The sequence below is a fragment of the Mesocricetus auratus genome, unplaced genomic scaffold (genome assembly GCF_017639785.1).
Source record: "Mesocricetus auratus isolate SY011 unplaced genomic scaffold, BCM_Maur_2.0 Super-Scaffold_100004, whole genome shotgun sequence".
NCBI lineage: Eukaryota > Metazoa > Chordata > Mammalia > Rodentia > Cricetidae > Mesocricetus > Mesocricetus auratus.
In genome coordinates, this window is record NW_024429189.1 from 25,721,988 (window position 1) to 25,866,166 (window position 144,179).

Below are 144,179 nucleotides of genomic sequence, written 5' to 3' on the forward strand. Positions count from 1 at the left end.
CTTGTTGGTAATAATGCTCAAGTTCTTCTAAGGTTTTCTCTGTGAAATTTTTACTTCATTATGAATATAGTTTGTGACACAATTCAAAAAGCCAAGCAGTGCTAAGAATCCAAGAAAGGATTAAATGGTAAAAAAAAATCTAATTTTCTAATTAACATCACTCTTTACCATCTTGGGTCCCCCCTACACACCATGTTCTGCTTCTGGTGAGTGTGGCTCTACTTGAACCCCAACTCCCACCCATCACCCTCCATCTTTCTGGGCCTGCTTCTCAAATTGAGTGGACCCACCAAACCAGGAGGGACATGAGTCCTTCCACACACCACTTTTGGCTGCCCCTCTACCCATTGAGCTCTGTCTGAGTGAGGAGAATACCAGGACAAACCAGACCATCTAGAGTTGCATACACTGAAGTCTTGATCCACATATGCCACCGTGAGACCAGAGAAGACAGAGAGACTTCACCTGTGCCCACTAAACGAAGGGATGGGAAGACAACAGTATAAGAACACAGTCAACAATAGAAAGATCAATATGACACCACCAGAATCTAGGGACTCCACAACAGCAAAAACTGAAAAGCACAACACAGATGAAGCAGAAGAAACAGACCTTAAAAATAATTTTATGAAGATGATAGAGACTCTCAAAGAGGAAATGGGAAAATTCCTTTAAAAAATAGAAGAAAAAAACAAACAAAAAATACATGAAATGGAGGAAAAGACAAATAAAAAATTCAAGAAATAAACAAGTCTCTTAAAACTTTAAAGAGAGCCAAGAAAAAACAACCAAACAAGTGAAGGAAACAACTCAATCAGTTTAAGGCTTGAAAGCTGAAATAGAAACAATAAAGAAAACACTGAAGGAGAGGATACTGGAAATAGAAAATCTGTGTAATGATCAGGAACTACACATGTAAGTATAACCAATAGAATACAAGAGATGGAAGAGTGAATCTCAGGTGTTAAAGACTCACTAGAGGATATACAGTTAGCGACCAAAGAAAATCTCAAGTCCAACAAATCAGTAGCAGAAAAAATCCAGGATATGAGACACTGTGAAGAGACCAAACCTAAGGTATAGAATAAGGTGAAGGAATATAGCCCAAAGATACAGAAAACATATTCAACAAAATCATAGAAGAAAACTTCCCCAACCTAAAGAAGAATATGCCTTTGAAAGTACAAGAAGCTTACAGAACACCAAATAGACTGGACCACAAAAAGAAGTCACCTCACCACATAATAATCAAAACATCAAACCTACATAATAAAGACAAAATATTAAGAGCAGCAAAAGAAAAAGGCCAAGTAACATATGGGTAGACCTATCCGAATTACATTGACTTCTCAATGGAAACAATGAAAGCCAGATCCTGGATAGATGTTCTATAAACCCTAAGGGACAAAGGATTACAGCCATGACTACTGTTACTGAGCAAGCTTTCAGTTACTGTGTCTTATCAAACCACCATGCTTTAAAGTTAGAATTCAACAACAGCACAAATCGCAGAAATGCTACAAACTCCTGGAAATTGAATAATGCTCAATTGTACCATTCCTCAGTCAAGGAAGAAATTAAAAAAAGAAATTAAAGTCTTCCTGGAATTTAATGAGAATGAAGACACAACATACCCAAACTTATGGGACACTTTGAAATCAGTGCTACAAGGGAAGTTCATAGCACTAAGTGCCCACACGAAGAAGCTGGAGAACACACTAGAGAATTACAGCACAACTGAAAATTCTAGAACAAGAAATAGCAAACTCACCCCGGTGGAGTAGATGCTAGGAAATAATCCAACTGAGGGCTAAAATCAATAAAGTAGAAACCAGGAAAACATTACAAAGAATCAATGAAACAAATAGTTGTTTTTTTGAGAAAGTCAACAAGATAAACAAGCCTTTATCCAAGCTAACCAAAAGGCAGAGAGAAAGAACATACTAATTTTAAAAATCAGAAATGAAAAAGGGGGACATAACAACGTACACTGAGGAAATTCAAGGAATCATCAGATCATACTTTGAAAACCTGTATTCCACAAAATTCAAAACTTTAAAGAAAATGGGCAATTTTGAACAGATATCACTTACCAAAATTAAGTCAAGAACAGACAAGCAATTTAAATAGACCTATAACCCCTAATGAATTAGAAGCAGTCATCAAAAATCTTCCAATCAAATAAAGCCCAGGGCCAGATGGCTTCAGTTCAGAATTCTACCATAAACTCAAAGAAGAGCTAATACCAGTACTCCTCAAACTGTCCCACACAATAAAAGCAGAGGGACATTGGCAAACTCTTTGTATGAGGCTACAATTACCTTGGTACCCAAATCACACAAAGAGACAACTAAGAAAGAGAACTACAGACCAATATCTCTCATGATCTTTGATGCAAAAATACTCAACAAAATACTGGCAAATCGAATCCAGAAAGAAATCATCAGAAAAACCATCCCAGAGATGCAGGGATGTTTCAACATATGAAAATTCATCAATGTAATCCACCTTATAAACAAACTGAAAAAGAAAAATCACATGATAATCTCACTAGAGGCTGAAAAGGCCTTTGACAAAATCCAACACACCTTCAGATAAAGGTCTTGGAGAGATGTGGCATAACAGGTATAATATCTAGAATATACAAACAAAATACTAAATAAGAAATCAAACAGTTTATTGGATAAATGGGCCAATGAATGTATGTTTTTACATAATCTCAGTGGATATGAAGAGCCCTCATATCTGACCTTCTTGAATCAAAGTTCCTTCAGTGGGTCTAAGAATTACACAGCCTCTTCTTAACAAAGTACTGCCTGACAATCAAATGTAACCACACTCTTTTCCCAAGGAACGAGGGTCAGAGCAGGAAGTGGATAACACTTGTTTAATCAATAAGGTAGTTATTCAGTTTTCCAGGATTTTAAAGAATGTTTTATTACGCTTTTAGTTACCTTATTAGAGAGTGAAACAAAAACAATTAGATATACACATAACTGTTACGATATGGTGTGGTATCTTGATAATCTCAGTAGCTATTGCTTACATCCAAATACTAATATACTTATCAATAGAATCACAAGCCATGTACCAGGTAGCAGTGATTTTACAGATTATGGCTCTATAATAGAACTTGAAGTCAGGGATGTTGATACCTTCGGGAGTTCCGTTATTGTACAGGGTTGTTGTGGCTATTCTGGGGTTTTTTGTTTTTCCATATAAATTCTGGTATTTTTATTTCACAAATATTGCATGCTTTCTCACATTTGTGACTTATACTCAACCTTGTCTCTGGCCACAAGACATCAGTCCTTGGGAAAACTCCAGCCCCACTGGTCATCAGAATGGATCAGTGCCTAGGAAGCTATAGCCATGCTAGTGGCTCTGCAAAGTCAGTATATAACAAGTGATTGCCCTGCCTACCACCCTGCATTACCAACCCAAAATCTCCTTAAATACCCAAATCACAAATCAGCAGCAATAATCTTCAAGACTGAATTCCATGAAGGTGCAGTTCTAGGGACTTTGTAGAGCCCTTGACTAATGAAGAACAAATGAGCAAACCAGAACAGGGTTTTAATTTTCTTGTCCAACCTTTCCTCCATAATTGAGGCTTTCTCTTCAGTTTGTTAATGCTTGCATAAACAACAATTCTAACACAGAATCATAATGGGAACACAAGACAAATGTAAAAATGTTTTCTATAATGAGTGAAAACCCAGAACTCCAAAACCCAAAATGATAATCAATAAATGAGAGGCACCCTTTAATTGCCCTCTAACTAATAACTATAGCAAATTAAATCCCCAGTGAAGACATCCCTCCAAGACATGATACCAAACCAAAAAAAATTACCAAATAGAGTTAGGAAAGGACAGATAAAACTTTAAAAACTTATCCAACCCAACAGGATTTACAAAACACAAAAATGAGCATGTAAATAAGAGATAAAAACCTACTGTGGCCCATATCAAATCTCTAAACTCAACTACAATGGAAGTCATAATCACTAAGATAGGTTAAATCTATGAGAAAAAATTCAGAGCCCTCCTAAAGAAATTAATGACTTTGTAGAAGATTCAAATAATTGAATGCAAAAATCAAATACATTTGCTTAAAACCTTGACAATATAGTGCACAAAAGAAATACAAGCATTAACAAGCTGAAGAAGAAAGCCTCAATTGTGAAGGAAAGGGTGAACAAGAACATTGAGACACTGAGAATAATTAAACAGAAATTGTGGAAATAAAAAAAAAACGATTAACCAAATGAAATCCATACTAGGAGCTATAAAGAAAGGATGTTAACCCATATACAAAAGCAAAACTACCAGAGTACTTTCAGATTTTTCATTAGCAACTTTGAAGCAAACACCATGGAATAATATCTCTTCGGTCCTGAATATAAATAACTACGAACCAAGATGAGTATGCCCAGAAAAATTATCCTTGATTTTTTTTAGAATGAAAAGAGGGTATTTCTACATAATCACAAATCACGTTACTTCACAACAACCAAACATGAACAGATGAAAATTCTCAAAGGAATACACTACTGGGATGAAGAAGAAAAGTTGCCTCATCCACAAGAACACATTAAAGATCACACTCTGTAAAAGAAGATGAGCCAAGAAGATCTGGGGAAAAAACATTCATGTTCAGTAGAGCAACTCTAAGAACTAAGAAAGAAGAAAAGAAATATGATCCATAGTGCCAGACCTCTCTTCAAACCTGTAATGACTCCCTCTATGAAGGTATCTCCTCTAGTCTTCCCCAGACTCAATCTTTTGGCCCCTCATGTCTTGATGATCACCCATGGAAGGCCTCACGCTTTCTATGGAGCAGAAGAGGGATGGGACAGGAGTTGGTGGGTGGCAAAGGAGGATGGGAGGGAGAGGGAACTGTGATTGATATATAAAATTGTTTCTAATTTAAATAAAAAGGAAATAAAAACCCAACCAGTCATAATATTCTTTGTCAAAATCCTAGGAAGTAACAAGTCCCTCTCACTAATAACCCATAAATGTAAACAACCTCAACTCAATTAAAAAGAAAACTAACAACAACAAAAATCTCGAAGAGTAATTTTTCAATTTTTTTCTTGAGAAAAGGGAACAAACATTTTCTCACTCCAGATAGATAGCTGGCAAGAGCCAAAATAGTAACTCCACCAGACTCCAATTAGGTAAATCTAAGTATACTGGAGTTACTTATAGGAATATGGATGACTCAAAGGCAGCAATATCTCTGAAACCTCACCCAAACATGAGTGACAGCCCATGAAACCCGTAACTATGCACAAGATCTCTGCACAACATACGGGCAAGTGGACAGACAGGTCAGAGAGTCTTTTCCAGGCAGGTTGGCTGGCCTGAGTGTCCTCAACGTTCCTTGCAACTTATAGAACTCTGAGGGAGGCCTTCAATAATTAATCATTTTCAGGAACATTTGAGTGTGATGGTTATTTTTGGTTATCAACCTGACTGCATCTGGAATTAACTAAAATCCAAGAGCTAGACAGCACCTGTGATGGTTTTTTTTCTTAAATAGACAGCTATTGTTGGATTAGCTGGATCACAGCCTGTAAATTATTATATTTTCTATATTTAGAGAGAATCATTCTTTAAGTTCTGTTAGTATAGAGAAACCCTACCAACATACTTACTCCTAGTCATCATCCTCTTAGGAACAGACATTTAGAACTTCCTGCATCCTAACAAGCTTCTATAGGATGGAAACTTTCAGTTCTTAGAGAATAGTTGATTGGCTTTAAAAAAAAAGGGGGGGGGAATCAAATTCTGTTTTCACTAAGAATCTCACATAAGCATTACCAGCAGTAATAAAAAAAAAACTATGTCAAAGATGGAGCTCAAACTACCAGGAAATTGGAAGCTGAAAACAAGCAGCATCTTTGTTCATATTCTGAAAAAATAACTTCATATGTGCTTTCTAGATTTGACATGGATTCAAAAGATCATATGTGAACATATGAAGTGAAAGTAGAAACAAAAAGAAGAAGCCTATGTAGCATAAAATTGGGACTAACAAGGGGGAATAAGGAAGGGGGAAGTGTGCTGAGGTAATAGGAATGTGATCAACACAGTGTATATGTGTATGGTAACCCTGCAAACAGTTTTAAGAAAACAAATGGAATGTGAATTCTATGGGATTCTGATGTATTTGCCTTAGGAGACAATAGATGTCTCATAAAGAGCCATCAACAGAAATGTTTTCTTATATGGAGTCTCTGTGTGTGTGTATTTTAATATGTTTTAGTATGATGTACAGAGCTCCTCCAGCCATTTATGACAAATTAAACCTGAGTTCAAATTCCAGCATGATCAGAATATTTCTAAGTCTCTGATTGCAGCACAACATACCAAAGAAACCAAATATTTTTCTCAATCCCTCTTTCTTATTTACTTTTCTATTGGTTTATTTTGCTTTTTAAAATATTTTTATGATTTTTCAAGACAGTTTCTCTGTAGCTTTGGAGCCTGTCCTGGAACTCACTCTGTATACCAGGCTGGCCTCAAACTCACAGAGATCCACCTGCCTCTGTCTCCTGAATGCTGGGATTAAAAGCATGTGACACCACTGCCTGGATATTTTTTTATATTTTTTTATTCTTTGAAATTTTATACATGTTTACAGTGTGTTTTGATTTTATCCACCTCAGTTTTCCCCTACTGCCCACCTTCCTCCCACCTATATGGCTCCTTCTGCTGAGTTTAAGTATCGCTATTTGACTAATCTTATTTTGATCCTTTGTAAGTATTGTGAATATAGATAACCGAAGTAGTTTGCAAGTGTTAACACTGTGTCATATACAAAAGACATTTCATCTGGCTCTTACATTCTTTCTGCCTTCCCTTTCCTGATGTTCCTTGATTTGAAGGGCAAAGTAACCAGTCTTAAAATATCCCTACTTATTTTTCATTGTTCATGTACACTAGAAAAAAGTAAATTTATTAAAGTCTACCAGCATGAATTCAATATACACCAAAAATATAGTGGTTTGCCAATATATTAGTAATGCAAAATTAGATTTTTTAAAAATATTACATAAATTTCATAGTTGTAAATGTGGTTAGGATACCTGCAGTATTCAAACACTGAAAACTACAAAACTTTGCTGAAAGAAAAGAAAACCTGGACAAAGAAGTCTCAGTCAAAAGAGAAGAAAATACTTAAAATAATTTCCTAAAAATGTATGTGAAAAGTTTATTGAACTGAAAATAATCTTAAAAACAAAAGCAAAGTTGGAGGACATTCCCCAATTTCAAGTCTGGGATAAATGTTCCAGTGTACAAAGACACTGTATGTATTGTTGTCAAAGCACAGATCCTTAAATGAAGGAGACAGAACAGAATTCAGAAATTAAATTACTTATATATAACAAATTGTGTGAAAAAATGTCAAGGTAATTCAACAGGGAAAATACCTTTTTTCAAAAATAGTTCTGAATGTTTCAATATTTATTTGTAATAAGAACAACTTCACTTTGACCCTATTAAACACCATTTGTAAAAACTGAGCAAATAGTAAAAGAGTTAAATAGTTACTTCCATGATTAATTTTAAATAAGCCTTAATGACCTCATACCACTTATTATTTACAGTTCTAAAGAATAGGAAAACTCAAATAAAGACAATAGACTTAGTTCTTGGTGTTGATTCTCCTAGGTGAATAGCTCTCCTGTCTCTTCACAATGAGGGAGAAGAAAATCTCTAATTAATCTCTTCATCATCTTATGAGGGCAATGTCCATTTGAAAGTGTAGCCCTATGGTCTCAGTACCACCCCATTGGGAATTAGGATTTCAGGGAATGACTTTTGAGGACACACACATTTGGTTCATAATATCACTGGGTAACTAAAATATTTAATTGTTCAAGTGTTGAGAATATAGAGCACTTGGAACTCAGATACACTTAGAAAATGCAAGGTATGAAATGGTAACTTCTAGTAAAAAGAGAACTTTGACAATGTTTTGTTAAACTAATTTGTATTACTGCACTGTATGACCATCCACTCAAAGAAATTTCAATAGAAGGACTGAAGCATGACCACAGAGGTCTATTAATGTCCTGAAGTATTCATTAACGGTAGACAAAAATTAGAGCTTGTAGTGATGGGTAAATAAATGATCAATTCAATATAATGGAATGTGTTCATTCTAAGTGAAAATAAGCTAAAAAACTTTTATGCTATTGATAGGAAATTTTAAAAATAAAATAAAAAGGTAGAAATAAGAGCAAATATTGCCAGTGGTTGGATGCAGCAAGAGACTGATCACAGAAAGACTCAAGAAACTTTGGGAGCAACAGAAATGATATCTGTGCTGATTGTGCTATGACTTAGGTGACTGTACAAACAGGTGACTGTTTCAAAATTCAGAACATAATAATTAAATGTGTGCCTTTTGTGCAAATGGGAAGATGATGAAGCTGATCTGTAGTGAATGCACTTCTCTCTCCATGTATCTCTTTGCAATTTTTCCCACATCTGACCAAGAAAAGTATTATCTAAACCTAGAGTCCTTGAAACTCTGACTACTTGGAAGATTTCAAACATCGGGAAGGGATTCCACCTTTCTAAACTGATTTTGACTCTCTGGAAAATGGTATGTGCTTAGGAACTCCATTGAATTGGGAAAAATTAGTGGGTATGGCTGAAAGGATTTGGTTTTTGGTGGAGGCAAATATGGTACAGAATTTATATTGAAATTGAATAATTAAGGAGACATGGTCAGTGTCTTCTGCTTTTACTACTCCCATGATCACATGAGCACTGGGGTGGCAGAGGCAGGTGCATCTCTGTGAGTTCAAGGCCAGCCTGGTCTACAGAGCAACTTCTAGGACAGGCTCCAAAGCCACAGAGAAACTCTGTCTCAAAAAAAAATCAACCAAACACACATAAACAAAATAAAACAAAAGAAAAAAAACACACAAAGACTTGAAAACTGTTGCTAACCTTCCCTGATCTTTTCCGAAGTTGAGTGCTACATCAAGAATGAGAGTTTAGCTAGTTATGTATTCTGTGCTTGTTTTCTGTATCTGCCTCTGTTTAACACATCACATATCACATGTAAATTTCAAATTTACTTAAAATGATTAAGAAAGTTTACAGCATTTAAAAGTGAATTAACTGCAGTCTTGTCCTAAAATTCAAATGAAATGCCTTTGGTATATGAATATACTTAGTTAACTCTACTGCAAGACTTTGGGAAAACGGTGAGAAAATAAGGCAGTATTTATACAGCATTTATTGTTTTGCTACCAACAAGAAAACAGAGCAAATTCTGATGAGAACTCTGCCCTTTGGCCTCAAAAAAAAAGTAGGATTAAATAAACCTCAGATCTTACCCTGAAACTTGAGTTGATTAATCTGAGACTATCACGTTTGGCATTTTAGTTCTTTCTCACCTTGTTTCTTCTTTCTCTGCCACTGTGTAGAGAGCCATTTCATTTCCTCCATGAAATCTTTTATCCATGTGTTCTGCTGTTGCCATTCTAACCAGGGGAAACTACATATTCAGCATTAACAGGGGATTTCAAGGAGATACAAATGAGTGTTTTTGTTTTCTCGCCACCTTCCTCTTTCTGTTCCTATTTTAAATTTCTCCATTTTTTCTTTCGTGTTTTTAATACAAAAAGAAGAAAATGGCAATGCTTACATGGTGAAGGCAAATCCTTGCATAATATATGATAATCACAGGCATATGTTAAAATTTTCAATGCTTTTCTATAGGTTGATTGGCTTCAATACACTCAGGAAGTTTTGGGGTTTTTTAATATAAATTTGATTTTTTTCTTACTCCTCTTTTTGTATTTTATATTTTATTTTAATTACATGCTTTATTTTATAACAGACCATTCAATGTTCTTTCAGAGGAGAACAAATGTCTTTCTTCTAACTGCTTGACTTTCTGTCTTTTGCATAGCAACTCTATTTTTGGAAACACTAAATATGTTTATAATTTTTTAGTCAATTAATTTCATTTAAGGTAAGCGATCTTTGGAAACTCATTTAAAAAATGAGAATTCAAAACACTGGCAATCCATGAGTTTATAATCTTTAATATTCTCTAGAAGGCAAACATCAAAGTGAAAAAAAAAAGTCCAGAAGAATACTGGAAAGTTTATTTTCTTGAAAACTGGCAATCTTAAGTCCTTTTTCTTCTATCTTCAAGAAAAAAAACCCTCTGTATTTCTAGAAGTGTTTGAGGTCTTTTAATAATAAGCCACGGCCCTTTTCAGCTGGTGGAAAAGTTGGCCTCACAGGGCAAACAATGCTCCTTGGTTTGAGAAGAGGGGGAGAAAAAGGCCAAAGGGTAAATTCCACTTGTAGCATGCTACATTCTTTTGTGGGCAGAGGGCTGCTGGAATGGCCAACAGTCTTTATTCCATCAAACTGGGATCAGCTTCCTTTAGGCATGACAGAGAAGTCATTTTGAAGACCTCAATGTATCGATAAGTTGCGGCAAGTTGGCCCATGTCTAGGTTGTTTTAGGCTTATGGTTTCTGTATTTGTTTGACAAAAATCTGCTCTGTGAGGTATTGTCTTTGTTCAATTCAGCGTGTAGGAAGAGAAGGAGGGTGTGAAGAAAAAGGCTGTGAAAGAGTTTGTTTATCACATTTGTTCTTATTGTTTAGAAGAATTTTTAAGCCATTATGGGAAAGGCCAAAAATAAAGAGAATGGATAATTATGAAGACAATGTTTTGAAGAGTCCTTTTGAGAATAGGGTTTGAAAAAAAATTTTAAAGAAGCCAGTTAAAAAGAATGGGTCCCAAATCCAGGTTTCCTGGCTAATTAGATTCTGGCAGAAGTTACACGCTAAAGCATTCTTTAAAACATTTGGGAATTGTCTGAAATCTCTCTACAGGGGATGCATTGGCGAGCGCAGGCCCAACAGTGAAGAAAATGAAGGAATCGATAAGACTTCGAAAGTCAAAACCAGAAGCATTCTGATGCTATCCCTGCCCTTGGGATGTGTCTTTTACATATTAATTTGAAGAAATAAAACTTTAAGAGCAAAAGAGGTTTATCAAATGTGCTAAAATATATATTGTTTTGATTCCTAGCAATTTTTAGTTATTATGCTCAATAGACATTGATGACATTTACCTGTGATGGGAAATATTTGGAGCAGTGATTAATTAGAAGCCTTTTCTGGGAAAGCATAAAAAGCATGCTGGTGGAGGTTATTTATGAGGGGTTTTCTCCCACCGATCCAAATGGGAGAATAATATTTTGAAATTCATTATTTCCTCCTTAAATCCATCTTTACTGCCCCTCTCTGTCATACACATGCTTGTCTCTGATGTGATAATATGCTACTTTTTACTGCCATTTTTAAAACTATTGTAGATTGAGCATCTTTCACAGAAGAAATCAATTTTGTTACTGTTCTAAAGGTTAGATGCCTAAGATACAGATTACAACCAAGTTGGTCTCTTCCTAATTTGGCAACTGCCATCTTCTTGTTGTGTTGGCATATGGCACAGAGAGTTTTCTTTACTCCTCTTAATAATGACTCAATTACATAGATCAAAACCTTATTATTATGACATCATTTAACTTTAATTACCTCAACAAAGTCTTTAAGCTCAAATATTAGCAGAGATTGAATTTTAACACAAGAATTTTAGAAGGACACGTTCGTTCGCAAGCGGATGAAATCTACTTGTTTTCCTAGCCAGCTTACAAACTTTTTGATCCCTTCATTTTCTAAGTAATAAATAAGTTCAACTGGATTCCTTATCAAAGTGTTTCTCAAATTTCTCTTTCCTACTTTTAACCACTTCTCATTTTGTTGCAATTTCTTCTAAACAGATGTAAATACAGTGATCTTTATACAGAAACATTTGGATATATAATACTTATACCATGGTGCCGTGAGTATCTGTCTGTCTGTTCATATTCTGTGTGTCTGAGTATTGTGTGAAACCCTCAACTTTGAGCATACATTTGCATTACTCATTGGTGATGAAAAATTATGGGGAAGATGACATAGAGGTAAGTCAAATAAGAATCACTGCAGAAACTTGCTCAAAATACATTTTGTCATATATACTATTTACCACACACAAAATTTTTTTTCCTCACTGGGGCTGAAGAGATGGTTCATAATTTAAGGACACATGCCACACTTTCAAAGACCCCAAGTTTCAGTCCCTGTATACATACTGGGTAGCTCAAAACCATGTGTAGCTATTGCACACATGTGCACAGAAATACACATAGATAAAATAAAATAAAAATCCCCTCAGGCTCTGGTGACATTCAACTTCCTCTTTTCTCAGTTGCATTGTCATTCTGTGTTCCAAACCAAAGGTTGAAGCACTCAGGTAGAGTGATTTCCATATCCTGCATTCTAACATTTACTCTAGAGACTATGATTAGCATTTTTAGTCTAAGTATTCTTATACATGTATAATTGTGTTTAGTCACACTGGAGTATTTATACATCATACATGTTGTCCTACACAAGTGTTTCTCAAAATTTTTGTCATCAAGACTATATTACTCACATAAGCATGATTGAAAAACTCAAGGAAAGCCAGGTATTGTGGCCTGTGCCTAAAATCTCAGCACTTTGGAGGTAGAGCCAACAATATAAGGAACCCAAGACCATCTATTTATATTAACTTCAAGGACAGCCTGGTTACATGAAATTGAATCTCAAAAAATGAAAAACAACATTAGACAAAATAAAAATAAATAACTTGAATACTTGTATGGATAAAAGTTATCAGAGATTTACAAAGTAGAAATTAAAATTCTGAACCTCCTAGAACAAAACATTACACAGTATGAATTCTATTGGAAAAATTACAGACATCAATGTGATTTTATGGCAGAACTTCCGGAAAATTCTGTAGCACCCAAAAAAATGAGACTAACATACTGAATCATAGCATCATTGCAGTGTTTTACTTGTCTCTCAGAGAAGTCAATGAATCTGAAAACTATGTCTTGTGAATCATTACATTAATTGTGGGTAGATAAAAATACAAAATATCGATATTGAAATTTCTGGATTTTTTAATGTTTATTTTTAAAACAATCTTATTTTACATACCGAGTTCCCTCTCCTTTCCATCCTCCCATTCGCCCCCAACCAACTTCCCATCCCACCCACATCTACTCCTCAGAAAGAGTCAGGTTTCCCATGGGAAATCATCAAAGTCTGCCAATCCCTCCGCAAGCTATATCTGGTCTGAGCAAAGTATTCCTACATGGGGAATAGGCTCCAAAAAACTCAGTTCATGCACTAGGGATAAATACTGGTCCCATTACCAGCAGCCCCATAAAATGCACAAACCCCACCCCAACAATCACACATGCTCAGGGGCCTACTTCCATCTTATTCAGTTTCCCAGGGGTCAATATGAAGCCAGTGAACTCCCACTTGCTCGGTCAGCTGTTTCTGTGGGTCTCCCCAACATGGTTTTTATCCCTGTGCTCATCTCTCCTTCCTGTCTACAACTGGATTTCAGGAGTTCAACTCAGTGCTTAGCTGAAAATCTCTGTTTCTGCTTCCATCAGCTAATGGATGAAGACTTTATGATGACATTTAAAGTAGTCATCAATCTCATTACAGGGGAAGGGCATTTAAGGTAGCCTCTCTACTATTGCTTAGATAGAGTCATCTTTGTAGATTCCTAGGAATTTCCCTAGTACCAGGTTTCTTATTCACCCCATGAGGGTTCCCTCTATCAAGGTATCTCTTTTCTTGCTCTCCCTCTCTGTCCTTCGCCCAACTCAGACTTCCTGATCCCTCATGTTCTTCCCTGCTCTTTTTCTCCCCTCCTGATTTTCCTACCCCCTCCCAATATGCTCCCAGTTTACTCAGGAGATCTTGTCTATTTCCTGTTCTGGTGAGGGGTGGGGGATCCATGTCTGTCCCTTTTAGGGTCCTTCCTGTTTTCTGACTTCTGTTGGGTTATGGACTGTAGGCTAATTATCCTGTGCTTTATGACAAAGAAGCTAAAATTATACAATGGGAAAAAAGCATCTTCAACAAACGGTGCAGCCATAACTGGGTGCTGATACGTAGAAGAATGAAAATAGATCCATATCTATCCCCATGCATAAAACTTAAGTCCAAATGAATCAAAGACAACAACATAAATCCAACTACAATGAACCTCTTAGAAGAGAAAGTGTGAAGTACCCTTGAACAAATTGGCATAGGAGACCACTTCCTGAACATAACACCAGCAACACACACACTGAGATCAACAATTAATAAATGGGACCTCCTGAAACTTAGAAGTTTCTATAAGGCAAATTTATAGATCTTTAATTCATTATTTGTCAGTGGTATCAGGACAGCAAAAATAGAAATACAGAGCCTATGTAAACTTATTAATTAAATAAAGTCTATAGTAACATAAAGTGATGATGTTTTATATCAAGCATCATATTATGATAAATCTTTATATGGGGTTGATAGGTGAGTAGAAGTACGAAATGATGACTACAAGGTTTGTGCTAAGCAGCATGAGGCATGGAATTTCTAGGAATAGAGAAAGATATAATGAAGCATACTGAAAAGGAGACAGTAGTTCAAGTTTGAGAAATTAAGATCCTAGGTATTGCAATTTATATATGAGTTCAGACATTAAAAGAGATAACTCAATGGGATATATGAACATGAGAGCCACCAGAACATAAGTTTAGATACCTATAGAGTCACTACAAATGGAGAAAGAAAATGCTTTTCCTGAGTACAAGGGCTATACCTTCTGTTGGAATTCAGAAAAGAAAAGCAGATAGAGAACATTTCTCAATAAAAAAATTTACACCTAGAATTGTGTCTATAGCTACGTAAATAAAGATGCTACTACAAGGAAAGGTCAAGTGTACAAACACTATCGGGTAACAACAATATACCCTGTAATCATGGAGAATTAGCGTCAGATAACTTCATAGACACCACTTTCATGCACTTCTTTGATGCTCCCTTAACGATGATTTTCAGCTATTGGCATGATTTTTAACTAACACACAAGGTACCTTGTTTCATGATGGCAGTTTTAAACAATTATTATTAATTATTTTTTTCTGTATCACTTACATTCACTTCTACCAATGCCCATCCTGCTGCCTACTTTAATGTCACACGTTCTTACTGATTTCTATGGCACCCAGGCTTGAGTTCTGATGACTGGACTTAGCATAATCAAGATTGCTGATAAAACTGAGGAGAGCAATTTTCCTAAAGTTTGAGACAGTCTTGATTTTAGGTATGTATGATAAATTATAGGAGCCAATTAACTTAGAAATAAGGCTTATAACCAGTTCTTTCAAGGATGCATTGTGTAAATGAGAATAATAGTATGGAACATGAAAGGGGATGCAAAAAGTCTTTCTTTGTTTGGCTGTGAGAAAAAAAATACTGTAGACTGAGAAACTCATACAGTAGGTATTTGCTTTTTTTGGGTCAATAGTTTTTGAGGCTGAGGACTCAAAATTAAAGGTCCATCTGAGGATGTTCAGTGTCTGAGGGGGATGTTTCCTGGGCTGAAAATGGTTTCCTCTATTTTCTCACAGGATAGAAAGGAGTAAAGGAGCTTTCCTAGGATCTTCTTTGTATCCCACGAATGAAGCATTGTGGTTTGGATTTGGAAGATCTCTCCAATGCTTCTGTATTGAAGGCTTGATCACTAATGCAACAGGATTCAAATATAGAGGTGTGAAAAAGTAAACCTCTAAGTTCATCAGTGGATTAATTCATTGACAAATTCATAGTGGTCTACTGGGAGGCAGAGGAGTGTTTAGTTGTTGGACATTAGTTGGATAGAAGAGGTCAGAGAAGATATGCATTCAAAAGTATTTTTATCCTTAGACCTTTCCTTGTCTATCTCTATAACTTTCTGTCCATCTTTTCTTCTTTATTGTCATAAAAGATCAAGTCATCTCCACATGTTCCCCTCATAATGTTCATCTGTAAGACAAACCCTAAAGAGTATTGCTGTTAGCAAATGAAACTTTGAAAATCACAAACCAACATAATATTTCCTTCCTTTAAGTTGATTATCTTAAATATTTTCTCATATCAAAGGAAATCTGGATGACAAAGAATTCATATTAACAACCTGATCACATCCTCAAACCTTACCTCCCACTATCAACACATATTAAGGTTACTATTTCAACCCATGAACTATAATTGTGAACTTGGGAGAGACAAAGTCTTTAGTCAGTAGTAGAGCTCAAGAAATTTTTCCTCAAACAATATTTGTTTTTAATCTCTGAAGAATGTTATAGGAGGAGAGCAGAAAGAGAATTCTAATATACGCACTCATGAGTACAAAAGAGGTGATGGTCTAAACATGATTGGAAGGGTTTGCTTTGGTGGGAGCATGGGCAATTATCTCTCATGACAGGAGAGCAGAGCAAGTGGGCTGATACGTTATAGACTCTGAAGAACATGCTTTCAAATTATATCATCTCTAAATTTGTTTTTAAGAGGAGGGTTTTACAGAGCAGAAAGAATCAGCAATCTGGGGGAGTTGAGGCAGGAAAGACAGTTGATATGTTCATCTAAACAGGTGGAAGAATAGAGATTACAGAAAGCTAGGATTCTTGAGTGGCACTCACAGTTCACTACAAGAAATGATAAAACTAAACTAAAAATGAATGTGCAGGCTTTGCAAAGCTGTGATCCATTGTCAAGTATCCTGTGGTTGGAGCCAGTTCTACATAATTTGTATTATTTGCAGTCCTATTAAGTTTGTACACACACACACACACACACACACACACACACACACACACACACACATACGTGTATGAACTTTAAAGTATTTTGCTATGAATGGATTAATAAAACTTTCTAGATTAAAAACATTCATACCACAAAGAAAGCTAAGGATCTTTGGATTTCAAAGAGTATTTGTAGCAGTGGGGAGCAGATTCCATGAGCAACAAGAACATCGAAGAAGAATAGCATTGTGACCTTGCTGATGAAGCAACTTGTTCTGTATTGGAACTGCCTTCCTCTGAGCAAGAAATCAGTCAATATTTGTTAAATAAATGAGTATTCTCACCCCCAAACCTGGGCCATCCACTTCCAGAGATAAATCCTTAAATATATTTAAATTTCTTCTATCAATATTGGTCTTTGTAGGCTTCTTAAAAATCCTGCTTTTAGAGTCAATTTTTAATTTTATATTTTATCCAACCATTCATATTTTATATCTTTCATTTCATTCAAATCATAGTGTCTATTGCTGAAATATTGGGTATAGGCTTCCCATAAATATTTAAACTCTAACCTGTGTCTTTGACTTTTTCCTTCTCAATTCTTAGTGTTTGTTTTTGCATTTTCTTTACTTTTCTTCTCAATCAGATCTGCTTTGGATTTGGTAGTATTAGTTGGTTCTTTCAAAGAACAATCTTTAGAACTAATTTTTGCAGTCTATTGGTTCTTTGGCTTTTTTTGTCTTCTATTTTACTAATCTCAGCCTTCGAATTTATGTCAGTTATTTTTTAACCAACTTGCTAACTTATGAAACTTACAAACGATTTTTTTATTTTGTTTTTCAACTTATTTGTAACAAAAGTATAATAATTACCTACCACAGAGCTATTAAGGTCTTGATGATTTTAAACAGAATAACTTCAGTGACATTCTTAGGACACAGTAATGTTTGTTCAAGTTTCATTATGTCAGTATGATAAAACACTCTGGCTAAAAGAAAACTGGAGGGGGGAAATATTTGCTTCATTTTATAGGTTACAGTACATCATCAAGGAAAGCACAGGTAGGAACTCAATAAAGAACTTGCATCAGAGACCATGGAGGAATACTTCTTGTTAACTCATTTCCAGGTTAAGGCTTAGCTAGCTTTGTTATACAGCCATGGAATACCTGCCCAATTGCATAACCCACAGTTGATTGGACCCTCCTGAATCAGTTACTGGTCAAGACAATTACCTGTCAGACACAGCCATAGGCCAGTGTCATCTGGGAACTTCCCTAACTGGTTTCCTTCTCAAGTGACTCTAGACTCTGCAAGCTGACTGTTATTAATACAACTAAATAATACAATTTTCAAGAAACACTGCAATTATGATGCAGATGCAATGTTGTGTACTTTGTCATCATGATACTCAGGAGCTAGGGGCTGAAGGATCAGGAGTTCAAGACCACTTCCATCGACATACTGAGACTGAGACAGCACGTGCTTATATGAAAACTCTAAAAAAAATACAGGACAGAAGAAAAGAAGGACACAATGTTCTATTTTTAATGAACACAACATATTGTTTTATAAAAATAACATTTTATGCTTTCCTTGATTTCTAATAAATTACAGGCATAAATTGTGTTTTCTGATCCTTTCTTTGGTTTTCACTCCAAGTTCTGGCAATATTAATAGCTCTGTCACCTATTGCAGAACTGCTTGTCATCACAGTTATGTTAATTTTTTTCTACAAAATTTATGTAAAATGTTGTTTTAAAATGTGTCAAAAGACGCATTGTGGGATAACGATACAATATTTTGTCATTCCTTGATTACTTTAATGTAAATTATGTAAAATAATTTCTCTTATTTCTGTTTATTGAAATTTTCTAAAAACTTTCTTGTAAGTTTTTCATTGTTTTATTTGAAATCTCTGTAAACAGGAAGGAAATGTAAATATTTATATACTTTCTTTTCTCATTTGATGCAAAAGTGATTCTTCTATGCCTTTAAGTGTGTTTTTATACAACAAACAATATCATTTAAATCCATTTCACTGATATTTATTTATGTTTGTAGTTGGTCATTTTGTTAAATTCTAAGAAAAATATAAGCATTGTTCTGACTGCTCAGTGTACAATTTTCCTTTTCTTCACACACTGCCTTGCTCTGTATCTTCACAATATGCCTATGGTATTTATTGAATAAAGGAACCAAATTCTGTATTTGTTATAAGGGATACCTCTCTATATTATGCACTAAATCTGTCTCATTTAATGTTATTTGGTTTAAAGCTAACTTCCCAAAGTACAGTTAGCCATTCATTGCTAGTCTCTATCAGATTTTAAACAACGTATTTAAAGTTTATAAAATGATTCCAAGAGTTAGTCTCTACCACAGTGTCCTCATCAATGATACAAAAATAGATGATAGATAGATAGACAGATAAATGGAGAAAGAGAAGGTAGGTAGATGATAAATAAATGAGCAAGCATTCTTTTACATGCTCCCTCTAAACAACTCTAATGTGGCTCAGAGTCAAAGTATGCCATTTTTTAAGTTTCATTAAAAAAACTTTATTTTTTTCATCTTTGAAGTTTTATGTGGTAATACAGCTAACATTTGCACTTCAACTCTCTACATGATAGGATTCATAATCAAATACAGGTAAAATTTTAATATTCTAACAAAATAAATGTAAAGTAACATGAATATTTGATGAAGAAATACTGCAGATATTAGTGAAAGGTAATACAGCATTCAGAATGAGGCAAATGGATGTGTGAACACTTATGAGTATATGTCATTTCAGGTAGTTAGACTGTTTTATTAATGATTGTGATAATTAGCACTATTTAGAAAACATAAAGCCCAAACTCAAATATGTGGCAATATTATACAATGTTTCCAAAAATATTTCAGGCAAATAGCTGGTTTTTTCAATATGACATATTAGGAAAACATGGTAACTATTTTTAATTTAAATTCTTTCATACAATATAATATTCTTTCCCCTCCTCCAAATCCTTCCAGATCTCCCCACCTCTCTACCTACTCAATTTCATGTTCTTTCTCTCTAAAAATAAAGACAAAAGAACCAGAAAATCAAAACAAGGAACAAAAACTAATATGACAAAAAAAATACAAAAGCAAGCAAAACCAACCGCCCCCCAAAAAATCTTGTAATCTGTTTGGTGTTGATTAGTTACTCCAGGGTGTGAGGCCTGTTGTGCAGTATAGTGGTTAATATACACAGTGACAGACACTCCTTTGGAGAGAACTAATTGTTTCTTTATTGGTAAGTATCAATTGTAAATTGCTTCATCATGGTCACTTGTTATCAGGGCTGATTTTTTTTTTCTGGATTGAATCTGTGCATGATATGCTCATGTTATCACAACCTCTTTGAATTCAACTACCTCTGGCCCTTTACTGTCTTTCCCTCTCTTCTACATAGATAGATCCCAGAGTCTTTAAGAAGAACACTGATGAAGATATGCCATTGAGGACTGGGTGTTTTTAAGTCTCTATACACTGTTCAGTTGTGGGTCTCTGTATTCATTGCCATCTACTGAAAGAGAAGTATAATTGGTTTCAACATGATGTATTAGAAAAAATTATAACATTTTGATACTATAGCCATGAAAAGGACTTAATGCATTCAAATCTGGAATCCATAAATTAATTGTGTTAAAAAATAACTGATTCCTTTATACTTCTGACTTTTAAAGATCATATAGCCAATGATAAAAAGCAAGTCACAGACTTGGGAAATGTTTTCAACACATATAAGAGACTAATATTACAATCAGAACCTAAAGGCTGTATAAGCAATCAGAAAAAATAAAACAGAGCCTTTGAAAAAGGAAAAGGAAGAGACACCCAGGAGAAACAAATTCAAAGAAGTATTAACATCATCACTGATAACAAAATTTAAGCAACTTGAAGATGAGATCTTATCTTTTATAAAAATTAGAAATATGTTAAATATGTTATTATCAAAATGTTGATAAAGGTGAGAGATGTAAGACCGCTTAAGCCTTTTAGGAGAGAATTATTTCAAATGACAAAGTTTTTTCACTTGTAAGAATCTGTTCTATGGAGCTGAATGAATGCAAGAGCAAGGAAAAATGCAAAAAAACCTCATTTCAGTATTGACTAGTCACTGAAGAAAAAATTTCTTGAGCAATCTCAAAGTACATCACGACAGACTGCTTAATTATAATTCATGGATACAATATCATAACCTGCAACCATGCCATAATATAAGCTAGAACTAAATATACTGATAAGTAAAACATTACTAAAACATTGCAGTTCACATCCGTATATTATATACATATACATATATATATCTTTCATATATAACAGTGATAGAGTGGGAAGAGAGGGAGAAAAGAGAACAAAGAAATGGGTTCATGGAGGAAATATTTGTTGAATATCTGTCAGGTTTTTTTTTCAATGAGCAAGACAGACATGGTTTCTCCTCTCCAGGATGTTTTCTTCCAGAGACTGATCAAAAAAAATACAAATATGCACACTAACAAATAAATACTTATTGAAGGAAGCTGTATAACTAGCAATTATTCACACAGTAAGTGGTGTTACAAAGAAAATAATGTGAGGAATGCCATTGGAGAATGAACGAGAGGCTTTAATAAATAATCCAGCACAAGTCGAGGCAGGCTGCATCTCACTGAAACCAGAAGGCAGTGAAGACAAGGTGCAGACCAGAAGGGAACAGAGAGCTTTGCAAATTCAGAGTCTGAAAAGAAATGGCTGAAAAGTGTCCCTTCTTTAAGGTCAAGGAAGACAACCACAGGGACTTGAATATCAACACAGGCAAATGCACCAGACCTGAGGACACAGAAGAAGACAAGAGAGGATAACACAGCAACCTCTGTGCTGTCACAGCAAGTTTGGATTCTAGAGGTTACAATAAAATAATGATTAGAGGGTTTTCATCACATAATACAACGTGATTTGTGCCTTAAAATGTCATGTCACTGCCTCTGTACCTAGAAGAACCATAACCGGGGTGAATCCTCATGACGGATTGCAGTGGCTTCTGTCTTTTGTAGAAGCAAAAAAGTACAGCACATATGTAGGAAAAATAACAAGGCCACTGATAGTGGAAATAAGAAACTCATCCAAAAAAAATAGAAAGAAAGAAAACCCTCCAAAGCTTCAAACATAGGCAGGTGGTGTGGCTGGGTCAATTTATTGAGCTGCAAGGAAAGGGGGGAGGCCAGATATGATAAAATGCTAGCAAGGAAAAGTCAATTTTGACCATCTCAGGCTTAGCTGTTAACAAGTAATATCACTTGTGAGTATTTTGTGTGTTTTAAGTATGTCTTATATATAAACTCATTTCCTCACAAAATATTATACTCATTGTACTTGAAAAATTCATTGATAGTTTTTCAAATTGGTCCTCTATATTAAAAACAATAATAAAATTGTGTCTTATACCAAAAGATGCCATGAAGGCTTTGAAAGGAGAGAAACAGCCACCATTTCTACACAGCTGCAGCACTTATTAAACAAAATGAACAGCATAGCCCAATAACTTTGAGGAAGCTGTGTAGAGGTATGCATACCTTTGCAGTAACCAGCAACTCTCTAATTATACTTAAGGGCTGACAGAAACCATACCTGCTATAGGAAACCTAGCCCACTACCCAGAGTTAGTGAAGTCACAGGTCATAGAGAAAAATCTACAACCACTACTTCACTAAACCACCATAATCCATTACTACATTCTAAATATTTGCCTTTATATTCACAGGTCAATGTAGTTCTCACACATCATCACGGCAACTTCACTTTGTGACAGGTGAATATCATTACAGAAAATCACAACTAATCAAAAATGCAGAGAGTTGTGAAGCACAGTATCAATGAGTACATTTTATAAAACAACTTCCAAAGTTAGGGCTCAGGGAACAACACAAAAGATGGCAGAAAGATTGTAAGAGCCAGAGGATCAGGGACTTGGCTGTGAGACTGTGTCTCCTAGCAATGTCAGACACTATATCCATAAAATCTTACCTCATGACTGTCCAGTTCCGTGCTGAGCAAGGATTATACCAATGTTCATGCCAAAGTTAATGGAGGAACTACCCAGAGACCTCAACCCTACACAAAGAACTATAGGCAACTAATGGATGCTGAGAGCAGAAATGGTCTTCCCTAGGAAAGACTATATCAATTTGTTGTCCAATCACAAATGGTCATCCCTGAAAGCATATATACAAATACATTATACAGGCTGAGCAGGCTGTATGTATGAATACATAAGCACATACATATATGCATGTAACAACAATTAATGAAAAAAGAGGCCACATATTTGATATGAGCAAGAAGGGATATATGGGAGGGTTTAGAAGGAGGAATGAAGGAAATTGTGTAATTAGCTATAATCTCAAAAATAAAGGAATCAAAAATGTGTTAAATTAGAAAGCATCTAGTCCTTATTTTATCACCTTGAGTATATCTTTAAAAAAACTGAATATTGCCAGTTGTGTATAAAGTTCAGAAAATATTACAATACAGTTGAATTATTGAGTTCATGCAATCTAAGAAATAGATTTTACAAATGCTTCAAAACCTAACTGCAGGAACCCAGACTCAATGGAAAATGGAAAGGAGATTTTCATACTGTTTTTCTCAGGTCTTTTCCTCAGCCAAAGCTGGTAGGTGACTGTCAGCCACATTCTCTGACAGCCATCCCTGAAATGAAAACACGGGGAAATGAGGTAGGCTAACATGTTAACTGGGTTTGGAGAAGTTTGTAAACTGGATGCTTGGTGGAGTAAAATGTTTGATGTTCTATAGGTTCCCAATTTCAATCATCTCATTATAAACCACCTACTTCAATTTTAAGTTAAAAATATTAGTTAAAATTCTTCCTATGGATTTTTCTACCAAGTATTTAATATTATTATTTTGCAAGGTTGTCGATAATTATAACATATGATATTCCAATGATAATGCCATTAAATCAAGAGCCATTATGTACTAAAAAAAAGTAAACAAGCAAACAAACAAAAAACAACCACTCTGGGGTTGCAACACTACTTCAGCAGTTCAGTTGTACTTCTCTTGCAGAGGTTCTGAGTTCAGTTCCCCGCACTCACATCTGATAGTTTAAACATCTTGTAACTCAAATTTCAAGGGTATCTGATGCTTCACTGGGCACCTGTGCTCACATGAACATCCCCCCATACACTCACAGACACAATTAGAGATAAAATAAAACCTCTTTTAAAAAGGTAACTGTTATACTTTAAACTTTATGATTACATGGATAGCACATTATTTAATTACATGTAGTTTATACACATGCACATATATGAACTTCCAATTTTATTTCTGTCTTAAAGGAGTACTAGCCAGATATGTTGGTTCACTCTAATCCTAATATTAAGGAAGCTGAGACAGGATGATCTTAAGTTCTAGGCCAGTCTAGATTACAGGGAAAGACTTCAGAAAATACAAAAATGGGTGAGGAGAGAACTCTTCTCATACTGTTATGTCCATGTAGTTTCTTCATATATATTTTACATATATGTAAATTATACATTGTTCTAAAAGCCTATGTTCATTCTACAGCAAACTGGACTGGGAATAAATACTGCCTATTCATACTCCACTATCCCATTTCTATGATAAGCTAATGGAATGAATTCACTCAAAAAACCTTCACAATTAGTGTTTTTCTGAACAAAGAAGTAAAAACTACTTCACTTCTATGCTGCAGTCTTGGCAATGCTTAGTGAAAAGAACCCCACCTGCCACTGTCTTCCTCCTCAGTCCATAACAAACGGCTTGAAAAGCTCTCATAATTTGAGAAACCACTAGACAAAGGACAAATGATGCCCTTCCACACTACACTTTCAGAAATTTCTAATCAACATTTCATAGCTGGAGTAGCCTGGGTCTGACAGAGCCCCACACGAAATGCCAATGTTTATTCATTCAGTGCTTTTCTGCTTTTGGAGTAAGACTTCAGCTTTGTCCCTATGCAGTGGAGAGCAGGAGTTTCCATTCCAGACAACATTTGACAAAGTTCCACATCAAAGATCAAGGTCTCAGTAGACAGATTGAGGTCTGGAAATGGAGGAACATAGAATGGACATAAATGTACATAAAATGGATTGAATGTTGGCTAAAGGGCAGATGAGGGTATGTTCATAAATAAAAAGCTTTCATGGTGACAAAAGATACTGGAGAGATATTACAGGAGCAGTGTGATGCTCCCACTACAATTTCTATTGAGGAAGATTTGACAAAAGATAGTAAGGAAACTATCAGAGACTGTAAACATAGTTACATAAGAGGAATGGAATATAACATTGATTTTTATTGCATAGCAAAAAAATATCCTTAACTTATATATTATTTTATGGATAGTGTCCTAGTTGGCTTTAATTGTCAACTTGACACAAACTAGAATCATTCAAGAGGAATTGCCTAGAGCAGGCTGGCTTACAGGCAAGTCTGTGAGGAATTTTCTTGATTGCTAATTGATGTAAGGCAGGGTCAGCCTCTGAGGATGACACAGTTCTCTAGGCACAGATTCTAGGCTATTTAAGAAAACCAGCTAAGCATGAGTCAAGAGTGAATCAGCAAGCAGCATTCGGCCATGGTTTCTGCTTCAAGTTTTTGCTTGAAATATGACCTGGAAGTATAAGCCAAATAACCCTTTCTGTCCCTGAGAATTTATTTTGCAGTGAGAGAATTTTGTTACAGTGACAGAAAGGCTAGAAGAAATTTGATTCAGACTAATTGCATTTCAGTTTGAAATGTCAAGGAAGGTGTTAGGATACATTCCACCTCTTCTATCTTATACACATGGCCAATCAAGAAAAAGACAAAGGGATGAAAAAGAGTTGAAAATGTGAAGTTCATAAAACAGAAAATTGGAGAAGAATCACCTTTTTGAGGGAACAAGGACATCAGGAATTTAGTACTTAGTTGTCTCTGGGCCCCTCTTTCCTCTGACCCAGTACCTACTGAGTGTCAGGTAAAATACAAGATACCTTGTTAGTTTTAATCTCATTGTGTAATATTAATGGTGTCTAGTTACAATAAAAATAGGTGCTATTGATGTGGAACTCAGCTGAATTGGAGCCCTGTTTTGTGTTTGCTGCTCCTGCCTGCAGTGGTGATGTTGGTAGCAGGGGTGGTGGTGATGTTGGCAGAAGAGCCGGTGTCAGGAGTGGTGGTATCAATGCTGGTGGTAATGGTGTTGGGGATGATGGGGGAAGGGTGTTGTTTATATCTTGCTTTCATTACCCAAGAACCAGCTTCCATCTACCAATACTGATAACTAGACATCCTGGGAAAATAGTGGGACATGTGAGAGCCTTATGTGGAAGCCTTCCTACAATGAATTCAACCAGACAAAACACTGGTGTGTTATGTCAGACTGAGGAGGGGGTTGTTTTGAGTATCCCTTAATAGTGCCAGATTTTACATGACTTTCCTCTGTTGCTTCTATGCTATTCAAAGTAACATGAATTCAGTGTTCACCCATTTTCTTTTTGACAGACTTAGACTAGAGGGCCTAACAAGAGCTAGTGTCAAACTGAGTCTCTAGGGCAAGCAGTTACTGGGGTGTGTTTGCCTTTGTCCATACTTTAACAAAGGAGTCATTCTGCTTCCAGAAATTGACGATAAGCCAGTTAGTGGACATCTTACAAAATGTGCCAGTTGAAATATAGTTTCTAAGAAATGAGCCAAGCCTGTGCTACTTTTTGTGTAATAGGATGTGTCTAAATGCATAAATACCTTCTGGAAAGTGAACTGTTCCATGATATCTCATAAAGCCAAACTAAACTTTTTCAGGCACAAAGCATCTTCACAACTGATGTACCATTTACTGTCCTTTTGTGTGCTCTGAAATCATCTACGAGCATTCCAAAGAGACTTCCAAAATGACAATATATGTGGTTTTGAAAATAAACAGGCCCTTTTTAGACATGACTCACAGCTTAAACACACTATCGATCATTATAATGAAGATCCAAGTCTTTTGCTAACACACAAAGCATAATCATTTTGGCTGGTGAATTGATTATTACAGGGCCTTCCCTTTTTTCTTGTTATGGTCTTTGAACATCACCTCCTCACACTTTTTATGCATATGAACTAATTAAGAGAATATGTTCCATTTGATTTTACTATTTTTATCAAAGTAATTATCTTTAACAAATTCTTTAAATTGTTCTGTTTCTTGTATCAGTGATTAATGTATTGTGCTTGGTTCTCTTTGCTGTTAATTGTTTTATACAAGTGGATGCTAATATAAGCAATAAGGTTTTATTAATGTCCCAATCAAATATATTGAAGCATATATGTGTTAAATACATGAGAGCTTAATAGGTGATCTTTCTTAAAAAGAACATTAGGTTTTGAACATTGATCCATATTTATTAATTAATGTCTTTCAATGCTTTTCTGAACAATGATTAAAATTCTTTATGTTTTATCATGTAAAACAGAATGTCTATTAACATATAGATTTATTCATAAAGTATAAATGAGCTATACTTGAAAACACAATGCTGAATACAGTTAGATAAATACATACCTTAAAATAGGTATTTTTTTTTCTTGTCAGGCTGTAAAATATTAGCAACAGAACTTACTGAAGCCTTAAAAGGATAAATTGCCCATTAATTATGATACTCTAATTCTGTTAAAAGCATAGTTTCCACTTTTAAAGAAGCCCCCAAATTTGACTAGATTCAAACATTAGTTAGAGAAAAACTGTTTGCCCTAACACGATTTAATGTGATGGTTTCTAAACATCAAACATTTCACTCTTTCACCCCTCAATTTGATATTAGTGGAATATTTCAATATTTTGACTTTCAAATTGAGTAGCTATCCAAACATGAATTCAATTATAATTCAAAATCTCTCAAAATTCAATTGTTTAGTTAATTTTACCCAATGTTCTTTATGAAACTTTTAGTTTCTGAAATTGAATATGAAGATAGATGAAAGCTTTAGCAAACCCTCTCTTTATAAAAGACCAATGCTAGCCGAGCATTGGTGGTGCATGCCTTTAACCTCAGCACTCTGGAGGCAGAGGCAGGAAGATATCTGTGAGTTTGAGGCCAGCCTGCTCTACAGTGTGAGTTCCAGGACAGGCTCCAAAGCTACACAGAGAAACCCTGTCTCAAAAAAAAATAGAAATAAAATAAAAAAATAAAAGACCAATCAATGAGTGAAGGGGGTAAGAAAAACAACATGCCATCCTGGTTGGAATTCTCTATGACTCCTCCCATTGAGGGAATTTGTCCAACCCCTGTTCCTGTTGATATACACATCCTTGTCACAGCCAGCCCATAGCAGAGCAATTTAGGAAGACTTCCAAGGCTACATTATAGACAGCAAGACACCTTCACAAGATAACTTACACTGGAAACATTGATTTTCTGCATGGGCAGCCCAAGTGGTCTAATGTCACTCTTCTACTAGAGAAGACAAAGTACATAGGCCGATATCAGTAGGTGCTCTTGTCAACAGCCAGATCCTTTAGACATTCCATCTTGGTGCTGGACATGTGATTAAGTGACTCGTGTGTATGTTGCTATTTATTGCATGTATTAATACAAAGACAGGACAGTTTCTGAAGTGGACTCATTATGTTCTTTTACAGTTTACATATGTAGTCAATCCCAGTCTCAAAGAAATGGGATTCAGAGAGGACTCCTTTGATTAGCTGGTTCATGAGTACGTTCCCATGACTATGATTGATTATGGCCTTGGAGGAACGACTAGAGACCTGGGTAGTTGTGCCTATTATAGAATTCAGAAAATGTCACCTGTCTGAAATTGAAAGAGGGCCCAGAACTCAGAACACTGGTATTGTAAACTCCAGATATATTGCTTAGGTTCCTGGATTGACTATGGACATTTCCTATGATACTATCTATTACCACAGTTTACAGACTACATGAAATGTTGAATGTACATGAATTATCGTTAAAACAAGTATACTTAAGTCTCTGTAATGAAAATATGGTTGTATATCTATTGTCTCTTTGCAGTATTGTTTTTGAAAGTTGAATTTCTTTATCAGATGGTCTCATTTCCATTGCATATGCCATTTATCATGAAATTATTCAGAGAACATCAAAGAAATGAAAAGTAATAATATTAAAACATCAGTATTTTCCATTCTGACAAGGGACTGAACATGTTTTACCAATGAGTGAAGAAAAAGGCATATTTGTAAGATTAGGTGAATATGTTTTTCCAAAGACCAAAATGCTACTACCCATAACATTGAAAATGAGCGTATGTTCAGGACCAAAAACTCCAATTTATCCTCAAATATGTCTTTCAGGTTGCTAGCCAAAGATCTTTACTCTAGCACTATTTAAACTGAAAAAGAAAAAACATAAAAATATAGTAAAGAGAAATACTTGTTTTGTTAGGATTTGGAATTCTATAGAATATTACACCCAATAAAGAATGATATTAGTCAAAGTTTATCATAGAAAATTGACTTGTAAGAATAAAATTTGCACAGTACTACCAAACTGACACAAGTTTTAAAATATATATTACTTATGCACATAATTTCATTAGTAATTTTTAAATCAGAGAAGTAGATTGAAGACTAGGAAAGAAATTTGTGGCAACACTTTAAGATTAATTCTGAGAAAGATCTGTTTTACCTGTGCCCCAGAAATAATTACATGATTATTAACTGTTTTTTACTAACAAACACAGTCCAATTTGGCTAATATGAAGAAGTTAAGAATAAGAACCAACCACTTTTATCTTATGTACCTGGGTGCTTGAATTTTCTAAAATGAGTATTTGTTATTTGGACATACACAGTTTTTTGTTTGTGTGTTTGTTTGTTTAGTTTTATTTTTCTTCTTGGCTGGCTTCTTTTTTTGTCTTTTTTTAATTTAAATCAGAAACATGCATGCTTCAAATGTCAATCCCAGAATCACAGCTCCCCCCTTCTCCCTCACAGCCCCCTCCAAATCCCCACCACAGCCCAATCCCCACTTCTTTCCCCAGGGAGAATGATGCCCTACTTGGGGGGATCTCCACAGTCTGTCATTTCATCCACGGCAGGACCTAGGCCTTTCCCTATGTGTCCAGCTGAGAGAGCATCCCTCCATGAAGAATGGACTCCTAAAGTTCATTTGTATGCCATGGTAAACACTGATCTACTACCCAAGGCCCCAGAGATTTCTGAGGCCTCCTCACTGACACTACATTCATGCAGTTTGGATTAGTCCGCCTTGTCCAGTCATCTGACCGTGTGGGTTTTACCAGCACGGTCTTGTCCCCTTTGCTCATCACTCCTCCATCTCTGTCACTGGGTTCCAGGAGTTCAGTTCAGTGTTTAGCTGTGAGTATCTGTCTCTGATTCCATCAGTCACTGGATGAAGGTTCTAGGATGTCATATAAGGAAGTCATCAAACTTATCATTAGGTAGGGGCTATTAATGTAGTCTCTCCGCTATTACTTAGTGTTCCAGTTGGTGTTATCCTTGTAGATCTCTGGAAATCTCACTGGTGTCAGATCTCTCATCAAAGCTAAAAGCTATAATGACTCCAATTATGGTATCTCTCATCCTGGTCTCCTCTATTCTTACCCCAACTTAATGTTCCTGCTCCCCCATGTCTTCTTCTACCCTCCTCTTATCCCCCTCTCTTTTTCATGGTTCCCTCTCCTCTCACCCCATGTTCCCAGTCTGCTCAGGAGATCTTGCCTCTGTCCACTTCCCTGGGGTATATATAATGCATAACTCTTGGGAAACTACCTGTTTCCCAGACTCACTGGCCCTGGGATTATAGGCTGACACTCCCCTGATCCATGTCTAAAACCCATATATGAGTGAGTACATACCATGTTTGCTTTTTGTTACTGGGCTACCTCACTTAGGATGTTTCTTCTAGTGCCATCCATTTGCCTGCAAATTTCAAGATTCCATTGTTTTTTTCCCACTAAGAACTACTCCATTGGGTAAATGTATCCATTCTTCAGTTGTGGGGTATCTAGGTTGCTCCCAGGATCTAGCTATTACAAATAATGCTGTTATCAACATAATGGAACAGACATCCTTGTTGTAGGAATGGGCATCATTTGAGTATATGGGTATATGCCCAAGAGTGGAAATGCTGGGTCATGTGCTAGACTGATTCCCATTTTCCTGAGAAATCTCCATGCTGATTTCCAAAGTGGCTGTACAAGTTTTCACTACCACCAGCAATGGACAATTGTTCCCCTTTCTCCACATCCTCTCCAGCATAAACTGTCATTGGTGTTTTTGAGTTTAGAGATTCTGACAGGAGTAAGTAGGTATCTCAGGGTTGTTTTGATTTGCGTTTCCCTAAAGGCTGAGGATGTTGAGCACTTTCTCAAGTGTCTGTTAGCCATTTTAGTCTCCTCTATTGAAAATTCTCTATTTAGTTCAGTCCCTGATGTAGACTAGCTTCTTGAGTTCTTTGTAAATTTTTTAGATCAGCCCTCTGTGAGTTGTAGGGTTAGTGAATATCTTTTCCTAATCTGAAGGTTGCCTTTTTGTCTTGCTGACTGTATCCTTTGCCTTACAGAAGCTACTCAGTTTCAGGAGGTCCCATTTATTACTTGTAATGTTTGTGCTACTGGTGTTATGTTCAGGAAGTGGTCTCCTGTACCAATTTATTAAAAGGTATCTCCCAATTTCTCTTCTAACAGGTTCAGTGTGGCTGGATTTATATTGAGTTCTTTGATCCATTTGAACTTAAGCTTTGTGCATGGCGATAGATATGGATCTATCTGCAGTCTTCTACATGCCTATATCCAGTTAGGTCAGCACCATTTGTTGAAGACGCTATCTTTTTCCCATTGTATAATTTTAGCTTCTTTGTTGAAAATCAGCTGTTCATAGGTTTGTGGATTAATCTCAGGGAGTTCAGTTAAATTCCTGTTTATTTCTGTGCCAATACCAAGCTCTTTTCAGGATGGTGATGCCTCCAGATGTTGCTTTGTTGAGTAAGGTTGTTTGGCTATCCTGGGTCTTTTGTTTTGTCATATAAAGTTGAGAATTGTTCCTTCAAGATCTTTGAAGAATTGTGCTGGGATTTTGATGGGGATTGAATTGAATCTGTAGATTGCTTTTGGCAAGATTGCCATTTTTACTACATTGATCCTACCTATCCAAGTGCATGGGAGATCTTTCCATTTTTTGGTGTCTTCTTTAACCTCTTTCTTTAAAGACTCAAAGTTCTTGTGATACAGGTCTTTCACTTGTTTGGTTAGTGTTACCCCAAGGTATTTTATGTTGTGTGTGGCAATTGTAAAGGGTGACATTTCTCTGATTTCTTTTTCAACCCTCTTATCATCTGTATATAGTAGGACTACTGGTTTTCTTGAGTTGATCTTGTAGCCTACCACTTTGCTGAAGGTGTTAATCAGCTGTAAAAGTTCCCTGGTAGAGTTCTTTGGGTCACTTATGTAAACTATCATATCATCTGCAAATAGTGAAAGTTTTACCTCTTCCTTTCAAATTGATCTCCTTTTGTTGTCTTATTGCTCTAGTTAGAACTTTGAGTACAATATTGAAGAGGTATGGGGAGAGGGGACAGCCTTGTCTTGTTACTGATTTTAGCGGAATCGCCATGAGTTTCTGTTCATTTAGTTTGATGTTGGCTGTTGGTTTACTGTATATAGCTTTTATTATGTTTAGGTATGTTCCTGTTATGTCAGATATCTCCAAGACCTTTAGCATGAAAGGCTGTTGGATTTTTTCAAAGGCCTTTTCAGCATCTAGAGAGACAATCATGTGATTTTTGCTTCTCTGCTTGTTTATAGGGTGGATTACATTGATAGATTTTCGTATGTTGAACCATCCCTGCATCCCTGGAATGAAGCCTACTTGATCATGGTGGATGAGTTTTCTGATGTGTTATTGGATCTGATTTGCCAGTCTTTTATTGAGAATTTTTGCATCAATGTTTATGAGGGAAAATGGTCTGAAGTTCTCTTTATTAGTTGTGTCTTTGTGTGGCTTGGGTATCAATGTTATTGAAGCCTCGTAAAAAGAGTTTGACAAAGACCCTCCCTCTTCTATTGCATGGAATACTTTGAGGAGAATTGGTATAAGCTGTTATTTGAATTTCTGGTAAAATCTGCACTGAAGCCAGATTTTTTTATTGGGAGACTTTTGATGACTGCTTTGATTTCCTTAGGTGTTATAGGTCTATTTAAATTGCTTATCTGTTCTTGATTTAATTTTGGCAGGTGATATCTATCCAGGAAGTCTTCCATTTCAAAGTATGACCTGATGATTCTCTGTATTTCCTCAGTGTCCATTGTTATGTACCCCTTTTCACTTCTGATTTTGTTAACTTGCATGTTCACATTCTGCTGTTTGGTGAGTTTGGATAAAGTTTTGTCTATCTTGTTGATACACAGTTTTTAAAAGATAATTTTGTTACACACACACACACACACATATATATATATATATATATTTGTACAAATATATCTCTACTTGGATTAAACATCCTTTCTCCCAAAGAACTTGTGCAAATACTGCAAGTGTATTCATAGCATTTGTACTAATTGCAGACTGGAAACAAGCTCAGTTGGCATCAATTTAAAAAAGGTAATCCATCCACAAATTCATACAATGCCAAGCAACACAGTGCTGTTTGTTTGCATGCTTGCTTGTTTTTGTTTTGTTGTTAATCACATTAATCTGTTAATATACAGAACACAGTATTAGTAAGACAAAAAGAGAAAGACAAGGAGAAAGAAAAATAAAAATTGAAGACGAATGAGTGGAAGTATTAAGAAGAACACATCAATATTTAAAAGCTTGAAATTTTTTCTTTTGTTTTATTTTGGCTTTTTGTTTATCCAGAGAGGGTTTCTATCTGTAGCTCTGACTACCGGGGAACTCACTCTGTAAACCAGGCTGGCCTGGAACTAAGATATCCACCTGCCTGTGCCTTTCTAGTGCTGAAATTAAAGGCATGTATCATCCAGAACAGAGGGTGAGTTTTTTAAAAGCATCTTTTTACATTTTTCTTTTCTTTTCCTTATTTATTTTCTTCTTACTGTTTTCTTTTCTTAAATGTAAGGCAGTGTAGCGGTTCATGCTTTTCTTCCCAGCCCTCAGGAGGCACAGGCAGGCAGATCTCTGACTTTCAAGCCACCCTGGTCTACAGAGTGAGTTTCAGGATATCCAGGGCTACACAGAGAAATCCAGTCTCAAATCAAAATAGAACAAACAAACAATTAAGAGCACAAAAGCTTGCAAAGCAAAACTCAATCAAGAAGTGTGCTAAATAAACTATGAGTTATATGTCCCATATCTTGCAATATCATATAATTATTAGTTGTGATTACTTAGGTTAATATTTGTTGCCATGGTAACCTATTTATATTAAATCATCAGTCTATGATTCATTTTCATGTGAAATTGCATGAAAGATCAATACAAAAAATGTTAAAAGCAATATCCATAGAATATTTATAAGTATTTAATTTTATTCACTATATATGCATTTTGTAATTTTTCCTTAAAAACATATATTGTATAGTATATATTGTTTTATTATTAAGATCAATATAAGCAAATAATGCAAGAACATTTCAGAAAATTGTTTGCAGGTTACTTTCTAATATGTAAAGATTTCTGTGAGCCCCACAAGTACACAAGCGTTTTGTCAACTCAACTTGTTTCAGAAAATGTAAAACCCCTTTCTTTTCAAACTTTGACTCTTTTAAAAACAATAAACAACAAAATTGAAGTTTAAAGTTTCATATTATATAATCTAGGTGTTACAAGATTTTTCAAAGATCAATGTGTTCTATTACACATAATTATTCAGATTAGTATTTTCTTGTACAATCAATTCTAGTTTTACAGTTTAAATATCTACACAAAACCATGGTAATTTATAAGCCTACAGCATGCTTTTTTCCTATGTTTCCTTTATTCTGCTTAACATTTTTGCTAATCCAACTGAGCCTTATGGTTTAATGAATGAGTTTGTGGGTTGATGTTGATAGAATAAATTTTAAATATTTAGCCTGACAATGAAGATTATTGGCCATCAAGGCCTCATCTGCTTTCCATTCATCTCTTGCTTCTCTTCCTGATTACACACTTGTGCTGTAGCTCAGGTACAATAGATCTCCAAAGGTTTATATGGTGCAGACTTAGTAATTTGTGTGGCACTGCTTAAGAGTAAAGCAGATATGTTTTAATTGCTGGAATTAATAGATTTATTCTGCACTGAATTATTGAATTAGGTGTCTTGTGACTATAGTACTTCTTAAGAAAATAAGTTACTGGGCATGGGGGAGGTGAATCAGAAGCTAAGAGTGCTTGCTGCTTTTAAGAGGACACAATTTTGGTTCCCAGCACACACAAGATAACTCAAAATCATCCACAATTCCATCTGAAATGAGACCAAACTCCTTTGTCCTCACACCTTATATTCCTCTCTTTGCCCAGCTATATCACTTCCTGTCTGACTGTACACACCTAAAGACTTCTATGGTTAGCTCTGCTGTCTGACATTTATTTACTAGAATACAGACAAGATGTCTCTACATAGGGAAGCACTCATTCCAACAAATATACCAAACACAACAAAGAGCCCACAAGGAATATAGAACACGAACCCATCAATACTTAAGCCACAAACTTACAACTCCCTATGATAGAAACGAAAGTCACTAATGTGAATAGCATGCTAAAGAAAGAATTCAAAATCTTATTTGAAAATGGATCATTGACAATATAGGGAGCTCAAATAAAAAGATAAATAAGGTAAGAAAGTCAGTTCAGAATGTAGGCAAAAAAATTACCAAAGTGAATAAAAGGGTAAGTAAATAGGAGAAACCCAAAAGCACAGAGAAAAAAAATTAGCAAGAAAATTGAAAGATCAAATAGAAATCCTGAAAATTAAAGAATCAACCAATCAAATGAAAAAACACAAAAGAAACCAAAATCAGCAGACCATAGAAAGCAGAAGAAAGAATTTCAAAACTAGAGGACAAAATTAAGATAATAATATTTCATATATATACAAGAAAAAATGATGAATAGGATCGAACTTGCCAAAAGACTGGGATACAATAAGAGAAAAATTCACTGGGCACAAGAAGGAAATGAGACAAAGTCAAAAGGCATGCTCTCATTAATTAGGTCAGGTCAACTGTTAATGCGGTTATCTCCAGCACCATCTTGGTTCATTTGCTCATCTCTCCTCCCTCTCCGCGATTGGATTCTAGGAGTATGACTCAGTATTTAGCTGTGGGTGCCTGTTTCTGTTTTGATCAACTACTCCATCAAGGCTCTAGTAATGGTAATCAAGGTAGTCATCAATCTCATTATAAGGGAAAGGCATCAAAGGCAGCCTCTCCACCACTGCCTAGATTCTTAGTTGGTGTTATCCCTGTGAACCCCCTACCATTTCCTCACTGCCAGACCTTTCTCCAAACTTACACTGGCTACCTTTATCAAGAAATCTCCCAATGACACCAACTGGTAATAAGGCTATCATCTTAAATGTCCTTCCATGATGGTGAGAATGATGACTGCTTTATATGCCATCCTAGAATTCTCATCCCATGGCTGATGGAGACGGAGGCATACACCCAGAGCTGTGAACCGAATTGAACTCCTGGAACCCACGTGCAAAGAGGCGTGATGACCAAGGGAATCGGGATCAGGCTGACAAGGCCCACAGGGACAGCTGACCTAAACATGGACCCCAGACTGATGATTGGGGGACCAACATGGGACTGCTCCAGACATCTTCCCACAGAACCTGGGTGACAGAGAGGGAGCCTTGGCAATCTGTGGGACCTTAGAGAATGGAGCAGTATTTATTCCTGGCATACAGAGGGACTCTGGGAGCCCATGCCACATGGAGGGATGCTCTCTCAGCCTGGACACAAGGGGAAGAACCCGGGCATTCCCAGGATGATGTGATGGACTCTGGAAATCCCTAATGGAGACCTTGGGAAGTGGAGAGGGGAATGGAGTGGGAGTGAGGTGTTGGGAGGATTGGGGGATGGGGGAAGAGGTAAGGGAGAGAACTGAAAATGACATGCTTAAAATGTTAAATAAAAAATATGGGAAAAAAGAAATCTCCTTTCTTGCCCTTCTCTCTTCCTCCCCTGTCTCAGTCCTGGTCCTCGAGTTCTATCCCTCCTTCTTCGGGGGACCTTGCATTCTTCTCTTGGGGTCCTCCTTGTTTCTTAGCTCCTCTGGCAGTATAGATTGTAGGCAGGTATTCCTTTGCTCTATTTCTAAAAGCCATATATGAGTGAGTACATACTATGTCTGTCTTTTTGTGACTGGGTTACCCGCTCAGGTTGTTTTCTTCTATTTCCATTCATGTGCCTGCAAATTTCAATATTCTATTGCTTTTTTGTCCACTGAGTAGTACCCATTGTATAAATTTACCACATTTTCTCTATCCATTATTCCGTAAAAGGGCATCTAGGCTGCTTGCAGATTCTGGCTATTACAAACAATGCAACTATGAACACAGTTGAACATATGTCCTTGTTGTATGAATGTGCATTCTTTGGGTATAAGTCCAGGAGAGGAATTGCTGGATCTTGAGTGGACTCATTCTCATTTTTCTGATAAACCATCATACTGATTTCCAAAGTGTTCATAAAAGTTTACACTCCCACCAGCAATATGGAGAAGTGTTCCTCTTTTTCCACATCCTCGCCAGCTGAGACTGTGTCACTGGTGTTTTTGATTTTAGCCATTCTGGCCAGTGTAAGAAGGTTTCTCAGAATTGGTTTGAGTTGCATTTCCCTGATGGCTAAGGATGTTGAGTATTTTCTTAAGTTTCTTTCAGCCATTTTAGATTCCTCTATTGAGAATTCTCTATTTAGTTCTTCACCCCACTTTTTAATTGGATTGTTTGGTGTTTTGATCGCTAGCTTCTTGAGTTCATTGTATATTTTGGAAATCAGCCCTCTGTTACATGTGGGGTTGGTGAAGGTCTTTTACCATTCTGTAGGGTGACATTTTATCTTGCTGACTATGTCCCTTGTCTTACAGAAGTTTTTTCAGTTTCAGGAGGTGCTATTTACTAATTGTCGATCTCAAGGTCTGTGCTACTTGTGTTACGTTCAGGAAGCTTGGTCTCCTGTACCAATTAGTTCAAGGGTACCTCCCACTTTCCCTTCTAACAGGTTAAGTATGGCTGAATTTATGTTGAGGTCTTTGATCCATTTGGACTTAGGTTTTTACGTGGCAATAGATATGGATCTATCTGCAATCTTCTACATGTCTCCATCCAGTTACACTAGCACCATTTGTTGAAGATGCTTTCTTTTTTCCATTGCATTACTTTAGCTTCTTTGTCAAAAATCAAGTATTCCTAGATGTGTAGCTTAACATCAGGGTATTCAACTCTATTCCATTGGTCTATCTGTCTGCTTTTGTGCCAATACTAAACTGTTTTCAGGACTACGGTTCTATGATAGAGCTTGAAGTCAGGGATGGTGATGCCTCTGGAAGTACTTTTATTGTACATGGTTGTTGTGAATATCCTGGGGTTTTGTTTTTTCATATAAAGCTGAGTATTGTTCTTTCAAGGTCTGTGAAGAATTGTGTTGGGATTTTTTTGGGGATTGCATTGAATCTGTTGATTGCTTTTGACAAGATTGCCATTTTCATTATTGCCATTTTCACTATGTTGATCCTACCCATCCAAAAACGTAGGAGATCTTTCCATTTTCTGGTATCTTCTTTAATTTCTTTCTTTAAAGACTCAAAGTTGTAGCTGTACATGTCTTTAATTTGTTTGCTTACCATTAATCCAAGAGACTTTGTGTTCTTTTTGGCTGTTGTAAAGGGTGATGTTTCTCAGATTTCTTTCTCAGCCCAGTTGTCATCTGTATATAGTAAGGCTACTGATTTTTTTTAGTTCATTCTTATCCTGTCACTTAGGTAAAGGTATTGATCAGCTGTAGGAGTTCTCTGGTAGAGTGTTTCAGGTCACTTATGGAAACTATCATATCATCTATAGATAGTGAAAGTTTGACTTCTTCCTTTCCAACTTATATCTGTTTGATATCCTTTCGTTTTCTTATTGCTCTATCTAGAACTTCAAGTACAATATTGAAGAGATATGGAGAGAGTGGATAGTCTTGTCTTGTTCCTGATTGTAGAGGAATATCATTGAGTTTCTCTCCATTTAGTATGATTTTAGCTGTTGGTTTGCTGTATGTTGCTTTTATCATGTTCCTGTTAATCCTGATCACTCCAAGATTTTTATCATGAAGAGGTGTTGGATTCTGTCAAAGGCTCTTTTCAGCATCTAGTGAGATGATCATGTGGTTTTTCTCTTTCAGTTTGTTTATTTGGTAGATTACATTGATGGATTTCTGTATGTTGAACCATCCCTGCATCCCTGGGATGAAACCTACTTGATCATGGTAGATGATTTTTCTGATATGTTCCTGGATTCAATCTGCCAGTATTTTGTTGAGTATTTTTGCATCAGTGTTCATGAGGGATATTAGTCTGTAGTTCTCTTTCTTATTTGTATCTTTTTGTGACTTGGTAATGGTAGCTAGTAAAAAGAGATTGGCAATGACCCTTCTGCTTCTATTGTATGGAACAATTTGAGGAGTACTAGTATTAGCTGTTCTTTGAATTTCTGGTAGAATTCTGCAGTGAAACCATCTGGCCCTGAACTTTTTTTGATTGGGAGACTTTTGATGACTGCTTCTATTTCATTAGGGGCTATAGGTCTATTTAAATTGATTATCTGTTCTTCATTTAATTTAGGTAAATGATATGTATCCAAAACATTGTCCATTTCTTTCAGATTTTAGAATTTTGTGGAGTACAGGTTTTCAAAGTATGACCTGATGATTCTCTGGATTTCCTCAGTGTCTGTTGGTATGTCTCCCTTTTCGCTTCTGATTTTGTTAATTAGCATGCTCTCTCTCTCTCTCTCTCTGCCTTTTTGTTAGTTTGGATAATGGTTTGTCTATCTTGTTGATTTTCTCAAGGAACCAATTCTTTGTTCATTGATTCTTTGTAAAGTTTTCCTAGTTCTTACTTTATTGATTTCAGCCCTCAATTTGATTATTTCCTGCTGTCTATTCCTCCAGGGTGAGTTTGTTCCTATTTGTTCTAGAGCTTTCAGTTGTGCTGTTAATTCTCTAGTGTGACTATTCTCCAGTTTCTTCATGTGGGCACCTAGTTCTATGTACTTTCCTCTTAGCACAGCTTTCAAAGTGTCCCATAAGTTTGGGTATGTTGTGTTATCATTCTCATTGAATTCTAGGAAGTCTTTAATTTCTTTTTTTTATTTCTTACTTGACACAGCTAAGGTGCAATTGCACACTGTTCAATTTCCTTGAGTTTGTATGTTTTTTGCGATTTGTGTTGTTTTTAATTCTAACTTTAAAGAATGGTAGTCTGATAAGATACAGGGGGCTATTCTAATTTTTTTGTATCTGTGTAGGTTTGTTATTTTGCAAAGTATGTGGTTGATTTTAGAGACTATTCCATGTGGAGCTGAGAAGAAGGCATATTCTTTTGTGTTTGAATGGAATGTTCTATAGATGTCTGTTAATCCCAATTGGGTCATAACTTCTGTTAGTTCTTTTGTTCCTTTGCTAAGTTTCTGGCCTGGTGGTCCTGTCTAGAGGTGAGAGCAGAGTGTTGCAGTCTCCTACTTTAAGTGTGTGATGTTTTATGTGTGATTTGAGCTTTAGTAATGTTTCTTTTACAAATGTGGGTGCCTTCATATTTGGAGATAGATGTTCAGAACTGAGACTTCACCTTGATGGACTTTTCCTGTGATTTCTACTGATTGATTTTAGTTTGAAGTCTAGTTTGTTAGATATTAGGATAGCTACACCAGCTTGTTTCTTGGGTCCATTGATTGGAAAATCTTTCCCCAACTCTTTACTCTGAGGTAAAGTCTGTCTTTGTCATTGAGATGTGTTTCTTGAATGCAGCAGAAGGATGGAATCTGTCTTCGTATACACTCTCTTAGCATGTGTCTTTTTATAGGCAAGTTAAGACCATTGACATTGAGGGATATTAATGACCATTGATTGTTGATTCTTGTTTGTTTTGGATTTGGTGGTGGTGGTGATATTTTGTGTGCATCCCCCCCTTTTATTTCTTTTGGTAAAGTGGGATTATCTATTGCCTATGTTTTTGTGAGTGCAGTTACCTTTTTCAGCATTCTTGACAAAACTGGAAAAAAAGTTAACTTTCAAATAGAAATAGAAAGGTTCTGAATAGCTAATGCAATCCTAAAGAGAAAAACTAATACTAAGGGTATTGTTATACCTGATCTTAAGTTATGTTTCAGGCCATAGTGCCAAAATCAACATAGTACTGACACAAAAACAGATAGGTAGGCCAATGTGGTAGAATAGAGAGGATCCAGAAATAAATTCACAGTTATAGCTACCTAATTTTGACAATGGCATCCAATATGTAAAATTGGATACCACTCAAAAATTAGGCAAAGCATATTAATATATATATATATATATAGATATAGATGTCAAAGAACCTTCTGAACAGAATAACAAATAATCTCCAAAACTGGCAAATAGTATTGCCTGAAATTAAAAAGCTTTTGCATAGCCAAAGAGACAGAATGAAGGGTGGGCTACTGAGTGGGAGGAATTTCTTTGCCAACTATAAATCAGTTCAGGGATTCATATGTAAAATATATAAAGAACTTCAAAAATTAAACACCGCTGGGCAGTAGTGGCGCACGCCTTTAATCCCAGCACTTGGGAGGCAGAGGCAGGCGGATCTCTGTGAGTTCAAGGCCATGCTGGACCGACAGCCTCAAAAACAATACAGAGAAACCCTGTCTTGTAAAACCAAAAAAAATTAAACACCAAACATTAGCTTTCTGTTAATAATAGATTAATGAGTTAAATAGAAAGTTGTCCAATACCATGGCCAGTAATGATCTATCAAGATGGCTTAGAGCACAAAAGTACTTGCCTCAATGACCAATGTCATGAGTTCAATCCATAGGACCTACATAGTCAAAGGAAAGAACTAATTAGCTCAAGTTGTTCAAAGCTCAAGCATTTGGCATGATTATGCTTACTGTGACACCCACACCCACAATGCACACACAGATAAACAAACAAATATTGTAAAGAAAATAGACATTAATTACTTGTAAGATTTTAGCATTCTTAGCAATCACAGAAATGCAAATTGAACTGCTTTGAGGTTTCATCTCACCCACTCTGACACATGGAGATCAACAAGAAAGTGAAAGATATCAAATACTGAGAAGAACGAAGGGGAAAAGAAACCCCTGTTCACACAGACGCAAATGTAAAATTGTAATGTCTGCCAAGAAGTGAAGTGGAGCTATCATATAATTCAGTTATAAACTCCTAGGTATTAACTCAAAGGGATCTAATATAGCACAGAGATACTTACCTATCTGGTTTGTTAAAAACAATAGCTAAGAAATAGAACAGCCTAATAACCCATCACAGGATAAATGTATTTAAAAATGTGATACACATTTTTATTCAGTTTTGAAGAAAATTGAAATAATGACATTTGAAGGAGTATGTGGAATTGCTCTCATTATGTTAAGTAGGATAAGCCAGATTCAGAAGGAAAAATAGTTTGTTTTTTCTCATATGTGGAAGCTGTATTTAATGTTACATATATATTCTGTACACACACACACATTCTGTACAAAGAACGTATGACAATAAAATCTTTATCATATACATGTGTGTATGTGAGCATATGTGGTTAGGTAAATGAATATTGAAAAAGGATAATGAGAAGGGAGGGAGAAGAGAAAACAGAATATAATAGAGCATGTGAACATGAAAGCAGAAGAGGAGGGTCTTTGTGGGAATAAAGAACCAGCCAGAAGTGGATCAGAGGACCTTCCAGGGAGGACAAATTAAAACAATGCACTGAAAAGCTGTAAAGAAACTTGTCATTTTTTAATGCTCACTTTAACAGTTAACAATAAAAAAAGAAGAAATAGTCCCATGAATCTACACATCTCACTAAAATAGGTAAATCTTCTTGCTTGTTTGGCCAGATGAAATCTTTTGTTAGTTTCTCATGAAACAAACATCCACAGCATAAGAACCATTGCTTTGTTACGTAACACTTAAAGACACACAGGGCCTCCCTGTCTGATGCTCTCCTTTGTGTTTGCTCATTTCCTGGGGTCTCACCTTAAATAACTGGCCCCTACACTAAGCCTTCTTGTTTTTCTACTAGGATCTTTGCTCACTGCTCTTATTGTCATTGTCACCTCTTTTTCCTTTCCCTTATACCACGTAGCATATAAATGTGAAAGAACATGGGTATACCGGTTTTTCCAACTCTTGGTAGGAAGCTGGTATTTAGTGAGTATACATAAATGAAAAACGAATTGACTGTAAGCATTTGTTTCCAGTTACCAGATGTTTTGCTTTGTTTAAACATAATTTTTTTAAAAAATTAGAGAATGCCAAGCTAAATATTTTTGCTGGTCTTGTCTTTAAAAAAAAAGAAAGCTTTGTGTTTTCTTTCTGCAGATGCTGAGATGCGTAAGATGAAAATGGTAATTATTGTTTCAAAAAACATATATTTTTACAGAGGAGAAAAGCATAGTCATGCATAAGTGGATAGTACATTAGTCATGGAGTAGGGTGGAAACAGATGGTGTATCTCTCAGGATTCCCTAACAGGATTTTACCTCCTTGTGGGTGGGTTTGGGCAACCACAATACAGGGGTAAAGTGAGAACACGAGATTCAGAAGTGGATAAAATCATGTACATAGTTCAGATATTTGGTTTTGTTTTCATGTTTTGAACATACACCAGGCTCTTGTCAAATATATCAACAAAAAATGAAATACTTGGTTAAAAAAGGATGCAAAAATTATTGCAATAATAGCAATAAACAGAGTCATTCTCAACAAAATGGAAATTGACCTCCAACAACAACAGAACTAGTTTTGATAGGACAGTCATAAGCAAATCCTGTAGTCCATCTTAACTATGACACTCTATGGCTGCCAAGATCTTCTCTCATTTACTACTCCTATCAAAATAGACTTTCTGTTTCATAGCATTTTAGTTGGTTTAGTACATAAGTGGCTCCAAACTATAAGATACGCAATGCAAATACGTACTTGACCATTTAGCAATAGTATATATTTTATTGATTCAATCTGTCAACCCTTTCATAGCTTAAAATGCATACAACTGACTACATCTTTCTCCTTCTGCAAGGAAATTTCATGTTCTTTCCAAGATGTCTGCACACATCTGATAATGGCATTAACCTCTGCCTTGTCCCTGGTCCTCTTGTCTCATCCCTTGCTTATCATAACCTTGATAGTTTTCTTCTTATTTGTCTTTCCCCAAGACCAAATCTCTATTCATTTGTGACTTTAGGAGCTCTGCTGTCATTTCACCTTACTGACTTCTTTCCCTAAACAAGCAGGCAAAGTTCTTTCCCCACAGAGAACTTGGTGTCTGCTGCTGTCAGTTTACCCAAAACATTGTATAATTATATATGCATATTATCAACATTCCCAGCTTGTAAGACGCCTTTGCATGCAAACTAAAACTTGTCAAAGTCATATCATCATATGCCAATGTGTCTAGTTCGTAGGCATACACCTTCACTTATGTAGGTTTTATTATGTTCTTGTCAGTGAGATTTTAATCATTTTTTGTGAATACTTATACAGCTTTTCTAACATTTACTCTAAAGATGTTGGAGCTTTGAATTCTCTAAAGTTACAAGCCCCACAAATTTGATTCTGTGATTTCTAATGTTACTGATAAATGGAATTGCAATCAATTTTATACATTGACCTTGTATCTAGCTACCCTGCTTCATTTGTTAACTCAAAAAAATTATCTATAGATTCTTGGGGCTTTTATAAGTATATGATGCTGACATTTGTTAAAAGGAGGTTTACATCTGAAGGAACAATCTGTTACCCTACTTTGGCCTAAACACAGAACTCTCCCCACACAGACTGAGTAGCTCAGAAAGTTTTAAGCTTCCATCTCCATATCCTTGTCATCTTGCTCAGTCACTGTGCAGCTCATGGGACAATGATAAAAGATGCTACAGTAGTTGACCCAGAAGAATGCAGTTCAGACTTTTCCAGTTTACCTTTGAAAGTAACTTTTCATTTAATGGAAACATTTTAGCATTGTGATTAAAATACTAAATAAAGACAAATAGCCATGTGTAGAACTACACAAGTGCACTTTAAAAACTTATTTTTTCCTGGTGCTAGAGAGATGGCTCAGCAGTTAAAAATGGTGCTGCTCTTCCAGAGGACCAAAGTTCTGTTCTCAGTATTCACCTCCTGTAACTTAATCTCCATGGGATCCAACACCCTCTTCTGGTCTCTGAGGGCATGGCAGGAGCACAGAAAATACATACAGACATATATGTATTTAGATAACTAAAAATAAAGAGATTTTAAAATTTATTCTTCTTTTATCTGTCAAAATCAATAAAGATGGAGCAAAACATCTCAAGAAAGCAAGCAAAAATTTGAAATTTTTATATTTATTTACTTTTATTTTACACATATGATTGTTTTGCCTGTATGTATCTCTGTGCACCACATGTATGCTCAGTGCCTAAGGAGGCCAAAGGAAAGTATCAGATCTCCTAATAGAAGAGCTACAGTTTATGAGCTGGCATGTGAGTGCTGTGAGTTGAACAAGGGTCCCCTGCAAGAATAGACAGTGCTCTTAACTCCTGAGCCATCTCTCTAGTCCCCAAACATAGTAATTTTAACATATCTCAATCATGTATGGTAAAAACCTAAGACGCCTGAACATAAAAGTAAAGGGGAACCATGAGGAGGAAGGAAGAAGTCTGGAGTGTACAGCTAAAGCAGACAGGATTGCGAGTGAAACTTAATACTGAGTGTGTGTGTGTGTGTGTGTGTGTGTGTGTGTGTGTGTGTGTGTCAGAGAAACAGAGGAAGAAAGTGTGTGTGACAAATAAAAACAGGAAGAGAACTCTTTGTGGGAAATAAAAGGACAATCAAGGGGGAGAAGAACAGGAAAAGGCTTGGGGGAAAGCAATGTAAAATTATATATATATATATATATATATATATGCAAATGTCATATGATTCATTATTTTGTTTGCTAACTATAATATTTTACAATGAAAAGAAGCAGAACAAACATTACCTAAATGATCGATTGTGTACCATAGGCCCCTAATTCTACAGTAAAATACCATGACGTTTCTGTTTCTATTTTGACTTTGTGAATTGCTCTAAGCTTTACATGAAGATTAAAGAGGGTCCCTGTGTCTGGAATTCTTACAAGTGCCTTCTCCCTCCCTCTGAGAACGATTCACTGACACTGAGTGCTCTAGTTTTCCGGAGACTCACGTTTGTGTTATGAGGGCACGCATAGCTGACATCACGGCTGCTTTCCTACCTGAGTACACTGTAAGCATGCTGCTTGCTATCGCGACCCTGAAGGAAACAGGCTGTGAGAATGGTAACAGACTGCACATCACCCCTTCGTGGTCCTTCTCCTTCCTAGTGCTTTCCACTCCCTTTCCCACCCTCTCAACAAAGAATTTAAAGATTCTGAGAAAGACTAAGGAAGAGAGGGGTGATTTCTCAGCGTTGCTATTCTTGTATGACTGGACTGAACATTTCCAGGCTGTAGAAATGTATTCTATTCAAATACCAGCTTTTTTTATTTTGACATCAAATGCCATTTGTGTTTTCTAAAGTAAAAATGAAAAGCGATAGGACCAGCTTTTTGCTGTTTTCTCCTACTAAACAGAAGGTTCACTCTGGAGGGCACACATATGTTTTTCTTCCTTCAAAGATACCATTTTATTTTTTAGTAAATGAGAAGTGAATGTTTTCTGAATGGAAGAAGACATGGCCTCAGAGCCTCCTAATGCTGTCCAGGCTATTTTTCTTCTAACTGGAAAGGTATTCCTTGTTTCCAGAAATTCCTCTCGACTTACAGTCTAAGTGTGTGTGTGTGTGTGTGTGTGTGTGAGAGAGAGAGAGAGAGAGAGAGAGAGAGAGAGAGAGAGAGAGAGAGAGAGAGAGAGAGAGAGGGAGGGAGAGAGATGGAGACACAGAGACAGAGACAGAGAGATTAAAGATAGACGTCTCTAGGTCACTGGCTTATATCATTTATTTTTTTCCACAAAGAAATAACAAAATGAGCCTAAGTTGAAAGCCCGGGTGAGAAGTGTTTATCCAGAGTGATACAATGACATGGAACCTACACATGGATAAAGAAAGAAGCCTGGTTAGGTTTCTCCGCTCATCTTCCTTGTCATTTCATTTCACAGACAGGGTCTTACTACTTAGCCTAATCTTCACTTGAACTCATGATCTTCCTGGAGTACTGAGATTATAGGTGTGTTGCATGTTAAGACTCTCTTTATTGCCTCACAGTCTTGATCTATTTTAACTAAATTTCCTCAAAAATACTTTCTCAGTTTCTATGATGTAAGAGTAGCCATTTTAAAATCCTGACTTCTAGGAAACATAGCCATTTGCTAACACTCAGCCCACCAGGCTCTCATCTCTGCTTTCTCATATTCAAGAAACAAACCCATTTCCATTGCCTCACTCCACACTTACTGCAAATGCCTCCCAAATATGTCTCTGAATGTCTGATCCTATTTTCCTAGTTTTAAAAAGCAGACTTGAAATTTGTTTTTTTATTCAGCCAGATCAGGTTTTCTTTTTTAATTTGATATTTCAAAAGTCAGATTCATAACCGTTTGTCATATTTATTCTCAGTTGCATAATCATCCCTGTCTTAGTTAAGGTTTATATTGCTGTGAAGAGACACCATTACCACAGCAACCCTTGTAAAGGAAAGACTTTAATTGGGGCTGGCTTACAGTTCTGAGGCTTAATCCATTGTCATCATGGCAGGAGCACCAGTAGACCTGGTGCTGGAGAAGCAGTTGAGAATTCTATATGCACAGATAGCAGGTAGAGAGAATAAGCCATTACACCTGGTTTGAGCATCTAAAACCTCAAATCCACCCCCAGTGACACTCTTCTTGCACCAAGTTCATACCTCCTGATAATAACACTCCCTATGAGCCTATGGGGCTATTTCATTCAAACCACCACAAGTCCAAAATCCGTGTTTAAATAGTGTATATTATTTGTATATGGCATTCATCAGAATGTTTTCATGTATGGGTCTAATGTATTTAGATCTTATTCATCTCATTCTCCTGTCTTGCACTCACAGTCCTTCGTGATCTTTTTTGCTACCATGTTGGCTGATTCCTTTTCTACTTTCCTGTGGGGACTATCAAACTATTGCTCACATCATGTCTTTCCACATTAATGAGTATCCACCCCTCACAAAGACAGATAATCTGTGCCAAACATTGCTAATCTCTTCTCTGCCTGCTGTAATTTCCATGCCCACTTTAAGGGCCATTTGAGTTAAATATTCAAATAAATAACTGAAATAGGAACTATATTGGATATGCTTGAGAAATAGGAAAGTTTGAATAGAAGGGAGAGATTACTTATAACAAACTTTTGAGTTCAACATTAAAAACACAATCAAGCAACTGAAATTCACTGACTGCACACCTTTTGATGGTAGAGGCAATTCACTCTTTACTTTAGAAACAAATGTGTTTTACATGTCAATCCCAGTTCCCTCTCCCTCTCCTCCTCCCCTGCCCATGAGGCCTTCCATGGGTATCTTCAAAATCTGTCATATCATTTGGAACAGGGCGTAGGCCCTCCTCCCATGTGTCTAGACGGAGAGAGTATCCCTCTGTGTGGAATGGGCTCCCAAAGTCCATTCGTATACTAGGGATAAATATTGATCCACTACCAGAGGCCCCATAGATTGTCCAGGCCTTCTAACTGACATCCATGTTCAGGGGATCTGGATCAGTCCTCCACTAGTTTCCCTAGCTAGGACCTCCTTTGGATATTCAAATGACAAAACTTGTGGCCACATAGAGGTTTAAGATGGAGGTTAGATGGTTTTAATTTGGAGCAACACAAGAAAGCTTAAAGTAACCTAAAATCTACCAATGCAGCATCTTTTAAACCCTCTTCTATCCTTGATTTAATTTAGAATATCTCCTTTTGAAAAAATTCTAATTCATGGAATAGTAAATCATGTAGCAGATGACACATTAAACTTAAGTCTTGGTACAATTATCAACTGAACCATAGTCGCAGTAGAACTCTTCCTTAAAACCAAGAAATACCTTCTACTTTCTCTTTCTCCTAAACTACTCTCAAAGCTCCATTGCAGTATTAAACTTTCGTAGCATGTATTCTCACTCCAGCCTTCATCTCCTGAAAAATTAGTGCAGGGATTTGACTGATTATAGAGGCTACTTTCCTTGTTCCAAGGCTTGTTCTAAAAGGGATATTCAGCAGAACTTGCATTTTTTTCTTTCATTTTGTGCTGTCTGCATGAGTAATTACCTCCCTGATTTCTGAGATGCAATTGAGTAGCTTCCACATTAGAAAAATCCAAAGATTGATAGAGCCATCGCTCCTAAAGGATTAGCTTGCTGCTGTAATTCCACGGAGTAGGTCATTCAAATAGCAACATGCTGCAAAGTTTAATTTCTCTTGTTTTTAAAAGTCAGATATTGTTACCAATTCCACAGAAACTGGAAAGGTCCCATGGGTCCTATACACAGGTGATGACTTGCTTTTTACCCTCCTTGGATGCATCATCCCAGAAGGTGCCTTCAAGATAAATAAAATATACTGTCTTGAAAAATGAAGTTGATGCCAGTTTGCTCATCTGTTCATTGTAATTCTCCACATATCTGTGCTAACAACTTCACAGCAAGCGAAAATCAACTATGTAAACCCTTAGTAGTACTGGAGTCACAGGAAGCTTCATAGCCTGTTTAATAATGAAGGATTATACCATTGATCATGGTAGCCTGAGTTAGTTCACTGGTATTGTAATAAACCAGCACAATAGACTGTGTTGTGTACCACAGAAATGTATTATCTCATAGTTCTGAAGTGTGGAGATCCAAGGAAAAGTGGTGTCATGGTCAGGATCTAGTGAGAGGACTTTCACTTTAGGCTAGAGATAAGTCTTCTTGGTGTGGTCTTACATGGAAGAGAAAGAGAAAAATCTTAGATCTGTATTCAATTTTCCTAAGGACATCCCCTTCTTGGAATGCTATTGCTTCTATCCAATTAACACTCTTCCTATGCAACCTCCTCTAGCATTAATCATCTCATAAATGCCCAGTCTCTAATTAAGGCATGGGGAGTCAAGACTTCAGCATACAAATTGAAGGACATGGTTCAGTCCACATGACGACAAGAAGAAAAGTTAAGATTTGGTGAGATTTTGTGTATCTCAGTGCTCAAACACTGCATAATCCTATGTTTATGTTCTATATGGAAACTTAATGTGTTGTCAGCTCTGCCTTCTTAACTAAGGAGTTTGTTGCTTCCTTGTAACACACAGGTATGTGGCATGAATATACAGAGAATGCAAAAACCATTACAAATAGAATTATTTGCAGTTAGCCAAAGCAAACTAAATCAAGTTTTGTTTATTGCCTAGTACTTTTCAAGTTAGCTTATTTATTATAGTTACAAGTTTATTTAATGTGTTGCAGATGTTCAGGAGAAGGCTTCATAAGCATTTACTAGTCTAACATTTTTGTTCATAAAAATCTATTTTTCAAATGTCTGAATAATGACAAAAAGACTTCCAAACAGAATATTAAGATAGGAAATTCATCCAAACATTTCAGCTGTAAATCATAAGAGATATAAGCTGTAGTTGCTGTCTGATTAATTTTGACTCAATAAACATTGAAATGAATATTTTATTCATTTGTTTACCTTTTACATATAAGAAAACATGAACCAGAGAGATTACAAGAATAAATGATACCTCTTGAGCTAAGATCCAAGTAAAGGAATGTCTAATTTTCATATAATTTATAAAGATGTATAATTTGGGGATTTGTGCCAGCAGTATTAAAAGTGGATTCATGGTTTCCAGGTAGACTGGCAGTGTTGTTATTTAGGAAGACACACATTTTCATTTTGTTAGTGTATTGAAAGCATCTATATAGAGGTACGTTTTCTGTTAAAGTGTTCATTCTTGACTTTAAAATTAGTTCTGCTCCACAGCCAGTTTAACTGAGAAGCAAGATCTTTGTAAATTAGCTGCACATTTAATTAATTGAAACTCAACCTCCCAAGACAAAGCACAGATGCTGTGCATATTTAGTGGTGTCTTCTAACCAGCTGTACTAGTCTGGGCAGTAACACTACCCTGTAGCTGAACATCTGGACAGAGCTAGAAAAGAGAATAATAAAGAATTTCAGAATTCTATGGCAGATGCCTATAGGTGACATCATAAAATGTAAACATGGAAAACCAAAAAAGTATTCTACCTAACTCAGTATGGCAACCTGAAAGATTATGCAAATTTTTCAATTCTACTTCCAACAAATTTGACTTGAAATAACAATTTTCCATTTTATAACCGGCTGTCAGATTAGATAGCACCAAAAAAAACTTGGAATTTAAACAGAGATAAAATAGTACAGTAAGAAAATCATACTACATTTAGAAGAGGTGAAAGCACTGGCTCTCTCACCATTTAGTAGTTATGAAAGGAATAAATTTGAATTTCCTAAAGAACATTATTCAAAAAAAGTGTTCCTATGCCCTAACCCTGACCACTTCATTAAGACACTGTTTAATTCATTGCAAGACTTGCAAGAACTGGTCATGGACTTTTAAAGTCATCCCTAATGAGGTGTATTTTTCTATCAGTACAGGATTTAATACAGTAGTTGAAAGTGTTTGTTTTCATTTCAATACAGGACCAAGTCGAAAGGCTTTGTGCATCAGGATCAAAAAATTCTAATAGCTGGATTCCCAGAGAGAGCAACTTTAGGAATAGTTTTAGAGATGTAAAAAAAGAAAAAAAGTATGTCTTGTGTCTGGTATCAAATGTTTATTTCCTTGAGGTAGGATTCAGACTTAAGATATATTATAAATACAATTTCCCTAAGAAGAAATAATTGGAAAACATTCTTTTAATTTCACATTAGAATTTGAACATGACCACAGAGGTAAGATACATACATAATCTGAAAGCAAAATAAATATAATAAAACTATACAAGATAGGTATTTGAAATATTAGTTTATTTCTGCAAGAAAAAATATTCAGGAACTCAGAACTCAATCAAGTTGCTACATGATTTGAGAGAAAATGCTATAAACCTACTTATTTCAAATTGGTATTTAGTTACTATACATAAACATACAGATTTCAGAATTGTTTTTTAATTCTTTCAAAATTACTTTGAACATATTGAGAAAGTGACTGATAAATTCAGAAGTGAACATAATCAGATAATATTTGATCTGGACCAGTTTCTATGTTTGTTCACTTGCTTTCTTTTATTGTTATCTTGCAGAATGTGTTACTTGCTGGTATTTTTACATGAAAAATCAGTTTTCATATAAATAAATTTAGAGTTTTCAAATGTGTTTCTAATCTTCCCCTTGTGAAGCAAAGTAGCAAAATGCATAGTTATTCACTCACAATATTCACAAAAACAGCTGAAATCAACATAAAAGATATTTCCATTTGACTATATGGAAGAAAAAGCACTAGAAAATTTTAACTAGTATATTGTTGATCTTTATTTTTATGTAAGCAAAAACTAAATTTTAAAAAAAAGTGTTACTAAAGGTACTAAATGAGAAGTAAGTTCCCCTGGGTTTAATGTCTTTTCTTATTGAAAATACTTTTTTCACTCATTATTTTCTGATCATAATTTCCCTCCACCAACAGCTGGTAGGTACTCTCCACCTCCCCATCACCTCAACTCCATGTCTTCTTCAATCCTTTAAAAAGCAAATATATCTTATTTGTTGGATAGAATTCAAGGGAAACTTTAGGAAGGTAATAATCATAGACAAACAAGAACTATGAAATCAAGGCAATATTTATGTCAAAATTAAAGAAAATTGTCAAGAAAGTATGTTAGTCAGGGTTCTCTAGAGTAACAGAATTTATAGAATGACTTACAGGATGTGGCCCAGCTAACCCAACAATGATGCCTACGAACATGCATTATATAAATGCATATATACACATATATCTTATGAGCATATACTATATATTGACACATCAAATATTACTAAATAAGAAATTAGAGCAAGCATTTTAATTTGGTGGTGACAGCAAAGAGATCATTGAGAATACATATAGAAAGATTGCCTGAGATGGGTACTATCCCTCTGATCATACTATTCCTTAAATACATGAGGTATGTTCTCTACCTGAGCCCATTGTCTTTGCTATTCTCTTTGGTTGGAATGTTCTTCTACCATACAAATGTACATCTTTCTTCTTGTCTATTTCAAATTTTAGTGTTGTTTAAAGTTGCCAGGAAGAACTTCTTCAATCCCCCATTTAAAATCCCAGCCTTGAAGTGTATTTTCAAGAATACACAGAGAAAAATAAAACAAGACAACAAATAACCAAAAATTTTAATTAATCCATGTGAAGTAACTCAGACCCAGAAAAATAAATATTGCCATGTTCTGTCTCGTAGATGGGTGCTGGATTTGAATTTGGGGATGTGTTCTGAAATTGTATTAACTTTTGAGGTAAAGTTACTAGTAAGGACCCATGGAAGAGGGGTAGATTTCAAAGAAGGCAGATAAAGTACAAGTGTATATGAATGGAGTAAATGAGTTAAGTGAGAAGAAAGAGGGCAGGAGAAAACAGAGCAGGGAGTATGTGGAGGAATAACACTTAAACCTTTGAAAAAGACATATGAAAACATACTACTATAAGAAGCAGTCATATGTATGCATGTGTATCTATGTGTGCATGTGTATTATGTGTGTACATTATATATTATGTGATATATATATATATATATATATATATATATATATATATATATAGAGAGAGAGAGAGAGAGAGAGAGAGAGAGAGAAATAACCAGAGAGAGAGAGAATTTAAATGGAGTCACCCTGAAATAAGGGAACAATGTCTCACTCAAATCTTATAGGTCATCAGATTAAAAGCCAGTGCAGGTTTAGGTTACCTCTTTCAAGTTGTTGGTCAGTACATTCCATAGGCATAGTACATTCCCAAACAAGCATTACAAGTTACTGCCATTGTTTTTGGATGCCTTCTAGAACATGACAGTAACCCCCACATACTTGAGTTCTAAAACATGAAAAAACAAGGTGATACCAACCCAGAAGTTCCATCTCTACTGGCTAGGTTTCATAATGCAGGGATATGCTATGCACGATACTAGGAAAGTAAGGTAAGCAACAGCATTCTCGAGCTTTGAGCCCTGTAAGCTCAGTAATAATGGACTGGAGAGGCACACTAGTGCAATAGTGGCATGCGTGTAATAAGAGTAACCAAACACTTTCTAACTGGATTTAAGGCCAGCCCCACAAGATATAGTTTGTTCCTGTAATATTAATAAGGACAAGAATTTGTGGCTGGAATTAGGGAAATGCAAAGCAAAACAACTCAGATATCATCTTACTCCTGTCATAATGGCTAAAATTAAAAACACCAATGACAGTTTATGCTGGAGAGGATGTGGAGTAAAGGGAACACTCATCCATTGCTGGTGGGAGTGCAAACTTGTGCAGCCACTTTAGAAATCAGTATGGAGATTCCTCGGGAGAATGGGAATCAGTCTACCACAAGACCCAGCAATTCCACTCTTAGGCATATATCCAAAAGATGCGAATTCATACAACAAGGATTCTGTTCCACTACGTTCATAGCAGCATTATATGTAATAACTAGATCCTGGAAGCAACCTAGATGCTCTGCAAACTAGATGCCCCACAACTGAAGAGTGGATAGAGAAAATGTGGTATATTTACACAATGGGGTACTACTCAGCGGAAAAAAACAGAATCTTGAAATTTGCAGGTAAATGGATGGCACTAGAAGAAACCATCCTGAGTGAGGTAACCCAGTCACAAAAAGATAAACATAGTATGTACTCCTCATATATGGATTTTAGATATGGATCAGGGGAGTGCTAGCCTACAATCCCAGGGCCAGTGAGTTTGGGAAACTGGGAGATTCCCAAGAGATATGCATGATACTCCAGAGAAGTGGAATGAGCCAAGATCTCCTGAGCAGATTGGGAACAATGGGGGAGGGGAGAAGAAACCAGGAAAAAGAGAGGGGGATAAGGCAGCAGATCAGTACCCATCCCGAGTATACACACGAACTTTGGACTCCCATCGAACAATGTGAGGTGCACTCTCACCCTGAACTCTTGGGGGAGGGTCTAGGTCCTGCCCTGGATGAAATGACAGACTATGGACACCCCCATGGAGGGCCTCACCCTCCCTGGGGGAATGAGGGGATAATGGAGGGGATTAGGGGAGGGCACGAGAGGAGGGGAGGGAAAGGGAGAGGGACCTGGAACTGACTTGAGAAGCAACCTTGTTTCTTATCTAAATTTAAACTGAAAAAATAAATAAATAAAAAATAAAATAAAATAAAAAAGAGGAGGGGAAAAGAATTTGTGACTGGGTGATGGGGATGTCCTTCTTTATGCTGTGAATATGTTTCTTTTACTGGTTAATGAATAAAACTCTTTGACCAATGGCTCAGACAGACCCTAGAAGAGCGCCTATTACTACTGTTCTGCTAAAAAGACATAGTAATAATCTTCTCCTCAAGATTCAATTATGCATTTCTGAACACTCATCATAGATGAGACCCAAAACTGACCAAGATGTGAAGAATGCAAAGAAAGTACTTACTGATAAATGGAACACCTTTGTCACAGCTCCTACTCTCAAGGATCAGAGGAGAGGTAAGAAATATTGTAAGAGGCATAGGAGATGGATGACTACAAGGAAACAGTGTTTTCCAGAACATGAAAACTCATGCAGGTTGTGCCAGCATGTATTAAACATGAGCAAGCTCAAGCCAGGAAATACCAGAATTGATGGGATATGGAGATAATGATACCCCATCTATATCTAAAGAGCTATTGGCCAAGAATGACTTCTGGGTAAAGGAGAGTCATTTTTCTACATGTATGCTACCCCTGCAAGAATGCCAATGCTCTAATAGATGACCCAAACAGACAGAACTAAATAGACTCAATGTGTTTAAACAGATATGAAATTAGGGTGGGATAGTAATGGATGGATAGATAGGGAAGAAATGGAGGGGAGAAGATTGAGTGAATTTGATCAAAATATGTTGTATGTATGCATGAAATTCTCAAAATAAATGCTTTATTACAATCCATTCCCCATCTTTGTTATCTGGATCAGGCATGTTGTTGTGCTATGCTTGTGGCTGGCTTAAGTCAAATGTATTTTACACTTCCTAACATACAGTTACACATGTTAATATGCTTATTTATTTATTCTTACAAAATATTTTCAGAGTTTGTCCTTTTCAAATATTTTGATAATTTCCATTTTACTGTGATTTAGATGAATAATTTTACACATACTTCTTCGATTAGCCATGTACTAAAAGAACCTGTAACAAATGGAAGAGAAAGAAGAGGAAGCGAGAAATTCTGTACATTCAGTCTTATAGGCATACTAGTAAATCAATTGACCGAGTACTTCACATTCCTGTACTTTCACCTGTACTCACACCCAAAATATAAGTATATTCTGTAACTATTAGAGAAGATTGAAACTGTACCCTGCATTTTCACTCATGACAGGTTTTCCTAAGTAGAAAACATTGAAAATATGTCATTCATGTGTTGTATTTCACACAATCATCTAAAGTCCCAAGGGAATGCTCTGTTCATTAAGCAGTAAGCCAGCAGTTATTGGAAATTTTCCTAAACCCTTCTACCTCCTTACTGCTAACATGAATATCTGTGTGACCCAACATATTCCCCCAACCTCATGAAATGTACTATATCAACAAAAGCACAGGTGAAACTTCCCGAGTCTTGGTGCCTTCTGCATCTTAGAACCTATAACCCTCCTTTCAGTCTCTTCATCTAACCTGCTACATCTGGTTCATTGGGGTTTAATGAAAGGATTGAACAGACGGGCTGATTTCCAGAGGAGGTGGATTAACTTCCTACAAAAATAACTTCCTGTCTTGCTTTTTATTCACAGACGTTTTTCTCCTTTTATTTCTCCTTTTATTTCCAAATACTGTATAGTGAATCATTCACACACAAAAACAAGTAAATAAATTTTAAAAAACTCTGAAAACTTCTAATCCGTTAATGCACAGGTCACCAGGAAAATCTGGTTAAATTACCCACAGACAAGCCCCATAGCATTTCCATATTCACCTTCCTCTATGGTAACTGATAATCAAAGATACCTTACCCAGAAGTCACTCCAAGCCCTTTCCAAATGTAACATTTGGGATGATTCTTACAGGATTCTTCTGTAAAAGGAACTTGGTGGAAAAAAGAACTAACTCAATGAAACAAAATATGGAACAAAATCAAAAACATATGATGAGAAATATTGAAAGAGTTGTCTTTTATTTGCATGTGTTTGTACTTGTTTATGCACATGCATGACAGAGCACATGCATGGATGTCAGATGGCTTGATGGAATTGGCTCTTTCCTTCCACCTTGTGTGATCAGGGGTTTGAACTCATGTTTTTGGACTGGCATCAAGTGCCTTCAGTTGTTGACCCATCTTGCTACCTTTGAATGAGATATTTTTAGGTGTGCAGATTTCAGCATTTTTAATGAATAGGCTTAGGAATCAAGGATGATAAATATGTGTTATGAAAGAATAAGAAAGGAATAGATGTGGCTAAAGATTTTAAGCAGGAAGTGGAACAGCTAGATGGCTAGTAGGTGAAGAAGGAAGGATGGGTCAATCAAACAAAACTAAAGATTTATGAAACATTAAGGAACCCATTACTCTGTGAGCTAATTTAAATATTTAATTTTTGAATAAAATATGGCTGAATGTAAGCAAACTACATGCGTGTATAGTGTTTCTCTCAGACATTATGAGTTATTAGATGCAAATACCAGTGCCAGATATGGAGTATCTCCTCTTGCGTTTTTGGTCAGAGAGGTCCCATAGCCCCCCTAAACAATATAGGCTATTACCATTGAACTTATTTGCCTACCTTACCTGAATGGCAAGATCCTACTGCTGAAAACACAATTAACTTTGGTGGTAGACTGTCGAGAAAGCAAGCTGAAAATGACCTGGAAGCTTCTGTCCACTCTAGCTTTCATAGTGTTGGACAGAACAAGCAGACAGCTGGGAGAAAAAAGTCACCAATGATGTTACTCAGCAGTGGATTGTGCATGCTACAGCAATGTTCCCCAGTCTAGATGTACCCATTGGTGCAACAGTGGTGTGAGTGTTATGAAAATAACCGACAACTTTATTTTTGAACCTACTTCACAGCAGGAAATTCATGTCTGGTACCATGACTGGATCACAACCCAGTTGATGCAGATGTCATAAGCCCTATGTCTGTTGTTTTGCTAAACGAAGATGGTGTAAAACTGCCTTCTAAGTATTTATGTTTATATCAGTAAATTAGTTTTGCTCTCAGTCTTGATCAGAGAAGCCTTTTTTCCTTGCAGTGGCTAACAGTTAATGCAGAGACTCATTGCTGCCCAAAGTGATAAGAATTGGTGACTTCTTAGTGCCCATCCCTAAACAGGACATATATATCAACCTCTCTACTCACAAGGCTCAGAGAAAATCATGGGAAGGGGAGCAGAAAGAATTTCTGTTTCAGAGGATGGCGTGTGGAAGAGTGTTGTAAAAGGCTATCTTTTGTATGTATCATGACCATTGCACTCATAGACCCACAATAGGTATCTATGCTTGCCTACAAAAAAGACCTGCAAGGAGACTGAGCTACCTAACATTCCATCACTGATGGTGTAAAGCTATGGAGACTCACCTTTAAGTAAGGAGCTATTGGCAGTTGGTGCCTAATGGGAAAGGGGAAAACATATTTTTTGGAGCAGTGAGCCACTGGTACTTAGACAATGCTCCTGTGAATGGCCACATACATGTTCATGTGTGAAGCACTAATTGGAATTAGTGGGTTATATAAAAAAAGTAAAATTAAGAAGACATGAAGAGATGGGAACTTGTTAGGGTGGTCCAATGGAAGTGGAAGCAGAGAGTTTATGATGTATAAGGTCAAGACATGTTGTATGCAAAGAATTAATTAAAATATTCCTTTAAAAAACAATGAAATGCAAAAGTGGACATTTTTGTTTTCTTTGTTACTTTGTTTTGGATTTCTTTGTTACTTGGTTTTGTTTTGATTATTTGAGACAGGAACTCACTGTGTAGTACTCTCTGACTTGGAACTCTTTGTGTAGACCAGACTGACCTCAGTCCCACAGAGCTGCACCTGTGTCTCCTTCATGAGTGCTGGGGTTAAAGGCATTTACTTCAATTCCTGGGTCTAAAAATGTACTTGTTTTTTTTTAAAAAAGCTTACTATCTTAAAACTTGAAGCCAGTGATACTTAAAGTGAATTTTATAAATAATTTCTATTGGTGTGATCTTATAAGCAAAATAAAATCATGTTTATCTAACTTGCCAAATGATAGAGGTTGACATTCAACATGAAAAACAAATTAAACATCTTACATATCAGAAATTGACTCATACATACAAGCATTGTCTGGTTTCAGAAAATAATCTTATGCTAAAATTATAATGAGTAAATGGGAGGAATTAGAGCAGGAAACAAAACTCTGGGAAGTGATTCATGACACACAATTTTAATACAAGTAAGAGTCAGAATTTAACACATCTAGGACCAGAATTATACTTATCATAAATATAAATATAAAGTTATTATAAAAATCTTAAAAGTTGAATAGAGAAGTGGTCAAAGGTCCCTAATTAGAAAACTCAGGACAAACAAAACAAGTTTCCTTTTATAAAAATAATTATCTCTGGTGTCAATATTGCCTATACTGAACCTAGTACAGATTCTAACTTAGGAATCAGTGGCAGGAAACATCCATTTACAGATGAGATACAGATATAGCAAGGCAACTTTAGGAGCCACTAAGTTACTAGAAAAGCACATAATTTTTATGAATGGACTTAAACTGAAGAATCTGCAAATTGGAAGCATATCAATAGACTTACTAGCATAATAATATTAAATTTTTGTTCTTTTGCTTTTTTGTTGGTTTTTCAAGACAGAGTTTCTCTGTATAACAGCGCTAGTTGTCCTGTAACTAGCTCTGTAGAAGAGGCTGGCCTTGAACTAACAAAGATCCACCTGCCTCTGCCTCCCAAGTGCTGGGATTAATGACCTATACCACTGCCACCCATTGCTTTTTATCTTATTCTCCTAGTACTAAAAAGCCAAAAGTGTAATAAATAATAAAGAAAAATACATAAAATATAATTAATTAATTAGTAGTCTCCAAAAATATATTGTTATGACCTAACCCCTGGTACCTATTAAAATGATGTTTTTTTGTAAATGCTTAATGTTTATATATATAATTAAACATCTCCAGGTATCAATTTAGACTTAGGGTAGGCCTCAATACAATGACTAGTTTTCTCTCTAAAGAAATAAAAAATAAAGAGAGAGTATGAGAGAGGAGCGGCCACAGAGAAGTCCATGGGAAGATAAAGTAAAGATGAAGTCCACATAAAGAGTTATTTGTCTGCAAGTTGAAAAATGCCAGGTCCGTGCCAGCTACCACCTGAATCAAGGAGAGAAGCCACTTTGGAAAAAAGCCAGCTCTGCTTAACAGGTGGATTTTGAAATTCTATCCTTAGAAGCCTCGAAAAATATTGCTGATGTTGTAAGACACCAAGAGGGTGATAAGAGACTACACTAGTACCAGGAAATTAATAGACAAAGCAAAACCTTAAGAAAAAGAAAAAAGAGGGAGAGAAGTGAAGTAATGTCTGATGTAATTTTTAAAAAGCAGTGAGAGGGAAAGATGCCATGTGACAGAGTTCAAGTGCAGGGGATTTTTTTATTATTGAAAGGGATCATAAAAAAGGGGGAAGGGGAGTGGGGAGACTGGCCTCCCAGGACAGAAGCAGCTGGAAAGAGGGAAGAGAGGCAGAGAGAGATAAACAGACAGTGAGAGAGAGAGAGAAAGAAGGAAACAGAGAGAGAGGAGGATGGGAGGTAGGCAGGGTCCTTTGTGAAGGGAACATGTCTGCAGCAGAGGGCATACCCTGTCAGAACCCCAAGGGCAGGCAGTATAGATGCCTGAATACTAACACTGTCCAAGTGAGATACGACTATGACCCATGAGTCACCTAGAAACATGAGAAGTGCTAGCTGGAAATATCTAGTTTATGAAATGACTGAATTTTTATAATAGACTGAGTTTTGTTTTTACATGTTATCAAATGGTGGGCTCTTTAATTTCCTTGTCTAACACAAGACGAGACGAGACACAAGGGTTATCCATGTAGACACTAAAGACCAGTCTGCCGAAGTACCTAGACAGTGTGTGTGGACTTGCCCCTCAAACATGAACAGAGCTCCCAAGTGGGTAGGTATTGCCATTCCTGGGAGAGGTCTGGTCCCCCAAGATGCCTGCAGCTTCTCTCAAGCTACACATAGCATAGGGACACATCTTCCTCATCACTCTTCATCTTACAGTCCACTAATCAAACAGTAGGGCAAATGAAGCTGAGAGCATATCTCCGTTGGTGGAGTGCTTGTCCAGAAAGCATGAAGCTCTGGGTTAGATTTCTCCAGCACCCTGTATATTGGGCATGGTGGCACATGTCTATAATCCAAACACTTGGGAGGTAGAGGCAGGATGATCAGAGTTCAATATCATTCCTTGGCTATGTAAGGAATCTAAAGCAAACCTGAGATACATGAAACTCTATCTAAAAAATAAATTAAGAAAGAATTTCACCCATGTTAAAAAAGACCAGTCTGCCTGGCTTCAAATTCCCTTTTCCTTAGGTTGCATTTTCTGTTTGTGTGTTTGTTGAATCATAAACTATAAAAGTTAGTCTATTGCCCATAGCTGTGATGACAGAATTACATATTCATCCCATGTGCATATACATGCTTAAATACTAATAGTTCTATGTATCTTTACCTTCATTTAAACAACATTGCTGTAAAAGGTTTTCATAGATTTTAGGTTAGTAATGTCGTGACCCTAGTACACAGAATTACCTAGAAATGAATACATCCTATAACATTTAAAAAGTGGAAGTCACAGTAAGGACTTCAAAGTGGAGCTCAGGAGAAAATAGAGGATGTAGATATAGTCAAGGCTCTGGGAAAGGTGCTGCTGAGCTCTGCTGCATGAAAGGAGAGTAGTGAAGACAGCACTGCCCAGCGCTCTCACCAAGAAGCTGGAAACATGCCCACCATCACTCCCCAGTCATCCATCTCCACTCTACAAAGAATGGTCTCTCGTAAGTGGTATCTTTATGAGGGGTTTAGGATTGAATGTTGTCTTCATTTCTTTTCCTGTTATTATAATAAAATTATTCTAGGTCACAGTTTTTGGTACAGACTCTCACCAAAGACTAGGCAGTTGAGCATGAAGCAGTTTGTCAAATGGCATCCACAATCAGGAAGCTGAGCAACGAACACTTACATGTTGAGTTCAATTCCATTTTTCTGTTGATAGCATCCAGTACTAAAGTTGGAAGTGGTGCGACCTCAGCAGATGGGTCTTACCACTTCAGTGGATAAAATCAAGGTAGTCCCCGGAAGCATACCCAAAGCTCCATTTCCCAGATGAACATAGATCTTGCAACATCAACAAGCACTAATCACCACAGATGTAGAGTTTTCTATTCTGATTCTGTACTCATTTCTTTATTGAAATTTCATCGTGACCCTGTCTGCTCATCATTTTTAACCTTTTTTTATTTTGTGTTTCCCTTACTCCTTGTCAATAATATGATATGCTTATTTGGGGACTAAAATTCATTTTACTTACTTAATATCTAAAATGTTTAGAGCAAGCCTCATGAATCATACACACACACACACATACACACACACACACACACACACGCACACACACACACACTCACACACACACACACACACCTTATACTGAAACCTTTGGTAATTCCTGATTTTCTTAAACACCACCTCTAGCTCAATAGCATATAAACAGACAGATCTCATTCACTGAACCAGGGAATATTCACTACTTTAGAAATTTATATTTTCTGACAAAATCTCAAAGGCAGCATAACTTTTCAACTTTAAACTTTTTGAAAGTTTCAATTATGAATGGAACACACTGGATGCTAATGGGGTTTTAGAAATCCTTCAAAGGAATTATAAACAATTATATTGTAGTTTACATTAACTTTTATTAAATAACCATAAAAATGAGGAGAGTACAAACTTTCTTATGCAAGATCAAACAATTCAAAACAAATCAGTTTTATGAGTAAACAACAAAGAATGCCTTTTTTTCAGCACACAAAGATTGCTACAGATATCTACAACTGGCAAAAGACAGAGAATAAAGGACTGCACAGTGCCCATCTCCAATCAACACATCTGTAATACAACCCTTACAGCTAACCAAGACTGTAATGGGGGTAGAAAAAATTTAAGAGCTAGAAAACCAGGGAGGCTTCTGATAGGTAGTACCTTCTAGACATGAAAAAGAAGTTGAGCCCGTAAGTCTCAGCAGTGTGACTGCCCAAACAAGACCAGAATAATTACAACTGGCAAGCCAACATGGGTCAGGGAAATTCAAATCCATAGTTAGTCAATGGCTAATGAGAGAAGGAAAATAAGCTTTATCAGGGGATGAATCCCTGCTACATTATCTACATTATCCAATGCCAAGTGAACAACCCTAAAGTGATTAGCCCTAAATACACACACACACACACACACACACCACACAACAAGCAACACTTAAATAAACAATGTAGGTTGTTGTCCTGTATGTGTATCTGTATGTGTGTTTGTGTGTGGGTGTGTGTATAAAACAATAATAATTACAGAAGAAAAGGTTAAGAATGAGAGAAGAGATGAAATGAAAGGAGTTGGAATGGAAAGAGAATGAACTAAAAATGGTGGAAATGCAATATTTATGCACTAAATTCTCAAAGAATTTTAAAAAGTTAAAAATAATAGAAATAAAATTAATTCATTTGGTCTATTCACGACTACTTGATAAATGATAATAAAAGCAAGTATAGAATTGTATGAACATTAAACAGGCATACACACAGAAATCATGGTCTAAATATACCAGTGCCATGGAGAAACAAGTGATGAAGTCTCCACACTATTAGTCCTTCTTCATTTGCTGCAGATCATCTGCTTAAACACATGACACATAGTTCTTCATAATCAAACATGTCTGGGTTTAATCATATCTGGTACCTCAAATCCTCCTAAACTTTAAATCGGCTATGAAGGAAAAAAAGTTGCACACTGTCTATACTCAAACCATTATGAGTCTTCTAGGTAAATGTTGAAGCTTCATAAAATGATAAGACCCACTCCACAGTAGAAATTCTAGCTGGCTGTAATATCTAGACAGAGGATTCTAAACATTATTCAGCATGACTCACATCCAAAGCCATGAGAAAACTGTTTTGTTTTGTTCTCACTACAATGGCATAAAGGTATAAACCTATGAAAAGCCACTCAGCGTAGTTCTTATTAACTAGCATTAAGTGCCTGCCCTGGTGATTGAGTCCTGATTCTCAAAAGCAAATAATCAAAGGCAAATATCACCACAAAGGGATTTTATTTTTGGTTGGATTCACAAGTATATGAAAGAGATTAAACGAAATGGCCCTAAAGACCACAAATGTCCAACAGAGAAGGCTTGCTTCCTAGATTGGAAGAATAACTTCATTCATTCAGAGGCAGTTTACCATTGATCTCTAAGAGCTGGAAGTGGTCTCTTATACTCTTTTATACACCACCTTTTATCAAATTCAAGTTAACTTCATTGTTTATCCAAGTACATGAAAACTTAGCATTATACTGCAATTTGGACAGAGAATGCCTGCATGTCATTTTGAACACTGTCGATAAAATTTTCATTGTTTATACCTGATAAGAAATTTACAAAAGATTTTCAGTATAAGTATTTTTATAGATTCCCTGTAGAATCAGCTCTTCAATAAAATATCTACTTAACATGTAATATAACAACCAATGTGATTATCTTAGGGTTTCTGTTGCTGTGAAGAGACACCATGAGCACAGCAACTCTTATAAAGGAAAACATTTAATTGGAGCTGGTTTACAGTCTCGGATGTTCAGTGCATTATCATCATGGCAGCACATGGTGGTGGGCAGGCAGACATGGTACTGGAGAAGGGGCTGAGATTTCTATGTATTGATCTGCAGGCAGCAGAAGGAGACTGCCACACTAGGCGTGCCTTGAGCATACATGAGACCTCAAAGCCCACCTTCAAAGTGGCACACTTCCTCCTACAAGACCATACCTACTGGAACAGTCCTAATAGTATGGACCAAGCATTAAAGTACATGAGTTTATAGGGGCCATAACCTATTCATACCATCACAGTGATATTTCATTGGTGTTACTAAACATCAAAAATATACTTCCAGACTAATTACATTTTGATCCACAATCCACTGCTTATTATGAGAGATTTTGGTCAACCTACATCATACATTTGTGTCAACATGGTTGTGTGGAATCATTACATGCCTACAACCACTGTTTCTGGACCAAACATCAGAAACATACTGTAAGTCTGCAAATAGCAATAATAAATGTAGCTCTTAGTATACAATTTCTTACCTCCTCCTTGTGTATTTAATGCTTAATGATGGACTTGATTTTGAACGGAACAATGTAAGATACTAGAAATTTATAAATTAATACAGATGACTCATGTTTCTTTTACCCTTTTTAGAAAATATTCTGTAAGTTCTAGGAGACGTCCTCTTCAATAATCAGTTATGTTTATATGAAGCTAGATTCTCTTTTTAGTGCTCCTAAAAATAATATTGTTATTTGTTTCATACACAAGTACCTACTTAGACCAGGAGGTTAATTCTGAAAACTAAGATTCTCCAGGAATGAACTATTACAAACTGCTTGATAAGAAATATAAACATGAAAGAAGCAGCATTCTTCAATCTGTCTTCCTCAGACTGTCCTAGAACTCAGAAGAGATTTACTTTTAAATTCTTGACAGGAACTTATATTCTGGTTGTTTCATAGAGAAATATTTTAATTTTAAAGAGCTCCCATCAGTTACATTGTTTTGTTTTGCTTTATTCTTAGAAGCTACACTTTCTTTCCCTTTCTCTTATTTTTAAGATTATAATATAATTACATCATTTATTCCCTTCCCTGTCTTCACTGCAAACCTTCACATTTACCTCTCCTTGCTCTTTCAAATTCATGTCCTCCTTTTTTCACTGCCTGTTGTTATATGCATACAGATACATATATTTTTTGAAATATAATCTGCTCAGTTTATATAACATTGCTTGTTAAGTACTTTGAAAGTCAAAATAAATATATTTACCCCGAGATCAGCCCACAGAAGGCAACAGTTAATTCAGAGTAAGCTGGAATCCAGTTGAAAGTTCATCACGGCCTCTTGAATACCATTGCTGGCTTTTTTCCTTTTTCTTTATCGGTTAGAAAATTTCCGTAATGTTACTTGATACTTTATATATCATTTATCATTTAACTCAGAATAAATTAAAGGAAGAAAATTAAAAGGAATACTTTCATGGCCCAGGATAAGAGTGAATCTTCCAGAGGGAGGAGCGATTATATGTACAAAGGGATATCAGAATCATGAAGGGGAAGCACACAGAGACAGTTGACCTGAGCTTATGGGAGCTCATGAAATAGAGACCCACACCTGGGAGCCTGCAAGAGATTCGACTAGCCCCTATGCGTGAGGGTGACAGTTGTATGGCTTGGCTTGTTTGTGGCACCCCTGGTAGGTGGACCAGAATCTATCCTTGGTGCATGAGCTGGCTTTTTGGAGGCCATTACCTGTGGTCAGATGCCTTGCTCAACCTTGGTGCAGGGGGGAGAGGCTTGGTCCTGCCTCAACTTAATGTGTTAGGCTTTGTTGAATCCCCATGAGAGGCTTTACCCTTTCTGAGGAGTGGATGGGGAAGGGTTGGGGGAAGGGAAGGTAATAGGAGTAGGGAAGGAAGTGGGAACTGTAGCTGGTATGCAAAATGAATAAAAAGATTTAAATAAAAAAAAAGGTGAATCATCCCATTGGAGCTCATTAACTGAGTAATACTGAAAAACATGTCTCTCCCTGTGGCTGCAAGGAGTGATGAAGCCATATCAGTTGGAAAGCCTGAGTTTGTATCTATACTACCAAGCAGCCCCTATGTATACACATTTACACATCTAGTCAATGGGTTCAGTAAACAAATTAGCCTAGTATCAAACAATCTTTCTGAGAAGACTTTCTAGATACCAGGAAGAAAGAAGATGATGGCAAAGAGCAAAGCTGAAATTTAAAAGCTGACTTTAAAAGAACAAGTCATTTTCTAGACCCTCCTAATTAAGTGTAAGTAGAAGAATCCTAATGAAAGGATTTGTTATTTGGTGACTTTTCTGTGACTCAGGATATCAACTGATCTACTGAAGGAAAAGCTCTGGAGATCCCTTTAGAATAGGGAATTGCGGCAATTACTGAGAGCTAAGAGACACACAGAATGAACTTGTCCATAAATCAAGAGACATAAGCAATTGTAATCCTGTCAGCTCATTGCCCATTATACTGATGGCAGTTTAGCACATTTTCTGGCCATCTCTGAAAAATTATAAGAACTTAATTAATAAATGTTGATTTATAAGAATAGAAACTTCCACACGAAGATCTCTTATAAATATTTTTAAAATAATCATAAGTTTTAAGATATTACATTCAATATTCTACAAAGATTAATTCATTGCTGTTAAGTTCTTTTTAGCATGGACATAAACACTTAGCATTGGAAAACAAGCATAAGTCACCTTATTAACAGAACAGAAAAAGAAAATCTAAGATATAGCTCAGTAGTTAAGGAAATCTGATAAAGTTCAGCATCATTTCTTTTAAAAATTCTATCCAGGTGGTGGTGGCACATACCTTTTATCCCCGAATTGTGTAGGCAAAGGCAGGTAAATATCTGTGAGTTTGAGGCCAGCCTGGTCTAAAGAGTGTGTTCCAGGACATCCATCTCTACATAGAGAAACTCTGCCTCGTTAAAACAAAACAAAATCTAACAAAACAAATAGAAAAGACATTGTTAACTTTTTGACATACATTTTAATTGTAATTTAATATTTATAGCTAATATCATAACTTAAAAAGATTGAAAACGCCTAAACCTTAAGTCACAGAACAGTGGCAACAAATCGTGATTCAGTCAGTTAAGCAACTATGCTAACAAATAAAACTAAAAACAGAAAGTGAAGAAATACAAAGAGATTTGAAAGGCACAATAAGTAAAAAGATTGTGTGTTACACCCCCTCAAAGCAGAGCTTAATACGCCTTTGGTTGAGAATTGGCCATGAGAATTCAGCTCTAACTGGCATTAATTTCACAGTGAGGAGAACTGAAAAGCATCACATCAACACAGACTAAACCAAACACTACTAGTTGGGAACAGATCCCTTTGATTTAATGTAATGTGGAAAATTCTTCTTCTCTCAGGCATTTATCCTCAAAACCATCACCAAAACGTTGAAAGAACACAGAGAAGCCCAAACTGATAAGCTTACAACAAAATTCCTGGGAAGACCACTTCAAAATATGTCAAGGTCATGAGGAGAAAGAGACACAGGAGAAGGAAAAAAGGAAGAGAGAAAGAAAGGAGGAGAAGGAGAAGACGACCTAAGAAGCTTCATGGTGTAGAAGAGAGTAGTAAGGAGAAATGTTGACTACACGCAAAAGGGAATCCTACATGATTCTAGAACAGAGGTACAACTGTAGCAGAAAACTGTAAGCGTCAAGTGCTAGAATTTAGTTAATAGTGACTTATTAACGTCTGTTTCTGGGAATTGCAATGATACCATAATACTCTTAAGCTTTTAATGTTTTATATTGTTTATTTATTGTTCTCTCAAACAATAAATCTGGATCACAGGCACTCCCTCCACTTCACCCAGTACCTCCTCTAATTTTCCTTTCCCCAAGTTCCATTGCTCCTCTGTTTATCTTCAAAAAGGAACAGATTTCCTAGGGATATCAACTGTGCATGGCACAACAAGATGTAATAAGGGTAGGTACAAACCCTCCTCATATCAATGTTGGAAGAGGCAACTCACTTGTAGAAAAAGGGTCCCAAGAACAGGCAAAAGACTCAAAGATGCCCCAACTCCCACTATAAAGTGTCCCGCAAAAAGCCTAAGATAAACAACCGCAAGGTATGTGCAGAGGAACTTGTGGAGACCCACAAATATTAATTGCAGGAGAAACCTTGTGAGGAACATACAGGAGCTCATTATTGTCTTTGAAACTCTTCTGTAATTTTAGCATTTTTTAAATTAAAATTTATAAAGCAAAACATGGAAAGAAATGCATAAATGTCTGTTATGAAAAAATAAAGATAAACAGAAAATTAAATAATTTTTCCAGGTTGGCAAAAGGAAAAGCTTGAAAGTGCTGATGATAGGAGTTTGCTACAGAAGGCAGGTCAGATTGGACTAGACAGGATTCATATGATACCAGGATTTTACATGTGTGTTCCTTTCCTCAGGTTTGTTTATGAAGCAGACAAGAATTTCAAATATTTTACATGTAAAAAGAAGCAAGCAAGAATCAAAAATATTTAATGCAAGAAAATAAATGAGACTAAGGATTAATGTATTCAATATACTCAACCCTGAGCAACTAAAGAATATAGTATGTGGGACAGCCTACACACAGATAGCTAATTCATGTTCTTCAATAGATTCAGAATCAGAAAGGGCAATGGGAAGTTGGCAGGGAATTGGCTGTTATAAGGATGTGTAGCAGAAGAAGAGTTAAGCATAATGTATGGGGTATGGCTGAGATCTCTACTGAAAGGCAAAAAATAGCGACACAAAGCATTTTGGATACTTGGGGAAGTGGAAAATTTAATACAGACTGCATGGCATTAGTGATATGCTTATTGCTGGGCTGTTCCTGTTCAGGAAGAAGCCAGTTGAAGTTTTAAGGGGATGAGCATAATAATAAGTGAAATTAATTTTCAGACAGACATGTGTCTACTTGTAAAACTGACTGAATAGTCTGGGCAACTCCATTTACTTTTGAGATATCTAGGTGTGGGCTATAAAGTTGTTTCTTGTACTATTATTTCAACTTTTCTTTAGGTTTGTGATTTTTTCAAATAAATTAATTTTTTCTTTAAATTAGATACAAGCTTGCTTACATGTCAATCCAAGTTCCATCTCCCTCCCCTCTTCCTCCGCACTCCACCAGGCTCCCCAGACCCCACCCAACCTCCACTCTGTTCCCCAGGGTGGGTGAAGCCCACCATGGGGGATCTTCAGAGTCTGTCATTTTGTTCAGGCCAGGGCCTAAGAGAGAGAACATCCCTCATTGTGGGATGGACACCCAAAGTCCATTTGTATGCCAGGCATAAATACTGATCTACTACCCAAGGCCCCATAAATTGCCTAGGTCTCCTCATTGACACCCACATAGAACCACATACTTTTCTTTTTGCTAGGCATTATACAACATAGTAAGGATTTTGTAGGAGTTAGTTTTCATCCACTTCACTAACTTTAGCTGTAATTACTAGCCTATTTGTGTTTTTTAATACTCAGAAAAATCTTCACAATTTTTATTACTTGAAGATCAACTATGTCACATACACATTGTCAAGGTCTTTTGCATCTTTCCCACAGTGAAAAGCAATTGTCTGGAATTTTAGAAAAGTTATGGGTACACGTATGTCCAGAGAAAGCTTCCAATCCATTTATATAGCATTAATTTTACTTTAGATTTCCCATATCAAACTACCTAGGCTGATTGCTAAAATAGCCATGAATGATACAGGCAAACACAAGCGTTACCCGCACCTAGTTAACTTTCAGAATTCCCACTGCATTCGAGGGTACCAGTAGTAATTACTAGGAAAATTGACGATACTGACCAATATCACACTAGTGCACATTTGTGACTGTGACCTCTTGAAACTTCCCCTTTCTTGTTTTTTCAAGAACAAAGTATAGAGAGCTTAGTCATACAACTTGGTGCTAGGCCAGTGATACTCCTGTGGCTACTGGCAAAAGCAAAGGCCAGACACACAGCAGGGAAAGATTTCCTCAAATGCAAGATGGTTTCCCAAGTACAGTATGGCATTTGGGGAAATTTTTTTAATTGTGTATTTTTCTGCTTCTCAGTTTAATCTTTCTAATGTAAGTACTGGAGGTGTGCTATTTGAGTCACAAAGAAAATTTAAAAACTATTTTATACTTCCAAGCTTTAAAGCATTAAAATAGGAAAAATAATTACATCATATGTACTTTGAGGTGAACTCAGGTTTATATAATTTATGTAAAATGTATATTCACCTAGAATTTTATTGTCACAAATATGATTTTCTTAAAATCATCCTGAGATTATTCAAGAATTTGTACAGCTGATTATAATATATATATGCTTTAGGTTTTATTTTTAACATAAATATTGTAATATGGATTCTGAATATGAAATTAAGGCTTTCTGAGTTTAATTTCTAGCTTGGTCAGTTGCAGCCATGTTGTTCTAGAAAGTTCTATTTCTTTTTATCCTCTAGAATGAGTAAGCACATAACTGCTAAACAGGACTGTTGATGAAACAAATTTAAAAAGTAAATTGATCAGAAAGTAAATCAATGCTGGTAAAATATGACAAAAATCACATTTAAAAATGATTCTCAAGAGAAAATGGGCAGAAAAACAAAGGTACAATGAAGTGACACTCATAATTCTAAGGCTGATTCTGCAGTGACTTTTGGCTAGCAGCATGGAGGTACCAAAGCCCATGGCCCACAGTTACACTGTATTGTTCCTGTGGGGAATGAGACTAAACCACAAGGACACAAATCATCTGAAATAAGAAGTGTCCCACTCTAAAAACTGAGACCAGCAAATGTCTGAAAGCAGTAAAGGGGAAACTGTGAGGCAGATGTGAATTTGTCTGCCCCTCAGTAAAACAACGACATTAGTTCCTTTTTAGGCTCTGGGAATTAAGATTTCACACTTTAAGGAGGTGAAGACCCAGAATGTAAGTTGAAAATATAAATGCACACAATATTTGTGGTATGGTAAAAATGCAATTTTTCTAGATAGAAGGTAAAATGATAACACAGCTAGAATGTATACAAAAGCACTAGATGTCGCAATGATACTAAAACAGGAAGAAGAAATACAAAATGTTGGGTCATTCCATGGAGAAATTAATATGCTTGATTTATTATGCTAAAAATTAATAATTCAATGGAATAGATTCAGAGTAAGACCACAGGAGAGAATTTCTGAATAGAAAAACATTAAAAAGGTTATTTCTGATAAAACTCAATATTAGATTCAGGGGGCCAATCACTATTCACCAGGATACTTGATGATGGGGTACATGCAAGATTAGTCTCAGCTTGCTAAAAATAGTGCAATCCTATCTGAAAGACAATCTCTGTAGCAAGACTAAATAGAATGAAGTTTCTAGCATATGAAACCAAAGCAAAAACTTTTTATAGCTTATCCTAAACGTGTATTTGCCATTCATCCTTTGCCAGTTAAGTCTACAAGCAGATTTTGATCTACCTACTGGTTTGACTATCAAGTTGATGAAAAGTAGAACAGAGAATGATTGCTTTCTTGTGTGGGTTTGCTGTATACATACAAGGAGAAAAAAAGAAAAACTATCAGGGGTGTGTTGTTTTAGTTGTTTGCTTGCTTGTTTTGTTTTGCTAGTTGTTGAGGCAGGTAAAGATGAGAATGGCAACAAAAAGACAGAAGTGATAAAAAGTAGTCAGGGAAAGAAAATGATTAATACTCCATTTTTGAGGCTAAATAAGAGCATCCAGAATAAAAGAAAATTTTTGGGCTTGGTGGAAGTGAAGGTCTACTCAATTTTACCAATGAATTAGTTCCTCCTAGGTCTTTACAATCAAACTTAAACTGGAAGTGAAATATATAAATCCATCCCCTTCTATTCATCGTGTTTTACCTCAAAAGGAAAAAGAAAAATGGCAAGTGCTGGTTATTTTCACAGTCTAAGGCACAAATCACCAAAGTCAGGGACCCAATATCAGGGATATAAAAAGATTCCCCTTTTCCCTCACTTCTTCAGTGAATCACTAAAGATATAATTCTATAACTCTTTTTACTCAATACTTCACACCTACCTTTCTACAAGAAATTACATGGCATACTAAAAACAAAATAAAGTTTGATAAAATGGAACAAGAATCAGACCAATAGTCAGATATGGAAAGGATGTTAAATTTTCAGAAAAGTAATTACAAAGATTATGGTTGATGTGCTAAGGAATTTAATGTAGACATTGTAAAATTGCAAAAAAATAAATGGTTAATATTACAAAGAATTTGAAATCAATAGAGAAAAACAACAAAATAAAAAGCTAGATCTACCAAATATTCAAGACAAAAGTAATCCAGTTCTCTTTGATATATTTCAGAAAACAAAAGCAAAGAGAGTCATTCCTAACTCAGTTTAATAGGTCATCTTTACTCTAATAACCAAACAAGAAAAGGAATGTTAAAAACAGAGAAAAGTACCTACAAAGATTGTGAAGTTAAATCCAACAAATATATATATATATAGATATATATATATACTAAGTGAGATTTATCCTGTGTCCAAGAATGGCATAACATTCTAATGGATCAATGAACATAATATATGAACTTTTCCAGTAGGATAAAATTTCTTATGGTCACATCAATAAATCTGGAAAAATACTTGCCAAAACAATATACATCCATGATAAAAATTCTCAACTTAAAACATTTTTTCCAATTTGAAGAAGAACATCTTCAAAAATTTGTAGCCAACTGACAGAATGTGAGAAAGAAGGAATCACTATTGTCTTTTTAGTTGTGTTTCAGGCTCCAACTGATACCTAATCTCTAAGATGGCCCTAGTTAATCTTGGGGATATCACAATACAAAACAAGTAGATGTGAAAGTGAGAGGGAAATTTGTGGGGATGACAGGAGGGTAGACAGGGCTGGTAGAAATGTGGCATAAATAGGTCAGTGTACATATGTGAAAGGAAGTTGTTTTAAAAGGAAAATTCATTACCAAAGCACTTCACCACTTAATAGTGATAAACTAAGTGGTTTTCCACTAAGATCAGGAAGAAATTGAAGATATCCCCTATCATTGTCTACTTTCAACGTTTAGCTATAAATCTTAAGAAAAAGCCACAAGAATGGCAACAATTATAGAGGGAAAATCAAACTTTGTTCACAGAAGACATATTCTGCACTGTAGAGACTGACAAGAAAATTCCTTGACTTAATAAGCAATTATAGCAAAGTCACTATAGAAAGGTGACAGGATGCAAGGTTAACAACCTCACTATTGTTAAGATGTCAAGTTCTGGCAACATGATCTACAGATGAGATTCAGTCACAAGTTATTTTCATGGACATTGAAAAACTGATTCTGAAATTTTATACAGAGAGGCCAAAATTCAGAATAGCCAACTCACTAGTTGGCAAAAAAATTAAAACAGAATCAAAAGATTACTACTTAACTTTAGGTATATTATAAAGCTAATCAAGAGACTATCACAGTAGAAAAGATAACAATTCAAAAATGGATCAACAAAGCAGAGTGGATACCCCCCCAAATAGTGTGTGTGAGTGCATGTGCTTGCATTGTGTAATCATAAAACCAAGCAATCAACTGACCTTTTACAAAATATCAGGGCAATACCATAGAGCAAAAGCAGTTTTTCAACAATAGTGATAGAGTAATTAATACCCACTTATAAACAAGAGAGTAGAAGGAAGAGGATGAAATGGAGGTAAGTAAAAAAAAAGGAAGAGAAATAAAAAGATGGGGGAGGAGAAGGAAGAAGATGAAGAGGAAGAGGGAGAGAAGCAGAAGAGGACAGGAGAAAGAAGAGGAGGGGGAGTAGACAGAACAGCAGCAGCTAGACTGAGATTTATCTTCCAGAAAAATCTATTCAAAACATCATAGGACTGGTTGTGAAGCTTCATTTAGAACATTTGCTTCGCTTGCCTAAGACCATGTTCAACTGCCTATATTAGAAAAAGTGTACCAAACAAAACAAAACAAAATTTCATAAACCTACTTGTCCTTGCTAAGTTTCCTACTGCTATGATAAAACATTGTCCAAAAGAAACTTGAGAGAGAAAAGGATTTATTTGACTCACACTTCACTTTACATTCTACTACTTAGAGAAGTCAGTGTAGGAACTCAGGGCAGAAAGATGATAACAAGGAGCTGAAGCAGATACCACAGGAGAGCAGTGTTTATGGACTGGTTTCCCATGGCTTGTTCGGCCATCATTCTTACACAACCCAAGACCACCTGACCAGAAAGAGCACTACTTGCATTGAGCATTTCATGAGCTGAGGTACTCTCTCCCCAGGAGACTCTATTTGCTGTCAAACTGACAAAACCTAACCAGCACACCTAAATAAAATACAAAACTCCACAAGACATAATAGGAAATATACCCTAGAGGGCCTATGTGATAATGACTTTTAGATAAAACACTAAAGGGCTGAACTATAAAAAAAAAGAAGGTTGATAAGCTATACTTCATTAAAACCACACTTTCTGCTCTATGAAAGACAATGCCAAATGAATAACAAAACAAGCCAAGGACCTGGAGAAAATACAACATACCTAGTGAAGGAATGTTATCCAAAGTATAAGGAAATCTTACAAGGAAAAGGAATACATTTTAAAATGAGTAAACAGGCACTATGACAAAGAAGACAGGCCCATAGTAAATACGAATACGCAAAGATGTGCAACATCACACGGCATTTCGAAGAATACAATTTATGACAGCGAGAAACCATTTCATCTCCATTAGAACAGACAAGCCTCAGCTGACTGCTGCTAAATGCAGACTAGGAGAGGGCAAAAGTAACCCTAGTTCTTCACTGATAAAAAGAAAATGAGCAGTGTTACTTTAAAAGACAATTTTGACAATTTGTTGCAACTCTCCATACTCTTAGCATAAAATCCAGCAATGCTTCAGCTTGTTATTACCCAAAGGAGTTCAAAACATGCCCACACAGAAACCTTTGCATATGATGTTTATAGAAACCTCATTCATACTTGCCAACACTTGGAAACAACCAAGATGTCCTTCAGTAAGCAAGTAGAGGTTAAAAAAAACTGTGATATATACAAGTCAATAAAATACTATTACTTACTAAAAATTATTTTAAGACATGAAAAAACCACAAATGTGCATTATTAAATAGAAGAAGCCAATCAATAAAGACCACATTCTAGGTGTTTTTCACTATGGTATCCTAGGAAAGGAAAACTGTGGAGGCAGTAAAAACAATAGGCAGGGCATATGAGTGAGTGTTTTTAAATATGTTTTTAAATGAAATAGAACTACATCCCTTTATGCTGCCACTTTCTTCCCTCCAACTCTTTCCAGCTATCCTCCCTGAAGCACCTCTCATGTCCCTTCCACTCTCAAGTTTTAACCTCTTTTTTCTTTGTTATTGTTACACACACACACACACACACACACACACGTACACATGCATGCTCACACACACGTATATGAACAAATATATATGAGTCCATTTTTGTTATGTATATATGACTCCAAGGCTAACCACTCCATATTGTGCAACCATTAAGGGGGCTCATCCCTGGGAGAGGCTAATTTGCATACTCCCAACAGTCCTTATTTTTCTGTAGTTCTTTGTCTATGGATGGGACTCCAAGAAATTTTCCTCATTCCACAATAAGAGGCAGTATATTCGTTGATATTGGCACTCTGCTAGTCTTATTTACTCAGCCATTTCTGGGAGATATGGTTTCACAGCAGACTTCCTAATATTTTTGTTCTGATAATTTTTCTACCCCCTTTTGCATGATGTTCCCTTAGCTATAGAAGTAGGACATGGGATGTAGATGGATCTATCTGTATTTAACATCTCATATCTTTTTGTATCTACATTGTGTCCAGTTGTGGTTTCCTGTGACAGTATTTGTCTTAGTTAGGATTTCTATTGTTGCGAATAGACACAATAAAGACTCATATAAAGGAAAAGCATATATGAGACCTCAAAGCCCTCCTCCACACTGAAAAACTTCCTCCATCAAAACCATACCTATTCCAAGAAAGCCACAACTCCCAATAGTGCTCTTCCCTTTGGATTTTCTTTGAAACCACTGCAGCCACCAATCATTATGAAAAGAGGTTTTGTTTACAATCATAGTACCTACACTTATCTATGGGTATATGATTTAAAATAATAAGGAATTATGCTGGTATAGCAAAGTAATGGTAATAGACTTTTCTAAGGTCCATGAATTCACTAGCCTGGAGAAGCTGGTTAGGTTTCCAAGATCAGGTATGATTTCCCCTCTGTTGAGTGGGTTAGAGCTATTGAGTTAGTTGTTGTTATCACCAAAATATCATTATAACTCTGTATTATGTCTTACAGTCTGGAATCACAATCCCTCCATATTCTCTTTGCTCATGGTTGCTTTGTCAATCTTTGGGGTCTTTTCTGGATTCATATGAATTTTAGGAATTTTTTTCTATTTCTAGGGAAATACTGCAGTTATTTTAATTGGATTGCATTGAATCTGTGAATTACATTTCATAGGGTAGTCATTTTCACAATATTAATTCTACCAATCCATGAATACAAGATGTCTTCCCATTTTCTACTATCTTTCTCCATGTTTCCTCAGATATTTGAAGGACTTTCACCTTTTTGATTAGGTTTATTTCAGGATATTTTTTTCTTTGATTCTATTGTAAATCTGAGTGTGCCCATGATCAATTTCTCGGTGTCTTTCTTTTGGCATATAGAAAGGTTCTTGATTTTGGAACACTTATTTTTTTACCCTTCCATTTTGCTGAAATTGCTCTTTGCTTCTAGAAGCTTTCTTATAGAATTTTTAGAATCTATTATGTATAATATCTGTAAATAGGGATAGATTTTACTTTTTCTTTTACTATTTGTATCCCTATAATTTCCCTCTTTCCTTATTGCTCTAGCTAGTGCTTCCAGCCCTTTATTGTAAAAGAGTGGGAATAGTGATTTTAGTTGGAATTACTTTGAGGTTTTCTCCATTTAGGATAACGTTGCCTGTGGGTTTGTCATACACAGCCTTTATTATGTTGAATTACTTTCCCTCCAGTCCTGTTCTCTCTAGGACTTTTATCATGAAAGCATGTTGAATTTTGTCATGGCCTTTCTGCATTTATTAAGAAAGTCATGTAACTCCACCTTTCAGTCCACTTACAATGCATTATATTTATTGATTTACCTATGTTGAGCAAGTACTGAATTTCCAGAATAAAGCTAATTTGATCATGGTCAATGATCTCTCTGACATGCTGTTGTGTTCAGGTTGATAGTATTTTCTTGAGGATTTTTACATCTATGTTCATCTGGGATAAAGGTCTGTATTTCTGTTGTTGTTATTGGTGTTGTGTATTTACCTCATTTAGGAATTAGAGTAATAAATACTGACTTCATAAAAATGACAGTAGGAGTGCTCATTTTGTTGTTGTTGTAGAGTTTAAGAAGGGTTGGTGGTAGTCTGATAGAATTCTGCAAAGACTCCATCTTGAGCTACTTTCTTTTGAGTCAGAAGGCTTTTTATTACTATTTCAGTTTCTTCCTGTGGTGATATATTATTTATGATTTATTAAAGCATATAGAGGTAAGGCAATGACGATACACACCTTTAATCCCAGCAGCCATACGACAGGCAGTGGTGGCACTTACCTTTAATTCCAGGACTCAGGAGACAGGCATAGGGAACTTTCTGAGTTCAAGGTTACCCTGGCCTACACAAAAGTAAAGAGTAATAAATTTCGTGCCTTTGATCCTAGCACTTAGGATCACATGCCTTTAATCCCAGCACTAGAGAGGTGGAGACAGGAATAATATGCATGGGCAGAAAGAAAGGAACATAAGGAGGAGGAGACAGGAACTCAGAGCTTTTGTCTCTGAGGATTCATGGAGACAGAATTGACATTTCAGCTTGGTAGAGGTAAGATCTACTGGCTTGGCTGCTTTGTTTTTCTGATCTTCAACTCAAAGCTTGAATCCCAGTATAAGTCTCTGGGTCTTTTATTTTTAATTTTACATCCTCCTTTGTTTAGGATGTTGGTCTCTTCGTGTTTTAAATTTGGTTGTTTGGGTTAATAAGGAAATTGATGCTTTTCCTCTAGATTTTCCAATTTAATGATATCCAGGTTTTAAAGCATTCCCTCATGGCATTCTGTCTCTTTAGAATCTGCTGTAATGTCTTCCTGCTCACTTCTGATTCTCTTAAGATCTCTTTCTTTCTTTTCATTATTTGAGCTAATTGTCTACCCATCTTTGCTTCTTCTCAAAGCAGCGGCTCTTACATTCATTGACTCTTTGTATAATTTCTTTGCTTCTAGTTCATTAATTTCTGCTTCAAGTTTTATTATGTATTGGAGTCAGCTGGGTTTACAATTGGTTTATTCTCCTTTTCACAAATTCTTGAGTACTACATTATGTCATTTACTTGTGTTCCTGTTGACTTTTTAATGTAGGTTCTTAGGGATATAAATTTTACACTTAGAACTGCTTTTAATGTATCCCAGCAGTTTTGATATGTGTCGTCTTTCAACTTTCATTAAGTTCCATGAAAGTTTGACTTAATTTGTCAATTTTGTTTTACTCAACTATAATTCAGCAATGGGTAGCTTACTCTCCATGAGTTTGTACAGTTACTAGAGTTTTGTTTTCTGTCAGTTTTAAGTTTTATAGCATAATGAATACCTGGGCTTATTTATTTTTTCTGGTTTTGTGGAGGTTTGCTTTATGTTCCAGCATGTGTCCTATTTTATAGAAGCTTTCATGTGATGTTGAGTAAAATGAATATTCTTTGGCATTTAGGGAGACTATTCTGTAGACTCTTGCTAGACCCATTTGATTCAAGAAGACATTCTGAGATTTCTGTGTTTATTTTTCCAGATGACTTACCTGATAGAGAAAGTGTTTAAATTATATACAATTATTGTTTATTAGTACGAAATTTGGTGCATCAAAGATTGATGTGTCTTTCGTTAGTTTGGGGAAGTTTTCTTCTATTATCTTGCTAAAGATATGTTCTATGCAGGTCACCTGAGATTTTTTTCCCTCTTCTATGCCTATAATTTAAAGATTTGGTCTTTTGATTGTGTTCTGCTTTTCCTATATGCTCCTATTCTGTAATTTTAGATTTTTGTCATTCTCTATGAGGATTTAATCTACATTTATTTTTATCTTAAAATTCTGATATTTTATCTTCTGCTTGATTCATTGGATTTGCAAGGCTTTGCCACAAATTGCTAATTGAGTTTTTCAATTCCATCTTTATTTTGGCTTGTGTTCTCATCAGGGTTTCTATCTCTTTATTGAATTAAGTCTTGAATTATTCAAGTCCTAAATTATTTTGATTGTTTCATTCAGGTGTGTATTTTTATTTTCTTGGACATTATTGGATAGTTTGCTGTTATCCTCTTGGAGTTCAGAGAAGTGTCTATCCATGTCTTCTTTAATTCCTGAGAATGCTTTTGAAAAGTTTCTGATTTTTTAAAATTACATGTCAGATATTCAAATAAGTACTTCTCATTAAAAATATTTCTATAGGAAAATTAGTTTGCTGGGTTTTTTTTTGGCCATTCTTATTTGTTTGGAGGGGGCAAGGTATTTGACCTGGGTATGAAGACTCTTTCTTTCATTGAGCATCTGATATAATAATATTACCTTCCTTAGGTTGGGACAGATATGTGACCGTAAGTAGGCCAGATATAGCTGGTGGATGCACTGTCTAAATTAAACCAGGGAAAGATGACTCTCAAGCCATAAGTCTAGAGCTAGTAGGCAAATGGAGATGGTTTGAGAGTCTGGAAATAATCTTGTAGGTTTACAGATGGTGGGAAGTTGGGTGAAAAAGGAAAGGGAAACAAGTGACTTGCCTAAGAAAGGTGTCTTGCTTAAATGGGGCTCCTGGGCCTATTGTCTAAAACTAGACTTGCTTGCACATGGTGAAGGATTTGAGAAAGGAAGCCAAAATTTTTAATATTCAAAACTGACTGAAATAATGCTAAGTTGTAGACTTAGCATTATATATTTATCAAAATGAATGTACAACACCCATAAAATCTAATAAAACCTGTAGATTTCAGATTGTGATCATGTATCAGAAAAAAATTCATCAGTTTTGACAATTAATCCACTCTTTTGGGTAAGGGTGCCAGCAAGGAAAATCATGCATGCAAAGCTTGTGTGGAGACTGAGCTTTCCATTAAGTTGTCTACGAACTTAAAATTGCTATAAATGATTAAGTGTATTAGCTTACAGATTGCCCAAGCTGAATCTCTATCTCAGTGGCTTTGCTCTCTGCACTCCCTCCCACTAATACAAATTTGCCTTTGGACCCATTTTTGCATATCCTAAAAAAGCTATTGGGTTTTTGTGGGCAAGTTCTTGCTTCTTCAGTAAAATAATGAACAATGAACTCTAGCTCCCAAACTATGTTCAGCGAGTGAACTGAAATATGTAATAGGGAAGACTGCATGGATTTTGACTTGGTGTCAAACAAAAACTTTCTCTGAGTCCTGCCTTTACTTGCCAATAATAATATAATTATTGAGTAACTGTTTTAAACATTTTGGGCTTCAGTCCCATTAATACTAAATTTCTATAATAGTGCTTGAAACATAAGTGCCGTATAAATGAGATATGGTATGCAAATATTAATAAGTCAAATTGTGCCTGATGTTTAGGCAGCACTTCCCCAGTTCATATGTCAATAAAATTTGGCTTCCACATTTTAAAAATTTACAATGTGTGTCTTGTCTGCAAATTATCCCACACTGACTATGATAGTCACTTAAGTTAGGCACACAAAATAAATTTTTCAGTCTTCTACTGAAAACTGATTTTCCCAGACAGCATTGTCAGCTTAGTAGCACTTAGATCCTGTGAGTGGGAGGCATTACCACGGGGTAGGATACTGGAGAGTAGAAGCCAGGGAAGAGAGATAAAACTGACTTTCATCTATTCTCATCCAGAAGTTGCAACTACTGAATACACTTTCCTTCCATCTTACTAGCTTTCCTAGAATGTTTCCTCTTTGCATTCACCTTTCAATGGGTATATCAAACTCTAAGACTGAGGTAGCACCACATCTTCTCTATTCCAACAGTCCTGATAATGGTAGCATCCTTATCTGACACAAAGACGTCTTGTCAACCTGCTGTTTGCTTCATTGCTCCAATTACTTTGTAACTGGCTTCCTATACTAATGTTCCCTACCACATAGCACACCTTCTGTCTTTCAAGAGAAGCCAAATCAGAGCTATCCAAATAAACAATGCTCTTAATATTGACCCAAGTTATGAGTGATTATTTAGAAGACTTACAGCCTTATAGTTAGACTTTATTCTGTTCATATTTGCAAGGATTATGAAAACAGTAGAAATAATTTAAATCAATTTCCATTTCAAGGAACAATGAAATAACTCCTTTCTTTAACAGAATGATCATATTTTTCACAGACACAGACAAGCACATTCTTGGGTGGCAAGAACAAAGTACACCACTCTGAATTACTTCAAAAACATGAATGAATTGTCGTGCTGCTATAGATTCTAGACAACAAAGTACAAAGCACAAGCATAATGGCTCCCAAGGAGGGCTGAGAGAAAAGCTAGCTGTGTCTGTCTCATAGCTTCTGGTAGTATGCTAGTGACATGCTAGTGCAGTATAAAACCATCACCATAGTCTCCTCTTTCACTTTCACAAGCCACCACCTCTGTGTTTTTGTCTGTATTTGAATTTCTACTCTTTAGGATGATATTGGTCATATTAGACTAGGGGCCCACCCTATTCCAGTATGAACTTATCTTATGTAATTTTATCTGCCAAAAACCAAATTTTCAAGCAAGGTCATATTGTAAGGACTAAGGGTTAGGGTTTCAACATAATAATTTGTGAGTGCACTTCATACCATAAAAGGTTGGGTATATATTGAGAGAAAGCAATTTTTAATGTGTGTTTCAAATTCTCTTTTGAAAATTCTCTTCACAAATTTTTAAAATAATCTTCAAGCATTTTATTTCTTTGTATATCATTTGGAAAAAGAAAAAAAGGATATTCAATGTAATCAAGTATTTCCTTCATTTCTAGCCCTAGTAGTGACTGTGGAATATATCAGTTTATGTTTCGTTCATGATCCAGTACTGAATGATGTAACTGCATATAATTTATGATTGCTCTTCCAATTAGGTGGGTTCCTTAAAAAGTCAGGTCACAAAGGGACAGTCTGGAGGCTTATTAATTAGAATCAAATAAGACACATTGGCATTATATGCCACCGCCATAAAAGGTATAGCAGAATCAAAAGGAACAGATTTGCTATATTGGAATAGTAGAAAAGTTATAAGGGAAGAGGTAGAAAATAGGATGAGAATACAATGACTTCCAAGCCATTCAGTCTATGGAAAAAGCAGAACAAAACACTATTGCTTATGATGGCCTAGTAAATGGGAAAGAGATAATTTATTAGCACAGATAGATAACTTGAAACCAAGCACAATAAACTGACAAATCAAACTTAGCAGTTTTAAATTTGAAGTTTTATTTGTATTAATTTTAGTCATAGGTATGCATGTATCTCTGTTTGTATGCATGTCAGCACAGGTGTCTGCAGAGGCAAGAGGTATTGGATCTTCCAAGAGCTTGCATTAAAAGGTGGCTGTAAACACCCAGTGTTCATGATAGGAGCTGAAGACAGATCTTCTGCAAAATTATATGCACTTTTTACTGCTGCACAATATCTCCAGTGCCCAAGAAAAGATTTTTTTATTTGCCTTTATGTTTTGATGAAGGAAGGAAAGCATAGGAAATGTACTTGGTAAATGTAAATTAAGTTGACTCTTATCAACTCAAACTAATCTGATAGTGATAGTTTCATATTTGAAATTAATTTAGGGCAATAAATGCCAATTCGTTAATATCAGAACATAGGTGTCCCAAAAGTGTTCTTAATCTTGTGTAGCAATAGCAATGGCTAGAAACTAACTCATTATCAAAGGATAGGTTTTAAAGGGGTTAAATTTGTTTTAGCATACCTAGTGATCTTAAAATCCACCAGTACCCAAGCTTCTAGACATAAAACTATAAAACTACCTAATCTCCCAAGATCAAATCATTTGACATGCTCCAGCAGTGACTTATGCCTAATGAAAAACTGGCTTTTTGTGGGACACAATGTCTCTAGTTCCATGGGTCTTTCTGAAAAACTTGAAGAGTAATGATCTACACTGCTGTAACTTTGTGTTACCAGCGGTGGTGGCATGTGCACATGCTCCTTTGGGAACAGTTTACATGAGGAACTGGAGATTAAAACCCTGTTCTCTTTAGATTGATAGTGGGAAGCCTACCACCAGGAAGAAATAAAAGTAAGATTAAGTTTACCTTAATCTTAATTTCATAGACTTGTGTAGATTTGTGTCAAACAAAGGATCTTAGACCTTGAACAATAAACTAGTATCAGATTGTGTATTCTAATTATGCATTATTGAAGGCCTAATAAAAGAGGGACTATGTCTATGAGCAGAGGATGAAAACTGAATTGCTAATCTTTAAATGGAAGTGATTTGTAGATAAAAAAAAAACAGGATGAGGAAAAGCTGAGAGCTTTAAATGTGTTCCTTGATCTGACAGGTAGCATGTGACATAGATACTGAAGTCCTCCAAGATGGTGATGAAAGAAATGCTGATTTTTACAATATATGCATAGTTTAAGAAGCCATAACTACTCTTCTCTGTGGAGACACTGAAGAGACATGACGTAGACTACAACGGAATAATAGGCCTGGACCTTTTCTCCAAAAATGTAATGTTGTGGATTCTTTCAAGACTAATATGGTTTAATGAAACAAGTTCCCCTGAAGCTATGGTCAGGTGACCCAAAATTGAAAACACCTTGGATCATGCAGCTTCAGATTACTACAATTAAGATTTGGCCAGGTTTCTGTTTTCTCATGATTCAAAGTGCCCCCAAGCAGCAGGAAGCAGTTTGGAGAGAATGACACCCACATTACCAATTATAATCTACCCTATTTAAATGAAAACAAATATTTATAAACAATATTTGGGAATATAGAGATGGTGGGGAATTTTCTTCTGTCTTATTGTTTGATAAATAAAACACTGTTGGTCAATAGGGCAGAAAGATAGGTAGAACTAGTATATGAGGAGGCTTCTGAGAATTGTAGGCAGAAAAGGAATCATCATGTGATCCCAGGAAGTGATGCAGCTGGGCAGAATCAGAATATAAACAAGGACAAACAGGAAATCACTCATTTCTCCATTATGAGGAGAGACTGAACAGATGCAATGTAGACCCCAATGGAGTAAGAGGCCAGGATATTTTCTTTGGTAAGATAATGCCATATGGAAATACAGATTTATAGAAACTGGTTAATAATTAAGAATAAGAAGCCATAGTTATTGGCCAACAGCTTTTTTTTTTTGGTTTTTCGAGACAGGGTTTCTCTGTATTGTTTTGGAGGCTATCGGTCCAGCCCAGCCTCGAACTCACAGAGATCCGCCTGCCTCTGCCTCCCGAGTGCTGGGATTAAAGGCATGCGCCACCATTGCCTGGCTTTGGCCAACAGCTTTATAATTAATATATGTCTAGTGTGTTCACTTGGAGCTGACGTGTCAGTGGGGCCTACCTTGGCCAAGAAAATTCACACTACAGGCTAGTCTACCTGTATTCCAGATCAGAAGCCTGAATATCTACTTCCCAAGCACGCAGACTCCTTGTCTGCATGGGTACTATAAGAAAAAAAAACTTTAAGTATGCAGAAAATTTGAAAGAATTTTATAATAAACACTCAAGTACTTGACATTTAGATTAACATCAGTACTTTATTAAATTTAGTTTGTCATATGTCTACCATGTCTTCTTTCCATGGACTCATGTTTAATTTTTATGATATCAAAGTAAGTTATAGATGCAACACATTTTCTTGTGGATGTCGGTAGATTTTTCTGTTTGTTTGACCTGTAACCATATTTTCATGTATGATGTCTATGTGATTCTTTTGAAGTCTGCTTGGACCATTTTAGGCTTTTTTATTACATGCTTACCGTTCATTTCTTTAAGCAAAAACAAAAAAAGGAAGAAAGAAAGAAAAAGAAAAAGCCATACCTAGTGCTGAAATCCAGTTTGAAGTTTCCCTATATTGAGGATCCTTCTGTTATACTTGCGTCTTAGGAAGGGTTTGTTAAATGTTACAATCTGGCCTCATCTGTGCTTTGAAAAATTAGGAAACCTACCTGAGTCTATGCTCATGACATGATAGAGTACAACAGTGCATCTGTATTCTTCCATCTGAGGTTGAATATTGATAACAGGGAAAGACAGCTTTCCCTGCATGCATGAAGAAGATAATCTGCAAAGAAGACAGGGGTTCTGTGCATGGCAGAAAACCAGGCAGAAGCTGAACATTAATGGAGGAGCTCCTTTGAAACATCTTTATTCTTCTAAATATTCTGGGAGGAAAGAGTAAATCAAGGAGAATATGCGTTTGGGGACAAAGGCCTGTTACTACCCAACATGACAGTTACTGATCAAGTGACATAAATAGCAAGAATTGCTCTTTTGTTCTTAGATGTTTCTACCATGCCAATTCTTTATGTAGTCAATCTACTTTGACAAATAAGCTAAGATATATTGTTCTTATAAAAATATTGCTTTTAAAAGTAAAGGTAATGGGATACTCATCTTCCCTTTATGCTCAATAATATGCAAGCCTCTCAGTAATAAAAAACCTTTTACTTCAACTATCACTTTCCTTTTCTTCTATTCTCTATTTCCCTTATTCTGACTCAAAACTTTTAACTAGTTCTGGAAAGTGTTGTGTTTCACCTCCTCTCCATGCTTACCTTCGATAAGCTTGTATTGAGTACTGATATAACCAAAAGGTGAGAAGAAGGAAAAGGAAAAGAGGTGAAGAAGCCTGAGTAAGCAACACAATAATTAACTTCCTCTGACTAATCTTTGATTCGGAGAGGAGCATGGAAAAGTCCCCAAGTATCAGTAGCGTTCTGACTAGAGAGACTATTGACATCTCACATGGTATAGGAAAGAAACATCTTTGCTGTCACTGTCAAGTGAAAATGTACAGATCATACATTTCAACCATCATGGGGAGACACTTTGAGGTCCTTTCAGGCATTATCTAGAAGTAACAGAAAAAGAAGTAAATTCAGAGAAGATGGGTTAAAAATAGTTTATTCCTCCTTCGGTCTCCTAATACATTTAGGCAACCTCACCAAAAAAAGTAGCTCTTTTACTTGGCAAATACAAGTGGGCCCCATATTCTTCCCAATAAATACATTCCATGAAATGTATATAAATCAAATATTTTTAAATGTATTATATGAGATTCCTCTTTTTTAAAAAATGTGTCATGGTTTCTTGTTTGTAAAAGTAAATGTCATTTTAGGATTAAATAATTGCTTTATGGCTTTTTAATTAATGTGATCTAAAAATCAAGTTAACATTATATATTTCTTCTGCCTGTTGCCTCCTAAGGTACAGAACAGGACACTTAGAAACTTTATTGACTGATAAATGTGTGTTGTTGACCATAAGGAGGTGTAGCACTCCAAACAGAGAATTTCAGTGTCCTTGAGTAATTAGGGTACTCCATGCTTTACTTCAAGAATGTTTCATTTATTTTAAATAGCTTACCTCCAGTAAGATCACAGCTAATTAGTGGCAGGCTAGGTTTTGACCTTTATATTGTCCAATGTCTTTCAAATATACCACATTGTCCATGTCCTTTACATATCCATGTATTCCTGTTCTATCTTCTAGCCAAGTTCTCCACATCCTTCCAACACATTATTTGCTGTAATGAAACCTGATAATGCCTTCCTCTTCTCAAAGGTAGCTAATACAACAATTAGTTATATTATTATGAAACGAATATCAGTAACCAATCTTAATCTTTAAGATCAGTCCTTTAAGAAGTATCAACCCACAGAAATAGCTGACCTGAACAAGGGGGAGCTCATGTCCCCCAGACTGATAGCTGAGAAACCAGCGTAGGACCAAACTAGGCCCCCTGAACGTCAGTTAGGAGGCCTGGACAGTCTATGGGGCCATTGGTAGTGGAGCAATATTTATCCCTAGTGTATGAATGGACTTTGGGACCCATTCCACATAGAGAGATATTCTCTCAGCCTAGAAACACGTGGTAGGGCCTAGGTCTGGCCCCAAATGATGTGACAGACTTTGATGATCCCCCATGGAAGGGAAATGGGAGGTATGGGAAGATGGGAGAGAGAAGGAACTGGGATTGATATGTAAAATAAGATTGTTTCTAATTTAAATAAAAATGTAAAAGGAGAGAAAAAAGAACTATCAATCCAGTTGCTTAAAAAGAGAGGGGTAAAGGAGGTAGATAAAGAGAAAGAGAAGAAAGAAAATCATAGAATCTAGTAAATAGACACCATAGCAATTTTAGGAAATTTGTAGCTAAAAAGTAAAAGGCTATTATTATAAAATATGTCAGTTCTAACACTTTGATTTTGCTATTATCATTAAATTTCCAAAAGAACACAAAATAGTGAAATAGCGGGTGGTATCATATGATACTGAGGCTGAAGGAAACGAGACTTCACTTGGCTACAGAGAGCTACAGAAATATACAAGTTTTTGCCTAGAAAGCATTCAAGTCTCCCAGACCAAGCAGGAAACCAAATTATGTCTTAGTGGAAACGAATAGGAGAGCAAGAGAGAATGAGGGAACATTTGTCATTAGGCTACCTTACACTAATGCTTTCTGAGAACTGTGTCTCACTTATCATGTAGTGCATATGCAGAATGCAGTCCCTAATGCTGTCTTGTGGCTCTGGGAGGTCCTATCGAAGTCATATTCCATGGATCTCACAGAGAGAACTGTTTCCCCCTTGGAATCAGAAATGGCTCCCCATGGCTGCTCAACCTTAGCAACTTGTAGAGTGTCCATGGTCCAAGAATTGCCAAGGTAATTTTGAGCTGGCTAGAGCTCAGATAGCCTTTCTTCACATGCTATTGATCACAGAAAGGAATATATCTTCCTTAACTGGGTGAGGTGCCCTTTAAAGTCTCCCACTTCAGTGTAATAGGACAGATTGAATATTTTTCCATGTTAGTGGGTGGAAGTTTTTCCAGTGGCACCCAGTTGCTCTTTTCTGGCAGAAAGCAAAATACAGATTTCCTTTGGGTGCAACAGACATCAAGAAATAAAAAATAGCTGTCTCACATGCAAAATGACATCCAAATAAATCACACATCAGAAATCACACATGGCAGAAGTAAGCTTCCTTTTTGAAATTTTTTGGCACCTGACATAAGAGCAAGAGAACTGCACAGATCACCTGAAAATAAAAGATTTCTGCCACAAATAATAATAATAATAATAATAATAATAATATATACATGGCAGGCTTCCCTGAAATATGGAATGAGAGCTAGCTAGTCAAACACAACACTTTGGGAAATATATTAACTACCGAACTAATAAGTAGGAATCAGATCTATAGGAACAAACTGTAGTTGGTCTGAGTACATGTACAACACCAAATCTACTTTAGTGGTAACAACTTTAGCAAATCAGGTGCAAGTATGCCCAATCCATTACAAATGCTTTCTGAGTGAAATTGTCAAATAGGACCCAAGACTTTAAACAGTCCCCTATCAGGGGAAATCACGTTAAGTCCCAACTCAAATGAATTTTAGTTCACTTTATTTCATATAAATCCCAATCTGAAATTTCAATGGGGTGATCATATTCTTTCTAAAAGTCATTGACCCTTTCTGAAAATTTCTCAATGTTTCTCTCAGATATAATGGAATTCTTCCTCAGAAAAGTTAGGTTATGTCTAAAGGCAGACTAAGTGAAAGCATATACCTCATTTCTTTAAAAGGTACATTTTGTATGTCTGCTAATAACTTAATAATTAAAATCATATAGGGCACCTGTATGAAATATTAAGAAGTCAAGTTCCCCATCTATGTATGTAAAACTCATTGAAAGGGTAATTTAGTAGGGAAATTGCCTCAGAAATATATAACATATTGATGGGGGATTTTTCTTGATCGTTGGACAACTGAACATAGCCCTAGCATATGTCACTCTCTGAACTTTAGACATAATGGTAATACACCTAAGAAGAGAGATCACATGGTTCTACAGATGATCAAACAAAATATTCATTTTTTAATTTATTTTCAAATGTTCACTGTAACAGAAACAGAAAGCTATATTTTCTGCCATCCTTTGGTTTTGATATAAATGTGAGCTTAAAATTAAGGCAACAGGACCTAAAACTGAGTCACTGATGAGTGGTATTTGTTCATATTGTGTTGGATAGGATATTTCATAATAGTTTCTGTGACTGCCTCATCTTTTGTGCATGTCGAGTACGAACAGCTAACACTGGTGGGAACACTGATTCTATAATGCTCCCCCAATATTCTGTTTTCATTGCAATAGTGTTTATTGAGTTCTTATCACATATGAGGAATGAGGTTCCGGGAGGGCTATCACATAAAACAACCTAAAGAGCAGATCACAGAAGGAAAGCGTTGCTCTGCGTAGGACAGACATGGGAGACTTTATGAAGGAGACACAGCTGATTTCTGGAATGTTTCCTGTTGAAACCAAAAGCAACAGGAACGTGGGGCCTAAAAGAGAGGGAGAGGGCAATTCAGGACAGCAAAGTGAAATATCACACTTTTTCTCATATGGAGAATACACGTGCACACGCGCTGCGTGCACACACACACATACACGACTATATAGGTGAAGAAAAAGGATTATCAAAGATCTGGTGAGGGAGGCAGCAGAGAGAGAAATTGAGTAAAATTCAGTGATACAGATTCATAAAAATGTCACAAGGAATCCCATTGTTTTGTATGGTAACTCAGAAAGTTGACGAAAAGAAAAAACTTAAGATAGGAAAATATTTTCAAATTTAAGGACTTACGTGTGGCCCAGAAAAAGTCAAGATATGGCAAAACTTCCAAAACAGTTATAGTACAGCATATATGCATGAAGGGATAGACTGATGCATCCCAGTCATATAAGGCTTGAATCTATCCTCCATGTAAAAGCATTATCAATTCCTCCCTGGATATTTACCAAATCCTTCAAGTTTGCCTGTGTTGCCCCCACACTCACTGGGACACACACACACACACACACACACACACACACACACACACACGCACACACACACAGATTAACTGAATAAGTAGACATTAAAAATAAAGAGGAAAGTATGTAGAGGAAGTTGAGGCAGCCTGGTAAGTGGACAGAGATTCACTTGGTAATTTTGCTGAAGCATTTAGAGAGTAGAGGGAAAAGATCATTAATTTTTATGGCTAGTGAGATAGCTTTCAAATGGCTGCAAAAAATTTTTGCACCTATTCTAGAATAAATAATAATTGCCATAATAGAATACCATTTTAGAGAGTGATCACATGAGTGGGCAGAAAGGAGCCTTCATGAATTCTTTTGTAAGTTGAGAGCCTATTTGAAAGGCTATTAGTCTTCTTGTCTTGTATTGATGTATCATTTCATCATAAACCAAGCTCACTAATAACTTCTCAAATCACCTGTTAAGATTTATACCTAGCCAAGCATAGTGGCTCAAATGTTTAATCCCAGTACTCAGGAGGAAGAAGAATAGCTGTGAGTTCAAGACCAATCTGGACTACGTAACGAGGTACTGTCTTTAAAAGATGAAAAAGTGTGAATATTCACGCCCTGTGTCATAGATGTACTCCTCAAATAATCCTAGACTATTACAAGTTTTAAATTTAGTATTTTAGAATGTCCAAAAAGGAAAATGTTTATTTAAAGATATCCTTGATAAATGTTTAGTCAAAGAAGTATCTCTTCACAACATGAATAATTCCTCCATGATTATAGGTTAGTCACTTTGAATTTTCATATACTGATTTATGTATTCTTAAAGGGAGTATATCGTAACTGGAAATGATTTTATGTTGCAAACTGTATATCTTCTACTTATTTGAAATTTCAGTGTGAAATAAATGCAAACATTATTCTAATCACCTTTACACCATAAATATGCCAAAATATCCTTAGCCAATGAAAACCTCCTCACCACTAAAGCTATGCTTTCATAAAATATTCTTATGGAAAAGAAATTAAATATATTCTCTGAATCGTGTTGTACATTTTTCCCAAAATAGCTATGCTGTATCCTACAAAACTTAGTGCTTAGCAGTACATTTGTATGATTTTATTCCTTTTGTTTTCTCTCCATTTGGCAGAACATACAGTACTATCCAGGCATGTGCCTGGATATTTAGCCATGTTGTGCCAGGAATCCACACAATGGTTAGAACTGTTTCATTTTAAAAGAATGTGTGGCTTTTTGCATGCCCGGGCACATTTATATGACTGACACCAAAACTCTGTTAATGGCAGAACCTACTTGTCATTTGAAATTTTACAAAAATATGATGAGTTGAAACAGTGATGAATATGGGAATAAAGGAGCAGTACACATTTAGAGAAGGAATAAACCATTCAGACTACTTCTTAGTGGTTTAACTGCTTCTGACAAGATGATGGCATGAAGTTCAAAATAAAATTGAAATGTTTTATTATAACTTTTGTCAATGCAGTGATTACCAAATATCTAATAGTCAAACAATAGACCACAGCTTATGTCTAATAATAATTTTCCCTTAAGTGAAATGGAGCTAATGAGAAATTTATTCTTTTGTTCTGGGATGTTTATAACTAGCCAATGAATTTCTCCAATCAAGATCAGTGTCTACAGCATTAGCACTGTGGCTGTCAAATGAGCTATATTACCTAAATTGATAGAACTGCTTTGTCACAAAATCCAGTGCCTCTAAACACTGTGAAATACATGAAATTCTGCTACTACTGTAAATACACATTGGGATTCATTCAGTATGTTGACTAGGTGCCTGCGATCCTCCATTCCTAACAAGAATCCTTGTGATGGCATTGTTTCTGGTCTGTAGACTACACTTTGGAAGAAAGAATATGAGTTGCTTTCAAATTTTAGAAATGTATTCTGTATCCTATTGATGACTCAAATAGTTTGCATACATGAAAGAATATGGGTAGAAACTAAATAGCAGCATGGAAATAGCATAAGACATTGCCCAATAGCTTTGGTTTCAATTACAGTTCTCTTCTAACCAGATAAAGGGTCTTTATCTAAACGAATGAATTTTCCAAGATGGCATTTCCTCTTATGGAATTTGAAAATGTGTAGTGTATACACAATAGAAATGTTATTAAAAGGAGAAAATATACATTAAAGACACAGAACCTTTAAAAACCATAAACATTTTACATGAATTGGAAGAATTAAGGTTGTGAGGATGGCTATATAATAAAAGCAATCCACAGACTTGTTGCAACCCCAATAAAACAGAAAAACATCACTCACACAAATGGAAAAACAGTCCTAAATTAATGTGAAAGAAGACTAGATAGCCAAGCAACCCTGCACACAAAGAGCAATGGTACAAGGTCAAAATGCCTGGTTTCAAATCCAATTCCAGAAGCTCAGTACAAAAAAAGTTGGCGATGGCACAAAAACATACTGGCCGACACAAGAGCATGAAAGATCCTAAGTTAAAATTCACTGCTACAGCCACCTGACTTTCAATAAAGGAAAAGACAGAGCTGGGGAAAGACAGATTATTCAAAAAATAGTTCTAGGAATGCCAGACATCCATATACAGAAAAATGGAATTAGATTTCTATATCTTACCTTGCATTAAATTAATGCAAAGAACTTACTGCAAGACCTGAGACTCTTAAACTGATCTAGGAAAGCACTTCAAGGCATAGGCATGGACAAGAGTTTCTGAGAGGGCTTCCCAACAGCTCAAGAAATAGCAATAATTGACAAAATGAGATTGTATGGAATTAAAATGCTTCTGCACAGCATACAAAATAACCAACAGAATAGAGAGGGGATAGGTGGAAAAACCTTTGCTGCCGTACATTGGACAGAGGACTAGCTTATATAAACTAAAATGAACTAAAGTTTTAAACACCAAGAAAACAAATAATCAAATCAATAAATGGAAAAATGAAATAAATATGCCCTTTTCAAAAGATAACATACAGCTGGTCAATAAATATAAGGAAGAAATGTTTAAGACTGGAGATCCATCACACAGTAGTTAAAAATGAGTACTGCTCTTACATAGAAACTGAGTTTAGTGCCCAGAACCTACTTCTGGTGGTTCAAACTGCCTAAAACCCAGTTACATGCCTCTTCTTGCCTCTGCGGGCCCCTGCGGGTGCCCATGCACACACAATTGAAAATACAATAAAATTTTCGACACAAGGTATAATGGGATTGTTTGACATATCTATTTCCTGAAGCCAGATATTGCTTGGCTCATTTTAAATGTTGTGGAAAGATCACTTGATTTTTCTTTCTTTTGGAGCCCAGATTTTTACCCAGAAACATCTCAGTGCAGTGTATATATGAATCATATTGAAAAATCATCTAACCAAATCTGGAAGAGCTGATCAGATTAAAGTTAGACTGAATATAAACCAAACCACTGGAAGGACACTGGAAACCAGACTCCAGCATGGTATGCACAGGCCACTTGAAAGTGTGTCCCAAGAACCCGCAGCTTAAAGAAATGACATATCCTTGTCTCATAATGTGCTAATACCAGCTCAGTCATGCCTCATATAGGCAATGGGATTATTGCGTGGATGATTATATGGGTCAGTCATAATAGGAGTTACTGAGAAAGATATTATATATGCTTCTATCAGTGCAGTCATCTAAGTTTCAGTGTTTGTAGGCTCACATTGTAAATTCCTAAAGATCGGATTGTGAATGACATACACTCAAGCTTGGATCAAAGAATGTGGCTTAAACTCTGAATTATATCCACTGTTAAATAGCTCTAGGTGATAATTAAAAATGTTTGTTACCCATCCTCTACTCCAAAAGTTAAATTTGCACTAGACCTTTATAAAGATAGTGCATGTGGCTAATTATGTTTAAAATATATATTACTTCTATTAAACATGAAAATATAGGGTGTCCTACTTCTAGAGACTCCACATCCTTACAATGATGCTTGCAACTTTCTTACCTCTCCTCTCTATTCTTTTCTCTTATTTCTTTCTCAATTTCATTCTTCTTTATTTACTTTCTTCTTTCATGCTTCTTCCTTGTTGCTTTGATTCATTGACTGATGGATTGTTTGCTGGATTGATTGATGGATTGACTGATTGATTTTACAGTGGGTGTCTCACTATGCTGTCTAGCCTAATTTCAGCCTTTAGAGTGGTTGGGTCCACAAGCATGTGCCACAATCTTCAGATGGAGTTTTATAAGATGGCATAATGAATTTATACTTTTACTACAAAATGAAAAGAATATTATTGGAAGAAACGTGCAACATAATATGTGGGCACTCTTCATGAGCTTAAAAAATGACTAATATCATTTTAAACATGTAAGTGTTGCCAGATTAAATGGGAATGTTCCCCCATAAGCTCATGCATTTTAATGTGTAGTCCCCAGTTGATGGGACTGTTTATGAAGGAGGAGCAGCTGCAGCCTTATGGGAGAAGGTGTGTCTCTATCTCTACCTCATGATTATTGTCACAGCATGTAAGCTCTCAGCTACTGCTCAAGCAACATGATCTCTGCTGTGATGGTCATCGACTCACCCTCTGAACTGTCAACCTGCCCCCAATTAAGTTATTGCTATTATAAGTTGCCTTGGTCATGGTGTTTTGTCACAGTAATAGAAAAGTCCCTAAGACAGTAAGTGTGTCCGAAAGTAAATAGTAAAATCCGCAAATGCCTTTAGCATACCAGTGAAAAAGAACTATCATAGATTTAAAAATAAAAATCCCCAAGAGAAAAAGTTTAACCAGGGTGCAGAAAATGTATAAAATTTAAATAGAAGAACTATAATCAAAGAGCTGCTCATGCTGAAAACAATAGATATTCATGATTATTTATTCTCTACAAACAAAAAATAAAAGGTTTCATAGAAAATCCATGGCAAGTTTGGGGAGAGGCAATATAGATACACTTCCTCTGCTGATAATTATGTTTTTATTCTTCTAGAAAGAAACTTCTTAATCTAAACATAAACATGATACAAGCAAATTTTATCAAGAATAAGCATTAAAAAGAAACTGAAAGCCTAATAAATTATGGATCAAAAACATTTCCTCTATTTTAAATACATCTCAAACAGCAACTTATGTCTTTATACAAATGTTAAAAATTCAAGGTGTCATTGTATATGGAAGATTCTGTAGAAAACAGCAATAAAAATAACTAATGTTCTTATATGCCAGCAAGCAATATAATCTTAAGAAGAAGCCTCCTCCTTGAGGACCAGCTCTCCCAGTATCTAAATGTGCTCTGCAAGCTTCCAAGGGAGAAAAGAAACCAAAAGAACTTCCCTATGTAAAGCTTATGGTGCACTCTCACCCTGAACTCTTGGGGAAGGGTCTAGGCCCTGCCCTATATGAAATGACAGACTATGCACACCCCCATGGAGGGCCTCACCCTCCCTGGGGAAATGAGGGGATAACGGGGGGGGTGGGGGGAGGGCACGGGAGGAAGGGAGGGAATGGGAGAGGGACCTGGAACTGACTTGTGAAGCAACCTTGTTTCTTATCTCAATTTAAACTGGAAAATAAAATTAAAAAAACAAACAAACAAAAAAAAAGGCTAACTACCAAAAAAAAGCTTATAAGCCACAGCAACAGCTGGCTCTGGAAGACATCTCCAAGGTAACAGCAGCAATTATATTTGGGGGGTATTCAACTACTGTCTAATTGCACTTAAGGCCTGATTAACAGGAGAGAATTCATGCCTGGCACTGTAAATCTATCCAACCACCCATAACTGGTGAAACAATGGAACCTAGAGGAGAGCACACGACTGCCAATTTTTGTAAACCAGAGTGATTCCTATCTGTATTCTAAAAACATATCATTATATACACAAGTAAAGATAGCTCTTGCCCTTATAAAAATAAGCATTTATTTTACATAGATGAAGACGACTACAAAGATTGACACCTGGTCAAAATACAGAAAATAAGTGACCACAGTTTGGCCTACCCACAAAGACCAGAAAAAAAAAAGACATCTGATCCCCTGGAACTGGAGTGGGTGCTGGGAATCAGACTCGGGTCCTCTGGAAAAGCAGCCATGTCTGAAGTCCCTTATTTTTGTTATTGTAATGATTATAGTTTAATGTTTTATATGGAATTTTAGATTTTGTTTCACTAAAGTTAGACAACTATAAAAGCTTTTTTAAACATATCCAGGGATTTTTTTTCTCTCAGATTCCTAAATTGACATGATCCGAAATTCTCTCTAACCAAGTGGGACTGGGAGGTAAACAAACACCAAAGACGGTTAAACCAACACTAGGGATATAATGTCACTCCTATTGTCCATTCCACAGCTGTGCAGCATGAGCCTGGACATGGAGTAGCTTTTTAAACTATGCCCTTCTTCTGTGCCCTTACTACTGTAAGCCTTAATGACAAATGGCACCTGTCAGATCTCAATAACTGAAAGATACGGTATCATTCTGAAATGATGGTGTGGTAAATGTACACACAAAAAGGACATATGTAAAATTCCGTGTACTCCTAGGGTGAGCTTTCAAACATTTATAAAATGCTAAAAGGAGATAAAGACTAGTGTTCTTTATAAATAAGCAATACACTGTGTTGAGAAAGACCACCATCTCCCAGCATTTATCATGTGTTGATATTTCCTTGTATTACTGCCCATGATACATTTTTGACAAGTCTAAATGCTTGTTGAGCCCCAAAGATTACCCATGTTGCTCCCTGTGAGTGAACTACTTTGAGAATTTGAGCTGAGTACTTTACCTAAACCCCACAGATGGATGCTGTCTAATTGTTGCCACATTCTTGATTATCATCAAGATACATTGTCATGATAACATAAAATCCTTGGCAAATTTAATGGACATTTTATATAGTGCATCTTGACTTGAAAATGTCAAGCCAAAAGGAGTCAGCAGCATAGCCTCTAAGCCTCCCCTGAATGAGAAGAGCAGCTCTGACTGCCGGGTCGCTAATCACAAGGCTAAATGACTCAAGTGTTATCAAACTTATTTCTCCCAAGTACTCAAGTCCTAAATGACAAATCATAGGGCGGCTGCTAGCCTGAGCCAGTTCTGTTCTATTATTTAAAGTCTGTTTTTTTTTTAATGTCTGAGATTTCTATGTGGAAAAAAAATAATGAACTTTAAGAAATGTCAATTTTACTAACAGAAATTATGGCTTGAACACCTGAAAATGAATATTAAATACAAAAAAGTACATTTAAATAATGTTAAGGTTGTGACACAAACTGACAAATGCAGCAAAATTCAAAGGTAAGGATGACACGCCACCTTAACTCACCCAATACGTGGGGGAAAGGGCAGCAGAGTGTGCAGCCAGAGATGCTATCCTGCCCTTCATTCTCTGTCTCCTGATTGTCAGATGGTGTTTTACCCTTCATAGTATTTAATTGGTTTTTGGCATTTGACTCCCTCTCGCTTGTGTAAGAGAATTTTTGGTGCCCATTTATAAATGCTATTTGGAAACCAACACATATCAATGGTGTACTTCGGGGGCCCTCTGCAGAGAGAGAGAGAGAGAGAGAGAGAGAGAGAGAGAGAGAGAGAGTCTTATCTGAGTGAATGTTGTAGGAGATGGGCATTTATTCAATAATGTGAATATCTGAAGTAAGACAAAAGAGTAATAAAATCCAACAAGTTCATGGTTTTTTTTCATCTGTGCCAAATCATAAGTCTTTACATGTATTGAATTCTTTATTTCTCATTAAAAAATAATACATGAAGCAGTTATTTCTGTCATCATTGCATCACTAGGGCCATTTCACAGGGGAAGAAACGGAGGCACAATAACTTGGCCAGGATTATATAAGTAGTAATTCCCAAAGTCAAGATTTAAACCTGGACTGAAATGGACGATTTCTTAATTGAGATGACCAACAGAAATATAAGTGAATAGAAATGTCACCAAAACCCAATGAGCATATTCATATACAATTAGATGTAGCTAATTGAAATTCTAATATCAACCAAGCAGCAACTATATATTATGAATTAATTACGAGCAAAGCATTGGAGCAAGTGAGTTAGTAAGCAGAAGGAAGCTGGAGAAACTGACATTTATAAGGGATTTTACATAGACCAGATGCTTCACTGGGAACTATGCACATATCGCTCTTCGTTGTTGCAAAATCACTCTAATATTTGTATCATAATCCTTTTTTAAAAATATCAGTAAGATGTGGCTCAAAAAAAGGAACTTGGTCATGATCATGTGCAAATCCTGGTTTTACTGAATGTTAACTGTATAAATTTCTGAAGAGTCCTAACTCCCCTTGCTTCCTTTCTGCTGTTGTTTAACACAGAGATAAGATTATGCATCTTATAGAGTTGCTATAGTTTTCTTACTCTTGCATTTAAATCAACAAATACTTATTAGCAATGTTTCAAATGCTGCTCTGGATCTGAAATGGTAAGGGTAAACTAGCATTTATGGGGCATATATAGACTGCTGGTGAAAAACAGTCATTTCTGGCAGTAAGTGTTGTTATCCTTCCTCTATTGATGTCCACCCAATAATAAAGCAAATGCAAAATGAAAATATTCTATCAGAATAATAAAAATCCTACAAGGAACCTCAGCTAAATTTCATAATATTGGTGCACAAACAGCTTTGCATCATCTAATTCAGCCTTCCTAAGATACACTGGAGACTAAAAGCTCCTGAGTCCAACAAAGACACTTCTGAGTCATCAACTCTTACTTTGTTGTCAATTGCAAGACCTATATTTCCTTTTTAAGTTGCGTCCTGTGTCCCAATCATTTTCAACTAAATGCATTGCCTAACACTGGTGCCTATAGTACCAAAAAATACAGTTGTAGTTTTTAAGAAATAAACACTCAGGGCTGCAGGGATGGGTCAGCATTCCAAAGCACTTGCTCCACACTCAGAATCCAGGAGTTTCAGTACCTATATCATGCAAATCACAATTGTAGGAGGCACCCTCCAATGATTTCCCTGGGCAAGCATAAATATGTACATGCACACATACATGTCATACACGCACATAAATAAAAACAAATCTTAAAAAGGAAATGAACATACAAGTTCAACAGAGTAAGAATTATATTTAACATGGTAAGACATAAAGTATCTTTAAAATAGGAAAATATAATGTAATATAATAAGATGTTTCAACTGTGGTCATTTCTCACAGAGACTGGTTAACAAATTCCTGTGACAAGGCAGCATAGAAATCAAAAGCCAGTGAGAAGGAGATTTGAGAACTGGAGTTTCTCTGTTACTACCCGGAGTCCCACGACCTTCCCTTCACTGTTCTAGGCCACAATGCATGGGTCCATGCAACACAAAGTGCAGTGTAAAAGTCTGTCTCTATGCCTTTCTTGACTGAAATCCTGACATGATTCCTCCCTTGCTGAACACCAGCACCAGGATCTCATGTCCATCAATAATTCTAGCTGTTTCTAGCCTGAGCATGGTGAGGAAACTAATCTTAATTTCTACTCACATCTAAAACACACACACACACACACACACACACACACACATACAAACATGTGGAAAGTTAAATATACATCCAAACACTTCACACTTGAGGGGAGCATGTAACCATCTTTGAACAAAACCAAGAAAATCATGTACTTCACTTGGCAAGAGAAATTATAGAAGCCAGCTTCAAGCAGGGTCTTGTTTACTTTTACTATCAAGAATAGGAACGTTGGGCCAATATGGTGGTGGATGCCTTTAATCCCAGCACTGAAGAGGCAGAGGCAGTCAGATCTCTGTAAGCTCAAGGACTGCCTGGTCTACATAGTGAGTTCCAGGGCAGGAAGACATACAAAATAGGGAGAACCTGTCTCGAAAGAAAGAAAGAAAGAGAGAGAGAGAGAGAGAGAGAGAGAGAGAGAGAAGACAACAAAAAGAGAGCAGCAATCGTCCTCAGTGAACACGTTCAACATTCAAAGGAGACACGTAACACAGGCTGGAAACAAAGTTCTTGACTCATTTACGTTATTTATTACCATTGCATATAATCCAGCTCACTAGTTCTATTTTGAGCACTGACCAGAACCACTTTAGGTGGTAACCAGTTCTGTGTTCTGAGTTCTGAATTAGTTTGTACAGAGTAAGACCTAAGAGCTCATGCTTCTAACATGTGACTCTGGTACTACTGATCCAGGGACCAGACTGAGGTCCTGCCCTCTCTCTGCTGCCAATGGAGGTGTTCTGCTTTCACACTGCTGTTGTACTTGGTATGAATCCTCTCCTCTGGCTTTTCATCCCTGATTGTATTTCTCTCTGACGTGATAGTTCTTACATTATTTTCAGCTGAAACCTTCTAACTGGAAGTTCCCAGTCTGATTCAGTGAGCCAGTATCAAAAGCAATGGAATTATTCCAGATATTGTCTGAAAGGCAAATTATCATCTGAGATCCACTCCAACGTTTGGAAAGTTGGTAGCGCAGATTACTTTGCAGTGCAGTAACTAGGTTGCTATCTACCTCTCTTTGAAGATTCATTTGCTTGAGAAATTAGAGTGGATTTAGATGCCTCCCATCTCATATTCTGTTCTTAACAAATTCACATGAAAGTATATCTGAAGAATTTCTTTTTGTGTTTCTTCATAATAGTTGATTATAACCTCAATTATATTTTACAAAGAAAGTGTCAGGAACTAATTTCAATAAGGAACAACAATCAACCTGCAAGATTGGAGAGAGTCACAAAATATCAAAATAAAATATATTCTTGATACAAGGTTAATTGACCAGTAATGAATTCAGCCAAGACCCATGAGTATTTAGCAGTAAGACTTATCTGATCTGCCTAAGTTTCAGTCTCTGATCAACACACACTTGAAAAATGCAATAGGGTGTTTAATAAATATCCAAAGTTCTTACTATTAAAACCACTCCCACATTGCTTTTGTTAAGACTACTATCCACGTGGACACATAAACAGAAGAAAATACTGAAACTTTTCCCTTGTATAAAAAGAAAGAACTTAATAAATATCTAGACAGATAGATAAATATGTAGGTAGGTAGACAGGGAAATATGCTTGCTTGATTGATTGATTAATTTTTCATTTTCACTTACTTAAATTTCGGAGTCGCACATTTAAATCTTATTATTATCATATAATTACCAAGTTATATAAGATAATTTAGTAAATAAAGTGCTTGCCACACAAGCCTGATGGCCTGAGTTTAGTTCCTGGGACTCTCAATGAAAGGAGAAAACTGAATCCCAGTTTCTGCTTACCTTCACATGCACACTGTGGCAAACAAATACACAGAAACACATAAGACATGCACCATGTTAGTAATATATTTAAAATATAAAATAAAATGTACATAAAAGAACTTCCCTTGATAAATAACTGCAGGCAATATAAATTGTTTTTGATAATATATTAGTTAAATCATTATGTTCACATTCAATGGCATGCACACTGTATATTTAAACAAAAGGGCTAGATCACAAAAAGTATGCACTGTGTGATTCCTTATTCAAATGTGATTTTGAGATTTTTGTATATATAGATTAATATAATGAATATTTGGATAAAACTCTATGGTTAGCAAAAAGTAATGATTACCTTAAGGTAAAGAAAATTATGTTGACTTTCTATGCCACATTTTATATCTTTTCTGAATTTCTAGGGGAAACAGCTATTGCTGCATTTACAAGATTCCTGAATTGATGACAATAACCAATTACCTTACAGGATCTATATGATGTATGAAGTAAAACAGTGGCATTTAAAAAATAAAAGCAAATGAGGAGAAACACAGAATGATCTTGATCCCCACCTTAGAGAAAAATCTAGAGCCCCTTTCACTCAAGCTGTTTTGCATGACTCTGACCCTACATCTATAGGCATATAAACTAGGCATGCAAGTCAAACAGTTACTGATAATAAATCCTGAAGAAAGTAATGTCAGAGCAGTTCTTTGGTAGACATATAATTTTATCATTCATTAAAGATAAAAGGAAATTTGCATACTAATGAGATAAGGCTTGTTTATTTTTACAGAAAGAACTAAATCTTTCTTGAATATTTGATACTGCAGGATCTATTGTCTCTTGAACCGTTTTAAGGGTTGAAAGCTTAGTTATTTTTATAATCATCAATGCTAATACTACCATCTTGCATAAATACAGATAACAAAAGAACATATTTAAGACCATTTCAGAAACTATGGACATTTTGTTCTAAGACCAAGTCAAAATCACTTAAAAATTGTATGCAACTCAAGTCGGATGAGGGTAGGAGGGTCAAGAGTCCAGACCGAGTTCAAGTCCAGACCAGGCTAGAGAAAATTCTATCTCAAAAAAAATTCTTTTAATCAAAAGCAAGTCAGCAACTCAAATATCAATTGTTCCAAAAATTCAACATTCTAACACAATTCTATTCCAAGATATAACAATTTGATAACCATAGCTGAAGAACAATGTTAGGAAAATGTTAAATGCCCTTGTCTTGCATAATTAACACACTGTTTCTATAAGAACAGAAAGATTTGTATGTACAAGTAAAAACACAACAATTTATAACACATAGTAGTCTCAAATCTAAGTCAAACTATATCCTGAAGCTTTTCACAGTGTACACAGTGAATGTTGTATGTTCAGCACCAAGGCCACAATGAAGTCTTTAATGCAACATAGGTAAGCACTGCCAGAAATGGTTCAACCTCATTATATTTTACTTCAAATTAAATTTCTGTCTTTTTTGAATTCAAAAAATATACTTTTGCCACTTTTTTGCAATCCTGCCACATTTGGTGACATTTGGTATTGTAGTTCACAGTTTTAAAAGTCTAGATCTAGAATGATAATGATTTACTAGTAAATAGGGTAAATTGTTTTTAGTTAACATTCATTAGGTCCCTGTATGGAAAACTTTTCAGCAGGCTTTCAACATGTTGTAACCCCATGATAACACAGTCATATTTGTCAAGTCTACACTTAACACCCTGCTCAACAGAAACAAAACAAAAAACTAAGTATTCATATTTATAATTAGGGAAAAACCTGGGTATACCTATTCTTACTATATCCTCAACACCTGGGGGAATTGTTTTAATACATGAGAATTTCCTGTCAAGGCTCAAAAGAACAAGCCTTTTTCAAAGGTCTGCCAGCTTGAGTGACAAACTAGAATTAGGTAGAAATCAGAGAAAGAGATAACTGTACCTCAGAACCCTAGATGAAATAGTGACAGAGTTCTGTCCTGGGCATTCCCCCTCTTAATCAACAATCAGGTTTTTTTAAGCAATATATATTACCCATGAATTTAGAGAAGAAAGAAAATGAAGAAATGAGCTAGGAACTGCTGAAAAAAAGATTATTAGTTTGCTGCTTGTTCCAGGCTATAACTTCCCTTCCAGGATGCTCAGTGGAAGCAACTGGCTTGTCCCTACAGAGGATTAGCGTGAGTGGACACAGCTGTGCCGATCTGGCACACAGTGATTCGTTTCCAGCTCTGCTAGCTGCTAACCTCTTCACCCCACAGTTGTTGCTCAGAGTACTGTTATCCATCTCAAGAAGAGGAGTCAAGCCCAGAGCCTGCCTCTCCTTCTCGTAACCCCAAGGGTAACCTGGCATCACAGGCAGGAAGGTAGTGTTTCTTTGCTGCTTTGAAACAATGCTAACAAACACAACTGAAGAAAACGTACCTGATCTTAATGTTATTTTGCTCTCCACCTATGGCATACCCATGTCTGCTGCTCCCTTTGGAATCTTGGCCTTCATTTACTAATTCAAGCTAATGCAATGTTGGGAAATACATCTACTATCTAAGAGAAAGAATATTGATTTCAAAACTCTAAAAAATTTATCTATATACCAAATGTTGCTCTGAGATTAAAGAGTAAAATTGAAAACCAGCAATGAAAATGAAAATGAAAATAATACAACCACGCAAAGACTCATAGTGGAAATAATGCTGTATCTCTAAGATTTGACTAAGAAAAGCCAAAAACAAATTAAGTATGTTAAAGCAAGTTTTTATATTACAACTCATTTAATTTGCCTATTAATGTTACTAAGAACATAAACTATAGTAGTGAAAACTTTTCATTGAACAAATGGGAAATATTTTCTTCTGAGTGCTACATTCATGAACTCATTGAGTCATAAATTTTATTGGTCACATGCTACATACATTCACAATGAGGGGTTAGACAGGATGACCAAAAAAAAAAAAGACCTGAAACTCTAACAGGCCTACAAAATGTTTTGCCTCACTGAATTAAATTCTAATAAGGGAAACTGATGATGAGCAAATGATGTAGTAAATCAATAAATCTTCAGTGTTTCAGAAAATGACGTGCCACTGGCAAAAATAAAGATGGATAAGAGCAACTAAATGTTCTTGGAGCTGCAACTTTAGTTAGTTGGTCAGGATGGAGCTTATTGAAAATATGACATTTTAGCAATGACTTAAAAAGGGTGAGGATGTGAGATATGTCCTATTTTGGATAAATAAAAAAGGCCAGTGTGACTATATAAAGAATAAGGAGGTGGAGGGAGGCGTAAATAGGAGATGAGATAGATTGGATCCATTTTAACATTGTAAAGACATTGGTTTTTCCCTCTGAAATGAACAGCATGTGAGCTTGTGAACAAAAGAGTATGGGTTCTAAAATTTTTTTGTTAAGGGTCTCTTTAATGTTACATACCCTTTGGATGAGAAAGTATGAACAAAAACATGGAAGCTAATTGTGGGGCTTTGTGGCAATTTGGGTGAGATTATGAAAGGTGAAGTTAGTTTTAAAATGTTTTTCATTGGGTTAAAAAATAGTCTTTACACAAAATAGTCTTTATAAGCCAGCTCTGTGGACAGATGAATTTTAAATTCTGAAATGGTGTTCTTCTGAGCAGGGCAAAGGAAGCAGGCCAAATTGTATCCTATATAAACATCTTGGTGTGAGATTCTGAAATGTCTTCGATTTTTCTAAATCTCACTCTAAAGTTTTTCTTTGGGTACATGGTGACTTTCCAAGGTCATTGTGAATATGTACAGCACCTTAGAAGGAAGATAGCAATGTATGAATCATATAGATGGTATCAAATGTTTCAAAGTGTGTGCTCTGCATCAGAAATATGGACGAAGTAAACCTAATCCATTCATCTTTCCTAAACCAAGCAACATAAACAAAATCCCCTTCCTGGAATATCAGCTGTAGTGTCAATGTGCCCTGTTCAGCTTCTGTAAATGGCACTATCAACAGGAGGCTGGGTGCTTCCAGGGGGATCAAATCACATTAGAAAAGTTGCTACAGCCCACCACTTCCACAAGTCTGTTAATTCAAAGTTGCTGGGGAAATCAAAATTATTTCAAAAAAAGAAAGAAAGAAGGAAGAAAGGAAGGAAGGGTGGATGGAAGGAAGGAAAAGAAAAAGGATATTGCAGGAAGTAGTGTCTTCAAGCAAAGTTGAAATTTGTTTGTGACAGAAAGGTTCATAACCATTAAGTGTAACCTCTGAACACCAGGTTCAAACAGTGTAATACACTCATTTCCCACTGTTAAGACACCTGTTTTACATCATTGATAAAGGCCCAATGTCTTTCTCTGAATCTTCTCTAACAGACAACTTATCCCAATCATAGGAGCTCTGCTTTTATTACTTAGGTTTATCTCCTGAAGTCTCCAGCTCCTTTAGACCATCACTTTGAAAACAGTAATTTCAGGATAGAAATTTTGGTGAGAATTTCAAACTATATCAGTGGGAAAGGCGCTAGCTAGATTGTTCAGAATGAATACAAAGAGAAAGCAATAGCAATTACTGTTTATGGATATTACGTCCTATTTTGGCGGAAGAAAAAGGCCAGTGTGATTATATAAAGGAGAAGGATGTGAAGGGAGGAGTAAATAGGACATGAGATGGACTGGGTCCTTGTTAAACATTACAAAGACATTGGGTTTCCCTCTGAAATGGAGAGCATGTGAAGTTAGTATAGTATTGAGCGGCAGCATTTTGCTTATGATACATTAAGAGTATAGAATATAAGATCTTTATGTGACATATCATGACCATACTCCAAAATGTTTAAGATGAAAATAAGTAACAAAAAGAAAAGAACATGAAAGCCTTTGTTTTTTCCTTGTGATTCTGAGCAGATGCAATTCAGTAAAATGATGGTGATGTCCTTTCTGTGAATCAGAATGTCAGCAGAGTATTTTTAAAAGGACAGGAAAAAAATCCCCTGGACTGTCTCTGAAAGGTTAGAATGGTTTAAGTAAATTTATTCTAAGTAAATGACATCTAGTGAAGAATGCAAAGAAAAAGAAACATATATATGTATATATGTGTGCATATATATGAGCTTTCATTTAAATTCTAAACATGCAGTTTACCAAGCTATAAATTCAAGAAATTATAAAGTTATTTTAACATAGATTATCAAGAATTTTAAATAATCATGAAGTTATGAGTAGATTAAAGAATAGGGATTGATAAAATAGTACTGTATAGTCTCAGGCATCTTTCTATTATAACTTAGGGTGGTAAGTGATGATTGTAAACAAAACCTCCTCTAAGTAACTACGGCCCCTTCTCTGCCATCTCTGTACCTAACCAGCTTTAAAAACACCAGCTTAAGAAGAAGCACAGTTCTGCACAACACAAGCTATGGAGTCAGTACTGTCAACCAACCAGCTGGCTTCTGGTGGGATATTGAAATGAAACTTTTATTGTTTGACACAGGCATGAGGGGAGTTTAGTCTTGGCTTTAAGTAATTATTTCAATTAGCAAATTTTGAAGTAGGTAAATATATTGAAATTAAAATGAAATGCACATATGAAAATAATTATTTCAGTGGGTTATCTGGTGTTCCTAACTGACTCTGTCCCCAAATAAATCTGATATCTCAAACACATCAGTGTTTATCAGTGACCATGGGATCAGTTCAATATAGAACAAATGACTACTAACTATTAAATAACTAGCCAGACATAGTGGCTCACACTTTCTTTTCTAGTACCTTGTGGGACAGAGACGAGGAGACTGCAACAAATTCAAGGCCAGCCTATACTGCATAATGAGTTCCAGACCAATCATGGCTACAGAAAGAGAACTTTTCTTACACACACACACAGAGAGAGAAAGAGAGAGAGAGAGAGAGAGAGAGAGAGAGAGAGAGAGAGAGAGAGAGAAATTTCTTAATTGCACACCCATATTTCTTTATCCAATAACAACCTTTACTTTTGTATGCCACCTTCAAACAACTCAGGACTGTGTATTCAGGATACTTGGAACTATCTGTGTGCTGTGTTGTAAAATATTGTTTCTCATTCACTTTGCACAGTCACATTTACTTTATTTTCCCTTCATTCCTAGCCACTTGAGCATTATACTTGAACAACATTCTCTGTCACTCTCCATGACATTATCATCCTGGTTGAGTAACATGCACAACCCCATATGTGACTCATTGGATGCTCAGGTAGCTCATTATTTCACTTCTGTCTTCAGTTCTACAGTAATGACTCATCCTAGAACAAGACTGGCAAACTGCCTATGAATCAGAATTTATTTTAAGACATTTTTTAGAGTTCTTCACTTTCACAGCTAAATTGAACTGAAGATACAGAAAAATTCTATGCATTCCCTATTCTCATGCATACATATTCTATGATGTATATTGGTCATAACTGATGAACCTATGTTACATTGTTACCCAAACCATATTCTACAATAATGTTCTTTCTGCCTAAAGGCAGTCTTAGACTGTGAACAAATTTACATGCAAACAGATTTTAAAATTACAATATCACTAGAGCAGTCTTGCTACTCTAAAAATATTCAATACTCATGTCTTCCAATGCCTCCCCTACCCCTTGTCCTAGAAACGAGTAACTTTTTGTTTGCTGTCCCCAATTTTTTTATCTTTTCTTGAATGTTAGAAATTGAGTAAGATAGTATGCAGCCCATCCCAGTTGGATTCTTTTGAGTAGTAATTTACATTATGATTCTTCTTCATGTCTTTCTCTAGACTTCCAGCTCACTTCTCATTGTCATTAGATAATAATCCTAAATGAAAGACAGTTAACTTATTCACTCATCTACTAAAAACCATCTTGATTCATCTGAATTTTAGCAGTTGTATTAATATATAGACATCTTTGTGCAAGTATGTGTGTAGACATACTTTTTTAATTTTTTGAAATAAATACTACAGGATTTGCTCTAGATTTAATATTTGTGTTCCTCCAAATTTGTCACAATGAAATTTGAAGTTATAAGGGGCAGGTATTAGGGACATGAGGCCTTAAGAAGAAGGTTGAGTTTTAAGGGCTTTCCAATTGAAAAGAGTTAGTGCCTTAGCAAGAAAAACTTACAAAAACCCTTTATCTTTGCTGTTTAATCTCAGTGAAATGGTGGCCATATATCAATAGACAGAGAAACTACTGACACTTTGGTCTTAGTTTTCTCAGATTTACAAACTGTAATTAATAAATATCTGCTGTCTGTAAGCTACCCAATCTAGGGTGTTTTTAGTAGGAACTAAAGAATAATTAGAGCGAGAATAAGTTATAGTTTGTAGGAACAGTCAGTTGTCTTCCAAATTCAACCCAGTTTACTTTCCTACCTGCTCTGAATGAGAGAACCTGTAGCTCCTTATTCTTTCAAACATTTGGTGTTATCAGTTTTGGGGGTTTTTGTCATTTCAAAAGGTTTTAGTGTACCTCCTTATTTTAATTTTCACCTTCATGACATAACATATTGGATCTTGTTCATATGCTTATTAACCATCTGTAGGTCTTTCTTGATGACATGTCTATTTAATGACTTAGACCAACTATTACTTGGGCTGTTCATTTTCTAATTGTCAAGCTATAAGAATGCAGGAATCTTATGCATGAGTCAAATGTTATCAGAAAAACTGGTTTACAATACTTTTTCATGGAGTGTGTTTTGTTATTTTACTCATCTTACAGTGATTTTCCCAATTTTTTGTTTTAATAAAATTCAGCTTACCAAATACTTTTATTGTTTGATGTTATATCTAAAAGGCATTGACATATCGAAATCATTTAGACATTTTTCTTGTTATCATTTAAACTTACTCTAATTTGTAACCTTGAACTTTACATTTAGTGAAAGCAACGGGAATTCTATTGCTTGCAAGACTGATACATTTATGTCATTGATAATGATTTTTTTCTCTTTTTCCATAAACTAAATTATAGGTATCTTGATCTCCTGACTACAGCTTTCTATTTTTCTAATTTGCTTCCTTCAAGTCCCTTTTCCAAGAATTCTATGACCTTTGGGGCTCTCAATATCCATTTCATTCTTACTAGTCTTTTTCTCCAATTCTTGACTCATTACTATCATTCTCTTTCTTAAATGCCTTCCTTTTCACAGTTTTTGTGTAGAAAAAAAACACAAGCCCATGTAAACGTAATTCTCCACAGACTTTGTTCCTGTAACTCTGCAGTTGAATAAACTGGGAAAACATGGAACCATGTCATCAAGATTTCTTTTGTTGAATAGCAAACCACAAATAAACCTTATGTTCTTAAAAAATCAATTTTGTTCTCCTAACAAATTCATCCACCTCACTTCCTGCTTTGTACTTTAAAACTCTTCTTAAGCTACAACCCTTCTCCCTCTGTGACACCACGAACATATATGTATAACATACCTTTGCAATTGCTGTGAGAAAATACGCATAGAAGTAAACACTCTGTCCCAGATGGAAGTTTGTTAAGACCCAGGTAGTTCCAAAAGGATGCTTCTCAAGACTGGGGTAGTGAACAACTCATGACTCCAGAAGTGCCCCTGAGCCTTACCAGATTCACAAGATCACTCACTCTCCAAAGTAATATAAGAAGTAAGAACATCTGAAGAAAGTTGAATCTTCAAACTGTCCAGCTGCTGAAAGTCATGCAGAGAGGTCAAAATGTCCAGAATTTTGTGAGTCATCACTTACGTTGGGCTAGGCATTTGTGTTACTCTGAGTAACCCTTCACCCAAACTCTTCTACGGTACCACAGAACCTCATTTATTAGGGCTTGGTAATGTAATTACTTTGTATGTTGTCAGTTACCTGTCTGGAGTTGGTAGATTTTTGTTCATGCCTCCAGAGGAATAGTGTCATACAATAACTTAGGCAAAAAGTATTTATTGTAACTCACAGCTCCAGGAGATGTCGTTTGATCACAACAGGGAAAGTATGATGTTCAAAACACATCCACAAGAGAAGAAACTTGTGATATGACTTACACTTTAGTGGCTAAGGAAGCAGAGAAACTCGATAAAAGTGGAGCTGAGCTACAACCTCAAAAGACTTTTCCCCAAGCAGCCTGCCTTCCCCATTCCATGTTCAAAAGGTTTTATAATACCATAAAGCAGTGCCATCAGCTGGGTACTAAGTGTCCAAACTCATGAGTTTGTGAGAGATACTTCACATGCAAATTATCACATTCCACTCCTGATGTCAGTCAGTGCCCATTTCATAGTATTAAAATGAATTCAGTCCAACTTTAAGACTCTCAAAAGACTTCATAGTCCTAATGTTCATCAAAAGCAAAATTCTGGGGCTGGATTCAGCTCAGTGACAGAATGCTTGATTAAAATTCACAAGGCTTTTGGTTCAGCACTCTTACCAATAAAAAAAAGTTCAAGACTCAAGGCAAACTATCAGTTGTGTGTTCCTGTATAATCAAAATCAACTTACATATAGTATGCAATGGCATATATTAAACACTATATTTTGAAATGTAAGAACAGGGCTATAATGAGTAATGACCAGATCAAAGCAAGACTAAAGTCCAACAGGCTAAACATATAAACCCTGAAGTATTATGCACCTTATCTGGGGCATATGTTCACATCACGTGGAATCATACGGTTTTACTCAGCCCTACCCCCTAGAGTCCTTCTGCCTAAAGCACACATGGGCTCTCTCATGGCCTAACTCTACTCAGAGCCTCCAGATTCCTTGGCAATATTTCATTTTTTGTCATTATTGACATTCTAAAGTCTCTACTGAAGCTTAAGCTTAACTCTTGCAGGTTTTGTGCAATGGATCTTTCTGCCTCTCCCTGAGGAAACTACGTGACTTGTCTGGAACCTTAGCACAAGCAGGTATGACTCCATCAAACTTTCATTCCACATGGCTGAAAACTCAACACATGAGTACAATTTCAATTATGTTGCCAGTTTAAGATATAGACTATTTCCTTTGAAGAGGCTATGCCAACCTGTAAGTGCCTGTGTGGTGGGAGAACCATAGAAAATACTTGTCAAAGAAGCCTGATTTGTGGAGGTTTCCCCTTGTGCAGGTGATCCCTAGAGTGGCCTCATCTATTCAGCCATTCTTTGATGTCCATATCCTGTTAAATGAAAGTTTTTTTCAATATTAGTAATTTTTTTAACATCCAGGCATCTTAGTGGAGGGAAGGGGCTAAGATTTTGACTTCAAGTCATCATTCCCTTTGTACTATTACAAAGTCTATGGTCTTATTAATGGCCACATCTTTTGATACATGAGGCCTTCACTTTAAATGTACTTCTATTTCTCTCTTTGCCAGACTGAATATCTTTCAATGTATTAAACCTCAATCTTTTCTCTCTAGATCCTCAGTATAATCATGGCTAAAAGCAGAAAACAGTATCCATGACTCAGCTTGAGTGCTATAATGTCTTGAAATTTCCTCTGCCAAATATGTTAGTCCACTAACACTTAAATTAACCCTGCACAAAATTTCTGGATATGGACAGCATATTACCAGACCATTCACCATCACATAAGAAGGACAGCCTACACCCAGAATTCTAACACCATCCACATTTGGAAAACTTTAAAATTTCACAGCTAAGATATTCAAATAAGGCCTAACATGATGATGGGGGTTGTTCTTCTGTGTGCATTTTCTCTTATTAGTTAATGAATAAAACACTGATTGGCTGATTGGTCAGTTAGGAAGGATAAGCAGGGCTAGGAGATGAGGAGAAATCTGGGAAACTTAGGCAGAGGAGTCATCAGGTAGAGCCCAGGAAGAGAGGATAACCAAATTCTCTCCAGTAAACTAAGACCATGTAGAAATACTTAGATTAATATGAATGGGTTAATAAATAATGCAGAGCTAGCCAATAAGAAGGCCAAACCCCAGTACCTGGGGACTACTACAGAGCCTCCCCTCCTGACATGAGCTACACACCCCAGATTCCGGGTTTTCTTTTCCACCAACAGGGCCAGGTAAACAAGGCCTTGTAACCAGGCCTGCCTTCCAGTGCCTGGTGACTGCTACAGATCCTCCCCTCCCTACAGGAGCCATGCACCTCAGATTCCCAGACTTCATCTCCAACCACGGGACCAGGACTAGGGACCAGAAAGAGGAGAACTACCAGAGTATTGGACATGCTTGCACAAACCAAAAGGGAACTCTGGTCCCATAACCACCAGACCAGTAAGGGGATCTATCTGCACCCACTAGAAGAAGAGATGGGAAAGAGACAAACCCAAAATACACTCAGAAACAGAAAATCAAAAATGACACCACCAGATTCTAGAGACTCCATACCATTGAGACTCCAAAATTCCAATGCAAATGAAGCAGAAGCGAATGATCTTAAAAACAACTTCATAAAAATGATAGAGACCCTAAAGGAGGATATAGGAAAATCCTCAAAAAAAGGAAGAAAAAACAAACCGAAAAATGCAAAAAAAATGGAAGAAAAAACAAACCAAAAACTGCAAGAAATGGAAGACAAAGCAAACCAAAAAAAATGTGAGAAATGGAAGAAAAAACAAACCAAAAAATGCAAGAAATGGAAGAAAAGACATACCAAAAATTCAAAAAAATGCAACAACTGGATGAAAAGACAAAGCAAAAATTGCAAGAAACAATTCAAACAGTGCAAGCGTTGAACACTGAAATAGAGATAATAAAAATACACAGTCTGAAGGAAGGCTGGATTAGAACACCTGGGCAAACGGTCAGGTACAACAGATGCAAGCATAACCAACAGAATACAAGAGATGGAAGAGAGAATAACATGTGTTGAAGATACACTAGGAGAAATTGATTCATCAACCAAAGGAATTTCTTAAGTCCAACAAATCCCTAACAAAAAACATCCAGGAAATATGGGACACCATGCAAAGACCAAACCTAAAAAAATACGTATAGAATAAGGTGAAGAAAACCACTTCAAAGAGACAGGAAATATATTCAACAAAATCACAGAAAAAAACTTTCCCAACCTAAAGAAAGACATGCCAATGAAGGTACAAGAAGCCTACAGAACACCAAATAAAGTGGACCATAAAAAGTCCCCTTGCCACATAATAATAAAGACACCAAATATACAGAATAAAGAAAGAATATTAAGAGCAGCTAAGGACAAAGGCCAAGTAACATATAAAGGCAAAACCTATCAGAATTACACCTGACTTCTCTATGGAAACTCTGAAAGCCAGAAGGTCATGGATACATATTCTACCAATCCTAAGAGACCATGGATGTCAGCCCAGAATACTATAGCCAGAAAAGCTTTCAATCACTATAGATAGAGGAAACAAAATATTCCATGACAAAACTAGATTCAAGCAATACATATCCACTAACACAGCCCTACAGAAAGTTCTGGAAGGAGAACTTCAACCCACAGAAGTTAACTACAACCAGAAAAATATATGCATTAGATAATTCCACCTTACCAAGAGCCAAAAGAAAAAAGGGGAGGAATTCCACACATAATTCCACCAACAACAACCATTCCAAATAAAAGAAGAATGAGCAATCAATGGTCATTAATGTTAATGGTCTTAATACGCCCATAAAAAGACATAGGATAACAGAATGGAATCCAAGACAGAACCCATCCTTCTGCTGCATACAAGAAACACACCTCAGCCTCAAAGACAGACATTATTTCAGAGTTAAGGGTTGGGAAAATATTTTCCAATTAAATGGACCCAAGAAACAAAGGGGGTAGCAATCCTAATATCTAACAAATTAGACTTTAAAATAAAATCAATCAAAAGAGATGAAGGATGTCAAATATGCTCATCACATGAGAAATGTACCAAGATGAAGGTTCAATTTGGAACATCTATGCCCCAAATAAAAAGACATCCACATTCATAAAAGAAACATTATTAAAACTCAAATCACATTTAAAGCCCCACACACTTATAGTGGAAGACTTCAACACCCCCCTATCACCACTAGACAGGAATACCAGACAGAAACTTAACAAAGAAGCAAAGGGGCAAATAGAAGTTATTACCCAATAGGGATTAACAGACATCTATCAAACATTCCATCCAATTAAAAAAGAATATACCTTCTTCTCAGCACCACATGGAACTTTCTAAAAAATCGACAACATACTTGGCAACACATTAAACCTCAACAGGTACAAATTAATTGGAATAACTCTATGCATCTTATCAGACCACCATGGGTTAAAATTAGAATTCAACAACACAAATTGCAGACACCCTACAAACTTATGGAAATTGAAAACGCACAGTTGCACCATTCCTGGGTCAAAGAAGAAATAAAAAAAAAGAAATTAAAGACTTCCTAGAATTCAGTGAGAATGAAGACACAACATACTCAAACCGATGGAACACTTTGAAAGCAGTGCTATGATAGAAGTTCATAGCACTAACTGCCCGCATGAAGAAACTGGAGAATAGTTACACTCCAGAATTAACAGCACAGCTGAAAGTTCTAGAACACAAAAATGCAAACTCACCCAGGAGGAGTAGACACCAGGAAATAATCAAATTGAGGGCTGAAATCAATAAAGTAGAAACTAGGAAAACCATACAAAGAATCAATGCAACAAAGAGTTGGTTCTTTGAGAAAGTCAACAAGATAGACAAATCATTGTCTAAACATACCATATGGCAGAGTGTGAACATGCAAGTTAACAAAATCAGAAGCAAAAAGGGGGACCTAACAACAGTCTCTGAGGAAATTCATAGAAACATCAGGTCATACTTTGAAAATCTGTACTGGAAAAAATTCAAAAATTTAAGGGAAATGGACAATTTTCTGAATAGCTATCACTTGCCACAATTAAATCAAGAACAGATAAGCAATTTAAATAGACCTATAATCCCTATGGCAATAGAAGCAGTCATCAAAAGTCTCCCAACCAAAATGAGCCCAGGTCCAGATGGGCTCAGTGCAGATTTCTACCAGAAATTCAAAGAACAGCTTATATCAGTTCTTCTCAAAGTATTCCATGCAATAGAAGCAGACTGGTCTTTGTCAAACTCTTTCTACAAGGCTTCAATGACCTTGATACCCAAGCCACACAAAGACACAACTAAGAAAGAGAACTTCAGACCATTTTCCCTCATAAACATTAATGCAAAAATACTCAGTGAAATACGAATCCAAGAACATATCAAAACAATCATTCGCCATGATGAAGTAGGTTTCATCCCAGGGATGCAGGGATGTTTCATCATGTGAAAATCTATCAGCATAATCCACCATATAAACAAGCTGAGAAACAAAAATCACATGATCATCTCACTAGATGCAGAAAAAGTCTTTGACAAAATCCAACATCCCTTCCTGACAAAGGTCTTGGAGAGATCTGGGATAACATGAACATACCTAAACATAATAAAAGCTATATTCAACAAAACAACAGCCAACATCAAACTAAATGGACAGAAACTCAACACAATTTCGCTAAAATCAGGAACAAGACAAGGCTGTCCATTCTCTCCATACCTTTTCAATATTGCCCTTGAAGTTCTAGCTAGAGCCATATGACAACAAAAGGAGATCAAGGGGATTAAAATTGGAAAGGAAGAGGTCAAACTTTCACTATTTGCAGATGATATGATAGTTTACATAAATGATCCAAAAAAACTCTACCAGAGAACCCCTACACTGATAAACACCATCAGCAAAGTGGCAGGATACAAGATCAACTCAAGAAAATCAGTAGCCCTACTATGTACAGATGATAAAAGGGCTGAGAAAGAAATCAGAGAAATATCAGCCTTTCAAATTGCCACAAATAACATAAAATACCTGGTGGTAACGCTAAGCAAACAAATGAAAGTCCTGTATCCAAAGCACTTTGAGTCTTTAAAGAAAGAAATTAAAAAAGACACCAGAAAATGGAAAGATCTCCCATGCTCTTGGATAGGTAGGATCAATGTAGTAAAAATGGTAATCCTGCCAAAAGCAATGTGCAGATTCAATGCAATCCCCATTAAAATACCAGCAAAATTTTTCACAGACCTTGAAAGAACAATAATTGATTTTGGATGGAAAAACAAAAGACTCAGGATAGGCAAAACAACCTTACTCAACAAAACAACATCCAGAGGCATCACCATCTCTGACTTCAAGCTCTATTATAAAACTGTAGTCCTGAAAACAGCTTGGTATTGGCACAAAAATAGACAGGTACACCAATGTAATCAAATTGAACACCCTGATATTAACCCATACATGTATGAACATCTGATCTTCGACAATGAAGCTAAAAATATACAATGGAAAAAATGTAGCATCTTCAATAAATGGTGCTAGCATAACTGGATTCTGGCATGTAAAAGAATGCAGAAAGATCCACATCTATCACCATGCACAAACTTAAATCCAAATGGATCAAAGGCCTCAACATAAATCCAGCCACAATGAACTTCTTAGAAGAGAAATTGGGTGGTACCCTTGAACGAATTGGGACAGGAGACTATTTCTTGAATTTAACACCAGTAACGCAGACAGTGAGGTCAACAATTAACTCATGGGACCTCCTGAAACTGAGAAGCTTCTGTAAGGCAAAAGACACAGTCAACAAGACAAAAAGGAAGCCCACGGAATGGGAAAAAATATCCACTAACCCCACATCTGACTGAGGGCTGATCTCCAAAATTTACAAAGAATTCAAGTAGCAAGTCTCTAAAACACCAAAGGATCCAATTAAAAAGTGAGCTAGAGAACTACATAGAGAATTCTCAACAAAGGAGTCCAAAATGGCTGAGAGACACTTGAGAAAGTGCTCAACATCCCCAGTCATCAGGGAAATGCAAATCAAAACAATTCTGAGATATCATCTTACTTGTGTCAGAATGGCTAAAATCAAAAATACCACAGAGAGTTTATGCTGGAGAGGTTGTGGAGAAAGGGGAACACTCCTCCACTGCTGGTAGGAGTACCAACTCTTACAGCCACTTTGTAAATCATTATGGAGATTCCTCAGAAAAATGGCAATAAGCCTCCCACAAGACCCAGTAGTTCTACTCTTAGGCATATATCCAAAAGATGCACATTCATACAGCAAGGACATCTGTTCCACTACGTTTGTAGCAGCATTATTTGTAATAGCCAGAACTTGGAAGCAACCTAGATGCACCTCAACTGATAAATGGATAGAGAAAATGTGGTACATTTACACAATGGAGTGTGTAAAAAAAACAATGGAATCCTGAAATTTTCAGGCAAATGGATGACACTAGAAGAAACCATCCTGAGTGGGTAACCCAGTCACAAAAAGAGAAACATGGTATGTACTCTCTAATATATGGATTTTAGGCATAGATCTGGGGAGTACCAGCCTACAATCCCACAGCCAGAGAGTCTGGGAAACAAAATCATCATTCAATGGCTGATGGAAGCAGAGGCAGACTCCTATAGCTTAATACTGAGCTGAACTCAAGGAACCCAGTGACAGAGAGGGAGGACTGACGAGCAAAGGGGTTAAGAATGGGTTGGTTTAACCCCCAGAAACAGCTGACCTGACAAGGGTTCGCTCTTGAATCCCAGACTGATGGCTGGGAATCCAGCATGGGACAGGTCAAGATCCCCTGAATGTGGTTGTCAGTGAGGAGGCCTAGGCAATCTATTGGGCCTTGGGTAGTAGATCAGTATTTATCCCTGGCATACAAATGGACTTTGGATGCCCATCTCACAATGAGAAATGCATTCTCACCCTGAACTCTTGGGGGAGGGTCTAGGCCCTGCCCTGGATGAAATGACATACTATGGACACCCCATGGATGGCCTCACCATCCTTGGGGAAATGAAGGAGTTTGGGGGAGAGGAATGAAGAGGGACCAGAGTTTGACATGTGAAGCAACCTTGTTTCTAATTTAAATTTTAATTGAAAAAATAAGCCCAAACCACTAGTCAAGAGTTATATAACTAATATGTGTCTGTATGTTCATTTGGGGCTCAAGAGCCATGGGACCAGCCGGAACAAAGAACCTCTCATTACAACATAACATGCCAGAAACACTTGAATTATCAGACTAAAAAATTATATTGACAACTACAATTATGTTCTAAGAAACAATAGTGAATACTTTTAAATAAATTAAAGGGTTTTATATGGATATTTTTAAATGCAAAAGCCAAATAATTTAAGAAGGCAAAGATTTCTTAACTTTGAAATCTGAATGGCAGAAATCATGAAATCTGACAGCTGGAGAGCAATAGAATATTTTTTAATATTTGACCTGTGGTAAAAAGACAAAATGTGTAACATTAATGTTAATAGAATACAGGGGGATCAGGGAGATAGAAAGTCTCTTTAAAAAAATACTTGCGGGATCAGGACTGCTTACTAACACTGTGAAATAGCTTACAGAGTCAGCAAAACGAAGCATGGTCATTTTAAAGGCATTAAAGTCCCACATATTGCATTAAAATAATTAAAATCTAATGATGAGGGAGAAATCTTGAGAAAAAAGTTAAAAGTAACAGATGGCATGTTGAGGAATAATATTTGAATTTTAAGTCTTTCTCAAGGGAGCACGGGGCTGGACACTAGCACATTACTTATCCAAAAATATTCACGGGCTACAATTTTGTGTTCTCAAAATGTATTTCATGGATAAACACTTAATAAGGCAATCTTAGAAGAAGGAAACTGAAAACTTGTCACCAGAAGACTAATGCTAAAATAACTCTAAAAGAAGTTCATTTGGCAAGAGGAATAAAAAATAGTCTTCTCTTAAGGATTTTAAAACAAGGAGAGTGGTTAAAAGAAAATAACTATGGCATGATATGATATGTGTGAACAAAAAGTATAATGATAAGAAAGATAGCAGATAAGGGGTTTATATGGTGCTAGGTTTTACATTCCACTGAATGATAAAATATTAATTCAGTGGTATGAATGCATCTCCTGACAGAGAGAGAAAACATATAAGGCATTGAAAGATGGAATGGTCAGATTTGCCACTTCATTTGGAAACTGCAGTAAACTATCTTAAAGCACAAATAAAGCCACCAAGGAAATAAAAAATACTCGGGATAAAATCCATCAACCAATAAGAACTAATACATATCAATAGAAAACTCTGTAAGTCAACAGCAAGTTTTCATAGTGCACAGGGAATATTCTACTCAAGAAGACAGAATGCGCCTTAAGATACAAATTAATCTTTAAAACTAATTAAATCATAGAGGATGTATTCTATGACTGTATAGAATTAAGCTAGAAATTCATACAAATGTAACTGGAAAAATCCCCAAATAGCTTGAAATTATAAATAACTTTTGAATAACTCATAATTCAAAAAAAATTAGCAGGAGTGACTGTAAAAATCCCAGCACTCGGGAGGCAGATGCAGGAGGATCTCTGTGAGTTCGAGGCCGGGCTGGACCGATAGCCCCTGAAACAATACAGAGAAACCCTGTCTTGTAAAAACCAAAAAAAAAGTTTTAAACACACCTGAAAAAAAAACTTTTTTATTTATGTCCTCCCTTCATCCCTAAATATAGTGCCCCTTTCCCCTTCAGGTCTTGTATACTTCAATTATCCTCTCTATTTACTCTTCCCTTGTCATCTCTCTTTTTTTCCTCCCTTCATTCCTCCTAGTTCTCCCCACACACCCCTCTGTTTACCCTCAGAAAAGAGCAGACCTCCAAGAGACAACAACCAAACACAACAAGACAAGATACAATAAAACAATGCCAAAAGCCATCATATTGAGGCTGTACAAGGCAACCAAATAGGAGGAAAAGAGTCCCAAGAACAGGCAATATAATCAAAGACATACCCACTCCCACAGTTAGGAATCCCATAGAAAAACACTAGAAGAGGGGGAGAAAAATTGGAGGAGTCAGAGGGGATGGAGAGCACCAGGAGAACATGACCCAATGAATCAATTAAACAGAGTTCATATGAGCTAACAGAGACTGAAGTAGTCATCTCTTTTTATAATCTTGGATTTTGAAGTTGTTTCAGGTTATGTACTCAGGTAAGAATATGTGGAGCTAAGAACCTCAAATGAAAGAAAACATGTGATGTTTCACTTTCTAGGTCTGGGTAACTTAACTAGATGGATCTTTTTAGTTCCATCCATTTATAACACAACTCCTGCACCTAAGGCTCAGGGGTCATTGCAGAAAAAAGGCAAAACTATTGTTTGAGACAGATGAACAAGTAGTTCACTGTGAGGTTGCATCCCCTAGAAGTGACACCAATGAAGTATAATGAGAATTGCTCACTAAGCATGAACTGAACAAGGATGACACCAAGAAACAAGCTAACACCGAATGCAGAAAAACTCTAGGGCCTTTAGCCTAGACAAAGAACTATAGCCAACTAAGAAATGTTGACAGCAAGAGAAATAGTCTTCTCCCAGGAAAGAGCACAATGACAAGTTATGAAATCCCAAATGATCAGCACTGAAAAATTTATATGAACTGATCAGATTGCATTTTCATATTTAGTAATATAAAGAGATAGATATAGATATGTACATTTACACACACATATATATATTTATGTATATGTATATAAATATATATATCAACAGTTAACGAGAAAGCCCCAATGAATTTGAAAGACAGTAAGTGGGTAAATGTGAAGTATTTATCTAATTATTCATTTATCAATAAAAACTTGAGAGTCAGATTTGAAGTAAAAACCTGATTAATCAAAGAAGCAGCAAAGAAGCGACCTCCTCCCTCTCTCTCTCTCTCTCTCTCTCTCTCTCTCTCTCTCTCTCTCTCTCTCTCTCTCTCTCTCTCTCTCTCTCTCTCTCTGTGTGTGTGTGTGTGTGAGTGTGTGTCTCCCTTCTACCCAAAAGGGCCAATAATCATTCTAATTCCTTAGCTACTACTTCCTGTGTTTCTCTATATGTTCTTGGACTCCAAAAAGCTCTACGGCTAATCTCTATGGCTAATGACTACCTATGACTCAATGTAAACTATTGTAGTCTTAGGAGTATCAGAGAGCTATAAAAATATCCCACAATATTTCCCCCTATTTGTCTAAATAAAAACGGGGGGTTTAAACTCTAACAGAGTAAAACTCTATAAAATAACAAGAATTGTCATGTAAGAATTACATTCACAATGCCCAGTCCATTTGCATTGGGCAAATTCAAAGAATATATTCCATTATCTATCCTATCTTGGTGAGTCAAAGTTCTATATCTATCCTAACTTGTATACGAGACCCAAAATTAACTTTTAAATCTAAAATCATTTTAGATGAACAATTTAATTTTTATGTCTCTCAAAATTATACATTTTATACCACTTTTGTGAGTTTCTGTCTGAATTTGGTGACAAGGAAAACTGTAACTTTGACTATCTCATCTTCAACTCTATCAGAGACACAGTGGGATGTAATATTTCCTGAGTAAACACTAAGTGCAAAACAAACTACTTCAAAACTATAGAAATGAAAGAAACAGCTAGCTGACTGGACAGTCATCCAAGGTCCCTCTAGAACATTGGAGCATTCATCTTTGGGCTATAGGCCTAGAATATCTGACAGACTTTTCTATGAAGCAAGAATTTGGAAGCAGTCTCCTACCCTGTCTTGGCAAAGGTCAGCAGTCACTTTCTTTTGTGTCCTGTTTGTAAAATTTGGACAGTACTCTATCATTCTGTCAGCAGTTAAGGTAAAGGTAGTCTCTTGTTCAGTCACTAACTTTTGTCACAAAGAAAGCAAGCTCCATATGGATGTTCTTCAATGCCTGTCATCTTCTGTGAAGTAGATTGGTCCTGCCAGGAGCATACATGTCTCACTGTCATGAAAAGCCTTATGTTATTAAAGCAGCTTGAATGCCATACTCTGTAGATCTCTGAAGTGTTTGAAGAGCACCTGTCTCTGTAAAATATATCTGTTTGACCTTGAAAACATACCAAACCCAACTACAAGTTTGATTATTACAGGTGACTAAATATTAACCTATATTTCTTAATTATCCTAAATAGTTTCTAATAATTACTTTCTTTTTTCTTTTTTTTATTTAACTTTTTACACATGTTACTCTCAGTTCACTCTCCCTCCCCTCCTCCCCAAACCCCATTCCTCCCTCACCCCACTCCATCACCCTTCTGCTCCCCAGGGAGGGTAAGGGCTTGCATGAGGGATTTTCAGAGTCTGTCATATAATCCCAGGAAGGGTCTAGGTCCTCTCTCATGTGTCCAGGCTAAGAAAATATCCCTTCATGTGGAATGGGCTCCCAGAGACTATTTGTATGCCAGAAATAAATACTGCTCTACTCTCCAAGGTCACACAGATTGCCAGGGTCTCTTCTGTGACACCCAGGTTAGGGGCAGAGGATGTCTGGATCAGTCCCATGCTGGCCTCTCAGTCATCAGTCTGGGGTTCGTGTGTTCCCCCTTGTTTAGGTGGACTGCCTTCTTGTCTTGTTGACTGTGTCCTTTGCCTTACAGAAGCTTTTTAGTTTCAGGAGGTCCCATTTGTTAATTGTCGATCTCAGTGTTTGCGCCACTGGTGTTATGTTTAGGAAGTGGTCTCCTGTACCAACTCGTTGAAGAGTATCTCCCAATTTCTCTTCTAAAAGTTTCAGTGTGGATTTATGTTGAGATCTTTGATCCATTTGGACTTAAGTTTTGTACAAGATGATAAACATGGATCTATCTGCAGTCTTCTGCATACCAGTACCCAGTTATGCCAGCACCATTTGTTGAAGAGACTTTCTTTTTTCCATTGTACAGTTTTAGCTTCTTTGTCAAAAATCAAGTGTTCATAGGTGTGTGGGTTAAAATTAGGGTTTTCAATTCGGATCCATTGTTCTACCTGCCTATTTTTGTGTCAATACCAAGCTGTTTTCAGGACTATAGCTCTATATTAGAGCTTGAAGTCAGGTATGGTGATGCCTCCTGAAGTTCCTTTATTGTATAGGGATGTTTTGGCTATCCTGGGCCTTTTGTTTTTCCATATAAAGTTGATTAATGTTCTTTCCAGGTCCTTGAAGAATTGTGATGGAATTTTGATAGGGATTGCATTGAATCTGTAGACTGCTTTTGGCAAGATTGCCTTTTTTATTATGTTGATCCTACGAATCCAAGAACATGGGAGATCTTTCCATTTTCTGGTATCCTCTTTGATTTCTTTCTTTAAAGACACAAAGTTCTTGATATACAGGTCTTTCACTTCCTTGGTTAACATTATCCCCAGATATTTGATGCTGTTTTTGGCTATTGTAAAGGGTGATGTTTCTCTGATTTCTTTCTCAGTCACTTCATCATCTGTATATAATAGGGCCACTGATTTTTTTGCGTTTACCTTGTATCCTGCCACATTGCTGAAGGTGTTTTTCAGCTCTAGGAGTTCCCTTGTGGAGTTTTTTGGGTCACTTATGTAAACAATCATATCATCTGCAAATAGTGAAAGTTTGACTTCTTCTTTTCCTATTTGTATCCCCTTTATCTCCTTCTGTTGTCTTATTGCTGTAGCTAGAACTTCAAGTACAATATTGAAGAGATATGGAGAGTGGACAGACAGCCTTGTCTTGTTCCTGATTTTAGAGGAATTGCTTTGAGTTTCTCTCCATTTAGTTTGTTGTTAGCTGTTGGTTTACTGTATATTGCTTTTATTATATTCAGGTACATTCCTGTTATCCCTGATCTCTCTAGGACCTTTATCATGAAGGGGTGCTGGATTTTGTCAAAGGCTTTTTCAGCATCTAGTGAGATGATCATGTGGTTTTTCTTTCTCAGTTTGTTTATATGGTGGATTACATTGATAGATTTTCTAATGTTGAACCATCCCTGCATTCCTGGGATGAAGCCCACTTGATCATGGTGGATGATTTTTCTGATGTATTCTTGAATCCGGTTTGCGAGTATTTTTTTGAGTATTTTCGCATCAATGTTCATGAGGGAAATTGGTCTATAGTTCTCATTCTTAGTTGTGTCTTTGTGTGGCTTGGGTATCAAGGTAATTGTAGCCTCGTAAAAAGAGTTTGGGAGTGAGCCTCCTGCTTCTATTGTGTGGAATACTTTGAGGAGTATTGGAATTAGCTCTTCTTTGAATTTCTGGTAGAATTCTGCACTGAAGCCATCTGGGCCTGGGCTTTTTTTGTTTGGGAGACTTTTGATGACTGCTTCTATTTCATTAGGGGTTATAGGTCTGTTTAGATTGTTTATCTGCTCTTGATTTAGTTTTGACAAGTGATATCTATCCAGGAAATTGTCCATTTCCTTTATATTTTCAAATTTTGTGGAGTACAGATTTTCAAAGTATGCCCTGATGATTCTCTGGATTTCCTCAGAGTCTATTGTTATGTCCCCTTTTTCATTCCTGATTTTGTTAATCAGCATGCTCTCTCTCTGTCTTTTGGTTAGTTTAGACAGAGGTTTGTCTATTTTGTTGATTTTCTCAAAGAACCAACTCTTTGTTTCATTGATTCTTCTCAGTGTTTTCCTGGTTTCTACTTGATTGATTTCCTCCCTCAATTTGATTATTTCCTGGTGTCTGCTCCTCCTGGGGGAGTTTGCTTCTCTTTGTTCTAGGACATTCAGCTGTGCTATTAATTCTCTGGTATGACTGTTCTCCAGTTTTTTCATGTGGGCACTTAGTGCTATAAACTTTCCTCTCAGCACTGCTTTCAAAGTGTCCCATAAGTTTGTGTATGTTGTGTCTTCATTCTCATTGATATCGAGGAAGTCTTTAATTTCTTTTTTTATTTGTTCCTTTACCCAGGAATGGTGCAATTTTGCATTGTTCAATCTCCATGAGTTTGTATGGTTTCTGCTTTTTGTGTTATTGCTGAATTCTAATTTTAATGCATGGTGGTCTGATAAGATACAGAGGTTTATTCCAATTTTTTTGTATCTGTGGAGATTTGCTATGTTTCCTATTATGTGGTCAATTTTAGAGAAGGTTCCATGTGGTGCCGAGAAAAAGGTATATCCCTTTGTATTTGGGTGGAATGTTCTATAGATATCTGTTAAACCCAGTTGGGTCATAACTTCTATTAGTTCTTTTGTTTCTTTGTTAAGTTTCTGTCTGGAGGTCCTGTCTAGTGGTGAGAGCGGAGTGTTGAAGTCTCCTACTATTAGTGTGTGAGATTTTATGTGCATTTTGAGCTTTAGTAGTGCTTCTTTCACGAATGTAGGTGCCTTTGTATTTGGGGCATAGATGTTTAAAATTGAGACTTCATCTTGATGTACTTTTCCTTTGATGAATATGAAGTGTCCTTCTTCATCTCTTTTGATTGATTTTAATTTGAAGTCTAGTTTGTTAGCTATTAGGATTGCTACACCCGCTTGTTTCTTGGGACCATTTGATTGGAAGATCTTTTCCCAACCCTTTACTCTGAGGTAACGTCTGTCTTTGATGTTGAGATGTGTTTCTTGTATGCAGCACAAGGAAGGGTTCTGTCTTCGTATCCATTCTGCTAGTCTGTGTCTTTTTATAAGCAAGTTGAGGCCGTTGACATTGAGGCATATTAATGACCATTGATTGATGATTCTTGTTTGTGCTTGATTTATTGTTAGTGAAGTTATTTTGTGTAGTTTCTCCTCCCTTTTTCTTTTGGTGCTTTGTATAGTGGGATTATATCTTGCCTGTGTCTTCGTGAATGTAGTTATCTTCCTTGGATCTAGGTTTTCCTTCCAGCACTTTCTGTAGAGCTGGATTCATGGATACGTATTGTTTAAATCTGGCTTTGTTATGGAATATTTTGTTTTCTCCATCTATGGTAATTGAGAGCTTTGCTGGATATAGTAGTCTGGGCTGGCATCCTTGTTCCCTTAGCATAGGACATCTGTCCAGGATCTTCTGGCTTTCATCGTTTCCATTGAGAAGTCAGGTGTAATTCGGATAGGTCTGCCTTTGTATGTTACTTGGCCTTTTTCTTTAGCTGCTCTTAATATTTTTTCTTTACTCTGTAGGTTTGATGTTTTGATTATTATATGGCGAGGTGACTTCTTTTTCTGGTCCAGCCTATTTGGTGTTCTGTAAGATTCTTGTATTTTCATAGGCATATCTTTCTTTAGGTTAGGGAAGTTTTCTTCTATGATTTTGTTGAATATGTTTTCTGTACCTTTGAGTTGTATTTCTTTGCCTTCATCTATACCTATTATTCTCAGGTTTGGCTTCTTCACAGTGTCCCATATTTCCTGGATATTTTGTGTTAAGGATTTGTTGGTTTTGAGATTTTCTTTGGTTGACGACTCTATATCCTCTAATGAGTCTTCAACACCTGAGATTCTCTCTTCTATCTCTTGTATTCTATTGGTGATACTTGCATCTGTAGTTCCTGATCGTTTACCCAGCTTTTCTATTTCCAGCATCCCTTCATTCTGTGTTTTCTTTATTGTTTCTATTTCACCTTTCAATCCTTCAACGGTTTGAGTTGTTTCCTTAAATTTTTTGGTTGTTTTTTCTTCATGCTCTTTAGATTCTTTGAGAGATTTGTTTATTTCTTGAATTTTTCCCCCATTTCATGGATTTTTTTGTTTGTTTTTTCTTCAATTTCTTTAATGGATTTCCTCGTTTCTTCTTTGAGGGTCTCCATCATCTTCATGAAATAATTTTTAAGGTCTGTCTCCTCTCCTTCGTCTATGTAGTCCTTTTCGGGTCTTGCTGGTGTTGGATCCCTGGATTCTGGTGGGGTCATGTTGGTCTTTCTATTGCTGAGTGAGCTCTTATTTTGTCTTCTTCCCATCTCTTCTTCCAGTGGATGCTGGTGGGGTCTTTCTGTCTCCACTGGTGTCCTTCCTTCCTGAAGCTGAAGCTGGACTCCCTGGGGTTTGGGGCTTGGAAGAGCTGATGTCTTTCCTGAAGCTGGACTCGCTGGGGTTTGGGGCTTGGAAGAGCTGATGTCTTTCCTGTGTGGGCGGGCCTTCTGAAGCTGGATTCGCTGGGGTTTGGGGCTTGGGGCTTGGAGAGCTGATGTCTTTCCTGAAGCTGGACTCGCTGGGGTTTGGGGCTTGGAAGAGCTGATGTCTTTCCTGAAGCTGGACTCACTGAAGCTGGACTCCCTAAGATTTGGGGCTTGGAAGAGCTGATGTCTTTCCTGTGTGGGAGGGTTTTCTGAAGCTGGACTCGCTGGGGTTTGGGGCTTGGAAGAGCTGATGTCTTTCCTGAAGCTGGACTTGCTGAAGCTGGACTCCCTAGGGTTTGGGGTTTGGAAGAGCTGATGTCTTTCCTGTGTGGGATGGTCTTCTGGATGCCAGGAGTGGCCCCGAAGATCAAGGGGATGGGCGTCGGGTGGGGGATCCCAGAAGCTGGACTCGCTGGGGTTTGGGGCTGGGAAGAGCTGATGTCTTTCCTGTGTGGGCAGGTCTTCTGGATGCCAGAAGCGGCCCCGAAGATCAAGGGGACGGGAGTCGGGCGGGGGATCCCAGCTGGGGACCCAATCTCACCTGAAGCTGGGCTCCCTGGGGTTTGGGGCTTGGAAGAGCTGATGTCTTTCCTGTGTGGGCGGGTCTTCTGGATGCCAGGAGTGGCCCCGAAGATCAAGGGGATGGTCGTCAGGCAGGGGATCCCAGAAGCTGGACTCCCTGGGGTTTGGGGCTTGGAAGAGCTGATGTCTTTCCTGAAGCTGGGCTCGCTGGGGTTTGGGGCTTGGAAGAGCTGATGTCTTTCCTGAAGCTGGACTCGCTGGGGTTTGGGGCTTGGAAGAGCTGATGTCTTTCCTGAAGCTGGGCTCGCTGGGGTTTGGGGCTTGGAAGAGCTGATGTCTTTCCTGAAGCTGGACTCGCTGGGGTTTGGGGCTTAGAAGAGCTGATGTCTTTCCTGTGTGGGCAGGTCTTCTGGATGCCAGGAGCGGCCCAGAAGATCCCCCCCCCTTTTCATTTCTGATTTTGTTAATTTGCATGTTCACTCTCTGCAGTTTGGTAACTTTGGACAAAGGTTTGTCTATCTTGTTGATTTTCTCGAAGAACCAACTCTTCATTGCATTGATTCTTTGTATTCTTTTCCTAGTTTCTACTTTATTGATTTCAGCCCTCAATTTGATTATTTCCTTGCATCTACTCCTCCTGGGGAAGTTTGCTTCTTTGTGTTCTAGAGCTTTCAGCTCCAGTTTCTTCATGTGGGCACTTAGTGCTATGAACTTCCCCCATAGCACTGCTTTCAAAGTGTCCCATAGGTATGGGTATGTTGTGCCTTCATTCTCATTGAATTCTAGGAAGTCTTTAATTTCTTTTTTTATTTCTTCTTTGACCCAGGAATGGTGCAATTATGCATTATTCAATTTCCATGAGTTTGTAGGTTTTCTGCAATTTGTGTTGTTGTTGAATTCTAATTTTAAAGCATGGTGGTCTGATAAGATGCATGGAGTTATTCCAATTTTTTGTAGCTGCTGAGGTTTGATATGTTTCCAAGTATGTGGTCGATTTTTGAGAAGGTTCCATGTGGTGGTGAGAAAAAGGTATATTCTTTTTTTATGTGGATGAAATGCTCTGTAGATGTCTATTAATCCCAGTTGGGTCATTACTTCTATTAGACCCTTTGCTTCTTTGTTGAGTTTCTGTCTGGTATTCTTGTCTAGTGGTGAGAGTGGTGTGTTGAAATCTCCCACTATAACTATGTGGGGCTTTATATGTGATTTAAGTTTTAGTAATGTTTCTTTTACGAATGTGGATGCCTTTGTATTTGGGGCATAGATATTCAGGATAGACACTTCATCTTGGTGGATTTCACCTGTGATTAGTATGTAATGACCTCCTTCATCTCTTTTGATTGATTTTATTTTAAAGTCTAGTTTGTTAGATATTTGGATTGCTACCCCTGCTTGTTTCTTGGGTCCATTTGATTGGGAAATTTTTTCCCAACCTTTAACTCTCAGGTAATGTCTGTCTTTGAGGGTGAGGTGTGTTTCTTGTATGCAGCAGAAGGAAGGGTTCTGTTTTCGATTCCATTCTGCTAGCCTGTGTCTTTTTATGGGTGAATTAAGGCCATTAATGTTGAGGGATATTAATGACCATTGATTGCTCATTCTTCTTCGATTTGCAATGGTTGTTGGTGGTGGAATTATGCGTAGAATTTCACCCCTTTGTTCTTTTGGCTGTGGGTAGAGAGGAATTCTCTAATGCCTATGTTTTTCTGGTTGTAGTTAACTTCCTTGGGTTGGAGTTTTCCTTCCAAAACTTTCTGTAGGGCTGGGTTAGTGGATATGTATTGCTTGAATCTAGTTTTGTCATGGAATATCTTGTTTTCTCCATCTATAGTGATTGAGAGGTTTGCTGCTTATAGTAGTCTGGGCTGGCATCCATGGTCTCTTAGCGTTGGTAGAATATCTAACCAGGACCTTCTGGCTTTCAGAGTTTCCATGGAGAAGTCAGGTGTAATTCTTATATGTTTGCCTTTATATGCTATTTGACCTTTTTCCTTAGCTGCTCTTAATATTCTTTCTTTATTCTGTATATTTGGGGACTTGATTATTATGTGGCAAGGGGACTTTTTTGTGGTCCACTCTATTTGGTGTTCTGTAAGCTTCTTGTACCTTCATTGGCATGTCTTTCTTAAGGTTGGGAAAGTTCTCTTCTATGATTTTGTTGAATATGTTTTCTGCCCCTTTGACGTAGTTTTCTTCTCCTTCTTCTAAATCTATTTTTCTTACATTTGCTCTTTTATGGTGTCCCATATTTCCTGGATGTTTTGTGTTAAGGATTTGTTGGATTTAAGGTTTTCTTTGGTTGATGAATCCATTTCTCCTAGTGTATCTTCAACACTTGAGATTCTCTCTTTCATCTCTTCTATTCTTCCATTTCTTGCATTCTTTGGTTTGTTTTTTCTTCCATTTCTTGCATTTTTTGGTTTGTTTTTTCTTCCATTTCTTTGAGGGATTTTCCTATATCCTCTTTTAGGGCCTCTATCATTTTCATGAAAGTGGCTTTAAGGTCATTCTCTTCTGCTTCGTTTGCATTGAAATGTTGGAGTCTTGCTGGTGTGGAGTCTCTAGAATCTGGTGGTGTCATATTTGGTTTTCTGTTGCTGAGTGTGTTTTTGTATTGTCTCTTTCCCATCTCTTCTTCTAGTGGGTGCAGAAAGAGCCCCTTACTGGTCTGGGGACCAGAGATCCCTTTTGGTGGGTGCTAGCAAGTCCAATAATCTGGTAGTTCTTCTATTCCTTGTCCTCGTTCTGGTCCATTGGTAGAGAAGAAGAATAGGAATCTGGGGCGCTCAGCCTCCCACGTGATCCCCTGGACCCTTTGCTGTATCCTGTTGTACCTGATCCTGCCGCCGGAACAGCTGCTCCCCTGGTATCCCTGTCTATAGGATGCTTGTCTGCTGACTGGCTACTGCACTACTGAGACTGAGATGGGTAGGGGAGGGGCCCATGGCTTTGCCTCAGGGCCTAGGGCCTAGAGACTGGGCTGTCCAGCTGGGAGGATGGTGTCTTACCTCTGGATCTCCTTTCCCATTGTAGCCTTTCTACAGCAGCCTCCAGGGCTATCCATTCCCAGTACCAAACACCACAGGCATCTGGACCCCAAACTCCACCAGAGTGACCTGCCCACTGCCAGGAGGCACTGTCATTCAGGCAGCCCCTGTGTCCTAGTGTCCTGACACACAGGCTTCTTCCACATGCCCCTGCATGTGTGCTCTTTGGGCAGCTTGCTCCCTCTCCCCATGGGTTGTGGACTCCCTCCTCGGGCTGCTGTCATGCCAGTAGAGCCACTTTGATACCTGCTTGGGCTTTTACTGCTGTTGACATTGCCATACACTCTCAGTCCTCAGATACACTTAAGCTGCTACAGCTATCCTCTATTACACCATACATACTGACTTACAAAGACAGTTTAGATTTGATGATTACACCTTTAGCCCTATGCTTTATTGATGGGAGATGTCATCCTGTAAATCTGTCTCTTATTGGTTGTTGAATAAAGCATTGTTAGCCAACAGGGAAGAAAGATATGTGGGACTAGGAGGATTCTAGGAAAGAGAGGCAGGATCAAACACCATGTAGACAGCCAGAGTAAGAGGTCTGGACTCTTTTCTCTGGTAAGAGTAATACTTAGATTAGCAATTATGGGTTAAATACTTAAGTCAGAGATAGCCAGTAAGAAACCAAGCAAGTGGCCAACAGCTTTATAATTAATATAGTGTCCTGTGTGTTATTTGGGGGTTCAGACAGGGTGGCAGGGCCCAGGAGACTGGCAAGGAAGACTACCACTCTACACCATATAGAAGCTTTGAATCCAGGAGACAGGATTGAGGAGTTGGAAAAGAGGACTGAGTCATTTGATAAATTTATACATGGCCCAAAAAGTATTTTCTGATTATTTATAAAGGGTGACTTTAGTTATAAATAGAATGAAATGATATCCAGAAGCTATCTAATTATTAATTGAATGTTTGGCTTTTGAAAATGCTAATTCAGAATGCAAAGGGTGATTAGGTCTTTAAATGCAAGGTTAGCACCAAAAGATGAATGGATTAGAAATACAGCTGATATTGGATCTCATATTTATGATGGCACTTGAATAGGAAAAGGGATTCCTAAAATTTTAATACAAATCGAAATGTCAGATGGAATAACCGTTGTAAAGCAGGTCATTTGGAACATGGTTGTAGTCAAGATATTTCTAGAAACAATGCTTTCTCTAGAGATAATCCAGAGGAGCCCCAGTCTTCTGGAGTATGTAGGTGTTCCAAAGGCCAACATTGTCATAATGAATGCAGATTAACAAGAGACAGACAAGGCAAACATTTACCTTCAGGAAATGCCCTGAAGGGCCTCCCACAGCCCCTAATATCAAATTGGCACAATCATTTTCTGTCAGCATCAGACAACTCATTCACAGAGCCATTAAAAGACAATACCTACCTGCTGTTAAAAAATGTACTGCTCTGGATGTGACCAAACACAGAACAACTTCTATAGATACAACAAAAAGTTCAGCACTTACGATTTTGTTTAAAAGTCAGAATTATATGCTATTATAATGGTATTATTAGATGTCCCCAAAGCTCTTAATATAGTCATTGACTCTCAATATGTAGAAAGAATTGTTTTATATATTGAAACCATTGAACTTATTCTAGATGATTCAGAATTAAATTTTTTATATTTTCAATTACAATAAATAATTAGAAATAGAAATAATTCCTTGCATGTAACACATATCAGATTCCATATGGATCTAAGAGGCTCTCTAGCACAAGATAATGGTGAAATCGATCAGCTATTGGTAGGAAATGTGCAAATGACTCAGAATTTGATAAGAAACACCAGGATAACAGCAAAGCTTTGAAGAAAGATTTTTTTCTATCACTTGACAACAAAACAAGTCAAGGAAATTATAAGGAAGTATCCTACTTGTTCTTTGTATAACTAAATTCCATTACTTTCAGGAATAACCCAAAAGGTACTCAAATTAAATTTGGTAAATGGGTATTTCATTTTGTGGGGTTTAGAAAATGTCATAACACACATCCAATAGGTTAGAAATTCACAAATCTTTTTATTTGCTCCTGCTGCTCTCTACAAATACAAAAAATAATTGGTCTTTTTGTAGTTCCAATACAATTAAAATTCACAGTTGACTTTGTAGTTGGAGCATGTTTCTTTCTTTAAACTCCTCAATCATGCTTGTTAAAGGAAAACACAAAACCTCCATCTCATGTCAGAAGTTCCACCTGGTACGGGACACAAGAAAAAAAAATTAAGGGACTATCCTATTGCCATTAATCTCATAATTCTTTGATTTTATCTTTATTCTTTAAATTTTTCTTTAGCTGGGCAGCAGTGGCACATACCTTTAATACTAGCACTTGTGAGGCAGAGGCAGGCAGATCTCTGTGTGTTTGAGGTCAGCCTAGTCTACAGAGTGAGTTTGAGGAGAGCCAGGACTGCTTCATAGAGAAACCCTGTCTCAAAAAACCAAAACCAAAACCAAAACACAAAAAAACAAACAAAACTTTTCTTTGGGGAACACTCCTCCACTGTTGGTGGAAGTGCAAAGTTGTACAGACACTTTGGGAATCAGTATTGCAGTTCCTCAGTAAAATGGGAATCAGTCTACCTCAAGATCCAGTAAATCCACTCAGGCATATACCCAAAGGATGCACATCCATACAACAAGGACATCTGTTCAACTGTGTTCATAGCAGCAGTATTTGTAGCAGTGGTGGCACACACCTTTATTCCCAGCCCTGGGGAGGCAGAGGCAGGTGGATCTCTGTGAGTTCGAGACCAGCCTGGTCTACAAGAGCTAGTTCCAGGACAGTCTCCAAAGCCACAGAGAAACCTAGTCTCGAAAAACAAACAAACAAAAAAGTCAGCATTTGGAAGCAACCTAAATGTCCCTCAAATGAAGAATGGATAAAGAAAATGTGGTACAATTACACAATAGTGTACTACTCAGCAGAAAAACACAGCAGAATATTGAAATTTGCAGGCAAATGGATGGAACTAGAAGAAACCATCCTTCGTGAGGTAACCCAGTCACAAAAAAGACAAACATGGTATCTACTGACTTATATATGAATATTAGACATAGAGCAAAGGGATAACCAACCTACAACCCACACCTCCAAGGAGGACCCTAAGAGAGATATACATTGTACCCTAGAGAAGGGAAAAGAGACATGATCTCCTGAGAAAATTGGGAGTATGGTGGGAAGGGAGAGGGAGTTAGGAAAAAGAGAAGGGGAGAAGAGGAGGGAGGAAGACACGAGGGATCAGGAAGATTGAGACAGCTCACAGAATGGGAAAAGATATTCACTAACCCCACATCTGACAGAGGGCTGATCTCCAAAATTTACAAAGAACTCAAGAAGCAAGTCTCCAGAACACCAAAGGATCCAGTTAAAAAGTGGGGTACAGAACTAAATAGAGAATTCTCAATAGAAGATTTTAAAATTGCCAAGAGACACTTAAGAAAGTGCTCAACATCCTTAGCCATCAGGGAAATGCAAATCAAAACAACTCTGAGATACCATCTTACTCCTGTCAGAATGGCTAAAATCAAAAACACTGAAGACAATTTATGCTGGAGAGGATGTGGAGAGAGGGGAACTCTACTCCACTGCTGGTGGGAGTGCCAACTCGTACAGCCTCTTTGGAAATCAGTGTGGAGATTCCTCAGGAAAATGGGAATTAATCTACCACAAGACCCAGCAATTGCACTCTTGGGCATATACCCAAATGAGGCAAATTCATACAACAAGGGCATCTGCTCCACTATGTTCATAGTAGCATTATTTGTAATAGCCAGAACCTGGAAGCAACCTAGATGCCCCTCAACTGAAGAGTGGGTGGAGACAATGTGGTACATTTACACAATGGAGTATTACTCAGCAGAAAAAAACAATGGCATCTTAAAATCCGCAGGTAAATGGATGGCACTGGAGGAAGCCATCCTGAGTGAGGTAACCCAGTCACAAAAAGACAAACATGGTATGTACTCACTCATATATGGTTTTCTAGAGAGTCTGGGAAACAGGAAAGAACCTAAAAGATATGCATATATGCATAGTACCCAATAGAAGAGGATTGAGACAAGATCCTCTGAATGGATGGGGAACATGGTGAGGGGTAAGGGGGAGTGGGAGCTGGGAAGAAGAGAGGGGGGAGAAGAAAAAGACAGAGTAGGTCATGGGGGAACAGGAAGTTGAGTAGGTGGGGGTAGAATAGGGGGAAGAGGGAATCATAGGTTAGAAGACGGATCACGCACCAGAGTGACCTCCAGTGATCTAAAGGGATAACACCAATTGGCAAGCTAAGCAATAGTGGAGAGACCACCTCGAATGCCCATTCCTGATAGTGAACTAGATGTCTATAACCATCTGGGAGCCTTCATCCAGTGGCTGATGGAAGCAGAGGCAAACACACAGTTAAACCCTGAACTGAACCCAAGGAACCCAGTGGCAGAGGGAGAGGAGTGATGAGCAAATTGGCAAAGAATGGGTTGGCAAAACCAGCAGAGACAGCTGATCTGAACAGGGGAGAGCTCTTGGACCCCAGACTGACAGCGGGGAGGCTAACATGGGACTGATCTGGACCCCCCCCCAAATGTGTGTGTCAGTGAGAAGGCCTGGGAAACCTAAGGGGCCTTGAGCAGTGGATCAGTGTCTATCCCTGGAATACAAACAGTCATTGTGTGCCCATAGCACAAAGAGGGATGCTCTCTCAGCCTGGACTCTTAGGGGAATGCCTAGACCCTATCCGGAGTGAAATGACAGACCCTAGATATCCCCTATGTGAAAGGAATTGGCAATAGGGTGGGAAGGTGGGGGGAAGGGGAGTGCGGGAGGAGGGGAAGGAGAGGGAACTGGGATTGACATGTAAAACAAGCTATTTAAAATTAAAATAAAAATGATATAAAAAAAAGGAATGAAAAGGGGGACATAACAACGGACTCCGAGGAAATCCGAAGAATCATCAGGTCATACTTTGAAAACCTGTACTCCACAAAATTTGAAAATCTAAAGGAAATGGATGACTTCCTGGATAGCTATCACTAGCCAAATCTAAATCAAGAACAGGTAAGCAATTTAAATAGACCTATAACCCCTATGGAAATAGAAACAGTCATCAAAAGTCTCCCAAACAAAAAAAGTCCAGGTCCAGATGGCGTCAGTGCAGAATTCTACCAGAAATTCAAAGAACAGGTTATATCACTTCTTCTCAAAGTATTCCACACAATAGAAGCCAAAGGGTCTTTGCCAAACTCTTTCTATGAGGCTTCAATAACCTTGATCCCCAAGCCACACAAAAACACAACTAAGAAAGAGAACTTCAGACCAATATCACTCATGAACATTGATGCAAAAATACTCAATAAAATACTGGCAAATCTGATCCAAGAACACATCAAAACAATCATTCACCACGATCAAGTAGGTTTCATCCCAGGGATGCAGGGATGGTTCAACATACGAAAATCCATCAACGTAATCCACCATATAAACAAGCTGAAAAACAAAAATCACATGCTCATCTCACTAGATGCTGAAAAAGCCTTTGACAAAATCCAACACCCCTTCATGATAAAGGTCTTGGAGAGACTTGGGATAACAGGGACATACTTAAACATAATAAAAGCTATATACAGTAAACCAACAGCCAACATCAAACTAAATGGGCAGAAACTCAACGCAATTCCTCTAAAATCAGGAACAAAACAAGGCTGTCCACTCTCTCCATACCTTTTCAATATGGTACTTGAAGTTCTAGCCATTGCCATACGACAACAAAGGGGGATCAAGGGGATACAAATTGGGAAGGAAGTGGTAAAACTTTCACTGTTTGCAGATGATATGATAGTTTACATAGTTACATAAATGACCCAAAGAACTCTACCAGGGAACACTTACAGCTGACTAACACCTTCAGCAAAGTGGCAGGCTACAAGATCAACTCAAGAAAATCAGTAGCCCTACAGATGATAAAAGGGCTGAGAAAGAAATCAGAGAAACATCACCCTTTACAATTGCCACAAGCAACATAAAATACCTTGGGGTAACGCTAACCAAACAAGTGAAAGACCTGTATCGCAAGAACTTTGAATCTTTAAAGAAAGAAATTAAAGAAGCCCTCAGAAAATGGAAAGATCTCCATTTTCTCTTGGATAGGTAGAATCAATGTAGTAAAAATGGCAATCCTGCCAAAAGCAATTTACAAATTCAATGCAATCCCCATTAAAATCCCAGCATAATTCTTCACAGACCTTGAAAGAACAATAATCAATTTTGTATGGAAAAACAAAAGACCCAGGATAGCCAAAACAACCCTGTTCAACAAGGCAACGTCCGGATGCAGCACCATCCCTGACTTCAAGCTCTATTATAGAGCTATAGTCCTGAAAACAGCTTGGTATTGGCACAAAAATAGACAGGCAGACCAATGGAATTGAATTGAAAACCCGGATATTAACCCACACACGTATGAACATCTGATCTTTGACAAAGAAGCTAAAACTGTACAATGGAATAAAGAAAGCATCTTCAACAAATGGTGCTGGCATAACTGGAGGCTGGCATGTAGAAGAATGTGGATCGATCCATGTTTATCGCCATGCACAAAACTTAAGTCCAAATGGATCAAAGACCTCAACATAAATCCAGCCACATTGAACCTCTTAGAAGAGAAAGTGGGTGGTACCCTTGAACGAATTGGTACAGGAGACAGCTTCCTGAACATAACACCAGTAGCACAGACAGTGAGATCAACAATTAATAAATGGGACCTCCTGAAACTGAGAAGCAAAGGACACAGTCAGCAAGACAAAAAGGCAGCCCACAGAATGGGAAAAAATATTCACTAACCCCACATCTGGCAGAAAGTTTATCTCCAAAATTTACAAACAACTCAAGAAGCAAGTCTCTAAAACACCAAAGGATCCAATTAAAAAGTGGGCTGCAGAACTAAATAGAGAATTTTCAATAGAGGAGTCTAAAATGGCTGAGAGACACATGAGAAAGTGCTCAACATCCTTAGCTATCAGGGAAATGCAAATCAAAACAACTCTGAGATACCATCTCACTCCTGTCAGAATGGCTAAACTCAGAAATACCAAGGACAATTTATGCTGCAGAGGATATGGTGAAAGGGGAACACTCCTCCATTGCTGGTGGGAGTGCCAACTTGTTGAGCCACTTTAGAAATCAGTATGGAGATTCCTCAGAAAAATGGGAATAAGCCTACCACAAGACCCAGCAACTCTACTCTTAGGCATATATCCAAAAGATGCCCAGTCATACAACAAGGATGTCTGTTCCACTATGTTCATAACAGCATTATTTGTAATAGGCAGAACTTGGAAGCAACCTAGATGCCCCTCACCCGAAGAGTGGATAGAGAAAATGTGGTACATTTACACAATGGAGTACTATTCAGCAGAAAAAAAAAAACAATGGAATCCAGAGATTTGCAGGCAAATGGATGACACTAGAAGAAACCATCCTGAGTGAGGTAACACAGTCACAAAAAGAGAAACATGGCATGTACTCTCTCATATATGGATTTTAGATATAGATCTGGGGAGTGCCAGCCTACAATCCCATGGCCAGAGAGTCTGGGAAACAGAACCTTCATTCAATGGCTGATGGAAGATGAGGCACACTCCCATGGCTAAGCACTGAGCTGAACTCAAGAAATCCAGTGACAGAGAGGGAGGGCTGATGACCAAAGGGATCAAGACTGGGTTGGTTTAACCCCCCAGAAACATCTGACCAGACAAAGGTTAACTCTTGAATCCCAGGCATCAGCCTGGTAATCCAGCATGGGACTGATCAAGACACCCTGAATGTGAGTGTCAGTGAGGAGGCCTAGGTAATCTACTGAGCCTTGGGCAGTAGATCAGTACCCATCCCGAGTATACACACAGACTTTGGACTTGCATCCAACAATGTGAGATGCACTCTCACCCTGAACTCTTGGGGGAGGGTCTAGGCCCTGCCGTGAAAGAAATGACAGACTATGAACACCCCCATGTAGGGCCTCACCCTCCCTGGGGAAATGAGGGGATAATGGGGGGTTGGGGGAGGGCACAGGAAGAAGGGGGAGGGAAAGGAGAGGGCCCTGGAACTGACTTGTGAAGCAACCTTGTTTCTAATCTAAATTTAAACTTAAAATAAATAATAATAATAACAAAAGAATAATAGAGATAGAAGAAGAATACATTCAACAAAATAATAGAAGAAAAATTCTCAAACCTAAAAATGATATGCCTATGAAGAATCAAGAAGCCTACAGAATGCCAAATAGACTGGACCCCCAAAAAGTCCCCTCACCACAAAATAATAAAAAAATATACTGAATAAAGAAAGAATGTTAAGGACCGCAAAGGAAAAAGGCCAGGTAGCATATGGCAGACCCATCTGAATCACACACACCTTCTCAGTGGATACCCAGAAAGCAAGAAGATAGTGTACAGATGTTATGCAGACACTAAGAAACCACAGGCACCAACACAGACTACTATACCAAGCAAAACTTTCAATAACAATAGATGGAGAAAACAAGATATTCTATGACAAAATCAGACTTAAACTATAACTGTCCATAAATCCAGCCCCAATGGCTGACTCTGGTGGTAGTTGCAAAGCAGCTACCTCATGTTTTCATGCCCCATGTTGGACACCAGATGAAGTGCTTATCTAATTTTTTCTTTTATCAGTAAAAACTCAGAAGCCAGATATCAAGGTAAGAACCTGATTGATCAGAGAAGTGGTGAAGCCACTAGTGACCTCCTCTTTCCACAAAGGCTAAGAATCTTTCCAAACCCCTCTCTCCTTCTTGTGTCTCTCTATATGTCCTTGGTCCTCCAAAACCTTTATGGCTAATTTTGGTCAGCTAGTAGCTAACTCCACTGTGTGATTCAAAGTAACCTTGACTGTCTGTCTCTGGAGTGTTGTAGTATGAACAAAATGTCTCACAACATGTATAAGAGGGCTTGAATGATGGAAAGGGAAGTGGAAAACGGTATAATTGCATTATGATCTCATAAAATAAAAAGTAAAAGAAATTGAAACAGATGTTGAGTATTTAAAGGCATCACTAAAATTAATAGTCTTTAGCCAGATTAACAAAGGAAAGAAAGAAAAGGTATAAAGTACCTGTAACAAAAGTGAGTGAATATTTTCCTCACAGAACCTATAAACAAGCAGAAAATGAGGGAATTCTATGGAAAATTTTAACATGACAGTAAACGAATATTATGAGTATGTAAAATGAAATTATGAATTAAAAGACAGTGTTTGCTAAAATTGGTCTTTCTTTTAATTCCACTAACCATAAGTGAATTAGAAATTAGACATGACTGGTCTATATGCATAGTACCCAAGAGAAGAAGATTGAGACAAGATCCTCTGAATGGATGGGGAACACGGCGACGGGTGGGGGAGAGTGGGACCTGGGAAGAAGAGAGGGGGTGAAGAGGAAGAGAGTTGGTCATGGGGGAACAGGAAGTTGAGGGGGTGGGGGTAGAATAGGGGGAAGAGGGAATCATAGGATCGAATACAGATCAGGCACCAGAGTGACCTCGAGTGATCTAAAGGGATAACAGCAATTGGCAAGCTAAGCAATAGTGGAGAGACCACCTCGAATGCCCATTCCTGATAATGAACTTGATGTCTATAACCATCCGGGAGCCTTCATCCTGTGACTGATGGAAGCAGAGGCAAACACACAATTAATCACTGAACTGAACCCAAGGAACCCAGTGACAGAGAGAGAGGAGTGATGAGCAAATTGGCAAAGAATGGGCTGGCAAAACCAGCAGAGACAGCTGATCTGAACAGGGGAGAGCTCTTGAACCCCAGACCGACAGTGGGGAGGCCAGCATGGGACTGATCTGGACCCCCCAAATGTGAGTGTCAGTGAGAAGGCCTGGGCAACCTATGGGGCCCTGAGCTGTGGATCAGTGTCTATCCCTGGTATACAAACAGTCTTCGTGTGCAAAGAGGGATGCTCTCTCAGCCTGGACTCTTAGGGGAGTGCCTGGACCCTACCCAGAGTAAAATGACAGACTCTAGATATCCCCTATGTGGAAGGATTTGGCAATAGGGTGGTAGGGTGGGGGGGACGGGGAGTGTGGGAGGAGAGGAGGGAGAGGAAACTGGGATTGACATGTAAAACAAGCTATTTAAAATTAAAATAAAAATGATAAAAAAAGAAATTAGACATGACTGATCACTGAATCTATTTGTTTCATAGGCAATTTAGGAAATGATACTTTAAAATTATTCCTACTGGGCAGTGGTTGCTCATGCCTTTAATCCCAGAACATGAGAGGCAGAGGCAGCCGGATCTCTGTGAGTTCGAGGTCAGCCTCCTCTACAGAGTGAGTGCCAGGATAGGCTCCAAAGCTACACAGAGAAATCCTGTCTTGAAAAGAAAAAGACCTTCTCTGTTAATGAGATTGATGACTGCCTTATATGCCATCCTAGAACCTTCACCCAGCAACTGATGGAAGCAGAAGCAAACACACTGAGCTGAACTCTGGAATCGAGTTGCAGAGAAGGAGTAGTGATGAGCAAAGAGGTCAAGACCAGGCTGGAGAAACCCACAGAAACAGCTGCCCTGAACAAGGAGCTGCTCATGGACCCCAGACTGATAGCTGGGAAACAAGCACAGAACTGTCCCAGATCCCCTGAACATGGATGTTAGTTTGGAGGTCTGGTAAATCTATGGGGCCTCTATTAGTGGATCAGTATTTATCCCGAGTACACGAATGGACTTTGGGAACCCAAGCCACATAGAGGAAGAATACTCTCTCAGCCTAGACACATAAAGGAGGGACTAGGCCCTGCTACAAATGATATGACAAACTTTAAAGATCTCCCACAGGGGAGGAAGGGAAAGAAAGGGAACTGGGATAGACATGTAAAAGAAGCTTGTTTCTGATTTAATTCTTTTAAAAAAAGAAAAAAAAACAAAAACAACTTCTAATCGGGGAATAAATAGAGTGGACAACAAAAAAAGTTCCCTTGGCACATAATAATTAAAACACCAAACATACAGAATAAAGAAAGAATATTAATAGCAGCAAAGGAAAAAGGCCAAGTAACATATGAAGGCAAACCTATCAGAATCACATCTGACTTCTCCGTGGAAACTCTGAAAGCCAGAAGGTCCTAGATTTTCTCCCAGCATATCCAGATTATGTAAGGAATACTTCCTATGAAAGACCCAGATCAGATTCTTTTGAAACCTAATGAATAAGAATGCTGTCATGAAGGAATTATTATTGTGAAATCATACCCCTACCTTCCACTCTTTACCCCCAGTCTTACAGGATTTCTCTTGTCTTCAAATGAGCATAATGTGAATAAAACGTGGACTCCAAAGCTCTGAAGGGGAGTGCTAATGAAACTGCTAATATAAAAAGTAAACTTGGGACCAGCTGCTCCCAATTGCATGTGGAGCCATTTCCCTCGCAAGGAACAGAAGCTTTGGATGTAAGCAAACAGCAATATGGGCCCTTGGACCTAAAGAGGCTACATGGAGAGTTTGGTACATTTAAGTCAGTATTTTAAATTACAACTGTTTTTTTCTAGTTGTGAAAACAAAATATCTGCTATGGCTCAACCTTTTGAAACTATCAGAAAAACTCAGATTGATATTATTGGCAAATGCTGACGTGTTCATTTGAAGAAATAATGAGAGACATCAATTGGATATGATGTGGAAAAAGCAAAGGTTATGTTCAATGAAAAATATACAAATTATAGTTTTAATTTCCAAACTACTACCAATCAATCATGCAGCATTCCATCTCAAGTACACCAAGACAGTAAAGATTATCGCACTTGCTACAATTAAACTCAAGTACAGCCATTATGGAGGCTCTGCATCTTATGCATGTAGTCTCATTTTAAAGATTTGTTAATTTTGTTTTGTTTTTAAAGCAAAGGCATTAGCTGCTCAATTACCCAGCAAGAAGGTTTTTACAAATTTCTCTCACATTTCCATAGAAATGCATTGATCAGAGCATAATTTCTGTTAATATTTCCATCTCCAGATGCCTCTGGTTGCTTAAACTAACGGCACACCTGCCCCTTGCCATCGTTTCCATCTTTTGTTCGGCTCAGTAGGTTACCTAACTGGTGGATTTTATTGAGTTAAATCAACCTGTCACTTCATCTGCCTGAAGGATGACTCAAATACTACACATAATAATAAAAGAAAAGTAGGATAAAATAATCTTGTCAAGCCAGAAAAACCGATTGCTTGAAGTTGTAGCTTTCAATCAATACACTAATTCCACAATTTATACCTTTTTCAATTGAAGTGGAAAGAAACTCTGATATGGTATTTCTTGGCTCACTGACCAACTTTGACCTTCTATCTATGTGAATGTGGGATTAACATGAGCTTCTGCTTAGGGGGGATAACCTATGAAAATAAGAAAACAAATGTAGACATTTTTACCTCCAAGTAAGTATTAATTTCT